This window comes from Lissotriton vulgaris, chromosome 1_1 (genome assembly GCF_964263255.1).
Source record: "Lissotriton vulgaris chromosome 1_1, aLisVul1.2, whole genome shotgun sequence".
Lineage (NCBI taxonomy): Eukaryota > Metazoa > Chordata > Amphibia > Caudata > Salamandridae > Lissotriton > Lissotriton vulgaris.
This window is the reverse complement of record NC_141685.1, coordinates 1,789,088,446-1,789,232,624: the sequence shown is the minus strand read 5'-3', so window position 1 is coordinate 1,789,232,624 and position 144,179 is coordinate 1,789,088,446. Positions and strand designations below refer to the sequence as shown.

Sequence of the window (144,179 nt, the reverse complement as noted above, 5' to 3'; positions counted from 1 at the left end):
TGAGGCTTCCCATATGCGAGGGACATAGAGACACTTAATGTCAAAATGATAAGGGTTGAAACGCAAAAGTTTTGTTTTAAAATGGGACTATGGTCTTGTGAGTAACATTAGAGGCTCTTTGAGGCAAATTTCTACTTAGCCGTGTGCATCAGTAATAATGATTACAACACAAACCCCACTTTGAGAAGTGCGGTTACAGTGGTTTTCGTGATACTAATACAGGGATGTACATTTTCTTTAAATGTTTATATCATTGTTGAACACGACAAAATTGGGTCTTATATTGAGTGACCATAATAGGGGAATACCCAAATGCTTGGATTTAGATTTTGAGTTTAGTGTATGACAACAAAGGGGATACCTTGTAATTTTCTGGTTTGAGAATTGAGATATGATGTATAAACTTGGACATGCCATTATACGTTAACTTACAAATAAGGAAACATTTATGGTGAAAGACCGGGACGTGAAAGTGAAAGGAATTGTGCTTCTGGATCTATCGTGAAACTGACTAGAACCCCTGTGTGGGTCGGAATTAACACCCCATTTAAAGTAGTTTGACTTCAGATATATTGATTAGCTCTCAAGATAAATGAGCGCTTGCAGGCTACTGAATAGGCATCTGATATACGTATGCCTTTCTTCTATCTTCCAGAATCACGTACTTGGACAGAATAGGTGTTTACCTAGTTCCCCGTTTACCAGTATTAATTATTGAACATTAATGACTAATAGGTGCACCAGTTTGTGACGCATACACCTACGCTTTGAGATCACGGAAAAGTATTGTGAATATAACTAACTCACGAGCACGGGTGGATATGCACTGTGATGAGGTTGACGCTTTCGTTTTTTTGCACTTGTGTAATAAGGTGGCACAGCTACTGGCATTTTAATTAGATAATGTTTTCTCCGCCCTCTCCATCGTATACTCTATCTTAGAATGCCACTCTGATTTTAAGTTCAGAAAGAATTTTATTTCAGGGAAGAAGAAGGGACAAGGTGCCAAAACAAAGTACAATAAAAAATAGAAAATACAAGCAAATCAATAAGCAATGGGCATAATACAGTTATAAACATAATGAACGCTAATCACAAGTATCAGGTCTGAAGAAAATAAAAACCACAGTTGTAGAGATAAAATTGTGTAAAAGGAAGTACATACAATTGTTGGTGGAAAAGAAACGGAATGCGGGGGGCAATCAAGGGGGCTTGAGAACTTCTTGCTGTGAGGGCTGTGGATGAACCGAGCGTTTAGCACATACATCAAGATAAAGCATAACAGGAAGCCATAAATTTGTACGTTCTGCTGCCATGTGGGCAGGAAAAACAAAAGCAGTATCCAATCTGTGATTATGGCATACGTTATACCACCATGCTTTAAAAGAAATGTTAGAAAAATTCTTCCAATTGACTGTAATTTGCTGAAATGCAACAGCCAATAACAAATCAATATTCCGGGTGTTAAGATCAACATCATCCCAGCAAGGCGAGAGGCTTCCTAAAAAAAACATTAGTATAAGAGAAAGGAATGCGGGTCTGAAATATTACATTAATTTGGGCCCAAACCTGCAACCAGAAGTCATGAACAGATTTACATGAGAACAACATATGAAAGAAAGTCGCTTGCAATGAAGAACAAGACCAGCAAATGTGTGGAGTGGTGGAAAAGCGCTTATGGAGATCAAATGGCGTGAGAAGAAGCCTATTGTAAGTGAAGAACAAAGTCTGTGTCAATGTTGCTGCTCTAGAGGACTTGCAGATCTTATTCCAGATCTTATCCCAAAAAGGGATGGGCCAGGATGTACCAAAATCTTGTTCCCAGCTTTCCTCCACCTTAGATTTGAGTCTAATAGAATCTGTAGTGTGTAGGTATTTGTAAATGAAGGAAGCTTTGGGAGTGGTGCGTAAGAAAGAATGAAGTAATGAGGCGCGGGTAGGAGAAGAAATAGGGGAGGTGCATGCATGAGGCGGGTGTAAGTTATCATTGCAGCTTCTTTAAGAAGAAGATATTTGTGGATAAAAGAAACAGGCAAACCATAGGTGGTGCAAAGACTAGGGAAGGATATAAAAGATGAATGTGAGAACAGTTGGGAAACCCAGATTAGCCCTCTGTGCTGCCAGGACCTCCAGTAAAAGGGTTTACCGCGTATCAAGAGGGAAGTGTTGTGCCAAATAGTGGAAGTAAGAAACTCAGCAACAGTCACGGGAGGATCGGGGGAGGAAGAGTGAAGCAATTTAACAGTGAATTTGTGAATGGGAGTGGGGATAGAGGAGGGCTTGTGTAAGAAAGAAAGATACTCAGCGAGAGAGAAAGGGGAAAGGAAAAGACGCTCAAGTTTAGCCCATAAAGGGCAAGGGGAAGTCGGGTCCTGCAACTAGAGGAAAGCCTGTCGTAGCAGAAATGCCTTATGATAAACTGGGAAATTGGAAAGTTGACTCCGCCTTCTGATTTGGGACGAATAAGCCGGGCAAGGGACATTCTAGTTTTTTTTTTGCTCCAGAGAAAGGATGTCAGAAGTGAATTGATTTAGAGGGAATGGAGACGGGAATATTAGAAATAGTGTAGAGAACTATGGGAGAGAGCATAATTGTAATTGTATCAAGGCGGCCCCACCATGATAAGTAAAGGGGATGCCACCTGGATGTTAAGTCTGATAATTTTTGAATGCAGTTGTTCAAACATGAGGGAGACCGTGTCTGAAATAGAAGGGGTAATATAAAGGCCAAGATATTTAATGTGTGAGGAGCTCCATGTAAAGTTGGAGGCACTAAAATCAGGCTTAAATGTGAACTTCGTCAAGGGCAGAATCTCACACTTGTCTTTATTAAGCTTGTAACCAGATATCTGGGAGTAATCTTGTACTTCAGCAAGAAAGGCAGGAATGGATTCAGTTGGGTTAGAAATAAAAAGTAAAATGTCATCTGCATATGCAGCAAGCTTAATTTGAGAGTCTGAAGCATGGAAACCAGAAATGTTAGGGTTTTGGTGAAGTTTGGATAAAAAAGGTTCCAAGGCCAGGTTGAAAAGAAAAGGGGATAGGGGACAACCTTGACGTACACCTCTCCCTAGATCAAAAAAGGAAGAGACTAGGCCATTGGCGCAAACCGCCACACGGGGATTAGAGTATAATAAAGAAATCAAAGAGATAAATTTAGGATCAAACCATTTAAGGGTATGAAACAAATAGATCCGTTCAACCCTATCAAAGGCTTTCTCAGCATCTAGGGCAATTGCTGCAAGGGCATCAGGTTATTTATGAGATTTCGATAAAACATTAAACAAAAGCCTAGTATTATCCGTGATAAATCGGCCCTTGATGAAGCCTGATTGTTCCTCGCCTAAGAGATCTGGAAGTAAGAGGTCAAGACGGGCTGCAAGTGATTTAGCAAATATCTTGTAGTCAATATTGACCAAGGAAATGGGCCTATAGTTCTTACAGTGTTGTGCATCTTTCCCTTCCTTTGGTATAAGGCAGATATGGGCGTCAGAGAAAGAGCCTGAAGAGGCATCTATGGTAAGAAAGAAATCCAATAAAGAGTGCAGTTTTGGGATGAGGAGTTTTGAAAAATGTATGAAAAACTCAACAGTGAGACCATCTGGTCCAGGGGCCTTGTCTTTCCGTAAGGTCTGAAGTGCTAGAAGTAATTCATGCTGGGAAATATCTAATTCTAAAGAGGAAAGGTCGAGAGTGAAATTGTCCGGCTTATGTAAGGTAGAAAAGAAGTGATCTAGTGACTGGGTAGAGGGTTGAGTTTCAGAAGAATACAAAGTTTTGGTTAAAGAGGAAAATTCGGTGAGTATGTCTGCATCTTTAGTGTGAAGATTAGATTGAGCATCATAGATGGATTCAAAATGTAATTTGTTGTGTTTAATTTTCAAATAGTTAGCTAAAATGTTCCCGGCCTTATTTCTGCCACCATAGAATTTTGCACTGGATTTTAATAAAAAAAGGGAATCGTCTTCTGTGGATTTTTTGTTGAACTTCATTTTAGCATTAACGAGGGCTGTTAAACTGTCTTGTGAGTGGGAAGTAAAATAGGCGTGCTCCAATTTCTTGATATCACGGAGAATATCCCCTGTAAATTTACGGGCGATTCTTCGTTTCTTTGCAACATATCCGATTATAAAATCTCTGGCCAAAGCCTTAAAGGCATCCCAAATGGTAGATTTGGGGATGGAGGGAGTGTCATTAAACAAAAAAAATTAATCGAAGAATTCAATAAAGGAAGCAGTAAATTTGGGATCCAACAAAGGAGCGTTATTGAAGCGCCATCTCTTTGGACCTACGGGTTTAGGGAGTATATCAATGTAAACTATGGTAGGAGCATGGTCTGAAAGAAAAATTGGACCAATTTTAGCATTGGTAGGAGTTTGGACAATATTATGAGTGACAAAATACAATCAATTTGGGACTGGGAATGATGGCATGGGGAATAGAAAGTAAATTCTCTTAATGTTGGATTACACAAGCGCCAAGCGTTGATAAGTTTATTTTGAGAGATAGCTAGGGTGAAAAGCTTGTGAGGTTTATTTGGAACATAGGGAGACTTAGAGTTTCGATCAATAAAGGGATCAAGGGGTTGATTGCAATCACCTGCTAAAATAAAGTTATCGTCAGCAAATCTGGTGATATGCTGGGAAAAGTTGTGCCAAAAAGCAGGATCACCAACGGTGGGAGCATAGACATTGAGGAGGGAAATTGGAACACCTTTTAGAGACAGTTTAACATGTATCCATCTACCTTCAGTATCTGATTCCTGAGCAATTAGGGAGTGAGATAGAGTTTTACGACATAACATGGCTAATCCATTCCGTTTACCATCACCTTGGGAGTAGTAAACCTCACCCACCCAACCTCTTTTGAGCTTAGCTGATTCTACATCAGATAAATGAGTTTCTTGCAGAAACGCAATATCTACATTTAACCGGGCTAAGTGTGAAAAAATTTGTTGTCTCTTAATTGGAGAATTGATGCCCTTGACATTCCACATAATTATTTTCAGTGACATAATACATAAAATAGAAGAAAAAGAAATTCAATAGCAATATAAGAAAGGGAGCGTATGAGAAAAGGTAAGTAAAAGAAAGGAATGTGATCATAAGTGCCAGAAAGAAGGAAGAGAAGAAATAAGGAAAAGGAGAGGAATATTGAAGAAGGGAGAAAAGGAAAATAGAAACAGAGGGGAAGATAAAAAGCCATAATAGAAAAGCTGATGTTAGGAAATAAAACAGTAAAGTCCCAAGACGCATGAACCAAAAATCTGTAAAAAACGGAGAGGATAGAACAAAACCCTGAAAGATTCATCCAATTAGATAAAAAAAGAAGGAGATGCAATAAGTGACAAAAAAGAAGGCACGAAGAAAGAAAGAACAGAAAGATTGATGAAAGGAAGGGAGAGAGGACACCTTGGAACACAGTTGAAAATAAGAAAGAAGGAAGATTAAGAGGAAAGAGGAGAAGGCATACATTGAAGGAAGGAGAACGTACTTACGAGGGATGAAACCAGGGAAGGGTAATCAAGAAGGAGAACAAACGAGAAACTGGGGGGGGTAGAGCCAACTGGAGAGGGCAAGACATCCAGTGTGAGCGAACCATCAAACCGGGGGAACATCGCACAGCGAAGTGTGGATTCTGTAAAAAACATGAGGAAAGAAAAAAATCAAAAGACAAAACAACGAAGATGTAGTACCAAACAACGACAAAGAACTTATGAATGACTTATATAAATATAAGGGAACAATAAACAAAGGAACTCTATAGAAAACATGCATGACCAAATTAACATGAACTGAATGAGCCAAGTAATGAGCAGTAGCAACTCAATAAAGTCATGGAGGAAAAGCAGATGAGGAGCTGGATGAGTCCATGTCAGCCGTTTGACAAGAATTTAGAAAGCTTCGGAGGTGAGTAGGATCCTCATAAGTCGTCGTCTTATTGTTATGAGTGACTCTGAAGAGGCAAGGATGAAAAAGGCCATATCTGGCACCGATGGAACAAAGTTCTGGCCTCATATCTTGCGTCGGTTAGCTGTGGCTCTTGCATAGTCCTGCGCAAAGAACAACGTGGATCCTGACCTTGTCAGATGAGGAGAAGCTCTAGCTGCTGAGAGAACTTTAAGGAGATCAGTATACTCCAGGAAATACATGATAACGCCCCTTGGTCTCGAAGAGGCAGAAGCATGTGAAGAGGCGCGACCAAGCCTATGTGCACGCTGGATGTTGAGCATGGTGCCTTCTGGTAAGTGGAGGAGCTTAGGAAGGAAGGATTTGAAGAAAGCAATAGGATCACTTCCCTCACAATTCTCCTCCAGGCCGTAAATGCGTATGTTATTGCACGGATTGTGATTTTCAAGCTCCTCAACCTGCTTCTGGAGGGAGGAAATCTGTGACTGCATATGCATAACCTTGGAGGATGACTCCTGGAGAGAAGAAACACTGTGCTCAACTGTTGTAACTCTTGTATCTAACTGCGACCAGTTATCAGTTAAAACCTGTAGCTTGGTATTGGTTTCTTCCATAAAGGGACAAAGGGCCCGTATCTCCTCCAACAACAGCTCCATGGATACAACTGAAGAGGAACCCGACGGCGATAGAGGGTCCTTTTTAAGCCATTTCGTTGTGGCTTTCCCTGAGGGTTGCACAGGATGATCCGGACTGGATTGCGACATGTGGTCAGCAGACGCCTGAGAGGCTTCCAGATGAGCCAGCGCAGAAAATACTTTGGAGTTCTTAATGAGGATGCGTTGTGGATTCCTAGGAGCGCGACCCGTTGCGCCGCAATCCATAAGATTGTAAGCAACCACGAAGAAATGAGTTAGCAGTTGGGACGTTCTGTCCGTGGAAACACTAACAGATGGGTAGAAGGACAGTGAAGTCTTGAAGAGCACACAGGAGCAATGGTAAAATAACCAGGGAAAAAGCACCTCAAAATGACATAGGAGTACCAGTAGCCATGCAAGAGCACAAGGAAATGTCTATCTGGTCAAGCTATGAAGCCTTCCTGTAGGGATAGATAACACAAAATGGCCGCTGATATGGGGAATATGACAGCAGCATACCTCATAAGAAGAGACATCCAATGGAAAAAGTCACGATAATATAGGCAATGCAAGCATCATATGAGGAACATTCAGCCAACCTTAGAGAAGCAGGAGGGAAGCTTGCCTGTTGTTCGTTGTGTGGTGAAGAGGAGCGCCGCTCAGTAAACGCGCTGGAAATTGAACAAAATGGCGGCCACGGCCGTCATGACGCCGCGGGTGAGGAAGAGCGGCAAAAACTCCCGAAACAGTAGACCAGGGCAAGAAAATAGGTCCTCAGAGCATTCCTGGACCCTTCCAAGATAAAATGATGGTGTTGCTGCAGAGAAACGGGTCCATTTACCGCTGGTTCACTCCGGCGTTCGTGGAGCGCTCATATAGGCGCTTCCGACTCCGCCGGGCGCTAAGCCACGCCCCCATGCCACTCTGATTTGAAGTTTTTTTGTAGCTTAAACACTTTTGTTAATTTTAACAGTAGCACGCCTTTTGTTATTGACTATGGATGGCCATACTGTGTACATAAGTAGCAATGTTGACACAGAAGGATGTGACATTATTAAAGACAGTAGAATTTTGTATATTTATGTTTACACAGCATTGAGAAAGTCGTGGGATCAGACCATGTTGCGCCAAAACACGTGTTGGTTGTGGCTGAAAACACCAGAATAAAGCGTGAACAAGAGAACTGAAAGAAATTGTGTATATCCTGTCTCTATATTATTGTATTTGCTTGTTACTAAGAGGGAAACCCAGCTATAATTTGAAACGTGTGCTTGGGAGTGGAACTTGTGTTGAGAGCTTTGCGCTTGCCCTGTGGAGTTAAGTGGTTCTCCACACCTTTGAGCAGCGTTACCTTAATTAAGTAACAGAAAATAATTAGTGAAAATCACCACTGTGGCGCCAAATTCCCTATACGCATAACCACTTCTCTTGTATTCCTCCCGCGTCTCTTCATAGCAGCAAACGGCAAGTCGGCAAGTCTCCCCCAGCGATGCGGCATCCAGCGGCAGTGGCCTTCTTGGCTGCAGGCACGATGGCGGGGAGCGGAACGGACATGGTATTGCCACACATGCACCGGACGGGACGAGGAGTACACGGGTCAGGTACTGGGCGTAGGTCTTGCTCCCGGCAGAGCCAGACCCGAGCAGTGACAGCGGCTCCTGCAGCTGCTGCACCCACTTCAGGGTCACACTGGCTGTCAGCACATCATGCCCAGAGCACGCACTCTTGTGGCACGGCCAGTCCTTCGTCTATGTCCGTACTGCAGCCCTAAAAGAAATCGGTAACTCACATAGCGACCCCAGCCCAGCACTTGCAAGTAGATGAATTAAGCATCAAGTCCATAATGGAACCTCACCTTTGTCCAGAAGAGTCTACAATTTTGCCTAAAATATGTGCACCCATCTGCGGTAATTTCCACTGGAAATTGGGAAATGCTTTTCCATTTTGTAAATGTCTAGTGTATATTCTACATTTCAGTTGCCTAATAGACCCCCTATTTATGCATTTCTCTATGTCTCTCCTTTCCTTTTGTTTCAGTGCATTAATACATTTTTTTTCTACATATTTTATTGATTGGGAATTCATCTCAAAGTTGTCACTGCACCTAAGTTCCGGTTTCGGAGAAAAGTTGCAAAGATAGTGGCCCACATGCATCAAGCATTTTTGGAGTCGCAAATGGTGCGATTCCTTAAAATCGTCCGTTTGCGATTCCAAAAATGCTTTTTTGGATGCATCAAGCAATTTTAGAAATCGCAACATTTTTGCGATTTCTAAAATTGCGATTGCTTTTAAGAAATCGCAAATTTGCGATTTCTTAAAAGCAATGCATGATTACTTTTTAAATTGCGAATTCGCAATTAGAGGGATAAATTTACCGAGTGGTTGAACCACTCGGTAAATTTGCAAAAAGTGTAAAAAACGCAGAAAATGCATTTTTAAAACATTCATGTTATGGACACACATGTCCTTAGGACATGTGTGTGTGCAACATGATGCGAAAAATACATTTCAGGGATGCATGGGGGGGTCATTTAGACCCCCCTCTCCACCCTTGAAATGGATTGATGAATTGCGATTTCAAATTGCGAATTCGCAATTCCCATTCATTCCTATGGGCAAGTTCAGGAGGAGGGCAATGATTGGTCTAGGTGGGGTGCCTGGGTTGGGTCGGGGACCTAGCAAACGATGCGCCCTCTCAATTAGAAAGGTGTATTTGAAGGGTTCCTTTCCAAACAAGTCAGTGAGTAATGTTTCAACAAGCAGATCCATTCTACCTGATCTGGTGGATTCAGCTACACCCAAAATGTGTAAATTGTTTCACCTACTCCTCGTTTCTAAATCTACATTTTTCATTGCTACAGATATCAGGATTTTCTCCATCCGGTCCAATCTCTTGACAGATTGTGCAGCCCCAGCCTCCAGGTCTGACACTCTGCACTCAGCAGTGTTCAAGCAATGCTCAGGACGCCTAGTGGGGATCCCATAGCATCTAATCTCTTCCCCAGTCAGTCAAAACGCCATCTAGGGAACAAAATCCATCACATAGCTCAGCCATATGGCGTCTGAGTTTGGGGGTGGAGCACACTGCGTAGGCAGCCTCGACTCCTACATCTGCCATGCTGGGACCAGTTTCCCCTGCGGAACCGCTGATTTTAGAGAACTGTAGTACCCTTTCATAGGGTCTTTCCGCTCCATGGCGTGCAATGCGCCCTCCAATATTTACTGGTAAGTAGCCCTACTTATGGGATATAATTTTCGGGGCTGTGCAACTATAAGATCAAAGGAGAATTTGAGACCAGTTGTGGGCAACAAGTTTGTACAGCCCTCCGGGGTCTGCAGGCAGCGAACAGCACCTGAATAATAGTAAAGGGGGGCAAAGCTACGCATGCGACTGGAGCGGTGTAAATTACATTTTTAGTGTGGCCCAGAGATGCAGATTAACTGCAGTTCCGCAGAAGCCTCGGCTCCACTCCGAGAAGGGGATCAATGTGCCCAAACAGTGAGCCACTCACCTGGCAGGAACCACCACAGGCACTGCGCAGGCCATCAGCCACACTCCGGTCTCCCCCAACACCCGCATTCCTCCATACCGCTTCGGGCAGACGGCCACCTCCCAGGCTTATCCGAGGCTCCTATTGCCTTCTCGCCTCCGGGGGTAAAGCAGGTCAGTTTACCTGTGCGGTGATGGGTCAACAAAGAGGTGCAGTGGACAGAATCACTCTCTCCAATGTTTTCCTTCTCTCCTGGCTTCAAGGTAGGCTCATCTCTCCAGATGTTCCCAGGCACCCGAGCAGGCCACTGTGCCCACACCTACATCCAATCGATGATGCACATTCAGTTCTTGGGGCCTCGGGCACCGCAGGCTGTTCACCGCATCGAGGCGTGGAGCCACAATAACACCATGAATCTCTGGCCCCCCCTTCAGTGAGGAGCCCACTGCATCTGTTTAGCAGCAAAGCTAGCAACACCCAAATAGGCCGCAGTTCGGGAGCCACGAATGTCACACTCTGTATCTTGACATCCGTTGGTTCTTTTGCTGTCGAAGTGCCCACATTCAAAGCTGAGGTGTCTCTGGACCAATATCAATGCGCTGCTGGCAGGATGAAGCGGTATTTAAGCGCATATGGCCAGGATGTTGGCTGATTCGACGGAGCTTCAATGCTACACAGCCATCTTGGTCAGTAGCCTGGCCATGCCTCACCAATGTAAATATAAGGTAGAGTTACATTTTACAGAGTTACACAATAAACCTTTAATTTCTACTATGAAAACATTGATTTTATATACAAAACAGTAAACAATTCTAATGCTGCAATAGTAACTCACATTACTTTTAAGCATTTTAATTTCCTTTTTTACTGTTCTCAGCTTTCATACTTCTTCACCATAAATGGTGGTCTGTATGAAGCATCAGCCTCAAACATTGGGGAAAAAATGATAGCATGAAAAAAAAAACATCAAACCTGCACAGTATTGCACTTTACACTAAATAAGTGTCACTACAATTCACAAATCAGTTGTTTTATGTGCAGTTATTATACTAATTTAAACAAGCACATGCAATAAATAGTATCTAAATTATTACATCTGGTACAACACTGCAGTTAAGTTTAAACCACTCTTTAATTTAATTTTGGAGATCCACTTAAAAGCTTCATCCCTAGTAGACAAAATGATATGTAAACTGCTGATGATCCATGTTGGAAAGTACTTCTTTTTTGCATGGTTAACCCCCTCTGTTTGCCTGATGCCGGATGTGATTATGAACTATAAGTGCACTGGGTACCTGCTAACCAGGTTTCTAGTGCTGGTTTCCCAAGACTATGATTGGCAAAGAAGACCTGATGCACGAGAACTGAAACCCTGTTGCAGAAGAAAAAGGCACCGATCCCTGCCAGCTGCTGCATGGATTTGACAATCGCTGCCTGCTGTGTTGTCATGAACTTGCAAGGATGCAAAGATACCCAGAGCACCTACAACCTTTGAGAAATAACCAAGAAGCTCCAATGGAGTGAAGGTATCACTACCATGCACACCACAGTTACCAATCCTATGAAATCTGGTTTGTCAACTACTCCTCCCTAATGACCTTGATGCAGCACTGAAGGTAGAAGAGGTACACCAGCTCCAGAAGGTCAGATGTGTCTCTCCATCACAATTGGAGGCACCAGAATATACCGGAGCAGTGATGTACCAATACTTGGGGTACCGAACCTGCAATGGCAAAAACTAAGAAGAAGAGTCCACTGGGGACTCTCTAAGCACCAGAAGCAAGCACCTATCAAGGGACATCAAGATACTTAAGTCCCACTTCCTGAGTGGCCCAGCTGTCCTGAAATCATCTGTTCCTGACCATGATGACCTCAAGATGCATGACACCCGGCTGACCTGTTCCCTCTACACCTAGCCCCACTGGCCTCTGCACCAACTAACCAGTCCTGCTCTAGTCGTACCCAGGCCCTAACAACCTCCTCCCTTCAAGGAGGCCCACAGGACTTAGCTGTAAGTCCACCTGAGCAGTGCATTTTCAAGTGGCCCCATTTGTCTTTGCACACCATGTTCCAAGACCCTCAGCACTTTCTCCTGCCCAATTTGGATGCTCCTGAACTGCTTCTGCTGAAAATATGGACCTGGTCCCGACATCGATCAGAAACAATAAAGAGAACCTTCTGAAAGCATTACCTGTTTTTATTGCATTTTTCCTCTTTTTCTCCATTAAGTCCTATTGTGCGCAATTACACGCAAAAGTTATATATTTTCTGAAATTTAAACAATTGTTACTCTAAAAGAACTTACCTTAGAACTGCAGTCTTGGTCTTACAAAATACAGAAAAATAGACATTCATTTCATAAATAGGTCACAGATTTATAATTGAGTGCGTGTCTTATTTATTGGCTCTGTGAGTATAACAACTACCCTCTGATAAGCCTAACTGCTGGCTCACAGTACCACAAATAAGAGCATTAGAATTATATGCTTTTACCTCTGTGTACCATTTTGCAACACTCTCCCCAGTGTACTTCTTTTTAGTACACTATATAGAGAGCCGACTTGCTATAATCCATGTAGATAAAATTCAACACAGTAGTATTTTTCCACAAATAGTTCATAGAACTTTGATTGAAGAAACAAAAGGGCCACATTTTCTAGTTTTGAAGGCATTTTTTGCTTTCAACTTAATGGTACTGTAATTGGATTATGTCAAATTTCTGTTTCAGTCTTTAAATATAGAGTGCAGTATTTACATGTAATTTTAACTCCTTTCATGAAGATAAAAGGATTCTTAAATTTTGAAGAACTTTTTAAAGACCTTACCCTCAATAGGCTGAATAATGTCTAAAACACAGACAAACGGTGTACAAAAAATAGCGCCCATCACTTTTTCACCCACAATTCCTCTTTAGAACTTCAGTTAAGAAAGAAAAAAAGATATGAGTTTTGTAGTTTGGGAGGAAGTTTTGAATTCAATGCAAGGTTGCTGTCATTACATTCGCTCCATCCAGTTTTGCTCTTTAAATAGACAGTGCAGTGTCCAGAGGTTGTATTAACTCCTTTGTGGAAGATGATAGTCAAAGTAGTAAAAGATCTTCCCGAAACTGATATTTGTCCAGCTTTGACGTTTAAAATTTGAAGTTTTAAATCTGAACAATCTGCTCTGCATCGTAGGGGCATCACTATCAGTTATTTTCCAGTTATTCCTATGTGGAAAAAACATCTTATCTGCAGTTTTGGCATTTCATATTTAGGTCAGTGTTTTTCATCAATGTCACAGAAGGCACAGTTTTAGAATTTAGTAATGGTAAGTAGAGAAATCATTCAGAATTATTTTCAGTGCTAGATGTGAAAGAACAATCTTCACAATCATGGTTCCATTTGTAATTCAGTCCAAAGAAATCATCAATATTAACTTCTTCTTGTTTCAAAACTGTAAGAATCACCATAACAACTTATTGTGCGTCTTGTTGAGTGTTGAGAGGAAATATTAGTTAAAATTTCTCTAATACCTGAAGCAGAATGTGTTATAGTTCTTTCAGTCAGTAAATGCTGAAGTAAATGATCTCGTGCAGAAGACATTCTCTTATACGATTTTTGTTGAATTTTGTTTACTTGATGTGGTAAATGGAACAGTGCATTCAGAACAACTTTTGCATAGCAGTTGACAAATATTAACCTACAATCTCACTGTCATTTTCCAGTTTTCTATTCTTAACACCCTCTGGAATGTCCTTGTGTCCTTTGTTTTCTTAACAATTCATAGACTGTTTGGTAAGCTACCACTTTGGACAGATTATCTGTTTCTCATAGAAGGGGTACTCGCATAAACGAGGAGCATATAGACTTCTTAACTGATTGTACTTGTTTACACAGCTTGCATCAGCACTAACTTTTTATCATCAAAGCCAATCATAAACAAACAGGTCAATGTTCCAGTTTGCGACAATGCTGCATATGGCATTCCTTCTTAGTTCTATTATTAACAAAAGCTGATTCTGCACTCAAACCTTATGATTCATGGATAGTTACAGGACACTCTAGAGAGAGTGGGAACTTCTGGAAGAGCACATATAGGTCTTCACTAGCAGAAAACTTACAACCAAAACTAAGGTTGGTTCCTTTTTGGTTTCCATTAGTAGACTTTATAGACCCGCGAGGCACTCACTTGGAGAACTAATGTTCCCGTTTCCCCTTTATCCTTTTTATCCCTAGGTTCCTAACCAATGGATTTTAGGTATTTTCCTTTGTTGTATGTTCCTACATATTAGACATGTAACTTTATGAATTCTCAACACTTTTTTCTTTCTTTTTGTTAAGATATTACACTTCATGGAACTCTACCGTTCTATAAAGGCACAAACCACTACAGTGGCCTTTATACAATAGTATAGCTCTCCACAGGTTCCAGTAGGCAACATGAAACAAACTCTTTCTGATGCAATGTCACAGTGTGAATGTATCTTTATGTTGTAACTTTTTGGATAATTATTTATTCTGTAATATATGTTCATATGTTTCTTAGACCTGAAGAAGTCGCTACTTACAGCAGTAGAACTCGAAGAAACACATGTTGGCTAAGGCTTTGTTTACGTTTGCCCACGAGAAGAACAATACATTGAGTTATCTGATCAAGCAACGGACAAAGAATTTTCTTACATTGTCTTTAACTTGTTTAAAATACTTTAAGCGTGTGCAGGGAAATTTTGTGTTGTTAGGGAAACATTTTTGCTATTGTGCATCTCTGCCGGTGCCTGCAGTTAACATGTATTTCCAAACATCCAAACCATGGTACACATTTAAATAGTTAATTTTAAATAAGTTCTTTTTCTCTGCTTTTATTGTCTTTGGGACATATTTACATGCAAAGTGGTGGAGTGAGGCATTAGCCTTCCTGGCTTAACACCTCACTCCACCACTTCAGATGCACTGGTCTGCACCATATTAACAAGAATATGGTGCAGCCCTGCTTTCCCCCCTGCACTGGTGCTACACTTAGCAACCTAGTACCAACGCGGGAACACTTGCACCATAGTGAAAGGGTATCTCCGTGCAGGATAAGATTGTTTATGTACAGGAAGGTCCATCTTCCCGCACATAAACAATCTTGAAATGTCGTTTTGTAACTTCTCTGAGTGCAGTTTAATGCAGCACACATAGAAGTTGCAAAACTGCATTTTTGAAAAATTATTGTTTATATGCAGGAAGGGGGACCTTCCTGTATATAAACAATCATTGGCCTTTTGCTGTTTTCATGTGTGCTGCACAACGCAGTATTAGTATAACTTGATGAATGGGGAGTGAAGGAACAGGCTCAGTGGAGTGTCTTCTGTACTTACCCTAGTGAAGGAAAAATGCCCCAATCTGGCAATAGGGAGAATGCAGCATCGTACATTGGTGTCCCACACTGGGAACAGGATAGTTCACTGTATGCAGACACGCCAATCTGAGTAGAATAAAGAATGCACAGGCTGCCAAAGTTAGCCTCACGGAGACAATGCTTAGGCTGAATGTGGCACAGTGGGATGTGCACGATGCACCGTCTCAGGGAATGATGAGGCAGGACAGCACTGGAGAGAGACACACACAGAACGTTATGCGTCACATGGTTGCTAAGTGATAGTAGGTGGGGTGATATATAGGGCCTGTAAAAGGTGTAGGCCAAATAGACCAGAGTAGACCACAAAAGCTCTTACAGAATGGAGAGCAGTAATCAGACTGGATATTTAGAGAAAACAAACGTGTGGCAAAACGTTCCATTGGCACATAGCAAGGCAGTGGGGTCACTAGGAGCAACAAAATAAAATTCAATAAAATCAGACATATAATTTTTGGCCACATTATCGATATTACCAATTCCAGGGGTCCCCAAACCGGTCCTGGAGGGCCGGATCCATGCCAGATTTTTGGGATATCCCCATTGAGATACATGTAGTTTTTTGAAAAATCTGGCATGGATCCGGCCCTCCAGGACCGGTTTGGAGACCCCTGAATTATACATTAGAAGTGACAGTGACAGTGTCAAATAAAATAAATGAAAACAAGTGGCAAGCTGAATGGCCTAGTTAAACAAAGGTTAAAAAGGGAATTTGTAGCACAGGTATAACAAATATAGAAGTATATACATGTTGGACGTGAGATATATTGTGCACTTCTTCATGAAATAGTTACCACATAAACGGGGCCACTCCTCCAAGGTGTTCAGTCCCTGGTTAATAAATGTGCAACGTTCCATCCACTTGCCCTTCATTCTTTATAGAATACTAGCTGCCCGCCCCGACCTTGTCCAGTAGTATTTAGGCTTCCCCTACCCCCGCCTGCCCTGACATTGCCCAGCAGCCCGTGCCCCCGCCCACCCCGCCAGCAGCCCGTACCCCCGCCCGCCCCGTCCCCCGCCTGCCCCAACCCCGATCATTGTTTTAGTAATTTCCCGTCCCCTGCCTGGCCCGACACCCGCCTGCCCCGACATTGTCCCCGGAGCATTACCTGAGCCGCAGGTCCTCATTTCACCGCTCCAATTTCCCGTCTCCTACCTGGCCCGACACCCGCCTGCCCCGACATTGTCCCCGGAGCCTTACCTGAGCCGCAGGTCCTCATTTCACCGCTCCTGGCGCCTCAGCCGCCGGTCCTCATTTCTCCGCTCCGCTCCTCACCGCCTCTCCGCCGCCGCTCCTCCCCCGCGCCATGACCGCCTCTCCGTTGCTCCCACTGCCACTGACCTCACGTCACCGATCCTCTCCCGTGCCATGTCCGCCACTCCTCAGACGCCTCTCCTCCCCGTGCTGACGTGAGCACGCACGTCGCGGCCGGCGCTACTTTGGGGGGGACTACTTTTAAAAAAAATATAAATATTGTAAATAACGTTTTATTTTCTCATCTATATAGCCTATAACTATCTACACACCCTGACGATTTCAATGGTGTATCGGGTGTGTAGATTGGCGCTGTAGTTCCCGAGTTTACCCGCCTCAAAGCATGAAAGTTCTTACTTTATGATAGTAGTATAGATGAGTGATGTTGCCTCCTCTTTCAGAGACAACTGCCACATTGATTACTTGCCACTTGAGATCATCAGCTCTGTGAGTCTTTTCATGAAATGTGCAACCAAGTGTGCACCTTTTTCTGCTTCGATGTTGGCAATTCCTGGTTTTTATAGGTTTTGAGGTTTGACCTACATAGGGCAATACATTTGGGCACAAAATGCAGTTTGCGGCATTGTGTGATTTGCAATTCAAAACCAAATTAATTAAATATTTGATGACAACATGCTCGAAGAATTTGGTGTCAAAGGTAAAAGTAAAGGCATGCAATTATCACAGCAAAGTGACGACCTTTTAGGAGAGGAGATCCAATCCAATTCTAGAGTTCTTGAGTTTCCAGTATTACTGCATTGTGTGGTGGAATTAACCAAATGGTCTTTGATGTTTTCACTGTCCTTAAAAACAAACATGGGAGTTTGCAATGAAAAGTCCGCGTTTTCAAAGAGGTACCAATATTTTTGTTATCATGTCTGGTGCAAAGGTTTCCTTCTTCATGGTTGATAACGAGGTCTAAAAAGGCAATTACTGTCTTGTGTACAGAGCATGTAAAGCAAAGATGTTTTTGGACTCCATTAATGTATGCCAAGAAGGCTTGGAAAGTATGTTCAAGGCCAGACCAGAAAAGGAAAATGTCATCAATAGAACGCTTCCAATATTTAATGTGGGGGTGGTATCTGCTGTGACCAGAAACACATGGCTTTGCTCAATGTGACCCGGATAGATGTTTGCCAGGTTTGGAGCAAAAACTGCTCCCATCGATGTGCTACAGCATTAATGGAAATAAAGTCCTTCAGATTTAAAGTAATTGTGATGTAGGGCAATCTTTATAAGTGAGATAAAAACGATGAGAACTTGTCTAGGCTGCACTCGTTTGTTGAGTAGGTCCTCTTCTATCTTGATACTGTCTTCTTGTGGTATGGTTGTATAAAGGGATGCTGTGTCCAATGTGGCCAACAAATCAACAAATCAGTCTCACTATTGAAAGGCATGCATTCGATGAGATTAACAATAATGAGATTGTCTCTTACACTGTTCAAACAATGATACCCTCTTTTTAAAGATGTTCACCTTCCACTGTTTTCTTCATCCTTGCACAATTAGACAACGACTATATTTTGCAACAAGTATCTCCATTTGGCTTCCCTTCTGACTATTCTTATCTATGCTGAACCTTTTGCAGTCTCTCTTTGTTGCGGTTAGACTACTTTTGCACCTGCTTTGTTTGCTTTCTGACGCAAATGGTGCATGTTCTATTTTGCAGGGATTTGAGCTAATTTTCTAATTCTCTAAATTATGTTTGCACTGATTTCATTGTCATTTTGCATGTTACCATGTCCACTTTGCATATATTTACAGGATTTGCATGCAAAGCAGCACCAGAGTTGATTTGCGCCATTCAAGAACGGAAATATCGATATTCTGGGTTTGCGCCTCATTGAAAATTGATGACTAACTTTGCAACTCTTTGCATCGCGCAAAATGGCATGCTAAAATCTAGTATCTCTGCACCAAGGTTTGCTTCGTATAAATCTATGATTAACTGCAATTATTGCTGTACATGTTATTTTGAAATAATTTATATAGCACAGTAGCTATCATTCCAAATTGCACGCTAATTAATTTAGGTGATATCCAAAGCATTGTTAATCTGAGCTTCAGTGTGGGTATTAGTTGCCAAAGTACACTAAGAGAATAGTGTGTTGTGGTAAAACCTAGAACTGAGCAGGTATGGGCATAATTCAACACTGAATGTGTCTGAGACAAGAACAAGCTTGGAGATAACCAGAAGTGGGGAGAATCGCTGTGTCTGGCCTCTCTCTAGTGCACTGTGGGTCATCATGGCACTGTCCTGAGAAGAAATAGTCTGGATACTCACCAGAGTTTAGGTAGCACTAGTGCTGTCCATAACAGAGAACGCTTGGGTGTTCTCATCAGCAGCGGGGGCCTGGGGATTTAAAGACCAAAATAGGGATTGGAAATTTCAAGAGCAGATTAAGAATCACCCCTACTTAGAACAGTGTGAACTCGGAGAATGGATCAGAAGGAGTTTGGTCAATACCAAGAGCAGAATAGCTTTGGTGTTGTTGAAGGGAGCATGACTCTGTGCACCTACCAGAAAAGATTCAGTCCAGATGCTTTTCATAATAAAATAAATCTACCCAATAATTAGAGCAGATTGAGTATGGATTCTAACAAGTGCTGGGCAAGTATGTACAATGGAAATTTGTCATACAGTAGTTATTGGAAGGGAAAGAGCTCTAAGAGAATCTAGCCTTTGTGAAAAACAGAAGGACTGCCCATTGTTTAGATATGAGAGTGGCTTTATCAAAGCTGGGTGAGATCGAGTGTTAACAATAACCGTAGTGAGGTATACAGCACTGGCTGCACCAACCAGGGTGAAACGCTAAAGGCTGCCACCGAAGTGAATTTTATCATGCAATACATTTACCATAATGCATTGGGACAAACTAAACGCTACGATGTGAGGCAGTGTGCGCACACCTTCCTTTAGTTTGAAAAGATAAAAACGTATCAAAATCAATGAAAATAACTAGATCAAAACTGGGCCAAAATTAGAGCGGGGCGTGTACAGACCACATAACGAATCGTCAGCCAAGAATATGAGTGATTCAATCTATTGGCTATGACAACTAGTGAACGCATTTTTAGACACATACGAAAGAGATGCATTCATATACCTGTGCCTCACATTGAAAGACTGAGGCTGGATGAGTAGGTGACTGGAGAGAGCAAGTCTGCAAAGAAAGTATACAGCCTTCACAGGATTATTCTGGGCAGTTTGGTTCAAAGCTGGCAGGCATGCTTAACCCATTAAATTGAGCCCATTATTGCACTGGCGCTTTGTATTCAGTTTACACGACTGCAGACACACAGGAATTTTTTTAAATAAAAGACCTCAAGCACTTTGTGCTTTATCGAAATGCTTTGTTCTGCAAAAAGTTACACGAAATATAAAACTTTCATAATTTAAGGGGAAATGTCCATGTTTGATCCAATAGCTTCATTTTATTAAAGATCTGAAAAACAAGTTAAGCATGAAATTAATTACAATTTAATGAGATTCTTAAAACTAATCACCAAAAAGAATGTCACTTGGATGATATAGTACACACGAGGCCCAAGATAAGGGTTACACTAGCAGAAGATGATGAAAATAGAAATCTGGGCTATGTTAATTGGTTGTTTAATTTGATATGTAGAGAGCAGAGATATACAAAAACGCTGTACATTTTTTTTGAAGTTGAATAACAACTTCTTCTCTGGGTTAGCTTAAAAGTTCAGTGCTGCACATTGTATTCTGATATGTGTATTTCGAGAACATCTTAGGAAATTTTATAAAAAAATACAACGCAAGCCTGTGTGGCTGTGCTCTGCGTACAATGCAACAGATAAGCCAAGATGTGTGCTCTACTTGCCATCTTTCCATTTTTGTTGTATAAAAATAACAATTTAGGTATGTATAAACCTAGTGACAAGCATCTTTGATACTGCACACATACAGACATATACCACTCTTGTTTTATAAAGTAGGGTCAGACGTTCTAAACTGTTAGCAGTCACAAACCTTGTGATTCCCTACATTAGTGTATTTGCTCCCACTAAAGATGTTTTAGCTATAATAAAAATCCATTTGATAGATCCTAAAAGTATTTATGTTTCCATGAATGAAACATAGTTTACGAATCAGAAATGGAGGGGACATGTTGTAGGTGCCCCTTCTGAATAACTATTTCATACCATATGTATCAATGATTTGCAGGCAAAACGTTGGTGCAAACCTTTGAAAGTTTGCCATCTCCTCAAAGAAGGGGACCTCGCCTCCTGTGTGAATTTTACGAAAAGTTTGTGAATGATTAGGTAGTGGTCACTGCCACTCTCAATCATACATTTAAAAAAGGGGATTTTTTGTTTCTGTTTTTTAAAGAAGCCCTGTTTTGTTTCAGGAATATTGCTTGTTTAAAAAAAATGCACTTTATCTAAAGCCAATCACAGAAAAGGTGCTCTGCTGACCACAGCAGGCTACCATTTGTGTGTTTATTTTCAGTCGGAGTGAGTTGCAGTTTGCGACATAGCTCATAAATATCATTGAGATTGGCTGGATTTAAAGACACTTTTGCAAACTGACCTATTTATGCAAAGGTTGGTTCATAAAAAAACTTTCTGGCCACAAAAATACTGATCACAAATTGGGACAGTATTTGCACCCTGTTAGCACATGCATCTGGCCCTCAATTCTAAAATTGTGATCTTTATGAGGAAGATCTTGTGAACTGGTCTAGCAGTTGCAACCTTTCTCAGTAGGCGGTAACATTGCATATCGACACACCAAATCACCAAATCCAGGTTGGAGCTGCTTTCAGATCTATCCTTATTTGGATTAAGCCCTACTAACATGGATATGGAAGTGTAGCTATATGTGACATTCGATGACCTATTCTTAAAAGACCTATGCTATGAAAGTAAGGAAAATGCATCAAAATGTTGATAAGATTAACATTTCTCCATTATAAAAACTGAATGTTTTTCCAGAGAGAATGTATTAGTGTGTAACACATCTGTTCTGTGAGACTTGGAATTACTTCTGATGTCAGCACGATGAGGCCCAAAGAATCCATTGATTACCCATAGTCAACAGTGAAATAAGAATTATTCTGTGGCAGAATGAGCTAAGAGATGGAGTACTTTGTAGCAGGGGTAGATGTGTAAAACCATAACATGAGAGCCCTCTTTAAACTGTACTCTGTGACTGACGTAACAGAAAAAGAAGTGACCCTTGACCCTGCTCACAGGCAGGTCACACTCCACGCTGCTGCACTGCTCTGCCTGCATTCTTTTTGTATTTTTCCCCTGTGCCTGTACTTGCTTTCTTGCCCAGACTTGTTTTTTTCCCCTGTGCCTAACTTGCTTTCTTGACCAGACTTGTTTTTGTTCCCCTGTGCCTATTCTTGCTTTCTTGCCCAGACTTGTTTTTATTCCCCTGTGCATGTACTTGCTTTCTTGCTCAGACTTGTTTTTATTCCCTTGTGCCTGTACTTGCTTTCTTGCCCAGAATTGTTTTTATTCCCCTGTGCCTGTACTTGCTCTGTGCTTGTACTTGCTTTCTTGCCTAAACTTGTTTTTCCTTCCTGTGCCTAGTTCACCCGCGGCCCCTGCCCATTTTTCCCACCGCTGCGTCCCTGCCCCCCTGCAATCCCATTTGCCGCCCCGCTCCTGCCTCCCATCTGCTCCTCCCTCCCACATCCCCTCATATGGAGGCCGCGCAGAGGGTGTGCCGTTGGCATGCTGAAGGCACACCTAAGGCAAGCCCGTCTGCGACCATCCGCGCCTGTACCGCACCCAGCGCCAGGTCCCCTGGACCCCACGAACACCATGACACCCAACACACCTACGATGCTAGAACCCTCCACGCACTCAACACCGGACGATCACACACTTGCTTCCTGGCCACCCCGAAGCGCACCCACGGAGCTTTCACCTGCCGAAACTGCAGCTTCACAAGCATCCACCCCACCATACTGCCGACCAGGAAAGAACACAACCACCTCAGATGCATCCTTCTCAACACCTGCTCTGCCTGCAAACACGCCGTTGACCGATGGGACCTACTCGACTCAACCTCCCCAGACGTCGCCTTCCTGACGGAGACCTGGCTGAAACACGCCTTGGCACCCGACATAGCCATAGCTGTCCCAGAAGGCTACAAGATCACCCGCAGGGACCGCACCAACAGAACAGGAGGAGGAATCGCCATCATCCACAGGAACACTCTCAGAGTCCCGACCAACACCGACGACACCCTCAGCACTACCAAACACCTGCACTTTCAGATCCACACCGACCCCAATACCACTCTCAGAGGAACCCTCATCTACAGACCCCCGACCTCGACCACAGTTCAGTGACTCCATCGCCAGAACACGCGCCCTTGCCTCCAAAGACTACATCCTCCTTGGGGACCTGAACTTCCGACTCGAGAACAACAACAACACCAACTCCACCACCCTGATTAACAACCTAGCCAACCTCGGACTCAGACAACTCGTCACAACACCCACCCACTCTGCTGGTCACACGCTTGACCACACCACCAAACTCCACTGGACTGACCATCGCTGCATCCGCTTTACCTTCAAGAAACCCATCACGCACCACCGCACCCAACAGATGCCTCGCCGCTGCTGGACCAAAGTCACCGAAGACAAGCTAACCACCACCCTCGCCCAGAGCCTACCCGCCAACCCCACCGACCCCGGCACCACCGCCTGCAACCTCAGACAGTGGATCAATGACTGCACCAACATCCTCGCCCCAATCAAGAAACCTTTCAACAGTCACACCAACAAGAAAGCCAGCTGGTTTACTGAAGACCTACGGGCCTCCAAGCAAACCTACCGAAAGCTGGAGAAGATCTGGCTCCGGGAACGACCACCGGACAGCCGCGCAGCCCACAAGAACCCCACCTGCAGACACCATCACCTCATCATATCCGCCAAAAGGGCCTCCTTCAAAAACCACCTGGACAATAACACGCACAACAGCAAAGAGCTCTTCAACATCGTGAAGGAACTCTCCAACCCCAGCTCCAACACCACGACGTCCCACCCTCGAAAGACCTGTGCGACTCGCTGGCCACCATCTTCCACCGTAAGATCGCAGACATCCACGACAGCTTCAACGCCATGACCGCCCCGACAACCACTGAGACCTCCGCCCCCAAGACCACCATCCGCACCAACCGCTTGCTCTCCTGGACCAACATCAATGACGACGACACCATCAAGACCATGAACATCATCCACTCCATATCTCCATCCGTCCCATGCCCACACCACATCTTCAACAAAGCAAGCACATCCATCGCACCCCATCTCCGGAAAGTCATCAACACCTCCTTCGAGACAGCAACCTTCCCGGAGAGCTGGATGCACACTGATATCAACGCCTTACTCAACAAACCCAAGGCGGACCCCAAGGACCTCAAGAACCTCTGGCCCATCTTCTTGCTCCCATACCCAGCAAAGGTCATTGAGAAGACCGTCAATGAACATCTGACCCGCTACCTCGAGGAGAACAACATCCTGGACCCTTCCCAGTCCGGGTTCGGCAGCAACCACAACACCGAGACTGACCTCATCGCCGCCATATCAATTGTATCATAAGAAATGGGGCTTCACTCTGCTCAAGTACAAAGATGGGGAGGGAGGAATCCATTCAGAGGCCCACTGAATACCTCTGTAAGAAGACAGAAGACTGAAGGAATGATGAAGCTAAGGGGGTGACCCAGTACAGCCTCTTCTTGATGATATCGGGCAAAGATGGGCCCACTGTTGGCTCGGTCTTCTTCCGGGCCATGCCTGAGCGCATCCCGCATGGCAGGAATGCTGTTGGTGAAATAAGTGCTGGGGAGACCTTGGTCATCCCCTCACAGCAGCAGTGTTGATGGCGCCTCTGTGGTGAAGTATACAGGGTCTAGAAGCGACCCAACAAGCTAGGAAATGTTCCATAATGCAGGGACGGTGTTGGCGCTATCAGTGCTCGGGAGAACTCACTTCTTCCGTCATAGCAGCCACATTGATGGCACCTTCAGGCACACTGAACACTGGGGCAAGAATTCCTCTACTGGGACAGTAAATGTCCCAAACTGTGGGAATGGTGTTTTGGCACAGTAAGCTCTGGGGAGACCTTTCTTCTCATCTTACAGCAGCAGCATTGATGACGCCTTCAGGTGCGATGTATACTGGGGTTTGAAGCCACTACCACACCAATAAATGTAAGTGTTTAAACTGCCACTGTCAGGCTACAATGGTAAGCCTGCACCATGAGTTATACTGTTGGCTTAGTAGATGGCACAATAGGTGCTGCAGTCCCCTGCTGACATTTAACTTACAGTCCCTGTGTACATTTCCTACTTACATGTAAGTTAAATATACCAATCAGGAGAATATCAATTTCATCATGTTGAAAGAAGGAACAGAATGGGGAGAGCAAGATGGCGGCCGTGACCCACGGCTGAGCTGCAGCGTGTAAGCAGTGATGGCTCTGCCGGGACGATCCTAGGAAACACCCCGACAAATTAGGCGCGCCACTCCGTTCAGGGTTGAGAGAGGGATTCTCTTCCTTAAATGTCGGCTACTTCGAAAAATGAATACCACCGAGCGCTAATTAAAAAACATGCATACCAAGGATAAAATATGGGGAAAGTATAAAAAAAAAAGAAGTGATCAGGATTTTCTAAAAACAACATTGGAAACCCGATGCCGTTCTTTTCTTCCTACCGCAAAGCGCTGTCTTTTGGGGTGCTGAGGGCTGCCGCGGCACTTCTCTTGAGGATCGGGCTTGCCGGCAGGGACGCCGGTAGAGCCCGCAGAGCTCACGGACTCAGGGGGCGGGTCCACACTGACCAGGTGAGCGGCTCCAGCCACAGCAGCAGCGGTGGAGGCGGGAAGTGTAACGCGGAGCCCGTGAGGTGCAGAGGCAGGTATCGGAGACATCAGCAGGTACGAACGAAACAAGCGGAGTGGCAGCCTTCAACGTGTATGGCTACAAAGCTGAATTCAGGAGGTAAGCCGGCGTCTAGGAGGCGAAACGCCGAAATCAGACCAACTCCAAGGGAAACAAGGGATACAGAGACTATTAGTTGCCCAATAGCTGTTGTCGCAGAGGGAACTACAGACTTTGAAAAAAGCGAAGCAGGGATATTTTCTAGGGCTACAGAGAAACAACTGGCATCGGTGCTGTGTACTCCTAAGGGAATGAGGCCCCCAGCAGCCAGGACAAGACAAGCTGCTGCCACAGCTGCCGCTACAGCAACAGTGAGCGTAGTTGAGCTCATGAATCGTAAGGAGAAAGAGAAAGAGAAGAAAAAATTGAAAAGTAAAAATACGGAGATGGTGTCTGTGGCAGGGTTAACACCACTACCACTACCTACTGACGAGAATATCGGGGTGGAGCAAGAATCAGGTCAGGATGCAGCTGTCGTGGCCACAGTGGATTTTGATGCTGATAGCAGGGCTCCTGGGGGCGAAAGATCTGGGACCTGTGAGTTGGCAGGCAAAGAGCCCGTCAACAAATCTATCGTAGCTACTGAGATGGCAACAGCTTCCTCAGCTGGGGAAGTGGAGTGTCTAATCGAGCCTGTACTTAATCATGAAATCCCTTCTCAAACTGCCGACATTATTGTGAGTGTTTGTCGGGCGGACTCAGACCCAGACCCGGATGAGCATCACTCTCTGGGTACAGGTTGTACAGGTGGTGTACTAGCAGAGAATGCAGCGGCTAGCCCCATGGAGGGTCATACCTTAGGTCAAACCTCAGGTCAAGATCAAGATCAGAGAGGTGAATCTGTCACCCGGAATGGCCTAACGGATGGGGGGAAAGAGAAGGAGAAAGAAAAAGAGAAAGAGAAAACCCCCAGCGAGTGTTTCTTCTCAGTGACTGAGGAGGCCGACTGGTCAGCTGATGACGAGGAAGATGAGCTCCATAGCTCGGACATCGACGGCAGTAATTTAGAAACAGAAAGTGACCCAGAAGGGGAGCCACCACAGACAGTTAAAATATCGCACTCTCAAAAAGGTCAAGATGATCTAACATGGGACCACTCCCCTACGATTCTGCTACAGGGTAACCTAAACCAGGCGGCAGACCTCCTGCAGGATCAGGCGCCCTTATCAATACCACAGGATACCACACAACCCTCAATGAACTCAATGATGTTAATGATGGAATCGATCCATCAGGGTATCACAGCACATCGTGAGGAGACCAGATCTGATAGCCTCAAGGCCCAGGCTACTATGAGGAAAATGAAAGGGGTGGTCAGGAAGCTTTCAAAAGCTTGTGAGAACATGGGAGATAGGGTTTTAAATCTGGAAGAGAGAATCGTCTCTACTGAAGCTGAGGTGGCAACCGCAACAAGAAAAGTGGAATCCCTAGACATACAAGCACAGGACGTCCGGTGGAAGTTGGAGGATTTAGAAAATAGACTAAGAAGAAACAACCTTAGAGTCTTAGGGATTCCGGAAGGATGTGAAGGACAGGACGCTAAGGCCTTTATTGTTAAAATATTCGAGAAAGCATTCCCAGATGTCGCAGGGTGGAACTGGACTACTGAAATCCAGAGAGCACATCGCATACCATTCAGGATGAGGCAGAATGCTAGAGCAGATGATAAGCCCAGAGCAATCCTGATATACATAGGAAACTTCTTGCTGCGCCAATCTATTGCAGAAAAAGCCAGACCAGATTCTAGGAGGGCTTTTGAGGGTGGCTCTTTCTTTGTAAGGCCGGATTTTTGCCTCACTACTGTGGAACGGCGATGGAGATTAAGACAGCTAATCAAGCCATTTCAGGACAAAAAAATACAGGTGTATCTCATTAATCCAGCTCAACTTAAAGTTATTCATCAGGGAAAGACTCTTTATTTTCCCTCAGAAATCAAAGCTCGGGACTTTTTAAACTCAGTATAGATTGGGCTTATGTTTAAGTAGCGCTCCTAAATTAGACTAGCCCTAGGGTGGTATAACAGTGCTAATATGGGCGGCTAAGGGCAAAGTATAAATTTCAAAGGTTTGAGATTGTGCTGTGTTATTGTATGTCTTCAGGAGTTAAAACAGTTTATAGGGAAAAAAAAAATATATATAAGGCAAATAAGGCAAAAAAAAAAAAAAAAAGGGGAATCAATTGGTTTCTACTTTAGTGGGTTTTGAAAAATTTTAGGGTAAGGGTGTTTCCTAATTATATGTATTTTTATTTTTGAATTCAGAGCCCACTGCACGCTGCATCCATCACACGCACAGACTCAGTCTGCGCGCTCCTTCAGGGTGGGGGTCAGGGTCTGGGGTGGGTTCAGGGGGGGTTGCGACACGGGGTGGGAGGGTGGGACACGGGGGGGAGAAAGCAAAAAAAAAGAAAGTTCTCGCAGTTAAGATGTATATCGTGGAAAATGTTAGATCATCAATGCTAATGGTATTCTATTCATTTGAAGTTTTCAGGGGAATAATTGATTGGATAGACCAATGGATACGATTTTTGCAGGGCTATGTCTAAGTTAAACGTAGTAAGCCTTAACATAGGTGGCTTGAATAACTGGAAAAAAAGAGGGAGGTTGGAGGAGTATATTAAGATAATAGGGGCCGATATTCTCTGCCTTCAAGAAACTCATTTGCCGTGGAAAAATAAACACTGGTTGAATTTTAGGGGATATGAAATTTTATCATGTTCTTCACAAACATCTACGATAAAAGGGGTAGCAATCATTGGAAAGACAGGATTGGGGGGGGTTAAAAGATGTAAGTCAGATATGTCTGGACGTTGGGCTATATGTGAAATGAACATAGGTTTCACAATTTGTACAATATACGGGTCTAACCTTGATGATCCGGCAGTAATGGATTATTTAGAGCAAGAGTTAACAAATTGGTCAGCCCCGGTAATAATCTGTGGAGATTTGATTATCTCAGCAGATTTTACATACAGGAGTGTATATACAGGTCGGAAGCCACGGGTATATAAGGCGTTATCCTCTGTTATTAAATCCCATGGTTTGATAGATGTGTGGGGAAGTTTAAAGAGAGATAATCCAGGGTTCACATATTTTTCACACCCTTTTAATAAATATACCAAACTGGATTATTTTATGATAACAGCTAATTATCTTCCAAATGTGGAAATAGCAAGGTTGCCCAAGATAATTTCGGATCATAATCCCCTTGTGTTAACATTTGCTGTCAGTCAACAAGGGAAAAAAGCTAGACCCTGGACTTTCGATAGGAAGCTTCTAATGGATAAAAATTATATCTCGCATTTGAAAACTTGGTGTCAGTCATTTTTTGATGCAAATAGATATAGTGCTCCCCGCAACGTTGTCTGGGATAGTTTTAAAGCTGGTCTGAGAGGTGAGCCAATCAGTTATGTTGGGCGAATGTGGAAGAAAGGCAAGATAGAGAGGGAACGGTTATTGGGTAAATTGGCAGATGCAGAGGAACAGCATAGGAAAGATGTATGTCAGGGGTGTCAGGGTAATCTAAGCTTAGAGCGACTGAATAGTATCAAGGCTGAACTCCAGATACAATTGGCAAAAAAAGCTGCAGCTGGATATCATTCATATAGATCTGGAATGTACGAAACAGGGGAAAGTGCGGGTAAGGCTCTGGCTCTGCGGATAAGGCAGGCTGCTTCAAGGAATATCATAACTGAAATAAAGGAAGGAGATCAAACTTATAAAAAGTCAGATGAAATCCTTGATGTCTTCAAGAGATTTTACCAAGAGCTTTAAAAGGAAGAGTCAGAAAATGATGATCCGGGTATAAACTGGCCGGAAATGGGTACCAAACTCACCGCTAACCAGAGAGAAAAATTGGAATGTAGTATAACTATGGATGAATTATCCGAGGCATTACAGGATTTAGCATCAGACAAGGCGGCAGGACCTGACGCCATTCCTTTGGAAGTATATAAAGGTCTAAGGGAAGTAATAACACCCTTATTATTGGATCTATTTAACGGGGTTATCAATACCGGGGCTATCCCGGAATCCTGGACCGAAACAAATATTGTGGTCTTCCATAAGAAGGGGAAACCGAAAGAGAGTCCTGGGTCATACAGACCTATATTATTAATAAACAGTGATAATAAACTATATGCTAAAATCATGGCGACACGGCTGGCCGAGATCATTGGGACCCTGGTTTCTCCCTGGCAGCACGGTTTTATTCCAGGCAGAGGTACGACCGATCATATAAGGAGGGTCATCACATTATTTGATATACAAGCTGCCGAAGGCGGGAGGGCCGCTATGACCCTTTTAGACGCAGAAAAAGCTTTCGACCGCGTCAGGTGGAGGTTCTTGTGGCGGGTAATGAGAGACAGAGGTTTTGGCCCTAAATTCCTACAGGCAATTTGTGCTATGTATGTCAACCCAACGGCTAGGATCCATCTTATGGGTGAGCAGTCAGGGAAGTTCTACATTTCAAGGGGCACGCGACAAGGGTGCCCGTGCTCACCCATTCTTTTTGCTCTGTATATAGATCCTTTAATAAATCTATTAATGGATAGTAAAATTAAGCCAGTTGTTACCAAAGGATTTCGGACTAAAGTACTCGCCTATGCGGACGATGTTGCTATCTTAACCACGGATCCTGATGGTGCCCTGAATGAAATTGTTAGAATCACTTCTGAATTTGGGAGGCTATCTGGATACCGCCTTAATGTAGCTAAGACGCAGGTATTATGCACCGGTAATATAAATAAAACGGATAATAGATATCTGGACTCAGTTGTTTATTTAGGAATTACAATTAATGCCCAGCCAAAGGACATTATTAAAGATAATTTTGAGCCATTACTTATCAAAATTAAACAGGATTTAAGGAGAATAGACAAACTCCATCTATCAGTTATAGGAAGGGCAAATGTCATTAAAATGTCTATTTTTCCTAAAATTTTGTATAAATTTAGGTCTATCCCTTTCAAAATTGAAGATGCGTTGATAAAGGAAATGGAGTCTATATTCATGAATTTTGTATGGCAGTATGGCAAGGTTAGGAGATCTAGTAGGCTCATGTCCCTTCCTCAAGAAAAGGGGGGGTTGGGAATGCCCAATCTCAGGTATTACAATTGGGCCTGCTTCCTTACAGGGATGTCCGTGCTTTTCTTCCCAGATGATGCTAGATACAGCCAGGGAGCCATCCCTACTATTTACCACCTGTCACTGGGGGGGGAAGTACATGGGATATTGTCAAGGAAACATGACAAACGTTTCTTTAAAGCCTCTGGTTATAAGACTATTGGAGATATTTGGGGGATATGGTCATCTATTTGTAAAGATCAGGACATCCCAAAGTATAATCAGCACACCCTATTATGGAAGTCAGATTTATTTCCGCATTTAAGTGATGATGGCCCATGGAAACATTGGGAAAGACAAGGGATTAATTCATTAGGCCAAGTAATGATTAAAGATGTCTGCAGGCCTCTAGAATTGCTGAGGACACGGTTTTCACTCCAAGGGGTTCAAGTATTTAAGTATATGCAGCTGGTTAATATCATCAAGTCGAAAAGACCGGGTCTGAATATATCTAATGACTGTGCTTTACTAGATTATCTGAAAGGTGGAGGTCATAGAATCAAAGATTTGTACAGGTTACTTATGGAGAGCCTCCCTGACGATTTGATCAAGGTGGAGGAGAGCTGGGCTTCCAAACTGCAGGATCCTGACATTGATCTCGACAGAGCACTGGCAATGGACAAAAGGTTTCTGAGATCATCAAATCTAAGAGCACAGCATTTTAAGACTCTTTTTAACTTATACTATACACCAGCTAAACTATTCAAATGGGGTAAGAGATTAGACCATAATTGTCCTAGGTGTGGCAATGGGCCAGCAGATGTATTACATATGTTTTGTAATTGTATAAACTTGGGACCAATTAAAAATGAAATTGAAAAGTTTTTAGAGGGGCTGCTAGCTGTTAAAATTTACCTATCCCCTACACTTTTAATATTTGGTTGTGATGTAAAACTAGGTTTGAGCATAGAGATAGAGGCGCTGGTTTTTATCTCGACAGCTGTTCTCAGGATATTAATCGCTGCTGCTTGGAAGGATGTAGAGCCTCCAACCTTCCAAATGTGGATGTGTAGGCTGTTAGGGATTCACAATATTGAATCGGAACTTTATGCCCTTAAAGGAATCAAATCCAGAGAAATGGGTTTACGTGTATGGGCACCAGTGGCTAGCTGGAGGAAGGCAAGATGCGCGGCCCTCTAGACTAGATTATATCGAGAGATGCCATGGCTAATTCTTTTTATGATTGGTTTTACCCGGTTATTTACTCCTGTCTTTTTTTATCAAATATTGTTAATGGTTAATGCTGCTCAAATCGTATTTAATATATTATCAAATGTACTTATATATGTCTATATTTTACGTTGATATATTTATGTATAATGATGATTTTAATGTACATCTGGCTGTTGTTAACTTTCAATAAAAAAATTTAAAAAAAAAGAAAAGAAAGAAGGAACAGAATGACTGTACCTCTAGATAGTAGGGACAAAGTTTTACCACCAGCAAAAGTATAGGGGCCAGAAAAAGGTGAAAAACACGAGGTGATGATGCAGAAAAGGAGGATTTCCTAAAGCCTGGCTCTGTGTATCTGTTTGAAGCTCCAAAGTTGAAAGTCTCTACTTTGTCTCTCCCTGAGCTTAGTTCTACCAACAGAAAGACACTCTAAGGACAATCCTTAAATCCCAAAAGCTTAATAACTAAGGGCCAGATGTAGGTGGCTAAATACCAGGCGGTAACGCAGAAATTCGCAGAATTCCTTCTTTACCAACCGGTATTTAGCCATGTACAATGTAGGTAACACCAAACACCATCGCAAATAAGGAGTCGCTAAAAATAAGGAAAAATAGTTCGCATTTCCTTAATTTGCGATTAGCAGCCACCGAAACCCCAAATACCGAATCGCTAAATAAGAAATCCTTAAAAACTCACAAATCGATGTACCAAAATTCGCTAATACCGATTTTTCAAGTTTTTCGGTATTTAGGAGTGCCTAATTACAATTGACTCAAAGCAGGTCGTAATCAGGTGCACTGAATTTAAACAGCCCTAAAATGCAACAGTGTGTACACAATGGCGGCCCTCTATGTTATAGCAAGGCGGCTTTGTATGCAAGCAGTAGGACTGAGGTTCTGGAGACGGGACGAACGTGTGTACAGACTGGGTGTTACATTGTTCCAACTGACTGAGGTCAAATCCATGAGAGGTACAGGCTAGACCCCAAAACCATCCTAGACCTGATACTGGACCTGCACCCACTCCGGGAGCATCAGACACCAAGGGCGCACGCTATACCAACACATGTTCAGGTAATCTGTAGTCTGCACCTACTTGCATCAAGTAGTTACCAGGAGGTTATAGCTGTGCCAGGTGGTGTGTCATAGAGTTGCCTGTCCTGTTTTTTCGAAACTTTCCTGGATGCCATGATGAAAAAAATGCATCATTACATAGGCTTCCCCAGCACACAGGCGGAACTGCAGAAAACCAAGATGGATTTTTATCAAAAGGCACAGTTCCCACATGTAATAGGGTGCGTTGATGGGACACACATACCAATCTGTCCACCTGCAGCTACAAAATACAAATATCAGAACCGTAAATCTACACATTCTATCAATGTGCAGGTAATTTGCGATGCGGACCACATCATTACTGACATTGTAGCCAAATTTCCAGGGAGCACCCATGACTCCTACGTATTAAGGAACATTGGGTTTTACGCATATCTGGCTGGTGGTGAATTTGGAGAAGGATACTTGCTAGGTAAATCAATGTGACACACCCTGATGTATACCTTGGATGAATGTGTTGGGGACTGTTATTAATGGCACTTCCTTTCTCACTCAGATCACAGCACATATGCCCTGCGGGCATTTATCCTAAGCATGGGCGAATTTTGCGGATCTCGCGTTCGCGAATTTTGCGGATTTGCGAACTCGCAATGCGCAAAATCCGCGAATTCCCGCGAATTTGCGGATTTTTTTTTTTTGTGTTCGCAAGGGTTTCTGCCAGTTCGCGGGGATTTAGTACTAGTTCGCAATTGCGAACTGACTTGTCGGCTCGCAACGGTCGCGACTATGTTGTTTCTATGTCTGGTTCATCATCACAGCCTCCCAGCACCCTCTGTTTCACCACTGGCACCCTCTCTTTGACCCATGCCACCCTCTGTTACATCAATGCCACCCTCTGGTTCATCATCACTGTAGAAGATGGGGGGGAAAAGCAAGCCCACCTGCCCTGCTTGAACTGACATGAGTTAATTTGGGGTTAGTTTATTAACAACACCTGCCCTGCCACAACTGACAATAATGAATTAGGGGCTAATTAATGTGTCACTGAAAGAATTTGAAGTTCCAGCCTGGCACCTGCTTGTCTGCTCCTTTAGCTGTAAATCAGGACCTTTGTGGCATACAGTTAAGGTCAGAGCAGGGTCACACAATAGTTGCAAGCAGGCAACCGAATTCTGGAGGGCCCCCTCAGGAAGCACTACAGAGAATCGTTACAAATCATGAGGTTGACCTTTTGCACCTGCTCATTGCTTTTGCTTTTGCTAAAATCGTTTTTCGGTTTTTTCGCGCTATTCGCGGGGCGCGGCGTCGTGCGAAACCGACCGCGGAAGCCGCCAATTCGTGCGAATGAGCATTTTATTTTTTTGCGGCTTGTTGTTTCGCGAGTTTTTTTGCAGTATTCGCGAGCCGCTTGCAGCGCAACACGCGAATTTACCCCAAGGTCGAGTACGGGCACGGCCATTTTGTTTGCGTGACGTATTTCCGTTTCCGCCCGCTATGTATAATCTCGCGCAGTAAGCGCATTGCGAGTAGAGGTTAGCAGGAGATCGCGTGGGAAATCTAGAGGTTCGCACGAGATCGCGAGGAAAATCTCGCGCAAACTTACTTTCGCGCTTGTGAACGGGCGCCGGCCATCTTGTTTTTCATTCATTTCCTGTGTCTGGGCATGGTGTTTAATCCTCTTGGTATCTTTGCCATCCTTTGCTTGTTTTCAGTTTTTTTTTTACGATTTTGCTTCTTATCTATCCCTCTCTTTTCCTAGCTGTATATTTTTGTCTTTTCTGCTTTTTTTCTTTACTTTTAAACTACTTTTTTAAACTCTTTTCTTTTCTTCTTCCCTAACCTATTCTTTCTTAATTTTCTACTTCTTCCTACCTTACCTGCCCAGACCATGGTCAAGCCAGGCGCCGTGAAGCTGCCCAGGCACTTGAGGGCCGCAGCGGCGGCGGGGAGTAGTGCTGGACCCAGTGCCAGGACAGCATGCGGGAGATTGAGGGGGGAGCAGGTGACGCAACGGGAGATATTCAGCCCGGAGGAAGTGGGCGCGCTGGTCTACTTCGTCCAGCGCCGCCTGCCCAGGACCATCGCGGGAGGCGGCAGGATCGCGGCCGGCGGCTACAACATGCGGGAGCGCCGGAAGCGGTGGGAGAAGGTGTGCTGGGCCATATCCCACCTCTACGGGGTCCAGCGCACCTACAGCCAGGTCACCCATCGCTGGACGGACCTCCTGGACCGCGAGCGCGACCTGCTGGACCAGCTCGGCTTGGAGATCCCCGGGCTTGGTGAGTAGTAGTAGCCATTTAATCACTCACTACTATGATGTTTTCTCCTGCTCTGTGTTGTTGTATTGCAAATATTTGTTTTTTACATGGAGCAAGCCAATAATGCCGCTGATGACGATTACATTGTAGTTAAATTATATTTCAAAATCTTCTGTGCATTTCAGGTGCATTGCTCTCCTTCTCAGTGGCGTTGCTACTATGCTTATTTGTTTTCTATTTCGTGGTCTCATTGGCCTGAGTAACTATTATGTATGAGTGTACTTTACAGAACTGCGTAATGCTAGACACTAGGGGGCAGATTACATTTACAAGCCCCTTGCGCCACGTTTACGTTGCCTTGCGTGACGCAACAGCGGCGTAAACGTGCCGCATCCCTGCGAGTCATTTACAGCATGACGCATCTAGGGAGATGCGTCACGTTATAAAGCCATGGGCCTGCACCACAATGGGTGCGTTCCTAGTACGCAGGGTGGGCGGTCCGGCGGCTGTGTGCCTCGCAAAATTGCCTGCGTGAAATCTACAAGATTTAATGCAGGCACTTCTGCGACGCTGCTACGTCAATTCAATTCCTTATGTCTGCTCGAAGCAGGCGAAAGGACTGACACAGCATGTTAAGTATTGGGTGGCCCTGAGCATTACTGGAGTTGCATTGCGTTGGCGAAGTGACTCCAGCGATGCGCCGCTCTTACGTGACGAGATGCGTCACGCAAGTGCCTACCCTTGCGCCAGGGCGCGCCGCATTGTAAATGAGGCGCATCTGCCGTGTCGCAAGGGTAGTTTTGCGTGATGCATTTGATCTGGCGCATCTCTGGAGATGCGCCAGAACGCGTAAGTAAGTATGCCCCTAAGGGGCAGAATTGCAATTACCGTCGCATCCCTGCAAAGTAGCAGGGATGCGCCATTAATTGTGCGGCCCGCTACCACCACCAAACATGGTGCGCCGTATTTGCAATGCGGCGCACCATGGGCCCAAAACGTCACCGAAGCTTTACTGCTGGAGTTGCGTCGCAACGATGGCGCAGCTCCAGCAATGCTCTGGGGTACCCTATCTCCCCAATGCTGGGTCAAGCCGTACGTCTGCTTCAAGCAGGTGCAGGGTTTGTGTGACGCATCATTGTCCTAAAGGTGACTGATTGAAATTTTGTAGATTTCCCTCAGCCACTTTTAGGATGTGTTCCAGCGCAGTAATGTCCTCCCTTGCGCCGGAACGCCCCCTGATGGCGCAGGGCTTTATAACGGGATGCATCTCCCAAATGCGTCACGTTGTTATAATATTATACGCCTCACCATGGCGCCCTTTTTTGTTTAGCTGCTGCGTCACAAAAGTCACGCAAGAACGGCGCAAAAGAGCCGCAAGGGGCTTAAATCTGCCCCTTCCTTTGTACCCCTGACAATAAGAAAAATAGTGGCGGTGGATTGATAGTTTGACTATTTAAATGACTGGTAATGTAGCAGGCAACTGTTAGTGTTGTCACTGATCTGACTGAAATCACAATGGAGTTTGTCTGTCACTTTGCGTCTTGCCTGCGGACTGCTGCCTGCCAGGCCTAGGTGAACCTTTCAGTACTTTGTTTAGTGAGTTACGTGACTTTCGAAGTCACAGGTCCGCAAATAAATGAAAACTAACCCTAATCAATATAATTTCCCGGAAATATTTTGTTATTGTTCTTTTGAAATGTTTGATTTGGTTGACATTGACAAGCAACAATCATCCATGTTTTCTGTTCTTTCTTTCATGTTGTACGTCAGCTCCCGCCAGGGGCGAGAGGAGGACACAGGAGCAGCAGGCGGCGGATGCTGTTCAACAGGGCCAGGATCGGGCAGGCGAGGGCTCCTCTGCTGGCCCCAGTAAGTTTTCATTTTAGACTAGTACCTATTTTTCCTAGCGTTCCTCATTTGACTTTTTTCAAAATTGTCTTTGATCTTCTTGTAGACTGTATCTAAATTCTTGTCCTGCCTCTACTATGACTCCCTGTGGTATTACTAGATTATTCTTATTAGTCTGTCTGTGTAGCTAACTAAGATTGCACGGTTGGCGAAACTCCCATGATTCTAGTCAGCAATAGATCTATCAACTTAGTGCAGTCCTCTGGGATTGTCCATAATGTCTTTTGAAGTGTTCTATCTGGACTCATGCTTGCAAAAATTGCAAAACCTTTCGCTCAGTCACTCTAGTCTGGACCAAAAAACACAGATTGTATTTAAGTTTAAAAGCTTTATTAAAAGTAAACACATTTATTAAAATGAAGTCATAATAAAACTAAACGTTTAACTGATAATGGAAAAGTGGTTAGTGCTGACGATTAATTGAAGACATTTCTTGTGGTCGAGCCAAGCTCTCACCTGGTTTCAACTTGATCTTGTTGTTAGAAGTCCATCTTCTGTCTGTGTGGAGAAAAATGGTGCGTGTTAAAAAAACAGCCTTCATCAGTTGTGCCAAAAAGTGCAGCAAGACAACCTTCCCTGGAAAAAGGGAAATTTTTTTTAACTTTAAAGTAGACAGTCACAAATTTCATTGTTTTCACATGTCTTCATTCCTAGACCAAAGACTAGTGAGTGCTTTATTCTAACATTCTTAAATGTACTTTGTAGGTGGAACATCTGGTGGCGGGGCCAGCGTGGAGGTGGTGGTGCTCGACACGGAGGCGGAGGGCGATTCTTCAGGGGAGGAGGCGGCGGCTGTGAGAGTTGAGACGGTGGTGGTGGCGGCCAGAGGTAAGCTCTTATATATTCCTTACTTATTGAGATTGAAGACTAGCTGGGAAGGCAAGAATATGAGATGCATGGCTGGGTGAATGATGAAGCAATGATGGGTGGAAGGACAACAGCCTGGGTGGGTGACACAGAAACTGTATGTGTCCATATACCTGGATCATGCTACTATCTGACTCTTAGATAGCATATGTGTATCTAGAGCAGGGGTACTCATAGTACGGCCCGCGGGCCGGTGGTGGCCCGGCAAGCCTTCCTTGGCGGTGCGCAGACCTTGCAGACAATCACTGCTCCCCCGGCCCCCACAGAGCAGAGGCTTTTTTGTATTTCACCTGTTAGCGCCCCTGCATCTCCACTCTGACAATCACTGCTCCCCCGGCCCCCACAGAGCAGAGTGGAGATGCAAGGCCACAAAGAGGTGAAATAGAACAAAGCCTCTGCTCTGTGGGGCCGGGCAAGCAGTGATTGTCAGGGTGGAGATGCAGGGGCGCTACAACAAACAAAGCCTCAATAATATGTTAATGGTCTTTTAAAGACCTGTTAAGTACTTTGGTGTTGTTGTCTGTGTGTGCGCGTTGAGGAAGCGGTCTCAACCCGGGCTGAAGGCTGACACAGATAGACACACACACAGTGAGATGACAGAGGGGGAGGGAGAGGGAGGGCAGGAGGGAGAGAGAGATGGAGAGGGAGGGCAGGAGGGAGAGCAGGAGGGAGAGAGATGTATGTAAATGCTGGGTCTGGTGGCTCAGTGGATGAGGGCATCTGCTGCAGGGACCTGTGTGCAACCTCATGGTCACAAGTTATCGTTTTGCTTTAGCCCCGCCCCCTCTGACTCCGCCCCCACCAGTGCGGCCCTCGGCCACAAACTACACTGTAAATTTAGCCCCTGAGAGAAAGTTTGTGAGTACCCATGATCTAGAGAGAGTAGACGGTCAGTGGATGAACTAAGTGTAACTTTGAAGAGCATGTAACACTGCACCCGCACGTCCGTTCCAGTGTAGGAAAGGCAAGGAAAAGAAGTTTTAATTTTGTCCAAATACTACCATCAATAGTAGCAGTAGTTTGTATTGCAAGCACAGCATAGATCCGGTTATTACGGTGGCCACTCCCTACCTCTCTTAATAAGTTTAGTAGTACTCAGTCATTCATGTGTGGATGTATCACTGGTCACTCAATAAAAAGCAAAGCACCTAAAGTCATCCCATATATAAGCAAAAACATCCCATGTGAAGTGATAGATAATCAGATTATTTATCTTCTTCAATTTTCCATTTCTAGTACTCATTTCCACTGTAGGGTGAAAGTTAAATTAATTAAGCAGTAGCCCTTGAGTTGTAACAGAGTATTCTCAGTGCCACCCGTAATAGAAAAGTAAGAGCTTCACCACCTGCATGTACTGGACGGGTACAGTAACGCAACGCAAGTCTAGGTCACTCCTCATGGCGTGCGTCTCTTTTTCTCGGGTGCAAGTTTACTGCGCTGGCATTATGCCGGCTTGCAGAAGATAACGTACCAATTTTCCTAAACAAGAGACAAGAAGAAGAATAAGACTGGTGTACTTTCATAGTCGACTCCAATGGAAGTCCATAGTGCTCGTAGAATTTGTTCCTTAAACTCCCACTAATGTTAGAGCAAGGATGAAGAAGTGTGAGGTTAGATAGATACTGGCCTCAATAGTTATGTAATGCGCTTGCAAGTTGCTAGTTGTAGTGCAACACAAATTTCTGCTGAATGATTGAGTTAATCTTAAAGAGCATTGGTTACAGACTATGTCTTTCTTTCTTCATATAGGTTCTCCTTCCAAACGAACAAGGAGGAAGGAGCTGGCTAGAGCGGCCCGGCAACGGAGGATCGATGCCACTGTGGCCGAATATCGGCGGCTGGTGGCCCTGGAGGACGAAGAAAGTGTGCAGTCGACCACAACAACTACGTCGTCTGCATCGGCCTCCGTTCCCCCACGGGCTGCCAGTGCCACCCAGCACAGTGGTCCACCCAGACTGAGCCGGGCTGCCAAAGCCAAACACCACCGCCGAGTAGCAAGGACAACAGCTTCCTCTCACAGCCGTTGCACCTGCAAGGCATTGAAGGCAATCCTGCGCCGCAGTACCCTGATGGTGTCCCGCCTCCAGCAGGAGCTCCACCACTTTTCAAAGGAGTTGGAGGGGCTCCGCGTAGAGCACGCCTTGCTCCGCCAGGAGCATGATGCCCTGGCCCAAAAAGTTGACAGCATCCACCCATAGTGTCCCTTGCCCCTTTTTTAGAGACTTTTGGGGGGTGGGAATTGGGAGTTGGGTTTTTGGGGACTTTTGAAGGACAATCGTTGGGGTTAGGGAGGGTCTTGCGGGAGATTATTTTGTTAGGGATATAAATATACTTTTTCAAACTTTATCTGAGCATACCCGTTTCTTACTGCTTGCCTGGTGGGTGGGGGTTTAACAGTGACTTTGTTTTCCTGAAAGTTTAGTTCCATTTTCTTCCTTTAAGTGTAAATGCCCAAATGTTTTCAACACTAAGTGCCTCTCACAGAGTAAGTGAAGTGAATCCAAGAGTCCTAGGACTTTAGTAGTACTACCTTCAGTCTCTCGTCTCTCCTACTAATACTCCATTATACCCCCAAACCACCAAACGCTTATCTTACCTGTAATTTGTGTTTGAAAGTAGGGCTAGACCCAGGGCTGGCTCCACGGGAAACAGCGAATAAGGTTGGCAATCTTGGTCGGATAAAATTTCCTCATAGCGGTGGTACTAGTGGTGTGACACAGTGGCAGTTGCATGCCTATGAAAAAAAAGAAAATGAAACCTGGTTTGTCCTCCTGAGCAATTCAACGGTACAACTGAGAATATAGCAGGTGACAGAAGTACACTAGAACAGTGCCACATTGTAGCCTAACAAATGGTAAAGTATAACTACTAATTCGGTTGAAGTTCTTTGACATTAGCCATGGTTCTTTGTCAAGCAGAGTAAGAATATATCCTCGGATTTCTTCACCAGCCTATTGATATCACCTTATCCTCCCCAGCAAGTGTGTGGATTTATTGCTGTAATTTAGTCACACATCAATCAAAACCACACAGCCCGGGGGAAGAGGGTTAGGGTTTGAAAAATGGATGGGTACGGGGTTTTTGGGAAAGGTTTTGGGAGACAAGAAAAAATAGCACAGCATAGACAAACAATTGTGAACATAAACAAATCTTTGGGTACAAACCTATCCATCAATCTTTGAAAGTGCATGCACTACTGCATGCATGTCAGTGAAAAGTAAGTAGTACTTTCGACAACTGTGGAAGAAAGAATGCGACAGTACAGGGCCTGTGTGGAATTATTGATAACGATATTCAACATAAGGTCTCTGTAGCCAGATACCCGAGAGCCTTGCTGGTCACTATAAATCCATTCACAAGAACACTCAGTGGGGTTGGTCTGGAAGGTATAGTAGATAGAAAAGGAGTATTTGCTTTTTTTCTAGGTGTCCCCTCACTCACCAGGGTTGCCCCTTGGTGACATGCTTCATCATTGGGGCCATCCCAGTCCTCTACGGCCTGGGGCGTGCTGCGACTTGCGAATTACGTAGGAGCACTTACAAATGACTATGTGTGGTGCAGATGTGATAGTGGAGTGGACTAAGTGATGTGTACTGTTAAGGGATCAATTTAGAAGCAGAGAGAGATCCAAGAAATGCAGTCACAGTCAGAGAAAAAGGCAAAGGATACTGTATCTATGTGGTTGTAGTGGTCTGTTGGAAGTGGTAAGTAAGTTGCCTGCAGAAAAAAAATCCTCTTATTAGCGGCACTCCTCCATTGCAGCCGACGCTTCGTCCATCGATGTTGGTCACCAGAAGACACCCTGTAAAAAAAGCACAGCATAGACAAACAATTGAACATAAACAATTCTTTGGGTACAACAAACCTATCCATCAATCTTTGAAAGTGCATGCACTACTGCATGCATGTCAGTGAAAAGTAAGTAGTACTTTCGACAACTGTGGAAGAAAGAATGCGACAGTACAGGGCCTGTGTGGAATTATTGATAACGATATTCAACATAAGGTCTCTGTAGCCAGATACCCGAGAGCCTTGCTGGTCACTATAAATCCATTCACAACAACACTCAGTGGGGTTGGTCTGGAAGGTATTGTAGATAGAAAAGGAGAAATTGCTTTTTTTCTAGGTGTCCCCTCACTCACCAGGGTTGCCCCTTGGTGACATGCTTCATCATTGGGGCCATCCCAGTCCTCTACGGCCTGGGGCGTGCTGCGACTTGCGAATTACGTAGGAGCACTTACAAATGACTATGTGTGGTGCAGATGTGATAGTGGAGTGGACTAAGTGATGTGTACTGTTAAGGGATCAATTTAGAAGCAGAGAGAGATCCAAGAAATGCAGTCACAGTCAGAGAAAAAGGCAAGGGATACTGTATCTATGTGGTTGTAGTGGTCCTGTTGGAAGTGGTAGGTAAGTTGCCTGCAGAAAAAAAATCCTCTTATTAGCGGCACTCCTCCATTGCAGCCGACGCTTCGTCCATCGATGTTGGTCACCAGAAGACACCGTGTAAAAAAAGCACAGCATAGACAAACAATTGAACATAAACAATTCTTTGGGTACAACAAACCTATCCATCAATCTTTGAAAGTGCATGCACTACTGCATGCATGTCAGTGAAAAGTAAGTAGTACTTTCGACAACTGTGGAAGAAAGAATGCGACAGTACAGGGCCTGTGTGGAATTATTGATAACGATATTCAACATAAGTTCTCTGTAGCCAGATACCCGAGAGCCTTGCTGGTCACTATAAATCCATTCACAACAACACTCAGTGGGGTTGGTCTGGAAGGTATAGTAGATAGAAAAGGAGAAATTGCTTTTTTTCTAGGTGTCCCCTCACTCACCAGGGTTGCCCCTTGGTGACATGCTTCATCATTGGGGCCATCCCAGTCCTCTACGGCCTGGGGCGTGCTGCAACTTGCGAATTACGTAGGAGCACTTACAAATGACTATGTGTGGTGCAGATGTGATAGTGGAGTGGACTAAGTGATGTGTACTGTTAAGGGATCAATTTAGAAGCAGAGAGAGATCCAAGAAATGCAGTCACAGTCAGAGAAAAAGGCAAGGGATACTGTATCTATGTGGTTGTAGTGGTCCTGTTGGAAGTGGTAAGTAAGTTGCCTGCAGAAAAAAAATCCTCTTATTAGCGGCACTCCTCCATTGCAGCCGACGCTTCGTCCATCGATGTTGGTCACCAGAAGACACCCTGTCCACTGCCTGCCTGATGCTGAATTGTGGCTCGCTACTGTGAAGCCTGACTCCATCCTTTTTTCCCCATTGCAGAGACTGAAACCCGGCCTGTAATTATTCAACGAAAAACAGGAAGTGATATAATATTACAACACCACTGATAAATAAATATAAGGTATGTAGGCTGTGGAGTGCAAAAAGTCACAATTTGATTTTCCTAGTAGACAGTACAATATTTTGGAAAGTGCGTACTCTGAGTCACCTTTTGAAGGATAAATAAGTATGGGCAAATTAATGTAGCGGATCTTTCCCCTCAAGCTAGGTGTACTGTAAACTGTGTTTTAGAACAAAATTAGATCTTCCTAGCAGTGCTCCCACCCAGACCCTTACTAAAGCCAGTCGCAAAAATGTAGAAGACCCCCAATCAAATCTCAAAAAACGAGGCCTAGCAGAAAACTGGTGACAAAACTTACTTTGAAAGTAAAAGTAGGCCGAAGTACCCCCTTCCTAATTACCCCTTACCCACCGTGGATTGCATTCAAACCACTTGCAAGCAACCAAGCAAAAGTAGCCATAGCCAGCATCGCTCCAAGACTCGAAATCCCCCCCACTCAAACACATGCAATAGAAATACTGCTAACCCTAACGAACCCTAAGTTAAGAATAGTGGCAAAGGCTTTCTTTAACTATGCCAAATCCCCCCTTTCCCACCATGGATTTTCTTCAAATGACTTCCAACCAAAATTACACATTCTCACGAGTGCTCTAAGACCCCAGAACTCAGTTGCAAAAATCTAGAACACCCCGAAACACATGCAATCCTGCTGCTAGGGCTAACCCTAACAAACCCTAAGTTACAAAAAGTGCCAAAAGGTTTTTCCGCGAGGATTTTGTCCCAACCACTTCTACCCGGCGGTATTAGACCTTCCCAGGAATGCCCCAAGACCCGCCAACCCACCCGCCAAGAAGCATAACACCCCCAAACAGGCCAAAAGCAAAATCTCATACTTGCAATATTTCTCGGCCTTCGGTCCAAACGCGCTGCGTAGCTAGGCCATAAGTCGGGGTTGCCACGACGGATTTCCTGGAAAGCAAATGCAATCAAGATTAGAGTGTCCCAGCAGTGCTCCCAGACCACGAAACTCACCCACAAACACCAGGAAGCCCCCCAAACAGGCCCCCGAAAACGCTACATTGAGCAAAATGTCAGAAATAGCCCAAAAAAAATCGGCCTGGATTTTGTCCCAACCACTTCTACCCGGTATTAGACCTTCCCAGGAATGCCCCAAGACCCGCCAACCCACCCGCCAAGAAGCATAACACCCCCAAACAGGCCAAAAGCAAAATCTCATACTTGCAATATTTCTCGGCCTTCGATCCAAACGCGCTGCGTAGCTAGGCCATAAGTCGGGGTTGCCACGACGGATTTCCTGAAAAGCAAATGCAATCAAGATTAGAGTGTCCCAGCAGTGCTCCCAGACCACGAAACTCACCCACAAACACCAGGAAGACCCCTAAGAGCACCTCAAAGGCAAGCAAGTCATCAAAAACACAAAAAAAATTCCGCCTGGGATTTGGTCCAAAACACTTTTATCCGGTATTAGAGCTTCCCAGCAATGGCCCCAGAGCCGTCAACCCAGGAGAAAACGAGTAGAAGACCCCCAAACAGCCAAAGAGCAAAAGTACAAAAACGGGGACTTAGTCAATTTTTCACAAATTTCCCCAATCACTCCGCGCGCGCTCTGCAGCTAGGCCCTAACTCCCCTCTGCCACCATGGATTTGCTTCAAACCTCCTGCAAAGTAAAGTATATATAGGAAGCAGTGCGCCCAGACCCCGAAACCCACCCACAAACACCAGGAAGCCCCCCAAACAGGCCCCCGAAAACACTACATTGAGCAAAATGTCAGAAATAGCCCCAAAAAAATTGGCCTGGATTTTGTCCCAACCACTTCTACCCGGTATTAGACCTTCCCAGGAATGCCCCAAGACCCGCCAACCCACCCGCCAAGAAGCATACCACCCCCAAACAGGCCAAAAGCAAAATCTCATACTTGCAATATTTCTCGGCCTTCGGTCCAAACGCGCTGCATAGCTAGGCCATAAGTCGGGGTTGCCACGACGGATTTCCTGAAAAGCAAATGCAATCAAGATTAGAGTGTCCCAGCAGTGCTCCCAGACCACGAAACTCACCCACAAACACCAGGAAGCCCCCCTAAGAGCACCTCAAAGGCAAGCAAGTCATCAAAAACACAAAAAAATTTCCGCCTGGGATTTGGTCCCAAACACTTTTATCCGGTATTAGAGCTTCCCAGCAATGGCCCCAGAGCCGTCAACCCAGGAGAAAACGAGTAGAAGACCCCCAAACAGCCAAAGAGCAAAAGTACAAAAACGGGGACTTAGTCAATTTTTCACAAATTTCCCCAATCACTCCGCGCGCGCTCTGCAGCTAGGCCCTAACTCCCCTCTGCCACCATGGATTTGCTTCAAACCTCCTGCAAAGTAAAGTATATATAGCCAGCAGTGCGCCCAGACCCCGAAACCCACCCACAAACACCAGGAAGCCCCCCAAACAGGCCCCCGAAAACGCTACATTGAGCAAAATGTCAGAAATAGCCCCCAAAAAAATCGGCCTGGATTTTGTCCCAACCACTTCTACCCGGTATTAGACCTTCCCAGGAATGCCCCAAGACCCGCCAACCCACCCGCCAAGAAGCATAACACCCCCAAACAGGCCAAAAGCAAAATCTCATACTTGCAATATTTCTCGGCCTTCGGTCCAAATGCGCTGCGTAGCTAGGCCATAAGTCGGGGTTGCCACGACCGATTTCCTGAAAAGCAAATGCAATCAAGATTAGAGTGTCCCAGCAGTGCTCCCAGACCACAAAACTCACCCACAAACACCAGGAAGCCCCCCAAACAGGCCCCCGAAAACGCTACATTGACAAAATGTCAGAAATAGCCCAAAAAAAAATCGGCCTGGATTTTGTCCCAACCACTTCTACCCGGTATTAGACATTCCCAGGAATGCCCCAAGACCCGCCAACCCACCCGCCAAGAAGCATAACACCCCCAAACAGGCCAAAAGCAAAATCTCATACTTGCAATATTTCTCGGCCTTCGGTCCAAACGCGCTGCGTAGCTAGGCCATAAGTCGGGGTTGCCACGACGGATTTCCTGAAAAGCAAATGCAATCAAGATTAGAGTGTCCCAGCAGTGCTCCCAGACCAAGAAACTCACCCACAAACAGACGGAACCTTCCCTAAGAGCACCTAAAAGGCAAGCAAGTCATCAAAAACACCAAAAAAATTCTTCCCGGGATTTGGTCCAAACCACTTTTATCCGGTATTAGAGCTTCCCAACAATGGTCCCAGAGCCGTCAACTCACCTGCAAAGAGGTACAACAACACCCCCACAAGTGCTGAGTCTTTCTTCATTGGGCGTAAACCAGCCCTCTGGTTTGATGGAAATAGGAGTCTGGAGGAGGAGGATAGAGGAGCATGTTCTTCTGAACTTGTGAACCTGAGGAATGCAGACTGCGGCAACTTCAAATCAATTAGCAAACCAGTGAAGACAGTTCTGCTGATGGGCTTGATTTTGTGATTATCTGATTAAAGTTTGAAATATATTAACTGTGCACAACAAAGAAAGACAGACAGACAGGAATAAAAGTGAATAGGGACGAAAAAGAAAGTTATTGATTCGTTGTTTCATTTTCAGGGCTCGGTATCACGGTCCAGGAATAAGAATAAGGCTTCGTCATCATACTCTGCGAATTCAGGCAGGGTGAGCTCAGTGTCACCTGACAGAGTAGAAATTCCCTCATCTATGTTGCTGGCCACCTCCTCTTCATCAGGCACGCTTTCTCGTACTCTGAAATCTGGTGGTATGTGGTGCTGATTCATCTTGATCATTGTTAACCTCTCCACATTTTTGGGCGAGAGGCGGCTCCGTTTGGGAGTTGCAATGCCACCAGCAGCACTGAAAACCCGTTCAGAAGACACGCTTGCGAGTGGGCAAGACAAGTAGTTTAAAGCCAGGTTGGTGAGCTGTGGCCACAATTCTTTTTTCCCATGCCAATACGCCAATGGGTCAGAATTAACATAGACCTCTGTTGAGTCATTCAGATAGTCCTTCACCATCGACTCAAGGTCCTCTTCCAAGGTTCCTCCACTTTGCTTAGCTCTTGCTGTGCCTCTGACCTTTTGAGAACCAAACCCACGCAGAGCTAGCCAATCCTCTTCAGCCTCCAATGTTTCTGTTGTGTCTCGTGCAGATGATCCGGTTGCCGGTGTCTTTAACGGCTGAGAGGTCACTTGTGCCACAGCCACAGGTGCAGAAGTGGATTGTTTTGACTGGGGATGGCCTGCTGATGTACTGCCATTTCCTTCAATTTCCAGCCGTTCTCTTTCAAACCTCTTGGCTGACAAGGCTAGCCAACGTTTGTACTTTGGAACATGTTGATCATCAAAAGGAAAGAATGCTTGGCCTGCCAGCGCCTTTTTGTAGCGTGGATCCAGAATAGTAGCACAAATGTAATGCTCTTCTGAGTGGATCTTTTTAAGACGTTCATCACCTTGTAGGAGCTCTAATAATTGCTCAGCCAGAAGCAAAGAGTCTTGGTTTTTGTCATCTTTTTCAAACACAGAACACACCTCCTTCAGTTGGTCCTCCAGCATGTACAACAATGGGATAGCTTTTCCCAAATTAGAGTCCTCCTTGCTGACTGCACGCGTGAAGAACTCAAAAGGACGAAGCATGCGTGTCAGGCTTTGAACTATGTTCCATTGCGGCCCACCCATCCTCAGCTCCTCTGTACCCTCTGTAAGGAAATATTGATCGAGTTCCGTATACTGCTCATACAGACGCTCAAGCATGTAGAAGGTTGAGTTCCAACGTGTTACCACCTCCTGGATGAGTGCTTTCACTGGCATTTGACGTTGATATAGCAGGCTCCTCAGCTGCTTCCGGGCCTTAAAAGAATGGCTGAAATGCTTGCACATTTTTCGGCAGGTGTCCAATACACTGTACGCTGCACTGCCTTTATTACCCAAGAATTTTTGGACAACCAGGTTTATACAGTGCGCCAAACACGGCACTCTGAAATAGTAACCGTCCCTCATGGCCTTAACTATATTGGCGCCATTGTCCGTGGAAACATAACCAACCCGGCGTTTTAGTGGGGACAGCCAGTTAAGGACCTTTGTGTTAAAGACATCCAAAATGTTTTCTGCTGTGTGACGTTTCTCCAAACCAAACATGGCTAGTGTTGCATGTTTCCGAGCAGCTTTAAAAACAATGTTCGTGTCAACACCTGCGTTTAGCTTTGCTTTAGCCCCTGAAAAAGAGACCCAGTGTGCAGTGATGCACATGTAATCAGCGCCTGCGCCACTGGTCCACATGTCTGTTGTCAGATGTATAGTGTGAACAGCACTCTTCTGCAAAGCTGCCCCAATCACCTTCAGAACATCTTCATGTAGTGCTGGAACCGCAACTCGGGCAAAATAGAACCGGCTAGGAACCTTCCATTTAGGGCAGAGCGCTGCCACTAATTCTAGAAAACCAACCCCTTCTACAAAAGAAAAAGGGAGAAGGTCCAGAGCTAGCATTTTAGCCAGCTTAGTGTTATACAGACACATCATTGGGTGGTTGCGTTCATATTGCGCTTCTGTAAACAACATCTTTTTAATGTTGCCCTGGACCAAGGATTTACGGGATGATGATGATATCTTCGACCCAGTTACGCTCGCTGATGAACTTTTCTGCATTGATGTCTCACTCTCTCCCACACTCTTAGTGTGCCTCACATGGGGTGTGCTGCTGACAGGGGTCCTGGGTGTAAGTGAAGTGTTTGAATCGTCTTCTTCCTCCTCGTCATCATCAGATGAAACAGCATTACGTGCAATTCGGGCTTCCTTGATCGCCTGTAGGTGCGCAAACCATTTGACAGCGTGCTTTCTTTCAAGATGACCTCTCTGGCCTCCGGTACCATAGTTGGAACCCAACTTACCACGACTAACTCGAAGCTTACACATGCTACAAATGGCTACGGTTTCATTTTTTGGGCAAACACTAAAGAAGTCCCAAACTGCAGACTTGAAATGTCTTTGGGGGCCGGAGGAGGCGGCGATACTGGTGGTGGTGGTCCTGCTGCTAATGCCAGATGAAGTGGAGGATGTGGATTGCCGAACTTCAGTACGTTTTGCACTTTCACCACCACGAATTGAGGTCGAGGTGGATGTAGGTCCCTTGTTGCGAGTTAGAAATATGGAAGCGGTAGGTGTTGGAGTACTACTTAACTCCAAATCTAATGATTGTTGTGTTTCCATTTCCATTGCCTCCTCGTCGACATCATCATCACGCTCAGCAGCTTCTCGGGATAGGGTCAAAATGTCTCTTTGCTGCATGCCCGGTGGGGCTGCAGTGACCTTTGTGATGACTGGCTCGTCGTCATCGTGAGAGGCTTCATCACCAGCAGTATCTGTCACTTCTTGTTGAGCCTCATCACACTCCATAGGTATGAGTTTTTCGACGACCTTCCTTTTACACTTAGGTACCTTTGTCAGATCATGGTGTGCCTCACTCTCAGACCGCAGTGGTGGTTTCCAAGCTGGATCCGTATCATCAGAAGGAGATGGGCTTGAAGAAGATGTAGACACCCCCCTTGATCTTTTCCTTGCTAGGGATGTGGAAGACAATGAATGATCATCAGGAGGAGTGGCTTCCAATGATACCTCGGCTTCATTGTCGATTTCCTGATGTGCCCCTACTTCAGGAGGAACAACTATTGTGGGCACTTGTGACCCTCCACGCACCTCTGCTTGCGCATCTCCTTTTGCTGCCTCTCCTTCCACATGTACTTGGGCGTGTACTTGCACATGGTGTTGTTGTTGCGCCTCTGGTTGTTCAACACTTGTCAGATGAGTTACAACAACCTGTGTTGATTCAGGGACATTGCTGCTACTTTCTTGCGATGATCCAACATCACTGGTTGATGGTGATTGGAGAAGTACACTGACTGCCTCTGAAGCACTCAAGGGCTTTGACTTAAGTTGGCGTGGTGGTGGAGGCACTGAACCCAATGGAGCAGGGGTGCTGCTCCCAGCTTGGTCCCCAGCAGATCCTGCTGCTGCAGGCGTACTTTTTTTTTTGCTCCCAGAAAACGTGGCGGGTGGCACACCAGCCTCCTTGGTAACTTGCTTCTTCTGCTCCTTACTAGCAACTTTCTTGCTAGAGGAGCTACGGAGACCTTTTTTTGGGGCCATCTTCTTCAGAGCAGGTCAGACAGCAGGCCGCAGTTGCACGAATTGTAGAGTTGTCTGAGGCCAGACGTGACGTTGCGTGACGTTATGCTGCACACACACACCGCTGCAGGACTTCTTCCTGGCACTGGTGGTTCTCTTGAGTCTTGTGCACCTAAAAACAATGGAAGACAGAGGAACATCAGTTCAGTTATACAGCACAAAAAAAATCGAAAAACACTGCAAAATCAGCACAATCCCAATCCATCCATGCCCTCCATGATGTTTAAGTTCAAGACAGCCCACAGAAAGACAAGGCCCATGCTAGACTCAAATACCCCTGGTGAAAAGGCCACAAGTACAGGCCCAAAAAACGAAAATCACTGAAAAATCAGCACAATCTCAATCCACCCATGCCCTCCATGATGTTTAAATTCAAGACAACCCGCAGAAAGACTAGGCCCATGCAAGACTCACTACCCCTGGGCATAAATAAAGGTTGAAAAGTAGGCAAAATGGTTGCAGGCCTAACAACAAAGCCTGCATTCAAAATGGCCACTTGCCTGCCAGCACATGGCCAGTGCCTGTAGCTGCACTCAAAATGGCCACCAGCCACATGGCCTGTCCCTCCCCATGAACACCCCAAAAAATCGAAAAACACTGCAAAATCAGCACAATCCCAATCCATCCATGCCCTCCATGATGTTTAAATTCAAGACAACCCACAGAAAGACTGGGCCCATGCAAGACTCACTACCCCTGGGCATAAATAAAGGTTGAAAAGTAGGCAAAATGGTTGCAGGCCTAACAACAAAGCCTGCATTCAAAATGGCCACTTGCCTGCCAGCACATGGCCAGTGCCTGTAGCTGCACTCAAAATGGCCAACAGCCACATGGCCTGTCCCTCCCCATGAACACCCCCAAAAATCGAAAAACACTGCAAAATCAGCACAATCCCATTCCATCCATGGCCTCCATGATGTTTAAGTTCAAGACAGCCCACAGAAAGACTAGGCCCATGCTAGACTCAAATACCCCTGGTGAAAAGGCCACAAGTACAGCCCCAAAAAACGAAAATCACTGAAAAATCAGCACAATCCCAATCCATCCATGCCCTCCATGAAGTTTAAATTCAAGACAACCTAAAGAAAGACTAGGCCCATGCTAGACTCAAATACCCCTGGTGAAAAGGCCACAAGTACAGGCCCAAAAAACGAAAATCACTGAAAAATCAGCACAATCCCAATCCATCCATGCCCTCCATGATGTTTAAATTCAAGACAACCCACAGAAAGACTAGGCCCATGCTAGACTCAAATACCCCTGGTGAAAAGGCCACAAGTACAGGCCCAAAAAACGAAAATCACTGAAAAATCAGCACAATCCCAATCCATCCATGCCCTCCATGATGTTTAAATTAAAGATAACTCACAGAAAGACTAGGCCCATGCAAGGCTCACTACCCCTGGGCATTAATAAAGGTTGAAAAGTAGGCAAAATGGTTGCAGGCCTAACAACAAAGCCTGCATTCAAAATGGCCACTTGCCTGCCAGCACATGGCCAGTGCCTGTAGCTGCACTCAAAATGGCCACCAGCCACATGGCCTGTCCCTCCCCATGAACACCCCCAAAAATCGAAAAACACTGCAAAATCAGCACAATCCCATTCCATGCATGGCCTCCATGATGTTTAAGTTCAAGACAGCCCACAGAAAGACTAGGCCCATGCTAGACTCAAATACCCCTGGTGAAAAGGCCACAAGTACAGCCCCAAAAAACGAAAATCACTGAAAAATCAGCACAATCCCAATCCATCCATGCCCTCCATGATGTTTAAATTCAAGACAACCCGCAGAAAGACTAGGCCCATGCAAGCCTCACTACCCCTGGGCATAAATAAAGGTTGAAAAGTAGGCAAAATGGTTGCAGGCCTGACAACAAAGCCTGCATTCAAAATGGCCACTTGCCTGCCAGCACATGGCCAGTGCCTGTAGCTGCACTCCAAATGGCCACCAGCCACATGGCCTGTCCCTCCCCATGAACACCCCCAAAAATCGAAAAACACTGCAAAATCAGCACAATCCCATTCCATCCATGCCCTCCATGATGTTTAAGTTCAAGACAGCCCACAGAAAGACTAGGCCCATGCTAGACTCAAATACCCCTGGTGAAAAGGCCACAAGTACAGCCCCAAAAAACGAAAATCACTGAAAAATCAGCACAATCCCAATCCATCCATGCCCTCCATGATGTTTAAATTCAAGACAACCTACAGAAAGACTAGGCCCATGCTAGACTCAAATACCCCTGGTGAAAAGGCCACAAGTACAGCCCCCAAAAACGAAAATCACTGAAAAATCAGCACAATCCCAATCCATCCATGGCCTCCATGATGTTTAAGTTCAAGACAACCCACAGAAAGACTCAGTCCACCCACCACTGAGTACCCCTGGGCAAAAGGCCCCAAAACAGCCCAAAAATTGAAAATTCCAAAATTTTAGTTGCAGCAACTGTAATGCCCCAAACAAACTTACTTGTAAAATTTCTAATCCAACAGTGATCCAAAGAAAGTCAAAAAGGCCTCAAATCCAAATATCCAGCAGCATCCACAAAAAGTAATCCTTCCAGCTCCAGATCCAAATGAAAAGTGACCAGGAGATGGACAAAGCACTGGGAGGAGCCTGCTGAACAGGAACAGGAAGTTGAAGACTGTGGGGCACTTCCTTCCTCCCACCCCCCTCCCCCCTCCCCAAAATGGACTTCTCGCTAAAAAAGTGCAGGCAAATGTCAACCTAAGGAGTTATTCAGATAAAAATCATCATTTCAAGAAGGTTTATGCTGCTTGCTGGTGGATTTCTTGTGCAGAATTGCAAATTTTATATTTTCGCTCGCCGCATCTCAAATCTCGCAATTGCGAAGTACCGCGAGACGTGATCTCGCCGTACTCGCGTTGACAAACTCTCGCTGGCAAGCCGCGATGACATAATCGCGCTCGCCAATTCCCGCGGGATCACACAGCAAGATCCAAAATGGCGCAGCACTCGCAAACTATCGAGAAAAACAACCCGGCAAACACGCCGCGCGCCGCAAAAATTGTATCACCAACGCCGCGCGCCGCAAAAAAAATCCGCTGCGTGCGACTTTGCGGATTTTGCGGGAAATTCGCAAATCTCCCGGATTGCGAATTTCCCAAAAATCCGCAAAATCCGCGAGCGAAACGGATTTTCCGCCCATGCTTAAGTTATCCTGACTCCATATCTCAACTCATCTGCCCCAAGTGTGAGAAGATACAATGGTGCACATAGATCTACACGCAATGTTGTGGAGCGGACATTCAGACACTCAAAAAGCAAGTTCTGAGGCCTCCACAAAAGTGGAGGTGCACATCAGTACCACCCCATCATCTGCTGTAAAAAAAATAGCAACATGTGCCATGCTGAATAACCTTGCCACAAAGAAAGGAACAGCAGTGGAACTAACTGACTCTGTGGGCGAGGTTGAGGATTATCCACAGCCAGAGCACAGTGTAGCGGGTGTGGCAGCAGCACCAGATGGGAGACACAAATGGGCTGAGATCACACCCAACTATTTCTGAGTAAGTAAGGAGACACAGCCACTAACTGTAATGAGTGATGGTGTTTTATTAACTTTACCTCAGGTAAAAGCATAGCACAACACCACAACATGAAGGCCTCAACATGCCAGGCAAATATGCTATGGGCATTCCAAAGGCAAAATGGGTTACATCACCCATTTCACAATACTAGGGGATGGCTGTCATTATTTCCTGCGCCCACGCGCAGCACTGCTGCATTCCCTGGGCACACTGTCCTCACTGGCGGTCTGTCCTGTGGCAGCGCTGTGCCGTTCGTTGCGCCTCCTGAACTCGTATTATCGGGGCGTGATGCTACTGCGGGTACTTGCCTCTTCACTAACCCCCCCATCCCCTGCACCTGTAGTGGATATTTGGTTTGTTTGTAGCACTTCCAGTGCACTGGTCAATTTGACAAACCCCCTTGCCATGTCACTGCTGCAGTGGGCCATCTCCTCCTGCATGTCCACCGAGAGCCTGCAGAGCATGGAGGTGGCAGTGGAGAGGCAGTTAACAGCCTTAGTGTAGCTATCCAAATTTCTGCTGGTCCCTGCTCCTTGCCAAATGATCCTCATCCATTTTGCTTCACAGCAGCCTCACTGCTTCTGACATGTCCCTCATGCCCTCAGCCACAGTATTGTTCATGCTGTTAATGCCCTTCTTAGTTTCCAGCATGTGTCTGTTCATGTGGACCATCTGCCATTGCAGTGATCTGATTGCCTTGCCTTGCAGGCGCTGCACCTTGAGCATATTCCCCTATAGACTGGCAAATACGCTTGGATTCTCACCCTGTGCAACAGGACTGGCTGCCCTTGCTCTGCGGCGTCTGACACCTGTGTGGGTGCGCTCAGTGGGGGACTGTGTGTCTGCACTGTTGTCATCCTCTGCCAGCGTGGAATGTTGGCCTCCCATGCTGTCCTCCTCGGACACATCCATCTGCTGGAGGCTAACCACTGTATGCCTCCTGGCTCTCGTGGTAGTGGCGGTGATGGTAGCGGTGTTGATGCTCGTGAAGGAGGTGATGGTGGTGATGGTGATGGTGATGTGGTGTGCTCTGCAGGCGATAAGACCTCCTCCTCCTGTGTTTTCTCTCTCCTGGGTGCCTTACCTGCGTCCACTTCTGCAGCCCTACGTGATAGCTCGCATGTGGAGACAGAATGTAAATTTGCTCACTTGCCTGGCAGCATTGGCTGAATAATGAATTTCATGACTGCCAATCAAACTGACTGTCCTCTGTTCGCTAATTGTGAAGTATAAAAAAACATTCAGCCAACTCTGGCTTGTATTTCTTTTGTTGCAGGGTGTGCCAAATTGCTTCCACCCCCCCTCCTGAGACCCACGTTGCTTGAATGATCAGCACTTTTTGTAAGGACGGTTTTAGACTTACCTTTACTTTTTTGCCCATAAACACTGAGGCAATACAGCTGCTCTACCTTTAGTTTAGACACAGTTTACTGTGTAGTGATATACTGGGCATAATAATCACCATTTAATGCCCCCTTTTCTATGACTACCAAACTTTGTCTATCAAGGACAGTAGTCCCGACAGTTTCACGGGGCTAATATTATCCTGTACGTGCACATGGTCATTCAGTTCACCTTTGGATCTGTTATGGCTATTAGCACATTCTTAGAGCACTGCAGCATGTTCATGTTTTTATCTTTATGACAACAGATATTGATATATCTAATCTTATTTGTTTTTCTATGTCTTGTCTGTTTGTCTTTGTCTATGTTTGACAGAATAAACTTGGTTCCACTCCAACCAATCGGAATCTAGAGACAGTGTTCTGATATTTTTTCTTTTAACACTTATACCCCAGGCTAGGGTGGGCCTTAGAGTGCCTATACCACCGGGGTTTACTATCACAATTTCTTCACTTCACTGGTCCTGGCGAATGCCCGATGTACCACTATCATTGAGACAGAAACATGTTGACCAACAACACAGGATACATCCGGACTTTCAATTCTAGTCCTTTATCCCACACCACTGTTTTTACTTATGTCCAATTGGCACAAAAAAAATCAGCTCCGCAGTACCCTGGCGTCGCAGCACACTAGGGTGGCATTCAGCCACTCCTGGTGGGGCCAGATGATGAAGCATATCACCAACCAGATTGGTGAGTGAGGGCCGTCCGAATAACCTTAAGGGGACTCCCTCATAGTCAATTGAGACTGTGAGTGGTGTTACATGCTTGCTCTTTTCTCAAAGTCTTTTGACGCTCCTCTGTTGTTGTCTTTGAATTACCTTGAGGGGGATAGGAGCGCCAACTCCGTTCCCTTCCTCTCCTCTTTGGGTTCAGTGGACTGACTATAATGATATGTGTTACTTCTGACTACATCTCCCATAATGCATTGCTGGTTTTTAGTAAAGCATGTACTGGAGTGGGAATCATACTGCCTCATTGGGGATTGAGGATTGGGGTTAGAGAGTGGGGGCACAACACGCTGTGCATGCATCTTACCTTGCCTGTTGTCAGCTCTGGCTGAGCTGTCTGCATCCCCAATCCCACTCACGCTCTCTGGCTGGAGGGTGGACTCCACCAGGAGATCCAGGACAGTTGGTGCAGGTGCTGTGGATCTCCCACCACCTGTCCGCTTGGCTTGCTTCAGTCTCCCTGCCAACCTCTCCTTTGCACGCTTCTTGAGGTCATACCAGCCTTTTTTAAGGTTCTTCAATAGAGCGCTGGGTTACACAAAAGGCATTAATCCTTACCTGGATAACCAGCCATATCTGCCTCTTCTGTGATTCAGGGATTGGCAGGGAATTTTTACCAAACAGTTTATCATGGTCCTTTGTCACCTCCTCAATCAGGACATCAATCAGCACTGAATGTGTGTTTCCTTTTGCTCTCTCCTGACTCCTTTTCCTTCGTCTGGTTGTCCATTTCTGGCCTGTGATGTCTACAAATACTTGGAAAAGCTGCTCCTGGGTTGTTTACTGTGCTCCCTGCCTCTCCAACCGCTTCAGGATCAATGCAGCTGCATATGTGTGGCCACGTCCGGGTTGTGAGGTCATGAGGAAGCCGAGGATTGGCTGATTCAACAATTTGTGATTTTTCAAAATACCGGATTCGCTGATAACCGAATCGGTATTAAGGAATCAGTGATACCGATTAGCTAATGGGGATTCGGTAATTTTTTAAACGATTTTTACCGAATCTCAAATTTTTACTGATTTTTTATCTACATCTGAAATACTGAGTTCCTAATTAAGAATCAGTAATTAAGGACTCTGTATTTCGGTTTTACCTAAATCTGGACCCAAAGTCTGAAGAAGAAACACCTGAGACATTGGTAAAACATTTTCCTATCTTAAAGTAGCAAATACATCCCTCAAACCCAGATCCTGATTCCTAAATTTATTTTTTGTGGGCTCAGGCGCTACATGTTTGTGAAAGACAATTTTGCACACTCATTAAAGTGTAGGGCCAGTGGTAGAGGTGGGGGGCTGACAGTCATATCATGATTAAACAGTTATACGTAAAGAGTTCCTGGACCCAGATCCCAAATCATTTGAACAGATGACTGTCGGCATGTACTCTTGTTTCATCTCCTCATTATTTTAATCTGCATAAACCAATATACTCCTGACTGTCCAATGTTGGACTAGCTGAGCTGAAATTATTAACCCAAGGTTTTCCAGAAAACATACTTCTCATGAGAGACTTGCGGTGCCAGTAATCTTGGAGTACCTGGTATAGCATGAAGCCTGATTTAGAGTGTGTTGAAGCAGGAGCATTGTCTCATTTAGAGACAGGGATAAAACAGGATTTCTGATGGGTGCTGTCCTTGTGCGGTATCTGGTCTACCACAGGGTTGGCAGGTCACTGTTTCAGTAATCCAATCATAACATAACATAACATAATATAACATAACATAACCATAACAGTGCATATGCTGCAATATAGCACATAGATACCCAATATGACATCCTATTTGCTATTTATTATGTAGATACCCTTGAGACACTATTTAATTTTTTATTTTCAGCTATTCCGTGTTTTTTACCTAGTAACTTTTTTTCAAAAGTAGAATCATTATTTTCAAGCTTTATATGGGCTAAAAAACACCCTAGGATAGCAATGAAGACACTTTACGTGGATACCGAACTGGGAGGCTTATCTGTTCGCAACCTTAGAGATTATTGTAGTGGATATTTCGCCCAATATTTAGAACGATTTAAATCCGGAATGCAGAGTCCAAAATTATTTATCAATTTCTTTTTTGACCAAATTAGTCAAGAGGTTCAAACCCCAGTTCCTCTGCACATCCCTAAATCGCCAAAACGTACCCGGTATAAAATGATGTATTGGTTTTTTAAACGTCGCAATGTTTTTCTAAAAAGGTATTCTCTCCCGCAGTTTAATTCTAGAACTCCCCTAAGGAATGCTCTAATTTTTATGGGATTGAAAATCGGAGCAGATATTGTCTTTCAATGGGAAAGGGCTGGGTTCTGTACTCTATCAGATTTTTTAAGAGATGGGGCTTGGTTGTTACCTGGAGAGATGCAGCAATTAATTTAATGGAATTTTATGTTATTAAATTCCTATGTTTCGATTTTTAAAACACTGGGACAAGTTGAGCGAAGAATGATTGACTCTCCTTGTCAGTTGTGGGACAATTTGTTTTTGATTCCTCAGATTAGGAAGCCAGGAGCATGGAAACGTTATTTAGCTCAACATATTGAATTAAATCTCAGTATAAGAGTCATTAAAAAAATGGCAGGAACAAGAAAATCATGTTCTTACTATGAATACCTGGAAAAGTATAAATAAGTTGAATTTTAGTGTTCTTCGAGGATCTAATTGGAGGAGAATGTTTTTTTTTAGTAAATGGCTCCTATATCGAACTCCTGCCGTCATTTCTAAAATGTATGTGAATGTTAGTGCCATCTGTTTTAGATGTCAGCAATACACTCCTGCTAATTGGTCTCACACTATAGCTCACTGTGTTAAAATTGTGCCTTTTTGGAATGAGATTTTCGAATATTTGCAAAAGTATTGTGGGATTCAGATTGCTTATAACGTCAAATTAATACTTTATGGATATGATTCTGATCTTGGATTGTTAGAACAGATGGTTAAACTATTATTTATTGTGATGGCAGTAGCGAGGTCTCTGGTGCTCCAGAATTGGAAATTAACACAAGCTCCTTCGTTTAATACCTGGCTTCAGAAAATGAGAAATGTTAGAATAAGTGAATTTCGTTATGCACAGCGAATAGCGGGGGTAAGGAAATTTGACAAAATTTGGAAATTGTATTTTGAGTAATATTGGAAATTGTACTCTGTAAACTATGATTCTGTACTCTTTGGTTGCCAATATATGTATTTTCTTTTTCTTTTTATGAATTGAAATTATGATACAAGAACTTCAATAATAAAAAAAATTTAAAAAAAAGAGACAGACAAGGATTTTGGCAGGTCAGTGGGCCATCCACCACACTTCAAATGAGTCCCATAGCCTCTCTCTAGACACATCCTTCTCCACACAATACTGCACAATACACACTGGGCTTGGATATTTTCCCCAGAATTAACTGTCAAACCACATTCTTAAGCAGAACACGAATATCTTTTAAAATTTGAAAGCAACCACATTAAAGGGAATGCCATACGAATACCACCAGGTTACATAAAATATTTTTTTTCCTATAATAATACATCACCCTAAACCAATAAAACCCAAGAGATTCTTTATAATTCCCTCCACAAACAATATAAGGTTCACTAGACATAGCAGGTTCATACCAGCTTAAAATGTTAATATCAGTGGAAAGACAGTCATCAAATGGTCAACTCTGTATTGACTGGTATGCAAGGGCCGGGCACAAAATTGAAAAGACACTGGAAGAAAACACAGGTGACTTCTAATTGTGAACAATATGAAGTTTACAAAATAATGCCATCCATTATCCAGATAGCATGGAAAGACCCCCCCGACCCCCTTTTCCACTGGATTAAATCAGACACTGAATCAAAAGTCAAAAACTAATAAACATATTCTAAGAAGAAGAAAAAAAGAACCAGAGATGATGAAGAACACCCTTTTTATCTTTGACCCACAACACGAAAATCTGGCGTCCTTCTTCGAGAACAAGATGCTGATAGCCGGGATAAATGTCAAAGAAATTAGGGTCATCAGCCAACAACTTGCTTAGTGCACCCAAAATTGAACTATCATTCTCATTCTAAAATCCTGAAAAAGTCAGCAAAACAGTTTGGAAACTGAAAGCCTCAAACATGTCATTCAAGCACTGCTTGTCATACACAATTAAAACAACATTAACTCTTTCCTGGAGCTCAAACATATCAGAAATGCTGCTTTCCAAGAAGGGGTGCTCTTTACCACTCCAAAACAGTGTACAGACAGTTACTGAACATAAGCACACTTGATAACCTATATTTCCCTTTTCTTCCAACCACTTTTTCATCAAGTTCTTGGTAGACTAGTTTGCTAGAAAATTTTAAGAAATGAAAGAAGGTTACTCGATTCTGCAACTGACTGTCCTGATTTTAGACCAGAGAGAAACAGGACCAGTGGGGTACACAACCCAGAATAGAATACATTTGAAAATACCATCTTTTGTCGCTTTCCCAACTCATAAAATCTGAAATCTGGAGAGCTGATAACAACCCTATTTTTGAATGTCCTGAAGAGCTAAGAGACATATGGGTTCGCACTAACACAGTAAAAAATGTCAGACTGCTTTAATTCGGGCCAGTCTTTTGGTTACCATATCACATCTCTAGCCCAAAACAATTATTTCTAACTATTGTTTTTGAAAAGGGAAATAAGGTTGATTCAGCTGCCCTGCTGTTAATGAACCTTGAGGCGCGTGAGGTTAGACTATTGCAATGTAGTCTCTAGTAGAGTCCAATGCAAAATATACAGAAACTTCAAAGACTTCAAAACCAAGCAGCAGATTATGTTTGAGTTTGGCAGAATATTCTCATATTATACTACTCATCAAAAATCTGCAGTGGCTCCTGGTGACAGGGAAAAAATACATCCTATGCTTTATTTTCAAAGCTCAAGCAGGAACCACAACAAAATGTATTTAGGCACTGTTTATTAACTTCTGTCCTCAGCAAAAAAATAAATGAAGGACAGTCGATATGATGCCCAATGGCCAGAGTAGAGTTAATACAATGGGGTCTATATTAATGGCCGGCGGATCGCCACCGCCCAAGTGGCCACCTGCCCACCATTATTCACTGCATGCCTCCTATTTCCCCCCCACCATATTAGAATGGTGGGGGGGACTCCAGAGGATGGAAAGACCATCCGCTGTTTTTCTGCCAGTCAAACAGGTGACTGGAAGGAAAATGGGCTTGATATGGTGGCGGTGTCTGCAAGACACTGCCCTCCATATCAAGATGAAGGTGGTGATGTGCCTTTCCATGGCGGCATTGCCACCATGGAAAGGCATGCGAAGTCTGCATGTGGGGGTCTGTTGCAGGCCCTCAGGGTGTTGGAGTGGGGGGTGCACATGGGTCATACCTATGCTTCTCCCCTGCATTTGCATGCGCAACGTGCCAGGCACTGTGCAGTGCCTGCCACATTGTGCATGCAAATGCTCAAATGCCTTTTTTACATTGCCGCATGTGCTGCTGAAAGCACCACCTGCCGCAATGTGAAAAATGCGGGATGCGCCCGACAGTGTGGCGGGTGCATCTAAATTGGATTTGCGGTACCGCTGCACACATAGTGGGTGGTCCCATTTGCCGATAGGATGGCGGGCGAACTTTGTCCACCTGCCATCGTAATAGACCCCAATTTTTTAGTTTTTCTTGTATGCATCTTTTTAACTTTGTTGAATTGTATGTTTGATCATGGTTATGATTTTCATTGTCTAATAAACTATATTAAGAAAAAACTGCTGTCCTCAATAGGGTTCTGTAAAGAAGACTAAAGGTACAGTTGTGTGAGAGACCAGTGACCATACAAAGACTCAAAGCTACCTGGTTGTATATCCCTATAACTAGAGGTGTGCAAGACTCATGTAAATTGCTTTCAGAAATTATGCAAAACTTTGGCAAAATTGAGAGAGATGATGTGTAATAATGCAAAATGCAAATCTGTTATTTAGCACTATATTTTAGCATGCAATGAGTCCTCACATTTTGGCATGAAAAATAGTGCAAAAACAAGAGCACAGTGGACAATAACTGCTTCTGTTCTAGTGCTCCCATGTAGTTGCTGTAAAATTATACCTCGAATAACGCATTCATTGAAAATGTTTATCACAAATGGCATGCAATTATATGAAGTGGTGTAATGGCCTCATTTTGAATAACAAGTGTAGCAAAAAATTCCTGAATTTACACAAATTGCACCACCGAAATTTACATTTTGCCTAGGCCTGCCCATACCATCCAAAAATGTCACATTACATGGAAAGTTGCATCCACAAGGATGCTACAATATACCTGTTCTACAAATAATCACACAATGATTGGACATTTTATATACAAATGTAAAAATAATTTTAATGTTCTAAATTCATTAATTATATAAGATGATTCTTTTTAATTGATGGATTTAGAAAAATGAAAATATTTTTACATTTGTTCACTTGGTATATTGCATAATCCTTCTTGTGATGCAACTTTGTATGCATTGCATATGATGTGGAAAAAGTCAAAAATTATACACCAAAGCCAACTTTGAGATCAAACAATGCAAAATTTTGTATGAAGACCAGTTTAGACGAAAAAACCTAAGGTGAGAGATCACACTGTGTGGGGATCACTGACAGAATATCGACAACCCTAATATTGACCTTCAGAAATATCGGGAAATAAATATCGTTGTCGAAATGATCGACCAATTATGTTGATTATGGTAAGTACCAAAATCGCTAGAAAAAAATTATTGTTGGTAAAAATATCAAAGTACAAAATATCGCATTTTTTATATGTAATATAAATATTGTAACATACATTCAATAATACATTTTACCTAAAACAAATATTTAGATTTATTTGAAATTTTAACAATTATAAATATTAAATGTAATTTAAAAATAAATTACACATACTTATATACAATGTAATATATATATATATATATATATATATATATATATATTACCAATGGTAATGGAAAACCATGGATATTGTATGTGCACTCTATGCTACAGCGAGTTATTTTACTGCATTCAGGCGGTAATTACACATAATACTTATGCTAATTGTTGGATGAGGTCTTGTAAACTACAAGTCCCAGCATACATACCTGACAATTATTTCCTTTCTTTTTATTTTGTCACATGGAGAGGGTGAAAGCATCACAATTTGAAAAAAATTGTATAAAAACTAAAAGTGGACTATATGTTTGTATATTGAGAAAGAAAACGAAGGTTTTCGAAACGCGTCTGACAAAGCATTGAAAAATAAAAGACCTGCATTCCACGTTTTCCTGGTGTCTGTGGTTCATCCTTTGGCAGGGCGCTGGCTGGGTCGTGCAGAGAGGATTGAAGGCATCCATATATATATATATCCTCCTCTGCCAATCGCTCAGAGACAGAGGCACGATAATGAAGCAAGTTCCACATTGCGCACTATGCCTTTACGGGGAATCCTGCCCGATTTCCACTTGGAATATAAAGCTGTTACCCCATCGTCAATGCACAAGGGTGCTGAACAGTTTACTTTACTGACAGCTGCAAGAGACAATTTCCAGTACTCACTCTTATGACAAGGTGCATTTTGGGAACTGTATGCCAAAATCGGTCAGGTGACCAGGAACGTTATATATTTGTAGTCACAGACACTTTCGTCGACACTCCCACCCGTGAGCAAGGCCGGATGTGCCGAAACTAGTTGGGGACAATGGATTGATGGTGCTACAAGCTTGATTAAAATGCTTTCTGGACACTGTAAAGGGCCTCTTTTGTGTTGCTTCGTTGTACAGAATTGCCGGGTCTCTCCGTGCCCGGTGCAAGAGGCCGCCCTGTAGGGTCGGGGGCCCCCCATTCGGAGGTCCATATATATATATATATATATATATATATATATATATATATATATATATATATATATATATATATATATATATATATATATATATATATATATATATATATATATATATATATTTATATATATATATATATTCACTGAAAAAACCATAGGTTTCAGACAAGTTATAGTTAGGAATAAGCATTTAGAAAATCTTAGAAATTCACTGAAAGAACCACAGATTGTGTGGAGTGATGCGAATGAGTCCCTGACGCAACATGTGGTCTTCTGGACCCGCTTCATATATGATGTTTTTATGATCTGGGGGGGGGAGTGAATCTGATCTAGACCAGTTCCTCACAGGTTTGAACTCCAACAAAGTGAACCTAGGCTTCACCCACAAGATGGACAAAGGAGAAATGGATTTCCTAGATGTCCATGTGAAGGTAGAAAACGGGAACCTTTTCACCTCCTTGCATAGGAAAGCAACAGCAGGGAATAGCCTCCTCCATGCCAACAGCCACCACCCACCCAAACTAAAATGGAGTATGCCCTATGGAGAGCTGATTAGGGCCAAACGCAATTGTAACTCTGAAACCAGCTATGAGAAAGAGAGAAAGGTTATGACACAGAGATTCAGACAGCGAGGCTATCCAGTCAGAGTGTTGAGTGCAGCAACCAAAAAGGTTGAATCAAGAGATAGGGCTTCCCTGCTGGTTAACACCATCACTGCTGCAGCAATTCCCCTCCGGTGCTGCTTATTCTGCATTCCCATTGTTCATGACGAGCTCAGCTCATCATCAGCACAGCTCAACGGTACCTCATGACGAGCTCAGCTCGTCATGAGCATCGAAGGGGTTAAAAGACCAGGAACCAAAGAGAGGGGGAGTGAGTTCTGCCTGATAACTGAATACAACGTGGAATCAGATAGGGTTCGTGAAACTCTGAAGAAACATTGGCATATTGTGAAGAACAACCCAGTGATAGGATATACAGTGAGTGAAGTCCAATTGGTGACCTATAGGAAATCTAGATCCCTGAAAGACATGTTAGTTAACAGCTACATGGGTGGGAGCAAGCAACAGAGTTGGATACAGCAACAGAAGGGTTTTTTTAAGTGCAGGAGGTGCAAGGCCTGTAGCACTAGCAAAAACAGGAAAACGTATCCTTTACCTACGGGCAAGACAGGCGATATTTCCAGATTTATAAATTGCAATTCTGAGTACTGTGTGTATGCCATTGTGTGTCCGTGTGGTAAAATGTAAGTGGGTAGCATGATCTTCCCTGTGAAGAAGAGAAATCTAGAGCACATCAGGGCAATCAAAAACTGGGATCTTAGCTACTCCACAGCTAAACATTGGTTGAAACATCATGACAAAAATGCTAATAACCTATCTTTCTTTGGTGTTGACAGAGTGGCAGCAAGTCCCCGAGGGGGAAACAGGGAGAAACAACTGCTAGTGCTGGAGTCCAAGTACATCTTGCTCCTCGACACCAAGAACCCCTTCGGCCTTAATAAGGACGAGGAACTCTCTGTTCATATTGGATGAGTACAACTTAGGATTTTGGACTCTGTTTTTTGCATCTTACGACTGATAATTGATTTCTCTGTACATACTGTGTGGCGGGGAGGGCCCTCCACCGCAACACATTGTCAACAGGTTGGACATTTTCACGTAAGGCCCTATACCTGACTAAGTCATCCTAACCTCTGCAACATGGGTAGAATCCCCCCTTTTTGACCCCTTTTGAGCCTCTTTTCCTCCTGCTAGCCCCATCCATAACTTTATAATTAGGTCATCTTACCTTCTGCAGTTATGACACTGCCCGTGTCTCAGTAACCTAACCTAGCCTGCATTTACTTGTAACTAAATTTCCCTTTTTAATTTTTTCTTCTTTTTTCTTTTTTGTGAATAACCCCATTACCTCCACCCACCCCACACGTCGGACACTTGCCGTCACCCACCCTTCCGCCACTCCCCTCCCTAAGCATCAGCACTGGCTTGTTTCATGGTGGACAGAACACGTTATGAACCCTGTGTCTCTGTTCTATTTTATTTGACCTTTTACTTTTCCTTTCTGTAAATAGCACATGATTTCATACCATTCCTGCTTTAAAGTCACTATGAAATGGCCAGTGGGCCAATATTGTGCACAATGGAAAATGGGCATTATGTTTTTACCCTAAGGGGCTATGGTATGAATTTATTTAAAATTATCTGAAATTACCCACAAATGTATAGATTGAATTTGTGTTTTAATGCAACGTGTACATAAACCTTTTCACACTGCCCATGCAAATAATGCCAGCAAGTCTGTTTCCCTAACGAGAATCTTATAAGTCTTTTTTCATGTTAATTACAAGGAATGGTCCTACTTCTATGTTTTGAATATAAAATTTGTTTATATTGGTGATCACTTGTGGTGAATCCTTGGCTTGTGATAAAGAGCTTTCGCTCGAAACGCAACAGCCGAAATAAATTAACCTTATTACACAGTAGCGTGGAGTGTGAGTCTCGTCTTTCCTGTGGGGCTACAACTCTGACAGGGAATCCTTCGCTCATATATATATATATATATATATATATATATATATATATATATATATATATATATATATATATATATATATATATATATATATATATATATATATATATATATATATCAACAAAGTGTTTCCTCCGGTTTCCCCGCTGTGGCCTCTGCTTCTCCACAGGCGGGAGGAGTTGCTTGGATATTTTGCGCGTTTCCAGATAACGCGCATCAGAGGCCTCGTTCCACCAAGAGGCTCCGGGCTCATCTGGATCCTGTTTCGGCAGTCTTTTTTAGGAGCAAGGTATTTCTACAGCCCGGAGCTCGCCTCTGAACACCGATGAATCCCTGGGTGGCTGCAGCAGCGGACCGTGACTTCACGGAGGACGTGAAATAGCACTGGCTTTTCTGTCCCTGTCTGTTTGACATCAGTACTAGGGGGCTGAAACGTCTGGGTCCGGAGGAAGCACTCTGAATAACTATTGACTGGACATTGACTGTTTGTTCCTCGCAACACTCTGCCACACAAACGCATTTCCACTTAGAAACACCGCTAGCAGCACTTACCTGGCTGATGCATTGTGGGGCCTGCAGTTCCAACGAACAGCAGGCAGTGTGACTTCACTCCACTTGAGGATGTGGTGCCCCAAATGAATGGGACAGTGGCAGGGACTATTTAAACGAGCAGCAAAGTCGCCAGCACATTTCTGATGCATCTGAGGAAGGCCTATGTCAGGCCGAAATGCTTTATGCCCTAATTCAGCTTCAATAAAGTGTTTTCTCTGGTTTCCCCGCTGTGGCCTCTGCTTCTTCGCAGGCGGGAGGAGTTGCTTGGATATATTTATATATATATATATATATATATATTTACTGAAAAAACCTTTCCAGTGCTAGCTCTCAGGAATAAACGGATTAAATTACCTACCTGTGTGGTGCTGGTCCAAGGGGGTAACTCTTTTAGTGAATATATATATATATATATATATATTACCTACTGGCGTTCGCCAGTAGGTATATATAGTTAGGATTATTTGTCTATGGAACTTTTGAAAATTCTATGTCTAATAACTTTGGCGTTTGTGGACGGAATCGGCTGAAATTGTCAGGAAAATGGCACATTTTGTTTCTGAGCAGCCCCTGAAAATTTGGGGGGGTTTCGTCAAGGGGGGGCCGAGAAAAAGGGGGGTCCCAAAACGCGTTTTCCCCATGTTAATTTCCATAGGGCGGTTGGCCTCACTTTTAGCTCGAACGGCTGGATGGATTTGCACGAAACTTGGCAAAATTGTAGGGACTGTTAGCCCGATGTGCCTTTGCTAGGTCTCAATATATGTGCTCCAGTGGATTTTGAGAAATTAACGTTCAAAACAAGATATATATCTGTAACAGCGCTCCGGGCTGCGCTCCGGTCCGCTTACTTTTCGCGAAACGGAACTTTGCGATGCGAAGCTGATTGGCTCCCCGGTGTCTGTGTCATGGATTGGCAGCAGCGCAGGCTCACACACGCCACTAACCTTAGCTCAGGGTGTCCGGCAGAAACGACTTCGGATGCTAAGCTCTCCTTCCCCCACCAGACACGGAACCCACAGTGGAAGCCAAACACACTGTGCGCACCCGTACCTAGCCGGGAAAGGGGAAGTGGATAAAATAATAAATGGGTAGCGATGATTCCTTGGGATCCCCCGGGAGTCTGGTCACCAAGATGCGTAGGACAGCAGGAGAGGACCCACCTGATTAGGGAAAAGTAAGGAACACAGTCAACACTACACTTCAGGTTTCTCGGACAGTATCTTAAGCAATTCGTAGGCACATCACTCACCGGAATCATACACAACCCTGGCAGTGAATAAAGGACACCACAGCAAGCCTGCAAGGACTATGACTCGTTCTGTAATGAGTTCAGAACTGTGGCATGAGGTAGTCAAAAAAGGATATGGAAAAATAGCGGTTGTTTAAAATGGCACAAACCGCTCTCAGAGTCAGCCACAAGTTTGCTTCAGGGAACCCACAAGAAACGTCCGTGGAATAATGTCTCTGTCTCTGTGTGGCAAGAATTGTCCGTGAACAAAACAAACAAAACAAAAACAGTTCTGAGACTACGTCTCCCAGAAACCCTCTCTGGAGAGAAAGTACAAGGAATATTAGCGCAGCGCGTCTTCAGGCAGAACGCTGCCTAATACGAGTTGCAAGAACAAGCAATACGTCCCAAGAGTGCCCTAATCTAACTAGCTAAACAACAACTAGCTAAACAACAAAGCAGAAAACGAAAACGAGCCCGTTTCCGTTTTTTGAGTACTTATCAGAAAAGCGCTGAAAGTTCCAAACGCTGGGTTAATCACGGCTTCTCAAATCCAGGAATCTTCTAGCTTCTCGCTGGAATCCGGCGGGGAACACCTTCCGCCACTCCGATCCTCTCAACAAACAAAAATTGACAAGCACCGTCCGTGAGGAGGGGAGGGGCTAATATGCCTTAGGTCTCATGGCTCTTCCTGCTTGCCCCTTGGAATGCTGGTCACTGTAGTTCACTCTGCCTCTTCTACAAACGTCCCCACACGCATACCATCTTCGGGATCTTGATAGTAGTACCATCCCTCGACCCCCGGGCACCACAATCGCTACAGAACCCCCTCTCGAGGACTGCCGACTCGGCGGTCGACCAGGCTTGCCCGGATGCAGGGCATGGAACCGGTCAACTAGTTCCCAAGACCGATCTTCCGGGCCGTAACCCTTCCACTCCACCAAGTACTGGATCCTGCCCCTCACCATACGGGAATCTAGGATGGACTGCACCTCAAATTCCTCCTGGCCATCCACATCAATAGGAAGTGGAGCTACCGGGAGCCTCATACTGGGAGGGCAGGGAACCAGGAGGGAGACATGGAACACAGGATGAATCTTCCAACCCACCGGGAGCAGGAGTTTCACAGCAACAGGGTTGATCACTTCAACTATACTATAGGGGCCCACGTATTTGGGTGTCAGTTTGGTATGCCCTTTAATGTGGAGATTCTTGGTGGAGAGCCACACCTTGTCTCCTACCCCATATGTCGGTTCGACCCTCCTTTTCCTGTCAGCGAAGCGTTTCTGCGCGGACTGGGCATCGGCCAGGCTGTTTCGTGCATCCAACAACACCGCTCTCAGATGGGCGTAATGTTCGTGGATGCTAGGAACAGGGGAATGGACAGGCCATTCAAAGGGAAGGATGTTTGGATGGTACCCATGGAGGCAAAAAAAAGGCGAACAACCCAGTGTTGAGTGCACGGCATTGTTGTATGCGAATTCGGGCATCCAAAGTAACACAGTCCAGTCCATATCATTCCTCAGAGAGAAACAATGAAGATATTGCTCCAGGGTCTGGTTCAGGCGCTCCGTCTTTCCATCCGTCTGAGGGTGGTAGCTGGAGGATAGACGGGCATCAATGTTCAAGGTGGTACATAACGCCTTCCAGAATCGAGAAGTGAACTGAGAACCCCTGTCGGTGATCAATACACAAGGAAGACCATGGGCCCGGACTATATGTTGAAGAAACACTTTTGCTAATTCAGTAGATGTGGGGACATCCTCCAGAGGTATGAAATGGCCCATCTTCGTCAAGTGATCGACGACAACTAATATCACTGTCATTCCATCACAAGGGGGCATCTCAACAATAAAATCCATGGAGAGAGTGTGCCAAGGCTGGGGAGGTATGGGCAAGGGTCTCAGTAGTCCCACCGGTCGAGCATGCACAGCTTTTCCTTGCGTACAGATGGCACAATTCCTCACATAAGACCGGACTTCCTCTCTTAGCTGGGGCCACCAGAAGGAACGCTCCACGATAGCAATAGTTTTGTACATTCCCATGTGACCCCCCAGAACCGAATCATGAGACCAGGCCAAAACTCGTTGTCTTAGGGCATCGGTGGGGATAAACAGCGCAGCATCCTGGTAGGCGAGATCATCCTTTTCCGTGCGATGCTCTGGATCCTCTTGTATCCATTCAAGTACGTTCATATCTGCAAGGGCTATTTTCACGTCCTCAAGAAAGTTGTTTGACGACAGGAGAGCTACAGATCCCACGCTTGCAGTTGTTTCTTGAAGGATCAAAGGTGTTTCTATGTCTTCGGTCTTTCTCAGTTCTCCTTCCTCCAGACGTGACAGCGCATCTGCCTTCCCATTTTGGGGTCCGGGTTTGTATTTGATAATGAAGTTATAGTCAGAGAAAAACAGAGACCACCGTAACTGTCGGGGAGTGAGGGCCTTAGCTGTTTTCAAAAATAACAAATTCCGGTGATCAGTATAGATCTCAACTGTATGTACTGCGCCTAGTAGATAATGACGCCATTCCTCACATGCCCTTTTTATAGCTAAAAGTTCTTTGTCTGTTATGGCATAGTTCACCTCACATGGCGTGAGCTTTTTAGAGAAGAAGGCAACAGGGTGTACTTGGCCCGTACTAGGGTGTCTTTGGGAAAGCACTCCCCCCACAGCATATTGAGATGCGTCGGTTTCCAGTATAAATGGTAGTTGTGAGTCAGGGTGACGAAGAATAGGAGCTTGAGTAAACTGCTTCTTCAGGTATTGAAAAGACGCGTCCGCATCTTTACTCCACACAAAAGGCATATTCTTCCTTAACAAACAAGAAATCGGATGTATGATCTTGGAGAAGTCCTTGATGAATCTACGATAGTAGTTTGCGAAACCGAGAAAGCTTTGTACAGCTTTCACGGTTTTGGGTGTAGTCCAATTGAGTATCGCCTCCACTTTACTCAAGTCCATTTGAAAGCCTTTCTCGTTGATGATGTACCCAAGGAAGGACACTTCCTGGACGTGGAACAAGCATTTCTCCAACTTGGCGTAGAGAGAGTTACGTTGTAACCGGTCTAGCACAGACTTCACATGCATGACATGTTCTGAAAGAGTGGAGGAATACACCAGGATGTCATCGATGTAGACTATGCAATAGGTTTCTAGACAACCCCACAGAACCTCGTCCATTAAAAACTGAAATGCGGCGGGGGCATTGCACAGCCCAAAGGGCATTACCCTATATTCAAACAGGCCCAGCTTCGTTCGAAATGCTGTCTTCCACTCATCCCCTTTTTTGACACGCACCAGATGATAGGCTCCACGCAGATCGAGTTTGGTAAAGTATCTGGCTCCTTTGAGTTGGTCCATGAGCACAGGTATCAAGGGGAGAGGGTACCGGTTTTTGATGGTCACGCGGTTAATGGCTCGGTAGTCTATACAGGGCCTTAATTCTGCGCAATCCTTCTTGGGAATAAAAAACATACGGGATGAGGCAGGAGATGATGAGTGCCTGATGAATCCCGATGCTAAATTCTCTTCAATGTATGTTTTCAGATATTCTGTCTCCTTCTCGGTCATGGCATAGACCCTGCTACATGGAATATCTGCTCCTGGTACGAGATCGATTCTGCAGTCGTATACCCTGTGTGGCGGCAAATGGGTAGCCTGTTGTTTGTCAAACACAGGGGAGAACGACTGATACTCCAAGGGAAGTATCGTGGCACAACAGTATCGCTCAAGAGGACATGCAGCCGCCAGACAAAGAGAAGACGAGAGTTCGGTAGTGCAGGGAACCGAAGAAACCTGAGTACAATGTTCCTGACAGTAATCGGATGACAAGGTGATAGTGCGTGCTGCCCAACAGACCTTTGGATCATGTAGAGTTAACCAGGGCATTCCCAGGATGAGCCGAAACTGGGGGGCATCAATGAGATCAAACTGGATGTATTCCTGATGATTGTTTCCAATGTGCATCAGCATGGGACAGGTGTGGTAGGCCACTGGACCCGATGATAAAACAGTTCCATCCACGGCTTTCACCAACTCCGGTTTTTCTTTTTTCTCACATGCAATTCCGATCTTCATGGCAAATTCCTGATCAATATAGTTCCCGGTGGCTCCTGAATCTACTAAGGCATCAATATTCAATGATTTCTGTGGGGTGACCCAGAGGATGATTTGAAGGTTCATATGCGCCACTGCAGGATGCAATGTGTTTGCAAGACATGGGGAGATCATTTGCGGCAAACAACCCAAGACAGAGACCTCTTCCTGGTTTGGGTTCTTCAGTTTTCCGTCGGTTGATCGGACTGTACTAGAGCTTGTATCCTTGGGACGGGGTTTCTGGCTAGAACGGTGTTCCGGGCTCTACAGTCCTTAATGAAGTGACCCCCTTTTCCGCAATAGAGACATTGCTTCAAACGACGTCTTTTCTCTTTTTCTTCCTGTGTCAGCGGTCCACGGATACCACCGATTTGCATGGGTTCAGGACCTTCGGAGGGTTTGGAACGTTCTTCTATCGCACCTCTAAAGCGAGGGTAGAAAGGGCGATTGTCTCCTCGTGATCTATCCCCTCTTCTCTCTAGGAGCCTGTGGTCCAACTGGACAGTCAAATCAATGAATTCTTCACAGGTGTCGGGTAACTGTACCACTTGTGCAAGGACGTCTTTTAATTCACCACGAAGGCCTTGATAAAATAACGAGATGCGTTTTGCAGGGGGCCAATCGGTCTCTACCACCAACCTGTTGAATGAGGTGATATAAGTCAACAAGTCCTGCGAACCTTGACGTATGGTGAGTAGTTCCCTATCCAGGGTCAACATGTGAGATTTGCGATCAAAAAGTTTGCGCAACTCAACACAAAAAGCAGAAAAATCGTGCAGCACTGGGTCGTTCTTCTCCAGCAAAGGGATGTTCCAGCTAGCAGCATTACCCCCCATATAAGACATCATAAAAGCTGTCTTAGCAGAATCGTCCTGAAATACCCCGGGCTTACATAAAAAATGTAACCTACATTGATTCAGGAATGTTTCAAACTTACGGGGGTCTCCGTAAAAGCGTTCAGGGGAAGCTAAAGGAACGCCTACGGTCTGCACCACATGAACGGTATGAGCGGCTTCAGCCGAGGAGGCACTAGAGGTGGCTAATTGAGGGGGAACAGAGAACCCACCCCCTTCCACTTCTATAGGTTTTTTTGCGCCAGGGGGAGGTAAGGTAGCAGGTTTAATATAAGGACTCCCTCCTGTTCCTTTCTGGACTAGTCCTGCGACTTCCCTTCTTAAGGTGCCCACTTCTTTATACAGGGTTTGATTTTCAGCTCTGGAAGTGGCTACTTCCTGTTGTAAGGCGGCCATGCCTTCCACCAGGGAGGCCAAGACTGCCTCAACATTCATCGTTCGGGCCGGTGTGTCAACTTGGGCTTGTCAATCTGTCATGGATTGGCAGCAGCGCAGGCTCACACACGCCACTAACCTTAGCTCAGGGTGTCCGGCAAAAACGACTTCGGATGCTAAGCTCTCCTTCCCCCACCAGACACGGAACCCACAGTGGAAGCGAAACACACTGTGCGCACACGTACCTAGCCGGGAAAGGGGAAGTGGATAAAATAATAAATGGGTAGCGATGATTCCTTGGGATCCCCCGGGAGTCTGGTCACCAAGATGCGTAGGACAGCAGGAGAGGACCCACCTGATTAGGGAAAAGTAAGGAACACAGTCAACACTACACTTCAGGTTTCTCGGACAGTATCTTAAGCAATTCGTAGGCACATCACTCACCGGAATCATACACAACCCTGGCAGTGAATAAAGGACACCACAGCAAGCCTGCAAGGACTATGACTCGTTCTGTAATGAGTTCAGAACTGTGGCATGAGGTAGTCAAAAAAGGATATGGAAAAATAGCGGTTGTTTAAAATGGCACAAACCGCTCTCAGAGTCAGCCACAAGTTTGCTTCAGGGAACCCACAAGAAACGTCCGTGGAATAATGTCTCTGTCTCTGTGTGGCAAGAACTGTCCGTGAACAAAACAAACAAAACAAAAACAGTTCTGAGACTACGTCTCCCAGAAACCCTCTCTGGAGAGAAAGTACAAGGAATATTAGCGCAGCGCGTCTTCAGGCAGAACGCTGCCTAATACGAGTTGCAAGAACAAGCAATACGTCCCAAGAGTGCCCTAATCTAACTAGCTAGGGACTTTTAAACAACAAAGCAGAAAACGAAAACGAGCCCGTTTCCGTTTTTTGAGTACTTATCAGAAAAGCGCTGAAAGTTCCAAACGCTGGGTTAATCACGGCTTCTCAAATCCAGGAATCTTCTAGCTTCTCGCTGGAATCCGGCGGGGAACACCTTCCGCCACTCCGATCCTCTCAACAAACAAAAATTGACAAGCACCGTCCGTGAGGAGGGGAGGGGCTAATATGCCTTAGGTCTCATGGCTCTTCCTGCTTGCCCCTTGGAATGCTGGTCACTGTAGTTCACTCTGCCTCTTCTACAAACGTCCCCACACGCATACCATCTTCGGGATCTTGATAGTAGTACCATCCCTCGACCCCCGGGCACCACAATCGCTACAGTCTGTCAACATTCTAAACAGTCCGGAGCGGCCGCCATCTTATCTCTCGGTAGGATCGAGAGAGAAGAAGAGGTGAAAAACGAAGGGGGAATTTAATGAAAGGGGGCAAGGTATATCCCTCTTGACCCCCTAGGAATGTTGTTGGGGTTATTAAAGGGTCCCGTGGGGAAAATAAAAAAAAAAATATTTTTCACGGTAGAAGCGCTTCACAGGCCGCGAACCGGATCGCAAACTGGTAGCGAAACGGGAATTCGCCATTTTGTGTTTCGTTTTAATTAAATTACTAGGTATAAGGGGGTGCGGGAGACGTATCCTAATCCCTTATGTTTTCTGAGGGTGGCTGAGGAGGCTCATATATGTTGATACATGTCTTCCAGCGGCTGTGCGTGAGCTTTTTTTTTTTTGCTGCGTGACGTCTGTTAACGTTCGATTCGATGGAAATCAGGAAGTGTTGACCGCCAATTTGTCAGTGCGATAAAATATTTTGTTATAAATGAATCCTTATTGATAAACATTGTCTGCGCCATATTGCCTTTTTTCCAATGCCACAATTTTGTCGTGCACGGCAGCCATTTTAGATGCCAGGCCGGTCCCAGGCTATCACCTAGCCCTGCGGATGTAGTTTATGGCCCCAGCTGTAGAGAATCCAGACATGCCAACCCTCCCGATTCAGGCGTGAGACTACTGATTTCAGTGCTAGTCTCCCGCCTCCCGATTTCTGCAAGCAAAAACCCGGGGGCATATTACCAACAACTAGCGATAATTTTTGTCTCTAACTTGTTTAGAGACAAAAATTATCGCCGCACATCGGCGATTTTTATCGCAGATAAACCTTGCTATTAGCAAGGTTTATCGCAAATGCGATAAAAAACGGCCGCAATGCATGAATATCGCTGAAAAGTCAGCGATATTCATGCATTATCGAGCAAATGCTCTTAGCCATGTTATCCACCTCCCTTTGGATAACATGGCTAAGAACTGCTCAGGGCAGGTGTTAGCTTTTTGAGATATTCGCGCTTAGCGCGAATATCTCCAAAAGTTGGTAATAGGAGATAGCGATGTTAGGGACTGTTTCCAGTCGCTAACATCTTGGCACGCCCACTTTGCATGTCATTAGTGATAAATATCACTGACATGCAAAGCGGGGCCCAAGATGGTCGCTATCTCCTTTTAGCTGTCACTAACTGGTGTTAGCGACAGCTTGGTAATAGGGAGATAATTTTATCTCCGCTTTCTTGGCTTTTAAAGTCAAAAAAGCGGAGATAAACCCCCTTGATAATATGCCCCATGATTCCTCGGGGGTTTCAGCTGACAAGGCTTGGTATTGTGTTACGTGGTAATTCTTCCAGGAAACGTCAGAGGGTCGATGCAGGGGTTCTAGAAGGGGTGATAAACCATTTAAGCCTCATGAACAAGCGCATGGTCTTTTAAAGATCTGTGAAGTACTCGGGGCGGCGGTGTGTCCTCTTTCAGGAGCGGGCGGGCGGGGGGGGGGGGGCACTGCCAGCAACTTACCAGGCCAGGCAGTGTTCAACACTTGCATCACCCTTTCTCTGCCTGCTATTGCGCTCCATGCTTCGGAAAGGTAAGAAAAAGAACGTGCATTTGAGTTTGAAATGTCCGATCCTGTAGCAGTACACTTGCAAAGCCCACACATGACAATAACCCGATTCAAGGCCCCATTCACCCGATTTTTTAAAAATATATAGCACTCCAACAAAGTGGGATTATAAAACTTTATTAACTTTTAAATATAACGAACGGAACAAAAACTGTAACAAACATTTAAACATTTTTGACAAAAAAAAGCAACAATGGTCAGAAGCTGTCTTTTGTGCGAATAGTCCCAAGGCAGCACAACGTGCTGAGTTCTGGACGGCACCCAGGTGATGTCACCTGGGTGCCGCACTGGTTTTTGGGATCCTACAATGCAGCTCAGAAAAACAGCGTGGGGCATCCCGGGTGGTGCGGGGGGAGGCCTCGTCAGTAGCGGTCTGTTGTGCGAATAGTCCCAAGGCAGCAGAACGCGCTGAGATGTGGATGGCACCCAGGTGATGTCCAGTAAACTGCCGCACTGGTTTTGGTATCCTACAATGCTGCTCCGAAAATTGGCGTGGGGCGGCCCTGGGGGGGGCGTGGGGGAGGCGGCGTGAACGGGCCTCCCCAGGTGGCGGCCATCCAGCTGAGTTGCGCTCGCTCTTGCGGCTACAGCGTCTCGCTCACCATGTAGTTGAGTTGCTCCCACTCTTGCAGTGCAGCGATAGGCGGCTGCCACAGGACTCTTAAAATGGCGGCCGGTTCTTCGGTTTTGGGCCTGGTCCACTAAAATGGCCCTGGGACACCTTGGAACTCGGACGCTTGCCTGCTAGGGCTTGGGCTCCATTCTCGAAAGCGTCCCCTCAGCCGTGAAGATTCTACAAAAGTCTTGGGGGCCCTCGACTCCTGCAGGCTTCCGTTGGGGAGCGGCTGCCATGATTGCTCACGGAATGACCACGACAGAGCCACGAGATGGTGGTGCTCTCATGGTGACGCCAGCTTCAGTCTGAATCATCCAGAAACAAGGTGGGGCTTTCATCGTTTGGGAAAAAAAAATGTTCTAAACCAATGAAAAGTGTTATTTTTAGGTCATATGACCAAGCCTTCCATCTTTAGGAAACCAAAAGTAAAATGAACCAATGAAAAGTTTTATAAACAAGTCACATGACCTGTTATGCGGCATAGGGCTACAAAAAGCGTAGAAAATCCGTTGGCACGTGAGGCGGTGTCAGTAGCGGAATGGTGTGTGAATAGGCCGAAGGCAGCACAACGCGCCGAGATCCGGATGGCATCGAGGTGGTGTCCAGCAAATTGCCGTACTGGTGTGGCCATCCTACAATGCTGCGCCGAAAGAAGGCGTCTCCAGCTGAGTTTCGGTCACTCTTGCGGTACAGTGACTCGAACGCGCCGAGATCCGGATGGCACGAGGTTGTGTCCAGCAAGTTGCCGCACTGGTGTGGACATCCTACAATGCTGCGCCGAAAGTCGGCGTGGGGTGCCCCGTTGGCTTATGAGGTGATGTCAGTAGTGGACCGATGTGTGAATAGGTCGGAACCAGCACAAGGCGCCAAGATCTGAATGGCAAGTCCTGGATGTTGAGTGCCATAGTTGAGAGTTCTGAGCAGTGCTTGTAAGACTATCTGAAGCTTATTTGCACCTGCTGCAGCTTCACTATTGCCCGAGGTGGTGTCCAGCAAATTGCCGCACTGGTGTGGCCATCCTACAATGCTGCGCCAAAAGACGGCGTGTTCAGCTGAGTTCTGGTCACTTTTGCGGTACAGTGACTCAAACGCGCCGAGATCCGGATGGCACCGAGGTTGTGTCCAGCAAATTGCCGCACTGGTGTGGCCATTCTACAATGCTGCGCCGAAAGTCGGTGTGGGGTGCCCCGTTGGCTTATGAGGTGATGTCAGTAGTGGACCGATGTGTGAATAGGTCGGAACCAGCACAAGGCACCAAGATCCGGATGGCAAGTCCTGGATGTTGAGTGCCATCGTTGAGAGTTCTGAGCAGTGCTTGTAAGACTGTCTGAAGCTTATTTGCACCTGCTGCAGCTTCACTATTGCCCTGGTGTGGCCAAAGATCGCCCATGACATAGGCGGCTGGCTCCCGAGGTCCGGCGGAACTTTTTTCCTTTTCCTTTCTGCTTCTTGTCCCACAATCTGTTTCACCTGAAGACACGACCAGGTCCCTGAATGTGTGCAGGGGGACGCTATTGATTGAATGAAAATGGCGGCTTGACACAAAGCTGACTCAAGCGTTGCTGTTAATGCTATACAGACAAAAATTGGTTTTCAGTTTGTACATTCTTCAGGATTTTTTTTTCCATCCAAGGCTGATTGAGAGTTTGTAGAAAAATGGCTTCAGATTTTCCACATATTACTCTTCAACATTCTTCCTAAATGTAACAATGTGAGACTCACTAGGAGAACGGCTGTTTATCTTTCCTTTCAAAATGCTGCCAACAATATTTTCTGAATGGAAGACACCATCTTGTAGCATAAAGGGCCGAAAGGGGTTCTGGTCTGGCCGATGGTTGGTGGAGACATTTTGACTATATCTTGGACCTGCCCGGCCTCGCCCAAAATGGCGCCGGTATAAATGGGACTCGTAACTCCTTGTTGTGTACTGGTTGAACAACGTTGATATCACGAGATATGAATGCAGTTTTGATGCTCATGGCGGGCGGGGACAAGAATTGATTGAATATTTCGACATCCCTATTGATATTAAGTTCTGATGTATTATTGATTACTGTACTTTTGAAAGTTCGAATTAACGTCACCCATGGTACTTGCACGCAAATGTATATCTAGATAAGTTTTTTGTAAGTGGCCCTGTCGTATTTTAATTACAAAATGTACGTCCACCGATTCCGCAACTGTTAGACACCTTAGTTCTTGCAACCTAATGGCTCGTTCGTTACGTTCCTCTATAATGTAAATGTCTCCTCATCATATACGATTTCAGTTTGCTCCGTGGCCGGCCCACGTGGTTATAGGCCCGTATTTGTATACTGACATTTTCACAATAAAGGTTTTTAAAACAAAACATGGTAGTAGTATTTACATTGGTAAAGTTTTTACTTTTAGTCACTGTTTTCGAATCAGTAAAAGGCAAGTGAAATAAAGCAGTCCAATTACATGACGGATAAAAGGTATGATATGTAGGAACGCAGTAAAGATAAATGGTCAAGGGCAGTTGTGTTTTCCTCTCCTGCAACATAAAGTGATCGATAAGAATCTGATAATCAGGCGTATCGGCGGCTAAGACAGCAGGTCGAGTCTCTTTTACTCAACGGCTCCATCATGGAACGAAGAAACGCCCTTTTTCTCGAAAAAGGAATATATTTTACTTGCAGGACAGTTGTAAATTTTCCGGGAAAGTACATTAGCCTGGAATATTATAACATATATGTTATAAAAAAAAAAGTTCGAAACCAATAAAAAGCGTAATTTTTAGGTCATATGACCAAGCTTTTCATCATTAAAATAACAAAAGTAAAATGAACCAATGAAAAGTTTTATTAACAAGTCACATGACCAGTTATGCTTACGTTACGCGCTGCGCGCCGCGCCCCGGATCACTTCCGGGTGCGCTAACGCGGCGTGTCATATAACGCATTACGCGACAACGTAGGTCAAGAATATAGTCAAAATGTCTCCACCAACCAGCGTTCGGAACACAACCCCTTTCAGCAGTCCAAAAAGTTCTGTTAAATGACAACAGAGGGGACAGGCAACAAGAACCATCAGTCAAAGAGGGGAGGGCAAGTTCTTCTCTACCGGGTCATGTTGGGGCGCTACCGGAACTGATCGAATTGGTAGTCTACAGTGTTTCTGGATGTTTCAGACTAAAGCTGGCGTCAGCATGAGAGCACTACCATCTCGTAGCTCCGTCGTGGCCTTTCCACGAGCAGACATGGCAGCCGCTCCCCACCAGAAGCCTGCGGGAGTCGGGGGCCCCCAAGACTTTTGTAGAATCTTCACGGCTTTCGAGAATGGGACCCAAGCCCTATCAGGGAAGCGTCCGAGTTCCAAGGTGTCCCAGGGCCATTTTAGTGGACCAGGCCCAAAACCGAAGAGCCGGCCGCCATTTTGAGAGTCCTGTGGCACCCGCCTATCGCTGCACCGCAAGAGCGGGACCAACTCAACTACATGGTGAGCGAGACGCTGTAGTCGCAAGAGCGGGCGGTAAACAGCTGAATGGCGGAAGAGGCACAGTGTAGCAAAAGCGGGCGGAATGGCAACTAAAACGGTAAAGGGGCGCCCCACTACAGCGTGTCTTCAGGTCAAACGGATTGTGGGACAAAGTCCAGAATAGAAGAGTCATCAAAAGGCAAAAAGTTCCGCCGGACCCCGGGAGCCGGCCGCCTATGTCGGGGGCGATCTCAGGCTACACCAGTGCTATAAGACTTGGGGAGGGGGTCGGAGCCAAGCGTCTTCTCCGAGATCGTGCCATCACACCGCCCCTCGGAGGCCTCCGTCAAGCTGTTTAGGGAGGTACCATATAACATTGTTTTCAAATGCAGTCAGGTCCACAAACGACCCTCACTTACTTTGAGAATAGTGAAGCTGCAGTAGGTGGAAATAAGCTTCAGACAGTCTTACAAGCACTGCTTTTCTAAACATTTTTTGATTTTTTTGTATTTTTGCACAGTTTTATATTTTTTTTTTGTTTTTGATGGAGGGGAAACAACAAAGCACAGGCATTGAAAAAGGCTCAAACTCAGAACTCTGAACTATGGCACCCAACATCCAGGACTTGCCATCCGGATCTTGGCGCCTTGTGCTGCTTCCGACCTATTCACACATCGGTCCACTACTGACATCATCTCATAAACCAACGTAATGTAAATAGTTATTTAATAAAATGTTTTACCCTGTTACTTTGCTGGTGTGTTGTCTATATTTTTAATATTTGCATAGGGTTTGTCGTTATTTTGGGCGGGGTGGGTGACGGAGCCGAGCTGTCTTGCAGCTCTCATGGTGTGGAGCTCAGTTCATCTCACTATTTTCGTATTTCTCATGAAGGGTTGTTCCTAATATTTCTATTTTAGCGAAGTCAAAAAGAGATCCAATTAGTGGCCTACTGATTTTGCTCGATTAATTTTATTTTTTTACACAATTTTTCACGATTTTTCACTATCTGCAAAGACTAAACAGAGTATTGCGACTTTGTGCTTGTTTGTAAATAGAGAATGAACCAAAGAGAATCAATTGTAAAACAGTAAATGCTTGGATAACAATCAATCAAATGGAGAGACAAGCAGGCACGACGGATTACAACGGGGGTAAAGGCCTGCGTTAACTACTCTTCTTTATCTGCAAAGAGAGAGTACTACTAAGAGAAAAGAGGGGGGGGGGCAGCGTTCAAAGCACATCAGCGTGCATAAACACGAAAAAGTTTTTACCTATCACGTACTTGACATTTGACAGCTTTTGATATTTGCTATTAAAAAACCATTGAAATTCACAGAAAAAAAACTTAGATTATAGTCCATATATAGTTAGGAATTTGCATTTACAAAACCTTGAAAATTCACTGAAAAAACCATTGGTTATAGAACATATATAGTTAGGAATTTGCATTTACAAAACCTTATTTTACTCGCATAAAACCATTGAAATTCCATATATAGTTAGATGCGCTAACTATATATCGCGCACCCGCAATCCACTGCTGATGATGTCACATATTACATCATTCATGACATGGTTAGTGTAACTATATATGTTCTATAACCAATGGTTTTTTCAGTGAATTTTCAAGGTTTTGTAAATGCAAATTCCTAACTATATAGGGACTATAACCTATGTTTTTTTCTGTGAATATATATATATATATATATATATATATATATATATATATATATATATATATATATATATTCACTGAAAAAACCATAGGTTATAGACCATATATAGTTAGGGATTAGCATTTAAAAAACCTTATTTTATTTGCACAAAACCATTGAAATTCCATATATAGTTAGTTGCACTAACTATATATCGCGGACCCGCAATCCACTGCTAATGATGTCACATATTACATCATTCATGACATGGTCAGTGACATCACTGATGACATCACTGATGACATCTCAAATGACATCACTGATGACATCACTGATGACATCTCAAATGACATCACTGATGACATCACTGACATCTCATTTGACATTACTGATTACATCACTGATGATATCATTTATGTGATAATACATCTTCAGACTCTAATATAACCTTAGATACACTCAGTGTAAACAGGCATTCACAGACTGTCACACATCCATGGAGTTACTCACACACCTAGTCAGTCATGCAAAGAATCAATCACATCTCCATTTCCTTAACTATACAGTTATACACACCTTACTTATTCAAACATATACTAACACATATTTACTCTCGTATACAATCCTTGATACAAGTTCACAATGATTCATACAGCCACTCTCACATTCACTGGCTCTTATGTTCAGTTATTTATATATGTCAACTCTCACATGGAGTGTGTTTTACATATGTACTTACTTTGACATGTAGAACTGAGATATCCATTCACTCACCAATATACTCATGCACACAGTCAACTGTCCATACAGCTGTTTCTACATGCACTTTTGAACCCATACACCTAGGGAATCAACTGCTCACACATCTATGCACAGAGTTATACACCTCCCAGCCACCCACACACATACTCAGTCTCCCATACAAATACTTGGGCAACCATTCAATAACCCATATAGTTACTGATATAGCTACTGATTTAAACATGCAGCAGTTTACAGAAGAACATAAATAATGATTGCCAAATTAAGACACTTTAATCACTAACCCATGCACTCAGTGAGACACATTTAATCATTCTCTCATACAGTCAGTCATGCACCTACTAAATCCTTCATCCAGACACTTATACATCCACTCATTCTTCAATATGTAAGACATATTTTAAGTTTACAGAAACATACAGTCACTGGGTGTTGTCATCAGTGATGTCATTTGAGATGTCATCAGTGATGTCATCAGTGATGTCACTGACCATGTCATGAATGATGTAATATGTGACATCATTAGCAGTGGATTGCGGGTCCGCGATATATAGTCAGTGCAACTAACTATATATGGAATTTCAATGGTTTTGTGAAAATAAAATAAGGTTTTTTAAATGCTGATCCCTAACTATATATGGTCTATAACCTATGGTTTTTTCAGTGAATTTTCAAGGTTTTGTAAATGCAAATTCCTAACTATATATGGTCTATAACCTATGGTTTTTTCTGTGAATTTCATTGGTTTTTTAAAAGCTAATATCTATAGCTGTAAAATATATTCTTTATTAAGTGACGTATCACGTAGCCCGTGAGACGCCTCATGATGCATCGCATAACCGTGATGTATCGTCTCTGCAGCGCAAACCAAACCCAAAACGTAAGCGCGCCAGAACACGCTTAAAGATATATATATATTTTTTTAACCTTAATTAGACAAAATCCACACGTGCACATATCACAAACGTTCAAAAAACACAATATGTCGGACTCCCGTTACGCTGCCGGTTAGCTGCCTGGTTAACGTACCAGGAAGCACCTTTACCGCGAAAAATCGCAAATTTTTTTTTTTCACCCCCCAGGGAACTTTAATAGCCCCCTCATCAATCCTAGGGGTTCAGGAGGGGTCTGCCTTACCCCTTTCATTCATTTACACCTTTTTTTTCCACCTCTTGTCTCTCGATCCCACAGAGAGACAAGATGGCGGCCGCTCCAGACTGTTTACAATGATAACAGCCAATCAGCTTCTCCTCAGACTCCCGTTACACTGCCGGTTAGCTTCCCGGTTAGCTGCCCGGTTAGCTGCCCAGTTCGCGTACCAAGACGCGTCTCTACGGCGAAAAAATCGGATTTTTTTTTTGGTTTTTTTTGGGCCCCGCGTGGCTTTATAATATCCCCCTCATCAATCCTAGGGGGTCAGAAGGAGTCTACCTTGCCCTCTTTCCTTCATTTCCCCCTTTGTTTTGGCCTCCTCTTGTCTCTCGATCCTACCGAGAGACAAGATGGCGGCCGCTCCGGACTGTTTACAATATTGACAGCCAATCAGCTACTCCTCAGACTCCCGTTACACTGCCGGTTAGCTTCCCGGTTAGCTGCCCGGTTAGCTGCCCGGTTCGCGTACAAAGACGCGTCTCTACGGCGAAAAAATCGGAATTTTTTTTTTTTTTTTGGGTTACACTGCCGGTTAGCTTCCCGGTTAGCTGCCCGGTTAGCTGCCTGGTTCGCGTACCAAGACGCGTCTCTACGGCGAAAAAATCGGAATTTTTTATTTTTTTTTTTGGGCCCGGCGTGGCTCTATATTATCCCCCTCATCAATCCTAGGGGGTCAGAAGGGGTCTACCTTGCCCTCTTTCCTTCATTTCCCCCTTTGTTTTGGCCTCCTCTTGTCTCTCGATCCTACCGAGAGACAAGATGGCGGCCGCTCCGGACTGTTTACAATATTGACAGCCAATCAGCTACTCCTCAGACTCCCGTTACACTGCCGGTTAGCTTCCCGGTTAGCTGCCCGGTTAGCTGCCCGGTTCGCGTACCAAGACGCGTCTCTACGGCGAAAAAATCGGATTTTTTTTTTTTTTTTTTGGGTTACACTGCCGGTTAGCTTCCCGGTTAGCTGCCCCGTTAGCTGCCCGGTTCGCGTACCAAGACGCGTCTCTACGGCGAAAAAAATCGGATTTTTTTTTTTTTTTTTTTGGGTTACACTGCCGGTTAGCTTCCTGGTTACCTGCCCGGTTAGCTGCCCGGTTCGCGAACCAAGACGCGTCTCTACGGCGAAAAAAATCGGAATTTTTTTTTTTTTTTTTGGGGCCCGGCGTAGCTCTATAATATCCCCCTCATCAATCCTAGGGGGTCAGAAGGGGTCTACCTTGCCCCCTTTCCTTCATTTCCCCCTTTGTTTTGGCCTCCTCTTGTCTCTCGATCCTACCGAGAGACAAGATGGCGGCCGCTCCGGACTGTTTAGAATGTTGACAGACACCAGAGAGCCAATCAGCTTCGCTTCGCAAAGTTCCGATACGCGAAAAGTTCGCGAACCGGAGCGCTGCCCGGAGCGCTGTTACAGATATATATCTTGTTTTAAACGTTAATTTCTCAAAATCCACTGAAGCACATATATTGAGACCTAGCAAAGGCACATCGGGCTAACAGTCCCTACAATTTTGCCAAGTTTCGTGGAAATCCATTCAGCCGTTCGGGCTAAAAGTGAGGCCAACCGCCCTATGGAAATTAACATGGGAAAAACGTGTTTTGGGACCCCCCTTTTTTCTCAGCCCCCCCTTGACGAACCCCCCCCAAATTTCCAGGAGCTGCTCAGAAACAAAATGTGCCATTTTCCTGAAAATTTCAGCCAATTCCGTCCACAAACGCCAAAGTTATTAGGCATAGAATTTTCAAAAGTTCCATAGAGAAAAAATCCTAACTATATATACCTACTGGCTATCGCCAGTAGGTAATATATATATATATATATATATATATATATATATATATATATATATATATATCGCAGGCAAAACTCCAACCACTTCCACCAAAGCCTCGGCGGCGAAGAAGGAGAAGCGAACCACTTCTTTGTAGGCAAGATGTTATTTTATTCCAACCTCAGCAGGAAACAACAGATGACGCGTTTCGGGCTCAGGCGCCCTTGATCACATATATATATATATATATATATATATATATATATATATATATATATATATATATATATATATATATATATTACCTACTGGCGGTCGCCAGTAGGTATATATAGTTAGGATTTTTTCTCTATGGGACTTTTGAAAATTCTATGTCTAATAACTTTGGCGTTCGTGGACGGAATTGGCTGAAATCTTCAGGAAAATGGCACATTTTGTGTCTGAGCAGCCCCTGAAAATTTGGGGGGGTTTCGTCAAGGGGGGGCCGAGAAAAAAGGGGGGTCCCAAAACGCGTTTTTCCCATTCATTTTTCCATAGGGCGGTTGGCCTCACTTTTAGCTCGAACGGCTGAATGGATTTGCACGAAACTTGGCAAAATTGTAGGGACTGTTAGCCCGATGTGCCTTTGCTAGGTCTCAATATATGTGCTCCAGTGGATTTTGAGAAATTAACATTTTAATAAACAGATATATCTGTGACAACGTCCCGGGTAGCACTCCGGGTTCGCGTAACGGAACTTTGCGAAGCGAAGCTGATTGGCTCTCCGGTGTCTGTCAACATTCTAAACAGTCCAGAACGGCCGCCATCTTGTCTCTCGGTAGGATCGAGAGACAAGAGGAGGAGAAAAACAAAGGGGGAATTTATTGAAAGGGGGCAAGGTAGACCCCTCTTGACCCCCTAGGAATGATGTTGGGGTTATTAAAGGGTCCCGTGGGGCAATTTAAAAAAATTTGATTTTTTGCGATAGAAGCGGTTCCCGGTTCGCGAACCGGTAGCGAAACGGGGATTCGCCATTTTGTGTTTAGTTTTAATTAAATTACAAGATGGAGGAAAAACAATGTGGGAAATGGGTATAAGGGGGTACGGGAGACGTATCCTGACCCCCTATGTTTTCTGAGGGTGGCTGAGGATGCTCATATATGTTGATACATGTCTTCCAGCGGCTGCGCGTGAGCGGATTTTTTTTGCTGCGTGACGTCTGTTAACGTTCGATTCGAAGGAAATCAGGAAGTGTTGACCGCCATTTTGTCACTGCGAGTAAATATATTGTAAAAAATAATTGTTATAAATTAATCCGTATTGATAAACATTGTCTGCGCCATCTTGCCTTTTTTCCAATGCCACACTTTTGTCGTGCACGGCAGCCATTTTAGATGCCTTGACCGATCCCCAGCACGGCTCCCCACCCTCGCAAGCATCTCCCCCATGCACTGGTCACGCACACTCTCTCTCTCATGCATGGGCCATAAACCTCCCCCCATCTGCGCTGCTCTTCCCTGAGAATCACACCCCGTGCCCGCCCTTTCACCCTATTCACTACCGCACCCTCTGACACTCCTCTTCCTCTGTGTCCGATTGTCCAGGCGGTCCCAGGCTATCACCTAGCCCTGCGGATGTAGTTTATGGTCCCAACTGTAAAGAATCACCCCTCTTCAAAGGAGTTACAGTAGATCAAGGCCCCCACTCCATGAGATCCGTCACACCACACGCGTTCCTACTATCTGATAATGATCCTGTATTGTGATTGGGGAGGGGATTCTCACTGTAAGGGTGTGTGGGACCGAGCCTGAAGGGATGCCTTTCTGTACATCTGAGATGCATTCCCTTGTGTTTCGGCAATGGTAGTCTGTTCATTACATAGATCGCCCGAGGGCGGTAGTACAGACCGCGCGTAGGAAAGGGACAAAAGCCAGGGGTATAGGAGTATGTAACAAGCAAGTCATTTAATCGAAAAAACTAAATGTGACAAACGGTTGCAGGATCAGTGAAGGTTGATTTTTTAATTGAAAGTATAACAGGATCAGTTACAATAAAATCGTCCATACGCACACCATGGGTGAGTATCATGGGTAACATTACTTCGAAGCTTTATTCATACAATAATTAATAATGAAAAATCGACATCAATAGGGTTGTCCGTATTCCCAGTCAGTACCCTTCCCCGCCCGCCATGTGCACAAAGACCGTATACATCCCCCATAACGTCAAGGCTAAGTAAATAAAACGTCATAAGGAGTTGCAAGTCGCTCCCATACTGCCGCCATGTTGGTTGAGGCCAGGCAGGTCCAGAGTATAGTTCAATGTCTCCAATAAGTAGCGGCAGGACCAGAATCCCTTTCGGCAGTTCTGGTTTCGTCATTACGAGCACTAGAAAACAAGACATTCTGGGCAATACCACCCTTGATGCAGCCCTTTATTCTACAAGATAGTGTCTTTCAAAAGCCAGGGGTATAGGAGTATGTAACAAGCGAGCCATTTAATTGAAAAAACTAAACGTGACAAACAGTTGCAGGATCAGTGAAGGTTGATTTTTTAATTGAAAGTATAACAGGATCAGTTACAATACAATCGTCCATACGCACACCATGGGCGAGTATCATGGGTAACATTATTTCGAAGCTTTATTAATACAATAATCAATAATGAAAAATCGACATCAATAGGGTTGTCCGTATTCCCAGTCAGTACCCTTCCCCGCCCGCCATGTGCACAAAGACCGCATACATCTCCCATAAAGTCAAGGCTAAGTAACTAGAACGTCATAAGGAGTTGCAAGTAGCTCCCATACTGGTGCCATTTTGGTCGAGGCCAGGCAGGTCCAGAGTATAGTTCAATGTCTCAAATAAGTAGCGGCAGGACCAGAATCCCTTTTGGCAGTTCTGGCTTCGTCATTACGAGCACTAGAAAACAAGACATTCTGGGCAATACCACCCTTGACGCAGCTCTATATGCTACAAGATGGTGTCTTCCATTCAGAAAATATTGTTGGTAGCATTTTGAAAGTAAAGATAAACGGACGTTCTCCTAGTGAGTCTCACATTGTTACATTTATGAAGAATGTTGAAGAGTAGTATGTTGAAAATCTGAAGCCATTGTTCTACACACTCTCAACCTTGGATCGAAAAATCCTGAAGAATGTACAAACTGAAAACCAGTTTTTGTCTGCATAGCATCAGCAGCAACACTTGAGTCAGCTTTGTGTGAAGCCGCCATCTTGATTCAATCATTAGCGTCCCCCTGCACACATTCAGGGACCTGGTTGTGTCTTCAGGTCAAACGGATTGTGGGACAAGATGCAGAAAGGAAGAGGAAAAAAGTTCCACCGGACCCCGGGATCCGGCCGCCTATGTCGGGGGCGATCTTAGGCCACACCAGGGCAACAAGACTTGGGGAGGGGGCAGGAGCCAAGCGCCCCCTCGCAGTCCGCGTCACCACACCGTATGTTGAAATTCTGAAGCCATTGTTCTACAAACTCTCAACCAGCCTTGGATGGAAAAATTCTGAAGAATGTACAAACTGAAAACCAGTTTTTGTCTGCATAGCATCAGCAGCAACACTTGAGTCAGCTTTGTGTGAAGCCGCCATCTTGATTCAATCAATACCGTCCCCTTGCACACATTCAGGGACCAGGCCGCAGGACGTGTCTTCAGGTCAAACGGATTGTGGGACAAGGTCCAGAATGGAAGAGTCACCAAAAGGCAAAAAGTTCCGCCGGACCCCGGGAACCGGCCGCCTATGTCGGGGGCGATCTTGTTCTACAAACTCTCAACCAGCCTTGGATGGAAAAATCCTGAAGAATGTACAAACTGAAAACCAGTTTTTGTCTGCATAGCATCAGCAGCAACACTTGAGTCAGCTTTGTGTGAAGCCGCCATCTTGATTCAATCAATACCGTCCCCTTGCACACATTCAGGGACCAGGCCGCAGGGCGTGTCTTCAGGTCAAACGGATTGTGGGACAAGGTCCAGAATGGAAGAGTCACCAAAAGGCAAAAAGTTCCGCCGGACCCCGGGAGCCGGCTGCCTATGTCGGGGGCGATCTCAGGCCACACTAGGGCAACAAGCCTTGGGGAGGGGGCAGGAGCCAAGCGCCCCCTCCCAGTCCGCGCCACCACACCGCCTCTCGGAGGCCTCCGTCAAGCTCTTCAGGGAGGCACAGCAGGCAGCGGTTCTTCAGATCAGTGTCTCTCACCGGCAAGGCTCCCCTCTGTCAGCAGCAACCGTTGGCGCTGTGGTTGCGGCCGGAGGCTCCGCCTAGTCAATGCCCCGGCCTCTCCATGTTGTAGGCCGCAAGAGTGGGCGCAACTCAGCTGGCCGAGCGAGACTTGGGGAGGGGGCAGGAGCCAAGCGCCCCCTCCCAGTCACTTTCTTTACCATGGGACCTCCTTGGCTCTTCAGGTAAAAACCTCCCTGTCCCTTCCCCCTCTTCCTCTTCTTCCTCCTCTTGTTGTAGGATGATCTGAGGAGGTGGTCCTCTCTTCCTAGGAGGAGGTGGTGGTGGTGGGGATGCTCCAGTTGAAGCTACAACACTTGCTATTGCTAAGTGATGAAAAAAGGTCTTCCTATCACAAAGATGAAAGTCAGAGTGAGGAAACAAGGAGGGGTTTTCATCATTTGGGACAAAAAATAGTTCTAAACCAATGCAAAGTGTTATTTTTAGGTCACATGACCTAGCCTTACATAATTAGGAACCCAAAAGTGAAATGAACCAATGAAAAGTTTTATTAACAAGTCACATGACCTTTTAAGCTTACGTTACGCGCTCCGCGCCGCGCCCCGGATCGCTTCCGGGAAGCTGCGCTTCGCGCCTCGCGCACCGGAGCACTTCCGGGTGCGCTAACGCGGCGCGTCATATGACGCATTACGCGACAACGTAGGTCCAGAATATAGTCAAAATGTCTCCACCACCCAGCGGTCGGAACACAACCCCTTTCAGCAGTCCAAAAAGTTCTGTTAAATGACAACAGAAGGGACAGGCAACAAGAACCATCAGTCAAAGAGGGGAGGGCAAGTTCTTCTCTACCGGGTCACGTTGGGGCTCCACCGGAACTGATCGAATTGGTAGTCTACAGTGTTTCTGGATGTTTCAGACTGAAGCTGGCATCAGCATGAGAGCACCCCGTGGCTACGTCGTGGCCATTCCGCGAGCAATCATGGCAGTCGCTCCCCACCGGAAGTCTGCGGGAGTCGGGGGCCCGGTGACTTTTGTAGAATCTTCAAGGCTGAGGGGACGCTTTTGGAAAGGGGGCCCATGCCCTAGCAGTCAAGCGTCCAAGTTCCAGCGCTGCCCAGAGCCATCCTTGCAGGCCAGGCCCAAGTCTGTGGAGCCGACTGCCATTTTGTGAGCTCCGTGGCAGCCGCCTGTCGCTGTACCGCAAGATTGGGTGCAATTCCACTGGATGGCGGGTGAGACGCTGTAATAGCAAGAGCAGGCGCAATTCAGCTGGCCGAGCGAGGCACTGTGTCGCAAGAGCGGGCGCAAGTCATCTGGTCGAGTGAAGCGCTGGGGTGTAGCTGAGAAACCTCCACCTGGGGAGGTGGGGGAGGCTCGTTCGCACCGCCTCTCCCTTCTAGTGCACCCCACGCCGTCTCCTGGCGCAGGTATATGTGATGGTCGGATCACGGTACCGCAGGACATGTCTTCAGGTCAAACAGATTGTGGGACAAGGTGTGGAGCAGGAGCAATTCAGCTGGCTGAGGGAGGCACTGTTCCGCAAGAGCGGGCGCAAGTCAGCTGGTTGCGTGAAGCGCTGGGGTGTAGCAGAGAAACCTCCACCTGGGGAGGTGGGGGAGGCTCGTTCACGCCGCCTCTCCCTTCTAGTGCATGCCACGCCATCTCCTGGCGCAGGACTATGTGATGGTCGGACTAGGGCACCACAGGACATGTCTTCAGGTCGAACGGATTGTGGGACAAGGTCCAGAATGGAAGAGTCACCAAAAGGCAAAAAGTTCCGCTTGACCCCGGGAGCCGGCCGCCTATGTCGGGGGCGATCCTAGGCCACACCAGGGCAACAAGACTTGGGGAGGGGGCAGGAGCCAAACGCCCCCTCCCAGTCCGCGTCACCACACCGTATGTTGAAAATCTGAAGCCATCGCAATAGTTATTTAATAAAACGTTTTACCCTGTTACTTGTTGATTTTGAACCCCTAATACAAAGGCTTGTTTGGATCGATGTTGCAGCAGGCTGCCATGTAAATAGTTATTTAATAAAATGTTTTACCCTGTTACTTTGCTGGTGTGTTGTATATATTTATAATTTTTGCATAGGGTTTGTCGTTATTTTGGGTGGGGTGGGCGGCGGAGCCGAGCTGTCTTGCAGCCATCATGGTGTCGAGCTCAGTTCCTCTCACTAGTTTCGTATTTCTCATGAGGGGTTGTTCATAATGTTTCTATTTTAGCGAGGTCAAAAAGAGATCCCATTAGTGGCCTACTGATTTTGCTTGATTCCTTTAGTTTTTCTAACGATTTTTCACTATCTGCAAAGACTAAACAGAGTATTGCGACTCTGTGTTTGTTTGTAAATAGAGAATGAACCAAAGAGAACCAATTCCAAAACAATAAATGCTAGGATAACAATCAATCAAATGGAGAGGGAAGCAGGCACGACGGATTACACCGGGGGCAAAGGCCTGCGTTACCTACCCTTCACTATCTGCAAAGAGAGAATACTCCTAAAAGAAAAGAGTTGGGGGGGCAGCGTTCAAAGCACATCAGCGTGCATAAACACGAAAATGTTTATAAATCTACGTAGTACTTGACATTTCCAAGCTTTTGATATTTGCTATTAAAAAACCATTGAAATTCACTGAAAAAACCATAGGTTATAGACCATATATAGTTAGGAATTAGCATTTACAAAACCTTGAAAATTCACTGAAAAAACCATGGGTTATAGACCATATATAGTTAGGAATTAGCATTTACAAAACCTTATTTTACTCACACAAAACCATTGAAATTTCATATATAGTTAGTTGCACTAACTATATATCGCGCACCCGCAATCCACTGCTGATCATGTCACATATTACATCATTCATGACATGATCAGTGACATCACTGATGACATCTCAAATGACATCACTGATGACATCACTGATGACATCTCAAATGACATCACTGATGACATCTGAAATGACATCACTGATGACATCTCATTTGACATTACTGATCACATCACTGATGACATCATTCATGTGATAATACGGTGAACCTCTTCAGACTCTAATATAATCATAGATACACTCAGAGTAAACAGACACTCACAGACTGTCACTCATCCATGGAGTTACTCTCACACCTAGTCAGTCATGCAAAGAATCAATCACACGTCCATTTCCTCAACTATACAGTTATACACACCTTACTTATTCAAACATATACTAACACATATTTACTCTCTTATACAATCCCTGATACAAGTTCACAATGTTCCATACAGCCACTCACACATTCACTGGCTCTTATGCACAGTTATTTATATATGTCAACTCTCACATGTACTGTGTTTTACATTTGTACTTACTTTGACATGTAGCACTGAGATATCCATTCACTCACTAATACACTCATGCACACAGTCAACCGCCCATATAGCTGTTTCCACATGCACTTTTGAACCCATACATCTAGTGAATCAACGGCTCACACATCTATGCACATAGTCACACACCTCGCAGCCACCCACACACACACTCACTCTCCCATACAAATACTTGGGCAACCAATCAATAACCCATATACTTAATCATAAAGCTACTGATCAACACATGCAGCAGTTTACAGAACAACAGATATAATGATGCACAAATTAAGACAGTTTAGTCACTAACCCATGCACTCAGTGAGACACATTTAATCACTCACTCATACAGTCAGTCATGCACCTACTAAATCCTTCATCCAGACGCTTATACATCCACTCATTCTCCAATATGTAAGACATATTTTGACTTTTCAGAAACATACAGTCACTGGATGTTGTCATCAGTGATGTCATCAGTGATGTCATTTGAGATGTCATCAGTGATGTCATCAGTGATGTCATTTGAGATGTCATCAGTGATGTCATCAGTGATGTCACTGATCATGTCATGAATGATGTAATATGTGACATGATCAGCAGTGGATTGCGGGTGCGCGATATATAGTTAGTGCAGCTAACTATATATGAAATTTCAATGGTTTTGTGTGAGTAAAATAAGGTTTTGTAAATGCTAATTCCTAACTATATGTGGTCTATAACCTATGGTTTTTTCAGTGAATATATATATATATATATATATATATATATATATATATATATATATATATATATATATCTCTTATGAACAGTTATTTATATATGTCAACTCTCACATGTACTGTGTTTTACATTTGTACTTACTTTGACATGTAGCACTGAGATATCCATTCACTCACTAATACACTCATGCACACAGTCAACCGCCCATATAGCTGTTTCCACATGCACTTTTGAACCCATACATCTAGTGAATCAACTGCTCACACATCTATGCACATAGTCACACACCTCGCAGCCACCCACACACACACTCACTCTCCCATACAAATACTTGGGCAACCAATCAATAACCCATATACCTAATCATAAAGCTACTGATCAACACATGCAGCAGTTTACAGAACAACAGATATAATGATGCACAAATTAAGACAGTTTAGTCACTAACCCATGCACTCAGTGAGACACATTTAATCACTCACTCATACAGTCAGTCATGCACCTACTAAATCCTTCATCCAGACACTTATACATCCACTCATTCTTCAATATGTAAGACATATTTTGACTTTTCAGAAACATACAGTCACTGGATGTTGTCATCAGTGATGTCATCAGTGATGTCATTTGAGATGTCATCAGTGATGTCATTTGAGTTGTCATCAGCGATGTCATCAGTGATGTCACTGATCATGTCATGAATGATGTAATATGTGACATGATCAGCAGTGGATTGCGGGTGCGCGATATATAGTTAGTGCAACTAACTATATATGAAATTTCAATGGTTTTGTGTGAGTAAAATAAGGTTTTGTAAATGTTAATTCCTAACTATATATGGTCTATAACCTATGGTTTTTTCAGTGAATATATTTATATATATATATATATATATCTATATATATATATATATATATATATATATATATATATATATATATATATATATATATATATATATATGTATATATATGTATATATATAGATATATATATATATATATCTATATATATAGATAGATAGATATATATATATATATCTATATATATATAGATAGATATATATATATATATATATTACCTACTGGCGGTCGCCAGTAGGTATATATAGTTAGGATTTTTTCTCTATGGAACTTTTGAAAATTCTATGTCTAATAACTTTGGCGTTTGTGGACAGAATCGGCTGAAATTTTCAGGAAAATGGCACATTTTGTTTCTGATCAGGGGGAGTTTCGTCAAGGGGGGGCCGAGAAAAAAGGGGGGTCCCAAAACGCGTTTTTCCCATGTTAATTTCCATAGGGCGTTTGGCCTCACTTTTAGCTTGAACGGCTGAATGGATTTACACGAAACTTGGCAAAATTGTAGGGACTGTTATCCCGATGTGCCTTTGCTGGGTCTCAATTTATGTGCTCCATTGGATTTTGTGAAATTAACGTTTTAAAAAACAGATATATCTGTGACAGCGTCCTGGATAGCGCACTAGTTCGCATACTTTTCGCGTAACGGAGCTTTGCAAAGCGAAGCTGATTGGCTCTCCGGTGTCTGTCAACATTCTAAGCAGTCCGTAGCGGCCGCCATCTTGTGTCTCGGTAGGATCGAGAGACAAGAGGAGGCCAAAACGAAGGGGGAAATGAAGGAAAGGGGGCAAGGTAGACCCCTTCTGACCCTCTAGGATTGATGAGGGGGATATTAAAGTGCCCCGCGGTGAAGTAATTCAGGGTTCCCAAGGCCTACACACTCCAAAGATAACCCACTTACACTCAAGAACTGTTGGCACGGAAGCTGTAAAAGGCAAAGAACAAGTTTATTAAGACCCCATGGGGTGGTGGTACACTCAAACAGCACCCTTCGGTAATGCAAGAGGTATCACACCGAACACCGGTGCGACCCCGTTTATATACAGTTTTGGGGCAATAAAAGATAGGCGGCACAAGTTAAGACACATTTAAGGACATATATGGTCATGTTTTGGAATACTGCCAGCTCATTGGAGGGGGCACAACTCCGCTGGTCAGTTTGGTGCACATTCCAGGAGGATTACGGGTCAGTGGGAACTGCGCATGTGCGACTTGACCAGTACTAAAAATAGTCTGTTGCTGGGCAGATAGGAGTGGTCAGCGGAACGGACAACGGACTAAAAGGCACGTCGGCCACGAGGCCGCTCATGATCTAAGATGGCCGCTGGAACATTCAAAATGGCGTTTTCATATACAGCCAAGTTAAGGAGGACAACGTGTAGGTTCAGCTAATCGCTAATGCGGCCGGGCCAATTACAACAGCGGGGCCAAAAAAAAAATTGTTTTTTTCATGGGGTGCGCCCTGTTCGCGTACCGGAAAGCGGTCTGGGGAGCGTACTATAAGGAAACAAGAATGATTGACTTTTAACTTATTGTATGTTTATTGATTGTTTGTTTTTTTTTTTGTTTTTTTTATTTATTTTATATCAATGTTGAGCAAAGGAAAATATATCACGAAGTTACCAACCAAATTGATCATGGATTAAGTCATGAGAGGGAAGAGTGCTCATGTACGTTGTTGAAGCCTTTCCGACTGTACGTGAGTGGAGAAGCAGGAACTGGAAAAAGTTTCCTTATTAAAGCAATTTCATGTTATATGCAGAAAAGGACTGATTCATCGCTGTCTTGTGTTGTGACCGCTCCAACTGGACTGGCAGCTCATAACATTAAAGGTATTAATTTGCATCGGCTACTGATGCTGCCAGTGGAGCATGATAACAAATTACAATACTACAAGTTATCTGGGGATGCTTGTTGTGAAGTATCTAGAGTGTTGAAGAAGATGAAACTTCTTATCATTGACGAAGTAAGCATGGTTTCCAATGTCATGCTTGCCTTTGTGCATTTGAGAATGCAGGAAGTCCTTAAAACAGAGTATGATGTGTTATTCGGTGGCAAACACATCATTGTTTTTGGTGATCTTCTGCAGCTGACACCAGTGAAAGGACAACCAGTTTTTAAACTGCTTACACATGAAGATACCAAGAAGTGCCTAGGGATCATTGGCAACGTTAACATATGGTTAAACTTCAGTTATGCTGAGCTGCGTGAAAATATGCGTCAGGCGAAGGACGAAGATTACAAGAATATTCTACAAGATATTAGAATCGGGAGAGTGACTGAGCGTGGTAAAGAAGCTTTACATGCACGCTTACTGTCAAATTTATATCCAGAAGAAGACGTTTTGCCAGAGGATATTTTTCAGATAATTACTGTGAAGAAATCTGGAATATGTTTGATGCCAACTCTTGCAGAATGTTCCATCTTCAACAACAAAATGTTGAATTTAGAAAAACAAGAGATTGTGAAACTTGAAGCTATTGACAAAATAGAGCATATGGGAGCAACAATTATTTTGTCAGAGAATTTGAAATCTAAATTGGATTCATTAGAGAAGACTATATATAAAACTGCGGGTTTTGAAAAGACTTTGAATGTGTGCTTAAATTGCCGGATCATTTTGAGAAGGAATTTACATGTTGAAAGAGGTCTGGTAAATGGATCAATGGGTAATGTTGTTGATTTTGAGAAATAAAGAAATAGAGATGGAATTGAATTTTTAAAAATTAAATTTGATGGCATTGAGGAAGTACAGCTAATTGGTCGTTGCTCTGCTAGGTTTTTGCTTGTTAAAGACTTGTATGTTCGCCGTAAGCAGTTTCCTGTTTGCTTGGCATATGCGTGACAATTCATAAATCGCAAGGTTTAAGTGTAGACACTGCTTTAGTGAATATTGGCAGTTCTGTATTCAAAGAGGGTATGGCTTATGTAGCATTGTCACGAGTCAAAACTTTATCGGGTTTGTACTTGATTGACTGTGATGTCACAAACATTTGTGCAGATCTAGATTGTGTTAAGGAATACAATAGGAGAGAAGAAGAGAGTATGCGCCACATTTGCCTCAATATCCTTTGATTGAGAAACGTGTGGTAGGCCGGAAACGAAGAAATATCAGTAATAGTAGGGAGGTTGTAGCAAAAAGACCAAAAGTCGATGAACCCAAAAGTGGAAGCAGGAATAAAATGAATTCTGATGAAAATGTTGTTGGTTTTAAATTTGAAAATAGTTCTGGTGTCAACTGCTATGCTAATGTAGATGTTAATGTTCTCTTTTCACTAGAGACTTTCAAAGAACACATTGTGATCAATTCGGAACAAAGTTTGTGCTGTTTGTTGAATTCTGTGTTAGAGAAATGTAGTGCTGATAAAACAAGAGTAGAAAGTGTGTCTGAAATTCGTTTTCTGTTAGACGAATGTTCAGGTCAAACAGAATTCTCTGAAAATATTCAGCAGGATTGTCAGGAGTTTTTAATGTATATGCTTGATGTATTGCAAGATGAGGGTGTAGATGTAGATTATCTATTTGGCCTTTCTTATCAATGGCAGCATGACTGCGAGAACTGTAGGCTATCAAGTACTACTAGTGTAGACTCAGAAAGATTTATATATTTAACTTTGCCTGACAGTAAATTAGTATCCTTCAATAAGCTAGTAAAGGCAGCCGATCAAAACATGGAGTGCAGCCAATGTAAGTCTGGAATGCTGTCCACGTTAATTTTACGAAGTTATGGCCAGTATGTCATTTTAATGTTCCAACGATGTAGGCCTGATGGAACAAAATTGACAACTTTAATTAATAATTTTGTGGCTTCGCAGTTGTCAATATCAGGAAGGACTTTTAAAACTACTGCAATTATATATCATAACGGTCCTTCAACTAATTCAGGACATTACACAGCTTATTTGAAATCTGGAAACGGTTGGTCATTCTGCAATGATTCTGTTTTAACTTTTAAAAAAAGATTGCCTTTCCACCTTCAAAATTCTTACCTGGTGTTCTTACAACCAACCTTTTAGGAAAGGAAGCTTGGGATTTGTTTAGAGGAATTTACAGAGGTTCTAATGGCTCCTACTATATATGGCTTTGTGGATAATTGTAGTACAGAGCGAAAACTGTTTGTTTTTATAAGCAAAGTCAAGCAGCAGATCAAAATAAGGAGTAGAGGAAATGTAAATCTGCAATGCTGTCCAAATTATTTTTGAAAACTTATGGATGAAATGTCATTTTACAATTTCAACTACATAAACTGGAAGAAAATAGGTTGTCCAGTCTAATTAAAAATGTTTTTGCTACACAGTCATCGATTTCAGGAAGAACATTTGCAACTGCAGTTATTACATAATATGCTGATCCTTTGACAACATCTGGATATTACACAGCTTATTTAAAATTTAAAAAATGGCTATTCTTTCAGCAAACATTACTAATTGAGTATGAAGCAATGTTGCCTTTTAACTTGATTTTTTAAGTCAGAATTTAGGGTAGGTAATTGGACTACAATGATTCTAGGTGTTGCTGTAACTTAGTGTGGTGTTTCAAATTGCTTTGTATGTCTCAGTTTTCTTAAAACAATTGAGTTTATCTTTCAGAAAGTGGCGGGCAGAAAATAGTAACAGCACAACTGAGTATAAGCTGTTCATAGGATATCCTTGGACGTCATAGAAAGTAAGTTACTTTGGAGAAGTTCCTATTTCTGCTTATTTATACTATTTGGTTTTTTTTAACACAATCATTTTGATTGTGTTTTTTTTTCCCCGCTGTTATATGATGAATACCTTCAACTCACTGTTTTCAGTGAAATTTGATTTTTTCTGATAACAGCAGAAATAAACCATTAAATATGTTTAATTAATTTTCTACTTTGAATTATGATTTCTAATATGTATATGGATTGGTGTGGCTCACTGATTAGAGGCGGCAGACCCAGAAGCAGAGGTCGGCCTGGGACCAGAGTTCAATTCCTGACGTAGCAGGATCTTGGGCCTTGGTCAGCGGACTCGATAATTCTCGCTTCGGTGCCTACTCCAACCATGGGTCCGACTCAGCAACTTTGGGTAATAGCTTGCTTAATCTCAACTAACAGCCCCATCAGCGCCGGGGATGAATACGGCGCTGATGGCATCACCTTGGGGATGCTCAGGAGGGACCATCTCACAGGGAAAGCCAGGATGGGTTCCCCAGTTGTATACAGCGCCGGGACGCCTCTTTGCTGGGTCAGCTGTACGCTTTACTAGTATACCACATTTAACATTTAACATTCATTTTGTCTTATGCTCACTCTTTTTTTACCATCTTGTATTAATTTAAATTTTTTTGTTCTTTCTTACACAGATTAAAAGTATAAAAATGATAATACAGTACGGTAATGACAATTATAAGGTAAGCGTTTAGTACTTTTTACGTTACATGTCTATCAGATTTAACTTTTATTAGCTCCTCTGCTTCTTTTTTTAACCCTTAGTTTCCTGTCTTTGCTACTTCCTTCATTTCTTTTTCTATTACTTATTTATACTACTCTTTTCACTTCTTTTATCAGTCCCTCTTTCAACAGTAACTGTGTGTTACTCCCTCTATTTTTCTTTCTTTTCACATTACTCTCTGTTTATTAATTCGTCTTTTTTTTAAAAATATATTTTTTACTTCGCTCCCGGTTCGCGTACCAGAACGCTAACCGGGAAGCGTAACAAAAGAAATAGAGGATGCTAGAGTGCTAAACATTCTAGCAATTTTTTTAAAAAGGGAAGGTAGTTCTGAAAAGAACTTTTTTTTATTATTTTTGATGTTTTATATTTTTTTTGGTGTTTTTTTTGAGGAAGGGAAACAAAAATGATTCACTTCAAAGGGCTCAACAGGAGCAACAACAAAAAAAATTACTTTCTTGAACGTTTTGGACATTGATGATTTTCAAAAGATCTATTCATTAAAGTAATACTCACTTCTCCGCATGAAATTAATTTTCCACACTCTACACAAGTCAATCTCATCTGACGAAAGTTCTTTTGCAGATTTGGAACCGTTTCGCTTGCCTCTGACTCACTTATTGCTAAGTCATTGGTGGATGTTTTTGCTGGTCGGGGGTTATCCACCAAATCTCGAAATTGCGCTTTGGAATAATTAAGAGGATGCCAAGTCTCCATGTGCCGATGCATGGTATGATTACCAAAGCTATATTTTTTTTCGGTCCCTCTCGAGAGTGTTTTTTTGCAGATGAGGCAGGTAACGTACCTGGCATTAACTTTCTTTTCATGAGAAGGAAAAGAAAAAAATTGCCAGATAAAATTCACTTTCACACGGGACGTTCTTGGCATTTCTTTCAGAAAGCTACTTGTCCCTTGCTCCTGTTCCTCGTCTTCCTCTTCTTCTTTTTCCTGGTCGAAGATGACCTGGCTAGTCGGTCCTCTCTTCTTTGGTGGTGGTGGAGGTGGTGGAGATCCACCAGCTGCAGCTAATAGAAATGCCTTGTCTTAGCAAACAAAAACAGGTCTTTCTCTCATAAAAATGAAAGTCGGAGTGAGGAAAAAAGGTGGGACTTTCATCATTTGAGAAAAGAAAATGTTCTAAACCAATGAAAAGTGTTTGGTTTACGTCATATGATCAAGTGTTCCATCATTAGGAAACTAAAAGTAAAATCAACCAATGAAAAGTTTTATTAACTAGTCACATGACCTGTTATGCTTACGTTCCGCGTTCCGCGCCGCGCCTCGGATCGATTCTGGGGCTTTACTTTTCGCGCCTTGGTTCGCGTTCCAGAACGCTTCCGGGTGCACTAACGCAGCACGTCATAAGGGGCATTACGTAGTAACGCGATATGTTGCGTTTACGGGACGCGTCACGATGTGCCTTTCTAACGTGGTATTTGCACTAACGGAACGTTTACCGTTTCGCGGACCGGCAACGAAACAAGAAAAAATAATTTAAACTATAATATAAATTGAATTAAAAAAGTATAATACAAATATATATAAAATATATTTGTGAATTAGAATAAAAATATATGTTACAGCTATAGATTTTAGCTTTTAAAAAACCAATGAAATTCACTGAAAAAACCATAGGTTATAGACCATATATAGTTAGGGATTAGCATTTACAAAACCTTAATTTACTCGCACAAAACCATTGAAATTCGCATATATAGTTAGATGCAATAACTATATATCGCGCACCCGCAATCCACTGCTGATGATGTCACATATTGTATATATATATATATACATATATATATATATATATATATATATATATATAAATATATATATATATTCACTGAAAAAACCAGAGGTTTCACACCAGTTATAGTTAGGAATTAGCATTTAAAAAACCTATTAAATTCACTGAAAACACCAGAGGTTTCACACCAGTTATAGTTAGCTGGAAATTTTACTGACATAAAACCATTGAAATTCCCACGTTATAATTAGTCGGACTCACTATAACTTGCGCGTGCAATGCACTGCTGATGACATCACATATTACATCACTCATGACATGGTCAGTGACATCACTCATTTCAGTGAATTTAATAGGTTTTTTAAATGCTAATTCCTAACTATAACTGGGGTGAAACCTCTGGTTTTTTCAGTGAATTTCAAAGGTTTTTTAAATGCTAATTCCTAACTATAACCGGTGTGAAACCTCTGGTTTTTTCAGTGAATTTCATAGGTTTTTTTAATGATAATTCCTAACTATAACTGGTGTGAAACCTCTGTTTTTTTCAGAGAATTTCATAGGTTTTTTTAATGCTAATTTCTAACTATAACTGGTGTGAAACCTCTGGTTTTTTCAGTGAATTTCATAGGTGTTTTTAACGCTAATTTCTAACTATAACTGGTGTGAAACCTTTGGTTTTTTCTGTGAATTTCATAGGTTTTTTAACTGCTAATTTTTAACTTTTTATAGGGCTTCATACCTATGTACTTTTTAGTGCATTTCTAAGCTTATTTTTTCGCAAATGTCTATAGCTGAGAAAGGTATGTTTTTCTATAAATGAACCCTAGATTGTATATTAAGATAATATTTTTGTTTTAAAATAGTATTTTACTTTTTTTTATATTTGACTCTGGTGCTCTCCCGGTGCGCGTACCCGTCAGCGCACCAACAAAAAAAAAAGAAAAAATAAATAATGAACGAGTGAGCATGAGGAATGGGGACAGAGAGAGTGGTGTTAAGAGAAAGAGAGCTAGAGGGAGGAACACAGAGGGATTGTGTAATAGATAGTAAGACAGAGAAAAGGTGTAAGAGGAAGTAACTGAGAAAAAGAAAATGAATAAGGGAGCAAAAGAAGAGAAGAAAGAGGAAGAAGACTAAAGCAGAGGTTCTGGGAAAATGTGAACGGGTGATGAAAGTAAAAGGAAGGAGACTTAAGTATGGGGAATGACAGAGAGTGACAGAACCAGAGAAAAAAAACAGTAGTGACGGAGAGAAAGAAAATAGCCGTGAGTGTAAGTTAAGAGGAGTGAAAGAGGGTGGATATAAGTGAATAAGGGTAAGACATGGGGAGTGACAGAGAGAAAGAAGAGAGAGAGTAAAGGAAGGAGTGTCACAAAGGGACTAAGTGAACCAGTAAAAAAGGTAAGTGAAGGAGTGTGGATAAGCAGAAGTAATGAAAGAAGTTGAATCTGGTAGGAAGTAAACATGGAGGATAAGAATAAGTGTGGGAAGCAAAGTAAGGAAACAGGGGTGAGGTAGAGTGAGAGAAAAGTAGTGAGGTTAAAGCAAAGGGTGATAAGAAAGTACATTTTGTAAACACACTTACCATATAATTAATGAAAACTTGTATCTGTGAAAGACAAAAGAAAAAACACGTTATAATTAGTTAAAAATATGTATTAAAATAGAAGAAACAGTTCAAGAGGTTTAAAAATCTAAAAAAGTTTACTAAGAAATAAAGCAATAGTGAAGGATACAAAAACAGAAATAAAGTAATGTAGAAAGAGAAAAAAGAAGGAAAAAGGAATAGAAAGAGAACAAATTACTGAAGGTAAGTAAGATACTAAAAGAATGTGAGATACCAAAATGAAATCAGGAAAGATAAGAAAGTAAAAGGAAAATGAGTGAAAAGGAGAGGAGTCTGAATGAGGAACTATTAATAAAAAAGAGGAATAGAAGATGACTGAGAGTGAGTGAAGGGGAGTCACAGAGAGTAAGTACACAGAAAAACAAAGTGAAGGACTAAGTGAACTACAGTACAATGAGTGCGAAAGAAAAAAAATGGAGAAAATGAAAGAAAGAGAGGGGAAGAAAACTAAAGCAGTGGTACTGGGAGAATGTTAAAAAGATAAAAAGTGGTGGAAGGAAGAGAGGAAATGCAGACAGTTCAAATTGGATAAAGAAGTTGTGAATGAAGTGCAGTAAATGAACAGTGATGAAACAAAGTTAAAAAAGCAGTGTAAATGAGTAAAGAGAGGTAAATAAGGGTGAAAAAGGAAAATGAGTGTGAGACAATGTGAATACAATATAAGTTACACAATGCAAACTATACAATAACTTCTACAATATGTTACATTATTTATTTTTGCTGTTCTTAGAATATATTGAATTTCACTTAAATTAGTGAGTTCAAAGTCTTCATCATATAACAGCGGGAAAAAAAACACAATCTAAAAGATTGTGTTTAAAAAAAACCATTCAAACATACATCTCATATATGTACACTAATCTTTGATTCACTTACTTTTCCGTGAGGCCAAATAGAAGATAGTGAAGGTCCTTTTGGTGGAAAAAAAGTCTGCTGTGCTCTATAACTTCCATTTCATCGACTTCCTATGAAAAAAGATCTAAGAACATCATACCTTACACTTTCCTCACGGCCAATTTGTGTCAGATATATCAGTATTTTTTACTTTGAGATCCACTTAAAATATCTATATGAGATAAATAATTTAAAACATTAGATTAACTAACTAACTAACTAACTAACTTTTATTATCTATTCCCGTCTTCAAAGGCCAATTCCCTTTACTAAAACTTTGGTTTTAAAAACACTAGATAAGAATTTATAGAGTCATAAGGCAAACGTTGTTTATAAGTTAAATGAGAATCATTGCAGTAACTCCATCCTTTTTCACATTTTAAGTAGCATGTATAATGTCCTGAGGTTGTCGAAGAACCGTCATGATAAATAATAGCTTAAGTTGTAAAGGTTCTTCCTGAAATTGATAACTGAGAAGCCACAACATTTTTGACAGAAGTTGCCAATTTAGTTCCATCAGGTCTACATCGTTGGAAAACTAAAATGATATACTGCCCATAACTTTGTATAAATAATGTGGATAGCATTGGATAGTTACATTGACTACACACCATATTATGATCTGCTGCTTTAACTAGATTTTTAAATGACACTGATTTACAGTCAGGTAAAGTCAAATATATAAATCTTTCAGTGTCTATTCTAGTAGTACTTGATGAACTACAATTGTGGCAGTCATGCTGCCATTGATAGGAAAGGCTGAAAAGATTATTTATATCTACATCTTCATCTTCCAAAACACCAAACATATACATTAAGAATTCCTGACAATCCTGCTGAATGTTCTGTGAAAATTTATCTTGACCAGAATACATATCTAAAATATTTCGAATTTCTGTTACACTTTCTATTTTTGCTCTATCACTGCTACATTTCTCAAACACAGAATTCAATAAACCACACAATCTTTGATCCCGATTTTCAACAATCTGTTCTTGTAAAATTTTAAAAAAAACAACAACATTAACCACTACATTAGCATAGCAGTTGACACCAGAACCATTTTCAAACTGAAATCCAACAATATTTTCTTCACAATTCTTTTTCTTCCTGTTTTCAATTACAGTTTTTTCTACTTTTTGTCTTTTTGCTACTACCTCACTGCAATTATCCTCATTTCTTCTTTTTCGGCCTACCACACGTTTTTCAAACAGAGGATATTGAGGCAAATGTGGAGCATACTCTCTTCTTAACCTATTGTATTCTTTAACACAATCTAGATCTGCACAAATTTTTCTCTCATCACACTCAATCAAGTACAATCCTGATAAAGTTTTGACTCGGGATAATGCCACATATGCCATACCCTCTTTAAACACAGATCTTCCAATGTTCACTAAAGCATTATCTACACTAAAACCTTGAGATTTATAAATTGTTACTGCATATGCCAAACAAACAGGAAACTGTTTTCGGCGAACATATAAGTCTTTTACAAGTAAAAATCTAGCAGAACAACGACTGATTTGTTGTACTTGCTCAATGCCATCAAATTTTATTTTTAAAAATTCAATTCCATCTCTATTTCTATAATTCACAAAATCAACAACATAACCCATTGCTCCATTTACCAGACCTCTTTCAACATTTAAATTCCTTCTCAAAATGATACGACAATTTAAACACACATTCAGAGTCTTTTCAAAACCAGCTGTTTTAGAAATACTTTTCTCTAATGAATCCAATTTAGTTTTCAAATTTTCAGACAAAACAATTGTTGCACCCATATGCTCTATTTTATCTATTGCTTCCTGTTTCACAATCTCTTCATTTTCTAACTCTAACATTTTGTTGTTAAAGATGGAACATTCTTGCAGAGTTGGCATCAAACATATCCCAGATTTCTTCTCAGTCATTTTTTTAAAAATATTGAGACACACACAAAACCTAGACCCAACGGAACCACACCAATTGCAACTCACGCAACGTGATATACATGCTCACGTGCACGTGTGGCCTGCGGTATGTGGGAATGACAACGCGAAAGGTCAGAACCAGAATAACTGAACACCGAAGCACGATACGGTGCAAGAAAAACATCAGCAGACTGACCAACCATTTCATTACTCACTGCCATACCCCCAATGACTTCAACTGGACAGTCATTGAACAAATCCCTGAAAGCCCCATCAACAACGACAAAAAACTTCTCAACAAGGAACAGCAATGGATATATCGCCTTTCCACTGCCAATTGCTTGAATGATGCCATCCCATGGAATGCCCTGTCTACTGTATAACCACAAGGCAACCTCATCAGCCTGCCATTTCAAACCCTTGAGGAATAATCCGTTAGTTCTGAGTGATGGGTAATGGCCCCCCATGAAATATCCACGGTCCCGTAACCTTGAAGCCTTACTCTTATTGATAGAACTCCTAGTGTGTACTTATTACACAATAAGTGACCATTTAGTGTACCTATTCAGTATCCTAGCCTGACAGACTCACGAATGCCTGTCATTACGCGCATGCATAACTCCACTACTACCTGCGCATGCGTTGCTACTGCCGAGCCCAGCGAGCATACTCTAAGCATGCGCATAGCTCTCTTTACTCACCTGAGTAGCATCATGACTCGGCAGTCCGAGTCTATCTACCATCTCTATCACTATACAGGTACACGCCTTCAATCAACCAACCACAGTATAAAACCCAGTAGCACCGGCCACTACTCACCGGTTCTGCGAAGAAGGCACTACAGGTCCACAGCAAGCTCTGGTCAGTAATCCTGTGAGTATGATTGAACAACCACCCCTACCATAGGTAAGCGTTGTCATTTTTCTCCCTACAGGTCTCCTAAATCTCAGTGGACATACCCCTTTTTCTCCCATATAGGATCAACTACTTTGCCTCTTCAATAACCTTGAAGAACTTATCCTTAAAACTAGCGTAAGAAAATCAATCACGCTTTCTCACCTTCTCACCACTACTGTGAATACCGCTGTATTAACCACCCCACCTACGATGTTCTAGTGAGATTCTCACAATAATGGTACCACCAATACCATTACACCTTAGCCGCTTATAGGCCGCACTCCCTCGCTATTAAGTCGGCTGTCATGAGTTCTCATGCATATCCTCTAAGTGACTCTTTCTTTCCCTGTATGTTTTGTCTTTGTCCTACTTGTTATCTGTACAGGTGGTCTTGAGAAGGGAATCCCCCCCTCTCACACATAGATACACTTTAGGGCGTGTAGACACATAGTCTGTATCACACGTCCACTAGTTTTAATTACACACACCTTTTAACCGTCCTGAAGAAAGCCAGCATATCCATAAGGCACTGGCTGAAACATGTTGACGTACCAAGGACGTGGGAGGTCGTAACTCGCCTCTAACGTCCACCTGCCTTATTTTTAACCGCTGACGGAGGCCCAGGTATTAAAGTCTGTCCTACCTTCGGGTACTGGGACCCCCGCCAAGCCGTTTTAAACTCACATTCAAAACATTCTTCACCGCACACACAGTGATATACCTGCTCCGCTGTCACCTGGCGTCGTAGCACACCAGGGACACGTTAGGTGTCACTGGGTGGGCCCGATGATGAAGCATGCCACCAACTAGGTTGGCGAGTGAGGGCTTCATGAGCACACCTACCAGGTGCCACAACCGTCTGACAAAACAAAACTGAGTCACGAATACATTTAAACTAGAATACTGTTTAAACAACCCCCTTCCCCCTCACCTCAGCTAGCCTGTTTTTGATTAAATTATATATAATACGGGGATACGGGCTAGCTATCTGGTCCTCTCTCTCCCTCTTGATACATGACTATACAGGCAGCGCACAGCTGCGAGGGAATACCCCATCCATGGAGGAAAACCATGGCTTAACCTTCACTGAGAGTGACGCAGCAGATATTCTCTCTTACCCGTCGTTCCAAGTGGATTTTAACATTTCCAGCACTATCGCACAGACCACTGATTGGGAGACCCTCACAGAGACAAAATGAAACAGAATACGTACCATCCTTCATGGGACCATCCTGGCCCAATATCTCAGAACTAATACGGCCCCAAGGGGCCTCCTTGTGAGCAACGCACCCAGGATCTTCCTCGATGACCCCACGTTCAGGAAGTACTGGGCCCAGATTGCCTGGCACTGTACCAGGGACTGGATGCTGCTCATACTCAAAACAGCTAAACACCTTTCGGATGCCATAATGGTCGAAATTCAAGCCACTGAGAGCCATTTCAAAGCCACTATCACCTCATACAAAAAGAAGCTAGATGACCAAAACAGAGAGATTAATGAATACAAGGACTACCTGACCCAGGCCAAAATCAAAAAATTTGAAAAAGACTTTAAAAAGTTCAGTTATGCAAATGTGTACCCGTACTCGGAAGAAAACTATACACCACCAACCAAAGACAGTAACATGTCTAACTCTTCAGGAGACGACAGCTCTATCTCAAGTGACTCCAGCAATGGATCACAGAAGCGAGGATGAGGTGGAAGAGGACGAAGAGGACAACGTTGGCCTAACACTTGGCAAAGAGGACAACAAAACCAATTTTACGGATTCCCACCCAACTTCGGCCATATGCAGCACCCGTACTACGGCTTCCCCACCATGTTCCCTCCAGGACCAATGCCTCTGTTTGCGGGTAACCAGGGCCCCAACATGCCTTTTTTAGGACGGGGCAGGAGAGCGCGGGCCGCAGAAGACCAACCCAACACAACACACAGGTTCACTGGGCCGAAGAAGAGAACCCAGTCAGCGCGAACACGCGCCAAAAGACAAAAGAAGCAACACCGGGACCGAGCAAGTAACGAACACCACTCAGCCTTCACTGGTCTTCAACCTATCCAGTACACCATTATCTCAAGAAGAACAATCAGTCCTGGAAAAAGGACTGTCATTTGTGCCCACCACAAGATTGGACAAATTCAAACTCCACACCGAACTGGCACAATTTTTCAGAAAATTAAAACTGAAGTCGTTCTTTGAGAGACCCACCCCCGAGAATGACCAACCTCAGGACAACCCAAATATCACGGGCTTAAGGACCAAGTCTACCTTTGTCCCACCCCCCTCCACTGTCCCTGCCGAAATCACCGCGTTTGAACAGGCAGTATATCACGACATCGAGAGTCTCCAACCGACCAACCACTTCAACAACTTGTCTTGGAATGATAGACAAACGATCCAACTCCTACAAAATAACCCCACCGTGATCATCAAACCAGCAGACAAGGGGGGAGGCATCGTACTTCTTGACAAAATGGATTACGATACCGAATGCCGAAGACTCCTCAGTGACATCAGGAACTACAGCAGGCTGGATCATGACCCTACAGACCAATTACGCATCACCATCCACGCACTCGTTAAGAGGGCAGCAGATGCGGAGTACATTTCGAAGCAAGAAGCTGAATACCTTTGCCCTGAACATACCAAGACACCGTACTTTTACACTGTACCAAAAGTACACAAAGGCACCTTTCCACCACCTGGCAGACCCATTGTATCCGGCATAAATTCCCTACTAGAGCCATTGTCTCGGTATTGCGATTTCTTTCTGAATCCATTGGTGCAAAAAACGCCCACATATATAAAGGATACCAAACACCTATTACAGGTCATAAACAACATGGATTTTGACCCAAACAACCAGTTACTGGTAGGGTTAGACGTGGAAAGCCTATACACCAGTCTCCCACAAGATGCCACCCTGAAGGTTCTCCATGACATCCTGGAAGAATCGCCCTGGCCCTACCACACCCCGAGAAGTTTCATTCTAGCGTGTGCCACGCTGGCCCTCAAAGAAAACTATTTTGAGTACGAGGGCACCTTCTACCTCCAAACAAACGGGACTTCGATGGGCAGTGTTTTCGCCCCTAGAGTGGCAAGACTATACGTACACCATTTTGAAAGCACCCACATCTCCACAGAAGCCAACCCGTTCAGCCATCATATCCTGAAGTGGCACAGGTATATAGATGTTAAAAAGTAAAAGGAGGACCCCAAGCAGACTTATAGGGGACTGGGGGGAAGATAGTTTTCAATGAAAAGCAAAGGTGTCCCCACAGGATGGACACATTGAAGGTGTGTCCGATATTAATGAGTATTCCCTGGGGTGAACCTATTTTCTAAAAGAGAGCATGCCTACAATTGGGCGGGAAAGGTAAAGGTACAGGTGTTGCATTCAACTTCTAAGAATATGCTCAAACTGGACAACAACAAGTTATTCTGAATTCTGCCATAAATAAAAAAAGAAAAAAAAAGAGATAATCCCCACACTATATGTTTGGTAAAACTCTGTTAGAATTTATTCCGATGCAAAACATTTTTCATTTCTTCATTATCAAAACATTTAAAAACACATGTTATACATTTTATTAAAAATTTCATTTAAAAACACAATGAATCAAACAAGTCGACGCGGCGTTTCGGTATTCTGCTAGTACACCTTCTTCAGGACTGATTCTGAATAAATTTAAAAAAACACAGAGTTACCATTCTTTTTTTGGTGCAGATTCAGAGAACATCTCATAGATACCCACATCACATCATTATCTCATGATAGGAAATTAGACCCCTTATCTTACATCTATTCTTCCTGGTATACCTTTTTCAAACAAAATGATATGGTTGATACTGTCTTCCAAAGCGGTCCGTTCTCAATTCGGTCCGTTAATTTATGAATATTTAATATTGATGTTGTGTTTACATCGCAAAACACAACATTAATATTAATTAATCATAAATTGATGAGGATACCCCCATTTTTTGTCTTTTGTCACTAAATGTAGAACGGACCGCTTTGGAAGAAAGTGTCTAAGAAGTTATATCCGTCACCTAGATTTAATAGGTGAGTGATTACCCAGTATTAAAATAGGTTTTCTGGACAACTAAAGCCCTAAAAAAGATATTAATTCACATTATAATTTTCTAGGTAAACTGGCGGCAATCATGACTAATTAAACAGTGGCTCCTCCTGGCAGTCAAATACTCAGCAAATCTATGCCATAAAGACAGGTACAGAATTAAATAATAAGTCCTAAATAAATAAGGCAATAAGTGAGATATATTCAAATACTAAGGATTTCATTTATTTCTGTTTCGTATACCATAGAAACACTTGATGAGAACGAGAAAGATAGAATTATGACGACATAAAAGAACGTTGATAATATTTCTCCACCTGGAAAGGTATGCAAAACAGGGAGTTCTTACTGAAAAACCTTTTTTTAGATAAAGAAAGGATTTCTTTAAGGGGTCTAAGAATAAATACTTAATTAAAAAATGTTTATTTCACCCAGTGACATCACAATCTTGCAAATTGAGCACAGAACCCTGGGACAGGTCCATCATTCCGAAGCCCTTAGGAGTTCTATGAGAAACAACAGTGTCCAGTAGAGATAATAACTCCATCTGGAACAAGGTACGCGGCTTGATGAGAATACTATTAATACGTTCTCAATATTTCTAAGCGTGGGGTCAACAGCATTGGATAATAATATCCAAGGATAAGGTAAACTTTGTTAGTTTTGTTAAAAAGTTAGAAATGAATAGGAACAATGAGCAATATGTTTGTTGAAAGGATGAAATGTACATAACATATCAGAAAAACTGGATTTGCACAATGTTTACTGCTTAAATTTTTTTTTTTAAAAGAGGACTTTTGTTTGAAAAAGGTATACCAGGAAGAATAGATTTAAGATAAGGGGTCTAATTTCCTATCATGAGATAATGATGTGATGTGGGTATCTATGAGATGTTCTCTGAATCTGCACCAAAATAAGAATGGTAACTCTGTGTTTTTTTTAAATTTATTCAGAATCAGTCCTGAAGAAGGTGTACTAGCAGAATACCGAAACGCCGCGTCGACTTGTTTGATTCTTTGTATTTTTAAATGAAATTTTTAATAAAATGTATAACATGTGTTTTTAAATGTTTTGATAATGAAGAAATGAAAAATGTTTTGTATCGGAATAAATTCTAACAGAGTTTTACCAAACATATAGTGTGGGGATTATCACTTTTTTTCTTTTTTTATTTATGGCAGAATTCAGAATAACTTGTTGTTGTCCAGTTTGAGCATATTCTTAGAAGTTGAATGCAACACCTGTACCTTTACCTTTCCCGCCCAATTGTAGGCATGCTGTCTTTTAGAAAATAGGTTCACCCCAGGGAATACTCATTAATATCGGACACACCTTCAATTTGTCCATCCTGTGGGGACACCTTTGCTTTTCTTTGAAAACAGGTATATAGATGACATTCTGGTCATTTGGCAAGGCTCTCACAGTGACTTGAACAATTTCATGACCTGGCTCAACACCAGAGACCAATACTTGAAGTTCACTTGCACAGCCAACAACCAACAACTACCCTTCCTAGACCTGGCGATCACTGCCAAAGATGGGACCCTCATTACCACTACCTACTACAAACCGACTGCAAGGAACTCATTGCTCCTCTACACAAGTTTTCACCCCCGACCACTCAGAGAAAACTTGCCATTCGGACAGTTTCTCCGCATTCGGAGAAACTGCACCAACATCAGTGATTACAAATCACAATCGGCGGATCTAGCAACCAAATTGGAAAACCGTGGTTACCCCAAGGCCATCATTCGGAAGACAAACAAGAGAGCCAGAAACCAAAACCGTGACGCACTCCTTGAAACCATCTAAAAGGAGGACGAGGAACAACCTATAACTTGCATCACCACCTACAATACAGCATCCAACGAGGTAGCTAAGATCATCAAAAAACACTGGAGAATAATAAATTCCGGGCAGAGAAACTGGGATGCTCCAAGGTTTGCATATAAAAGGAACAATAATCTGAAAGACCAACTGGTAAGCACCCGACCAAGACCACCACCCAGACCTCAAGACAATACGATCCTCAATGCTTGGGGCCTGCCGAAAGTCACAGGACACTACCCGTGTAACGACTGCAGTGTGTGTCATCTCACTACCCATACCAAAACTCTCAATCTGGAACCACACAAAACCTGGACCCAACGGAACCACACCAATTGCAAATTATGCAACGTGATATACATGCTCACGTGCACGTGTGGCCTGCGGTATGTGGGAATGACAACACGAAAGGTCAGAACCAGAATAACTGAACACCGAAGCACGATACGGTGCAAGAAAAACATCAGCAGACTGACCAACCATTTCATTACTCACTGCCATACCCCCAATGACTTCAACTGTACAGTCATTGAACAAATCCCTGAAAGCCCCATCAACAACGACAAAAAACTTCTCAACACGGAACAGCGATGGATATATCGCCTTTCCACTGCCAATGACGGCTTGAATGATGCCATCCCATGTAATGCCCTGTCTACTGTATAACCACAAGGCAACCTCATCAGCCTGCCATTTCAAACCCTTGAGGAATAATCCGTTAGTTCTGAGTGATGGGTAATGGCCCCCCATGAAATATCCACGGTCCCATAACCTTGAAGGAAGCCTTACTCCTATTGATAGAACTCCTAGTGTGTACTTATTACACAATAAGTGACCATTTAGTGTACCTATTCAGTATCCTAGCCTGACAGACTCACGAATGCCTGTCATTACGCGCATGCATAACTCCACCACTACCTGCGCATGCGTTGCTACTGCCGAGCCCGGCGAGCATACTCTGAGCACGCGCATAGCTCTCTTTACTCACCTGAGTAGCATCATGACTCGGCAGTCCGAGTCTATCTACCATCTCTATCACTATACAGGTACACGCCTTCAATCAACCAACCACAGTATAAAACCCAGTAGCACCGGCCACTACTCACCGGTTCTGCGAAGAAGGCACTACAGGTCCACAGCAAGCTCTGGTCAGTAATCCTGTGAGTATGATTGAACAACCACCCCTACCATAGGTAAGCGTTGTCATTTTTCTCCCTACAGGTCTCCTAAATCTCAGTGGACATACCCCTTTTTCTCCCATATAGGATCAACTACTTTGCCTCTTCAATAACCTTGAAGAACTTATCCTTAAAACTAGCGTAAGAAAATCAATTACGCTTTCTCACCTTCTCACCATTTTCACTACTACTGTGAATACCGCTGTATTAACCACCCCACCTACGATGTTCTAGTGCGATTCTCACAATAATGGTACCACCAATACCATTACACCTTAGCCGCTTATAGCCCGCACTCCCTCGCTATTAAGTCGGCTGTCATGAGTTCTCATGCATATCCTCTAAGTGACTCTTTCTTTCCCTGTATGTTTTGTCTTTGTCCTACTTATTATCTGTACAGGTGGTCTTGAGAAGGGAATCCCTCCCTCTCACACATAGATACACTTTAGGTCGTGTAGACACATAGTCTGTATCACACGTCCACTAGTTTTAATTACACACACCTTATAACCGTCCTGAAGAAAGCCAGCATATCTATAAGGCACTGGCTGAAACATGTTGACGTACCAAGGACGTGGGAGGTCGTAACTCGCCTCTAACGTCCACCTGCCTTATTTGTAACTGCTGACGGAGGCCCAGGTATTAAAGTCTGTCCTACCTTTGGGTACTGGGATCCCCGCCAAGCCGTTTTAAACTCACATTCAAAACATTCTTCACCGCACACACAGTGATATACCTACTCCGCTGTCACCAGGCGTCGTAGCACACCCGGGACACGTTAGGTGTCACTGGGTGGGCCCGATGATGAAGCATGCCACCAACTAGGTTGGTGGGTGAGGGCTTCATGAGCACACCTACCAGGTGCCACAACCGTCTGACAAAACAAAACTGAGTCACGAATACCTTTAAACTAGAATACTGTTTAAACAACCTCTTCCCCCTCACCTCAGCTAGCCTCTTTTTGATTAAATTATATATAATACGGGGATACAGGCTAGCTATCTGGTCTTCTCTCTCCCTCTTTATACACGACCCAAATATAAATACCATTGATTGGCACCAAAAAGTCGTTTTTTGATTAACATTTAAAAAACAAAGGGCAGAACCTATGTACAAGCACTGAAGTTCACTTTTGAAACATCACTGTTTCCCAAAATACAAATCCTCTACCTTGCAAATGTTGATATCAAGCATTATCAAAAAGCAGAACACAAACCAAGAGCAAAGAAACTCAAAGCCTTATTTATGAAGACCTTGCGGCAGAAGAGCGTCACTTATTTCCCATGTATAAAGTGATGCACCGGTTGCACAAGGCAATCATAAATAAGGGGCAAATGAAAATACCAATGATTGGCACCAAAAATCGTTTTTTTGATTAACATTTAAAAAACACAGGGCAGAACATATGTACAAGCACTAAATTTCACTTTTGAAATATCACTGTTTCGCAAAATACAAATCCTCTACTTTGCAAATGTTGATATCAAGCATTATCAAAAAGCAGAACACAAACCAAGAGAAAAGAAACTCAGGGCCTTATTTATGAAAGTCTTGCGCCACCGGTGCGTCACTTTCTTCCCATGTTAAAAGTGACATACCTACGCCACAAGACAATCATAAATAAGACCCAAATATAAATTCCAATGATTGGCACCAAAAATCGTTTTTTTGATTAACATTTAAAAAACACAGGGCAGAACATATGTACAAGCACTAAATTTCACTTTTGAAATATCACTGTTTCCCAAAATACAAATCCTCTACCTTGCAAATGTTGATAGCAAGCATTATCAAAAAGAAGAACACAAACCAAGAGCAAAGAAACTCAGGGCCTTATTTATGAAAGCCTTGCGCCACCAGTGCGTCACTTTCTTCCCATTTTAAAAGTGACATAGTGGCGCCACAAGACAATCATAAATAACAGCCAAATATAAATTCCATTGATTTGCCCCCAAAATCGTTTTTTGATTAACATTTAAAAAACACTGCACAGAACCTATGTACAGGCATTCAATTTCACTACTAAAACTTAACTATCTGCTTCCAAATATTCTCCATACAGCAAACAAGTCTCTATCTAAAATAAATAAATCATTACTTACCTTTGCAAATGCTTTGGAAGATTGAAAACAGTGTCAGACACACACACCAATTTTTCTTTAGCAGAGCAAAAGGTGTGCACTCAATACACTGAAACCAAGACTGGCATAGAAAATCTCTAACCTTGCACACATATGCCTTATTTCAACCAATCAAAAGTCTTCCCTCACTATTTTCAAACCAACACCCTTCCCCCTCTCAGATCTTTCTATCTGTTACCATAGCAACTCCCTCCTAACTGAACTCTCAGGTTCAAAAGTGTATTCTACAATGTTGCAAATTAAGTCAGCAAGGATGTTTGACCTCTCAATACACCAGCATATCCAGGGCATTATTGCTTTTAGTGACTTTTTCTTAACCATTCAAATTGCTTCTTTCACACAACACAACCATGCACCCTAAATTTTAGTTTTCAACTATCTGAATCCACCAATCATTGCTTGTGATTCAAGAGCAGAGAAATTCCACAATTATTTTTTGGGAAACTCCTACTGTTCCAACTTCCATTTCATTCCCACACTTCATCTGACTGCAGCAGAACCTTCTCACATCATGTATTCTGTGTGGATTATTGGACATAGCTACATCCACTGGGCTCAAAGGTATGCAGCTAGCAGAAATTATCACAACCTTTATTTATCAAATCTGGAAATCAAGTGGATTGGCCAGAGAGGATTGAGATGTCATCAATTGATACCATTGGTGAAAACCTTTTTGCATCTGCCAAACCCTGACCTCTTAATAGTGCACTGTGGTGGAAATGATTTGGGCACTATGACTGGGGTTGGTCTGGAAATGCTTTTAAAGGACACCTTTGATCAATTGATGACACTTTTTCCACAAACTGCCTTGGTATATTCCAATATATGCCAAAGACACAAATGGAACTGGTCCAACCAATTTTGTCCACAATTTGAAAAAGCACCGAAAGATGTGAATAAATCTATTTCTGCTTACATGAGAGACTGTTGAATGGGTTCAATATACAATAATACCTTGCGTTACAACATGCAAGACATCTACAGAGGAGATGGTGTGCACTTCTCAGATGAGGGAAACAGAATTTTCCTCCCGATTTTAAGACTGTGCATTGGAACCTACTTGTAGGTACCTAAATCAATCACAGAACCCAAAAGCTCTTTTCAGAGCTACCCTACCTCTGATCATTCAAAAGGTTTATCTTTTTCTAACTTTTTTCACCAAAGTACGCTTCCCGGTACGCGCACCGGTGCGCGTACCGGGCGCTTCCCCCGTGGAAAATTCAAGATTTCTTTTTTTTTTGCCTTTATGAGCCTCCTAAGCCCCCCTCAGAAAACCTAGAGGGTCAGGAAGTGTCTACCGTGCCCCCTTCTACCCATTCCGAGCATTGTTTATCCTCCATCTTGTGTCTCGATTGTACCGAAACACAAAATGGAGGACTCCCATAACGCTGCCGGTGCGCGTACCGGAGCGCGCACCGGTAAGCGCTCCATAAAAAAAGGTGGGAAAGTAATTTACAGAATAACCACTGGAGACTCTTTCATCAAATATGGAATAGGCCCTACTACATAGCAGTCCCTACCATTTGCCCAAATTTGGTGGAATTCCATTGAGAAATTTAGGCTACAGGCCTGACTAAATATCCTGAGGTAAATTACATGACCAAAACACATATGAAGTGTGAGAATTTACAACCAATCAAAAAGTTTCTTTCATGTTCTACGATTATTTCCTGACATTTGATTGGTTATGTACATGAATAAATAAAAAAAAAAAGACAAGGAAACACAGCCATTTTGACTACTGCTTCCTGAAGTACATTTGAAAAGAAATAACACTGACAACTTCAACTGCTTTCTCAAAGGTAAGTTGTTATTTTGGAAAGTGAAGTATGCTGTGCACTTTAAGTTAATTTGAGAAAAAATACTCTGTTAGTTATATACTATCCCTCTGTAATAGTTATAGATTGAGATAGGCTTCTCTGTTATAGTTATGGATTGAGTTAGGCTTCCCTTGTATTATTATAAATTTACTTAGGCTTCATCACATACTCCTTGTTATATTTCAAATTCCAGCCTGATACCATACACTGCCCAAAGATAACTTCACTGTTAAAAAATCCAAACTACATGTCTGAACTTAAACCCAACAGTGCCCTATCTCTACTGATATAATTATTTTTTATGCAATTTACAGCAACAAAATGGAAGGAGAAAAGAATATTTCTTTTCAAATTGTTTTGGACAACAACCATGATGGAAAAAATGCTGAAAATGATAACATTGACTTTATGGATGAGTCTCTGGACCTTCAATTACTTGAGTGTGTGGAATCAATGGAAACACAGAATGTAAATGAAGAGATTCCAGACAACATTTTATTAGAAGTTTTATTAAATTATGAAAAAGAATCAGAAGAATAAATTTATGTTTAATAATCAAAAATTGTTCGAGCCATTATTCATTTTTATATGTAATTCATCAAGTAGATCAAAAATGTTTAAAATATAAAGTGAGACTTATAGTATACTGTGCAACTTTATTGTGTTACATAGAAAGTTTGCTCATAGTTACTTCCTTTCTCCAACTATATTATCTCCAATGTGTATTTAACATCTCTTTATCATCTCCTGCCTCCATGTTGTTTCTGCTTTCCTGACAGACTATGTTATGAATTCCATATACCACAATAACTTCTGTAACAACATGCAAGATATCTACAAAGGAAACTGTGTATATTAAATTATAGACTCTGCATTGATACCTACGTGTTGGTACTTAAATAAAAAAAAACAACAAAAAGAACAATTAATAAACATACAATTTTTAAAAGTGATTCTTTTTTCCCAATAGTACGCTCTCAGGAGCGCTCCCAGGAGCGCTCCCCGGTGCTCGTAACGGGCGCTCCCCCCGCGAAAATCGCTTATGGTCAATTCCCCCCTTTTTTTTGCCATCTCTTGTGTCTCGATTTTACCGAGACACAAGATGGCGGCCGCTCCGGACTGTTTAGAATGTTTACAGACACCCGAGAGCCAATCAGCTTTCTGCGCGCAAGTCGCGTGGTGCGCCCGGTGCGCTCCCCGGTGCGCGTACCGGAGCGCGCCTATAGATATATATTTTTTTTTTAACCGAAATTACTCAAAATCCACTGGAGCACATATCTTGAGACATAGCAAAGGCACATCGGGCTACCAGTCCCTACAATTTTGCCAAGTTTGGTGTAAATCCATTCAGCCGTTCGGGCTAAAAGTGAAATCGACCGCCCTATGGAAATTAACATGGGGAAAACGCGTTTTGGGACCCCCCTTTTATCTCGGCCCCCGCTTGACGAATCCCCCCCAAACTTTCAGGGAAGGACCAATGCTCCACGAGACCATTTTGAGGAAATTTTCACTCAGATTCGTCAACCGGCGCCAAAGTTATTCCAAATAGAATTTTGAGATTTAACATTGAAAAAAATCCTAACTATAACTACCTACTGGCGACCGCCAGTAGGTTATATATATATATATATATATATATATATATATATATATATATATATATATATATATATATATATATATATATCAAGCATCAAGGTTGCCCAGGTAAGGATGCCGCATACTTCAGGTTTAACACACACGGCGCCGCAGGTTGCAGCAAGATGCGTAGGCTGACTCTACCTTTCCATAGCCAAACGCGTTTCGGGCTCCCATGCGCCCTTGATCACTGGCGGGAAGTACATAGGAAATGGATTGAAGGAACAATTAATTTATTTGCATGAAAAGTCACGCCCATGTGGGCCCAAGGTATGCTGGACTTGGTAGTTCTAAAGTGCTGCCTCGAGACTTGCGTTCCTCTAACCCAGTGGAAACCGCTCCTGCGTCTTGATTAAATGATTATTCCTTGTTAGGAGAAAGGTGCAGCAGCGCCGCTTCCAACTGCCCCAATGTTCCTGCGGCTCAGGCCCCTGAAGTCCCAATGGCATCTGTGGTTCCAAGTGCCGGGGTCCGCTGGCAGCGTCAGGGCATCCTCGCGGCCGGGCATGGCCGCATTTGTATCAAGCATCAAGGTTGCCCAGGTAAGGATGCTGCATACTTCAGGGTTAACACACACGGCGCCGCAGGTTGCAGCAAGATGCGTAGGCTGACTCTACCTTTCCATAGCCAAACGCGTTTCGGGCTCCCATGAGCCCTTGATCACTGGCGGGAAGTACACAGGAAACGGATTGAAGGAACAATTAATTTATTTGCATGAAAAGTCACGCCCATGTGGACCCAAGGTATGCTGGACTTGGTATTTCTAAAGTGCTGCCTCAAGACTTGCGTTCCTCTAACCCAGTGAAAACCGCTCCTGCGTCTTGATTAAATGATTATTCTTTGTTAGGAGAAAGGTGCAGCAGCGCCGCTTCCAACTGCCCCAATGTTCCTGCGGCGCCGTGTGTGTTAACCCTGAAGTATGCGGCATCCTTACCTGGGCAACCTTGATGCTTGATACAAATGCGGCCACGCCCGGCCGCGAGGATGCCCTGACGCTGCCAGCAGACCCCGGCACTTGGAACCTCAGATGCCATTGGGACTTCAGGGGCCTGACCAGCAGGAACATTGGGGCAGTTGGAAGCGGCGCTGCTGCACCTTTCTCCTAACACCTCTCTGCCACACAGCTGCCTGGCACATACTGGAGGTACCTCGTGGGCTAGTTGGCTCACAGGGGACCTCAGGATTGAAGAGGAATTAATTCCCCAATCTAGCTCACTACTATTCCTGAAAAGTAAATTTAACTGTACTTACCAGTAACTTGAATTTCCTTCCATAGGATATCATTGCCTGCTATATAAAATATATATGAATTAAAAAAAATGTAAATAAAAAAATATATCTATTACAATTTCGATATTTTTAAAAACATTTTTTGCAAATTATATTAAAAATATGTCATGTAATTTAAAAAATAAAATATTTACAAATACGTAGTATAAAAAAATTTAGTAAATCAGTATAAAAAAAAAACAATTAATACATTTAAAAAATATCATTTACAAAACCTTTAAAATTCACTGAAAAGACCATAGGTTTCAGCCACATTACAGTTAAAAATTAGTATTTAAAAAACCTTAGAAATTCACTGAAAAAACCATAGGTTTCAGCCATGTTATAGTTAGGAATTAGCATTTAAAAAACCTTAGAAATTCACTGAAAAAAACATAGGTTTCACAGATGTTACAGTTAGCTGGACATTTCACTCATACAAAACCATTGAAATTCCTCCATTATAGTTAGTTCAGCTAACTATAACTCACGCGCCCGCAATGCACTGCTGATGACGTCACATATTGCATCACTCATGACATGGTCAGTGACATCACTCATGACATCACTGATGACATCTCAAATGACATCACTGATGACATCATCCTATAATTGTGTGTCTTTCTGAAAAATAAATATGTTTTATATATGTATATTTAAAGGTCGATGGAAGAATAAATGTGTAAATAAGTGTCTTAATGGATGTTTTGTTTTGTAAAAAGGATTGTATAACTGACTTATTAAGTGTATCTTAGTGAATACATGCATCTGCGAGTAATGTTTAAATATGTAAATATCTGTATCAGTGTCTCAATTTGTGTATAAGTGGCTCCATGGGTTGGTGACTAGCTACATGAGTGTCGATATGGGTTATTAGTTGGTTTGTAGAGTATCAGTATGAGTGCCTGTATGGTTTGCTGGGGGGTATTACTTACCACATAGATGCATGAATGGAGGACTCACTGTTTGTATGTGTTTTGAAGACAGCATGTGTGCAGTAGTGTATGGGTGGATGAGTGTGTGTATGGGTGTGTTTGTGAATGAATCACTGTCTCAATAGTATCTTTATGAGTAACTACATATGTTTTAAACTAGTATATGTGAGTATTGATGTATAAAAGTGATGTATATAAGTGAGTATATGTGAGAGCGAGGGATTGTAAGAGTTCCTTTATAAATAAGTATGCGTTTCTATAACTGATTGTGTAAGAGAGTAAGTATGTGTTCGATTCTGTAGAACTAAGTGTAGTGGTGGATGTATAGCTGTATATGCAAGTAAATGGATGTTTGATAGTTTATTTGCATGTGTCAGTTTGTATGTGAGTAACTCTATAGATGAGTGTCGATGTGTAATAAGATGTATAGGTGTATGAGTACATATGATGAGTGAGTACATGTATGAGTGCCTATATAGAACTGTTAGTGAATGACTGGATGTGTATGCATATTTTGGAATTACTGAATAGGCTGTTCTAACTGGTATTGGTATCTCAATTTTATTGAAAAATGTAGTTTCTATTTTTCAATGTGTGTATCAAGGGTTATATTATGCTGAGAGGAGGTCTGCCACTCTTTCACTGGGATGATGTCATCAGTGATGTCATTTGAGATGTCATCAGTGATTTCATGAGTGATGTCACTGACCATGTCATGAGTGATGTAATATGTGACGTCATCAGCAGTGCATTGCGGGCGCGCGAGTTATAGTTAGCTGAACTAACTATAACGCGGAATTTCAATGGTTTTGTATAAGTGAAACATCCAGCTAACTATCACACATACTTTGTACAAGTAATTATATACTGCCCGTACCAATGCATATGTTTCGAATACATTTTGACGTTACGCGTCGCATCGACGCTTCCGTGTGATGTCATGTACGACGCCCCGTGCGCATAAGGCGCGAAAGTTTCAAATTGTTTGCAAACATATATTTATGTATTTAATGTACATACTAAGGAAAGACATTATCTAAGATAATCATGAAAAAACTTTTTTAAACTTTTAATAACCGTATATTACTTTTGAAAGCATTTACGAAAAATGCAACTGTACGTCGTATGTACTCGCAACGCAAACGTACAGTAAATGCACTGTAAGTGTATGCAAAGCCATAGGAGCATAAAAGGAAAGTTTTGATTCGTTCATAATAATTCATATTTAAACTTCCAAGTCTGTTTTATTTTAAGATGTAACACCCATAGCGGGACCGGCCGCGAAAGAAAACGGCATTCAGGTCGTAGGTTTTGGCACAGAGTTAGAATCACACAGCGCCTTGCCTACAACCCCAACGGGGCCGGCCACGTGGCATGTCATGAGCTATGGTATTGATGTGGCACCTGAGTAACTCAATTCACAGAACCATTGGGAAGGACTAACGGGCAACTGGCCCAACACTGAAGGGCGGCCCAACGGGGCTCAGCGAACATGTAAAGAGTTCGAAGACAGAGAGGAGGAGAGAAGAAAGTGAGAGAGAAATAGGAGAGAAGAGAGATAGAGAAAGGGAAGCAAGGACGGGGCGTGGATGCGTCGTGGAGGGGGCCAGCAGGGAGAAGTCCCATGTAGCTCCAGCGCCATGTAAAATGCCTAGGGGAGGAGCCTGTTGGGGTCTGAAGGGACAACAGCATCATCAAAGAGGTGCAAGGTTCTAAGCTTGGTAGGCATGTGGCGTGCATGTTCAATTGAGCAGAGGTAGCGCACTAAGGGCCGCCAGACCACCCCAAGACGCGTGTCACGTGCATGCAGTCGCGCTGTGAGAAGGTCCATCGCTAGAACTTGCCAAAGCCGCACAAACCAGGATGCTATAGTTCAAGTTCAAGTTCAGGAATTTGTATAGCGCACTACTCACCCACAGGGTCTCAAGGCGCTTGAGGGATGGTGGGTGCATTATTTATCGAATAGCCAGGTTTTAAGCTGCTTTCTGAAGGAGAGGTGGTTCTGTGTAAGGCGGAGTTGAGTGGGGAGAGAATTCCAGGTCTTGGCCGCTAAGTAGGAGAAGGACCTTTCCCCCATGGTGGATCTGTGGATGCGTGGAATTGCGGCGAGGGCTTGATTGGATGATCATAGTTGGCGGGTGGGTGTGTAGAAGGACGGTCGTGTGTTGAGGCATTCGGGTCCTAGGTCGTAGAGGGCCTTGTGTGCGTGGGTGAGGAGACGGAACGTTATTCTCTTGTTGATGGGGAGCCAGTGAAGTTCCTTCAGATGACCGGAAATGTGAGCTTGACGGGGGATGTCCAGTATGAGTCTGGCTGAGGCGTTTTGGATGCGTTGGATTTTTTTCCGTAGTTTGGCTGTGGTTCCGGCGTAAAGGGTATTTCCATAGTCCAGTCGGCTGGTGACCAGTGCGTGGGTAACTGTCTTTCTAGTTTCGGTGGGGACCCAGTGGAAGATTTTTTTGAGCATGCGTAGGATGTTGAAGCATGAGGATGAGACGGCATTGACTTGTCTGGTCATCGAGAGGGAGGATTCTAGGATGAAGCCCAGGTTACGTGAGTGATCAGTAGGTATGGGTGCTGTGCCCAGGGCCGGTGGCCACCATGAGTCGTCCCAGGCAGAGGGGGATGATCCTAAGATGAGGACTTCTGTTTTGTCAGAGTTCAGTTTTAAACGGCTGTTCTTCATCCATTCGGCTACGTCTTTCATTCCTTCGTGTAGATTGGTTTTGGCGGTGTTAGGGTCTTTGGTGAGGAAGAGGATCAGCTGGGTGTTGTCTGCGTAGGAGATGATGTTGAGGTTGTGTTGTCGCACGATGGATGCAAGGGGACTCATGTAAACGTTGAAGAGGGTGGGGCTGAGAGATGATCCTTGTGGTACGCCACAGGTGACTTCGAAGGCCTCTGATTTGAATGGGGGGAGGTGGACTCTCTGCGTTCTTCCGGCGAGGAACGAGATGATCCTGTCCAAAGCTTTTCCTTGTATTCCGACATTGCTGAGGTGTTGTATGAGGGTGCTATGACAGACTGTGTCGAAGGCGGTGGAGAGGTCAAGTAGGATGAGTGCAACTGTTTCTCCATTGTCCAGTAGCGTTCGGATGTCGTCTGTGGCTGCGATGAGGGCGGTTTCGGTGCTATGTTTGGCTCGAAAGCCGGACTGTGAGGGGTCGAGGGAATTGTTGGATTCGAGGAAGGCGGCGAGCTGATTATTGACGGCTTTCTCAATGACTTTGGCAGGGAATGGGAGGAGTGAGATGAGGCGGTAGTTCTTAAGTTCAGAGGGGTCTGCTGTGGGTTTCTTCAGAAGGGCGCTGAGTTTGGCCTGTTTCCAGCTTTCCGGGAAGGTAGCGGAGTTGAAGGAACAGTTGATGACATCGCAGAGATGGGGTGCGATGATGGAGTCTGCTTTGTTGAAGATGTGGTGGGGACATGGGTCGGTTGGAGAACCTGAGTGTATGGAGTTCATCAGGCGGATGGTGTCTTCAGTAGTGGTTGGGTTCCAGGCGCAGAGGTTGTGAGAGTGCTGTTTTGGTTCAGAAGTGAGTGGAGTGGACTGTTCTTCGGATTGGTTTTCAAAGCTGTTATGTATGTCGGTGATTTTGTTGTGGAAGAAAGAGGATAAAGAGTCGCAGAGGTCTTGGGAGGGAGTGATGCCGTTGGAGCCGGCGGTGGGGTTGGTGAATTCTTTGACGATGTTGAATAGTTCTTTGCTGTTGTTGGTGTTGTTGTCGAGTCAATCCTTGAATGCTGATTTCTTGGTGGATCGGATCAATTGGTGGTGTTTGCGGGTGGCATTCTTGAGGGTGGTCTGGTTGTCAGTGGTTGGGTTTTTTCTCCAGGTTTTCTCGAGGGTGCGACATAACTTCTTGGATTTCTTGAGGTCATCGTTGAACCAGGAGGCCTTTTTGCTGCCTTGATTGATCTGGTGGTTTTTGAAGGGTGCTAATTCGTCAGCGCTGTGGGTGATCCATTGTGTGAGTTTGGTGGCGGCTTGGTTTGGGTCCGATGAAATGGCAGGAGGGTTTTGGTTAAGCGATGTGGTGAGTTGGTCGGTGGTGATTTTGTTCCAGTATCTTCGAAGGATGGGTTGTGAGGGGTTGTGAGTCGTGGTCTTATTGTAGCTGAAGTGGACACAGCTGTGGTCCATCCAGTGGAGATTTGAGGTGTGATCAAAGGAGATGTGTTTGCTGGAGGTGAAGATCGGGTTGAGCGTGTGTCCGGCTAAGTGGGTGGGGGTGTCAACAAGTTGTTTGAGTCCGAGGTTGGCCAGGTTGTCCAGGAGGGTGGTGGTGTTGCTGTCATTCTTCTTTTCCAGGTGGAAGTTGAGGTCTCCTAGAAGGATGTAGTTCTCGGATGTGAGGGCATGTGGGCTGACGAAGTCAGTGATGTCTTCGTTGAATTGTGTGCGGGTTCCTGGTGGTCTGTAGATGAGGGTGCCTCTCAGTGTGGTCCTGGGGTCGGTGTGGATCTGGAAGTGAAGGTGTTCGGCGGTCGCGAGGTTGTCGTCGGAGCTGGTCGTGATTCGGACGGTGTTCTTATGGACGATGGCGATGCCTCCTACTGTTTGGATGATGCGGTCTTTTCGGATGATCTTGTAATTCTCCGGGATGGCTATGGCGTCGGGTCCAGTTTAGGGCTATAAGCTGCTTAGCTGCTCCCAGCATCTGGAGCGTCAGAATCCAATCGTTATGGCTGAGTGTCTTGAGGGTGGCAGGCCTAAGACCAAGTAGAATTGTGCTCACGGCTTCAGGTAGGGGGAACCCCAACACCCCCCTAATGTGGCTGAGGACCTCCTTCCAAAAGATGATCAGGGTCGGGCACGCCCACCATATATGGATGAAATCCCCGGATGCAGACTGACATCTTAGGACACTTAGGACAGACCATGGGCAACATCTTGTGGAGCCGTAGGGGTGTGTAGTACCATTAGGTCTGGTGTTTGTAGGCATTTTCCCTTTTCGGGATGCTCCGGTATATCTTGGGGTTATCTCTCCAGAGCCTGTCCCACTGCGAAGGTTCAATGTCCGCGTCCACTGCCATCTGCCACTGGCGCTAGTACGGGTGAGAGTGCACAGTCCGTGGGTGTTGCAGGATGTGGTAGATCTGAGAGATCAGCCTCTTTAATCTCCAAGGGAGCGTGCCAACTTTTCGAAAGGGGTGAAAGCTCGTGTGGCTGCGTGGTGCATTTTGAGACGCGGAACTCTTCCTGACAGTGGTCAAAGGTTTTGAGTGTGCCCCCTATGGGGTATGCGGAGACGGAAATGTGGTAAGCCCCTTGGATACGGCTACGCTGTCCCAGATGTTTAGGACCGTCCTCGTAGGTATTGCTATGTAGGCGCTTTTGGAGCTGGCCGTCCGGTGTACCCATGCCAGGTCCCAGAGAGTGCGCCGCGTCACTGCTCGGTCCATGTGGAACCACCCTTTCTCGCTCTCTCGCGCTGCCCACTCCACCACAAAGCGGAGGTGGGAGGCCCGGTAATAGTGCACTAGATCGGGGCAGGCCAGCCCCCCATCCCATGGTGCCACGAGGATCTTCTGTGAGAAATGGGGCCATTTTCTGCCCCATGTAAAGGACGTGAGCTCACGTTGTAAACTCTGTATGCAGTGAAGCGGAATCGGGGTAGGAAGACATTGAAACACATACAGGATTTTGGGGAGGATCAACATCTTAACAGCATGAAGTCTACCCAACCACGACAACATCAAGGGCCTCCACCTCCTCAGGTCCTCTAGGACCGCTTTTCGGTATTCCCGCCAATTCACCGATGACCATGTGTCCAAAGAGAGGGTCAGAAGAAGACCCAGATGTCGGATATGGTGGTCGGCCCACTGGTAGGGAGCAGCATCTCTCAAAGAGGGTTTCTCCTCCTTCGGGATGGTAAGATTAAGGGCCCAGGATTTGTCATGGTTGAGCTTGAGGCCAGAGGCCCTCTCATAAGGACAGAGCACCCTATGTAGGGCTGGATGAGACGCCCGCGGACGCGTAAGAGTAAGTATCAGGTCGTCCGCAAACAGTGCCACCTTATTCTTTCCTGCGCTTTGATTGACTCCATGGATGTCCAGCTCACAGCGAATCATCTCCATGAGGGGCTCTACTGCGAGAGCAAACAGTAGGGGTCAGAAGGGACACCCTGTCTGGTGCCCCTGTGGATAGGCAGCGATGGTGTTAGGCGGCAATTGACCCGGATCCTGGCTTGTGGCCCTACATACGGGGCCATGATCCTTGTAAGCATCCTCGGGCCCAGACCAAATTTGTGATGTACCCCCCTAAGGAAGGTCCAGTCCACCCGGTCAAATGCCTTCTCCGCGTCCAGCGATAGGAGGCAGGCCAGGATTTTCCAGTCATGCACCTTCCCCACGAGGTGTGCAATTTTGCGCACATTATCCGCTCCCTGTCGGTCACGGATAAACCAGGCCGGGTCCGGATCTACTAGCCCCGGCATGTAAGGGTCCAGTTGCGTGGCGAGGAGTTTGGTGTATATTTTAAGGACAGAGTTCAATAGAGCTATAGGGCGATCAGAGGCACATAGCGCGGGGTCCTTCCCAGGTTTCGGTATCAGCGCAATCTCCGCCATACCCATGTCAGGGGACGGTCCCTCATTATCTGTAAAAGAGTTGAACAGTCTCAGAAGGTAAGGCCTAAGCTGGGACTGGAATGTGCGATAGAAAGACAAGGGTAAGCCTTCTGGTCCCGGCGTTTTCCTCAAGGGGAGATCTCCAATTGCCGCCGCAACTTTCTCTACGGTTATGGAGTCCTCCAGTTCTGCCGCACACACAGAAGACAGCCTTCATAGTTTTCAAGGACAGCCGTGATTGCGTCTGCCGAGACAGTCTCCTTTCGGTACAGGGCGGTGTAGTATTCCATGAAGGCTTCTTGTTTACCCTTCTCGGAGACAGCCCTGGACCAGTCCGGGAGCTGGACATTTGCTATGTGGGCCTAAGCCGCACGTGCTCTCAATCTCCCTGCCAGGAGGTGCCCCACCTTGTCTCCTCCATCGAAATATCTCTGCTTCAGCGCAGCAGAGAGTGTTCAGCCTTGTTGGTGCATAGTAGCCTAAGCTGTCCCCTGAGGTTAGCCAACCTCCTTCTAGACACCAGTGTCAGACGTTCCCGATCGTGCACTTTTAATGTCCTTCGCCAGGTCAGCTTCCAACTTGCAGGCGTCGTGCCTCCTCGCTATCGTTAGGGAAGTAATATGGCCCCGGATCGTGGCATTGAAGGCATCCCATACCACAGGGAAGGGCGTTTCCGGGATGTCATTGCAAAGAAAGTAAGCATCTATGGCCTCCCTGATGTTTTCAACATCCACGGCATCTCGAAGGATGCTCGGCGGCATATACCTACGTGTCTCTCGGGTGGTGCATACAGTCAGGTCCTGTAAGAGCAGCTCGACATGAGCGTGATCTTACAGCAATATATCCAATCTGGAAGCCCCCAAGGTATCCCGCACCAGATCAATTGAGGTAAGCAAGAAATCTATGCGGGAGTATGATTGATGAGCGTGGGAGTAAAATGAATAGTCCTGTAGCCCCGGGCAGTGGTAGCGCCACGCATCGGTTAACCCTAATTCCTCAATCTGCTTGCGTAACACAGAGGACATAGCACCAGCGCCGTTGAATGAGGCATCACTACGGTCCATGTCCGGGTCCCAGACTAGATTAGAGTCCCCTCCCAGTATCAAGGAGGGATCACCACATGAAATCTGTTCCCACAGAAGTGTCTGGAGGTACCTGTCCTGCATCTGATTGGGCGCATATATATTACAGAGGGTGAACTGACACCTCCCCATGTGCACCTTGACTTTAAGAAAATGCCCATCTCAACCTCGAAAGGGCCTTGTGTCCCCCCACCTGAAGCCAGCCCTACAAAATATGGCCACCCCACTGTCTTAGTATCAGCAGCAGCCCAAAACTGAAGAGGATACTTAGGGTGTGCCATGCGCTTCGTGTCTGCCTGCAGCAAATGGGTTTCCTGAAGGAATATGATATTGGGGCGTTGCTGGAGAAGGTAGTGCCATACCTGTCTACGCTTGTTGTGGGAGTTTAAGACTTTAACATTAAGTGTTAGGACTTTTAAAGGACTGGGGACGTTCACAGCCATATCACGCAGCAATCAGGGCTCACCCACGCTTCCTGCTCCCACCATTCGGCGGGAAAGGATACAGGAGCGGCACCCCCCCTTTCCATCAGCCCAGGAGACTGCAGCCACTCAGTCCCCACCCAGTCGCACACAAGAAGAAGAAGAGAAAGAAGAAAGAGAGCCAGAAAGGAGAGAAAAAGGGAGGGAGAGAGTAGACGTGCCATAGGCGGCCAAGCAGGCCTTCCAACAAGAGAGGTCAACAGAGGCCAACGGGGCCACAGCATACTGTCCCAGTCACAGGGTATCCTCTACCCAAGTGTTCAGATGCACTCAGAGATGTCACTCCCTAGAAGAAAGTTAGGGGTATCTACAAGAATCAAAGGAGCCCAGAGCCCCAGCACCCCCACCACCCAGACAGGAGCTAGAGAGTATTACGCTTACGGTCAGCTGTGATTTGCATAACCACGTGCACAGGAGGGCTGCAAGGATGCCACCATGGAGTGTTCCCAGCCCAGAGTCCCCACGATTCACAGAAAACCTTTGGTGGCCGTATGGGGTAGTACAGTGCAGCAGTCTCTGTAACGTGGTAGAGTCCCTGGCGTGGAATTCTCATGAACAGCAGAGGACGTGTAGTGATTGCATGGGAAAGATTAGATTAGATTAGATTAGATGTGCATTTATAGAGCGCGAATTGCTGCCCGGGGGCGTCCAAGCACTAGGAAATACCGTGGACCCTCACTATGGCCCATGAGGGGAGAAAAATAAGCGTTACTTATACTGGGTGAAATAAAAAGGTTTTCAGCTGTTTACGGAAGGCTAAAAGATTAGGGTTGGCTCTGAGATGCAACGGAAGGGCGTTCCAGGCCCTGGCAGCATTGTATGAAAACGTCCTGCCACCGGATCTAGATCTTTTTATTCTGGAAGCCATTGCAAGGAAGGTCTGACTAGAGCGTAAGCTTCTGTTGGGCGTGTAGTGGGTAATGAGGTCCTGAGTAATCAAGGGGCCAGTGTTCCAGAAGGCCTGGTGTGCTATGCACAAGGCTTTAAACATGACTCTCTGGCGCACTGGCAGCCAGTGGAGGGCTACCAGTCCGGCCCTCACTGACTGTCTGCAGGGGATGTCAAGCAGAATACGTGCTGCGCAGTTCTGGACTATCTGAAGCCTTCTCAGAGTGGAGTCCGGGGCACCAAGGTAAAGTACATTATTAAAATCAAGGCGTGACTGAATTAGACCTTGTATGGCTGCTTGTTTGGCTTCCAAGGGAAGGAGAGGGAACATTCTCCTCAGCATCCTCATGATGCCAAAGCATGTGGCTGAGAGTTTAGTGGCTTGTACACTAAAGGACAGAGATCTGTCCAGCCAGACTCCGAGGCTCTTGATACTGTTTTTTGGTGTTGGCAGGGAACCCATACTAGGCGGCCACAGGGAGGCAGGAATGCTGAGGTCTGGGGGGCCTAGGAGCATCAGCTCAGTTTTGTCCCCATTCAGTTTTAAGGATGATAGGGACATCCAAGTCTTCACTTCCTCTAGGCACTCTCTAAACCCGCTGGATGCCGGTGGATTGGCTTCCTGCGTCAAGGAGACCACCAGCTGCGTGTCGTCCGCATAGGAGATGATCTTAATCCCAAATGGGCGGATGACATCCGCAAGTGGCCTCATGTACAGGTTAAAAAGAGCAGGACTTAGAGAGGAGCCCTGGGGGACTCCGCATTTCAAAGGTCTGCTGGTGGACACAGACTCACCTTCGAACACACGGAAGGATCTATCCTCTAAGAAGGACTGGAACCAAGACAAGGCTTTATCCTTAATCCCGACCCGGGACATACGGTGCAGCAGGGTGTTATGGCTGACCGTATCGAAGGCCGCACTGAGATCAAGGAGGATTACTGCCACTGATCCTCCTTGATCCAGGATTTTTCTGGCTTCCTCGGTAACCATGAGGAGGGCGGTTTCGGTCCCATGTTTTGGTCTAAAGCCCGTCTGGGTGGGGTCCAGTAGGTGGTGATCTTCCAGGAAGTTTATTAGATGTTGTTTTATATATTTCTCCAGGATCTTGTTTACCCATGGGAGCAGGGAAATGGGGCGGTAGTTACTCAGGTCAGTCGAGTCCAAAGTAGGCTTTTTTAATAAGGCTCTGACCATGGCCTGATTCCATGCTGTCAGGACCATGCCAGAGGAGATGGAGGCATTTAAAACGTCCCTTATGATGGGCAGGGTGGTCTGTGAGGCTGCCATTATTATGTCTGGCGGGGCTGGGTCATTAGGGGATCCGGATTTTACTTTCTGTGCTAAGGGTTCGAGGGAGGCGAGATCCAGCGGAGGGAAGTGAGTCAGCAAGGGTAGATGTTGGTTGGAGGGGGGGGCTGTAGGAAGAAGAGGAGGGGCTGAGGGAGTTGGATTTCTCGGAGGAAAAGCAGAGTATATGGAGCTTATTTTCTGATGAAATAATTTGGCGACATTATTGCAGTGGGTGGTGGACTTATCCGCCTGCAAGCTAGGAGACTGTTTTGTTAGTTGTTTGATGATTCGGAAAATTTCCTTGGGTTTAGATTTGGCAAGCAAAATTTTCTCAGAGAAGTATGTGGCCTGGGCCGCTTTTATCAGTGTTTTGTATTCACTGATGGCTTCTCGATAGAGGGTTTTGTTGTCTGTGGAATAATCAGATCGCCAGCGTCTTTCTGACTTCCTGCAGAGTCGTTTCTTATCCCTAGGAGTGTCTGTGTACCACGGGGCAGTTTTGTGGGAGCGTTTGAGCGTGATTTTCTTTTGGGGAAGAACGACGTCTAGAGAATGAGTGATCCAGTTGACATATGCCTGGTTTGCTAGGCCGGGTGTGTCTTTGATCAGAGGAGGATTCTCCGCAAGCTTGCTAGTCCAGTTATCAACTGCTAGGTGAGACCAGGCTCTCATGAGTCTCATAGTGGGTGCTGGTTCAGAGGGTTTAGGCGCAGTCCAGCTGATGGGGATCAGGAAATGGTCCGTCCAGGGCAGGGGGATAGGTGGACTAGTTAAAAGATCAGGACAGTTACTAAAAACCAGATCCGGCAGATGACCCTTCACGTGGGTGGGAGAGGTAACTCGTTGGGTGAGTTGTAGAGCTGCTAGATCATCAGCTAAGGTTACGGCTATGTGATCTGAGGATGAGTCAAAGTGAAAATTAAAATCTCCTAGCAAGGTAAAGTTGGATGTGATATTGAGACGTTCAGCCACGCTTGAGGGTAGACTGACGTGGAACTGCTTCGGGGGGCCGGGAGGGCGGTAGATAAGAGTGCCAGAAAGGCATCTGTTAGGTGAAATTTCAATGTTAAAGGTAAGGCTTTCACAGTCCGGGATGGTTTCGGGGACTATTCGACAGGGAAGCTGTTCTTTATGAATTATCGCAAAAACAACAAGTGATGGACCGAATGTGGATCAATGTCACACATTCCCCCAGTCAAAAGATCTGGGCCCAAATCCATCGTTTTTTTGCACTCCACACCACCCTGGGTTAGACAATGGCGATATGCAAATCAGCTCTGACCCTGTTGCCCCATGGGAACAGTCCAGTCCGAACTACAAAAGCCATGTCCTTCCCAGAACGGAATCAAGCATCCGAGGACCGGACCGGTTTCGAGGTAACACCTCTCATCAGCCCGGCTAGCTTGACTCCAAGTGGTGTGGAGTGCCTGGGACCCACGTCTGGGCATCCCCAGCGCACTTTATGAATTATCGCCAGGCCTCCTCCTCTCCCTTTTGGTCGATCTTGCCGAGAGATTTGGAAACCTGGTGGGAGTGCATCTATGACCGCAGGATCAGCGTCAGGGGATAGCCAGGTTTCTGTTAGGAACAATATGTCTGGTGTGTGTTCCTCTATTAAAAGCGCAATTTCGACCTTATGTTTAGGGAGAGAGTGGCAGTTCAATAGGAACATGCGGAAGTCATGTAGCGGCTCAGTGGATTTTTTGGGTTTGAAAGAGTTTGAAAGAGTTATGGCTTTTGAGACAGACATGTGGCAGCGTGTCAGCTTGATAGCTGTGTTGACAGCAGTTGCTGGTGGGTGCAATCGTCGCGCCCGCTGCGCTTCCGGTGCATGCACATTATTATGGGACAGAGAAAGGGCGTGGCCTCGAGGGGGGCGTGGCCCTCGACTCGGCGTGGCCGATGGCGCCTGACAAGCCTCCCGTGAGCTCTCCCTCTCAGCGCTGGAACCGCTGCTGGGGATGCTTTGAGGCAGGGGCTGATCAGGTAAAGAGCACGTTTTAAAACACAATTACAAGCAATTTAAAAGACAAAATGTGCAAAGTACGCAGTAGCTATCTCCCGGCTGTGCCTCAGGAGAATGACGGTGTTTCTGGTGCGCTCGTAGAACAGCGCTCTGTTTATACCAGAAGAAGGGGGCGTGGCCTCGAGGGGGCGTGTCCCTCGATTCGGCGTGGCCGATGGCGCCTGAAAAGCCTCCCGTGAGCTCTCCCTCTCAGCGCAGGAACCGCTGCTGGGGATGCTTTGAGGCAGAAGCTGATCAGGTAAAGAGCAAGTTTTAAAACACAATTACAAGCAATTTAAAAGACAAAATGTGCAAAGTACGCAGTAGCTATCTCCCGGCTGTGCCTCAGGAGAGTGACGGTGTTTCTGGCGCGCTCGTAGATCAGCGCTCTGTTTATACCAGAAGAAGGGGGCGTGGCCTCGAGGGGGGCGTGTCCCTCGATTAGGCGTGGCCGATGGCGCCTGACAAGCCTCCCGTGAGCTCTCCCTCTCAGCGCTGGAACCGCTGCGGGGGATGCTTTGAGGCAGGGGCTGATCAAGTAAAGAGCAAGTTTTAAAACACAATTACAAGCAATTTAAAAGACAAAATGTGCAAAGTACGCAGTAGCTATCTCCCGGCTTTGCCTCAGGAGAGTGAAGGTGTTTCTGGCGCGCTTGTAGATCAGCGCTCTGTTTATACCAGAAGAAGGGAGCGTAGCCTCGAGGGGGGAGGGTCCCTTGATTCGACATGGGCGATGGCGCCTGACAAGCCTCCCGTGAGCTCTCCCTCTCAGCGCAGGAACCGCTGCTGGGGATGCTTTGAGGCAGGGGCTGATCAGGTAAAGAGCAAGTTTTAAAACACAATTACAAGCAATTTAAAAGACAAAATGTGCAAAGTACGCAGTAGCTATCTCCCGGCTGTGCCTCAGGAGAGTGACGGACCCAGGGCACCGGGGCCATCGTTCGCAGCGGCGCAGGCAACGAGGTGCATTTCATCGTTAGGCACCAGGTCACGGGGTGAGCGGGTGCGACGGTGATCCCTCGCGCTCACCTTCAAGGGATCGGATGTGTGCTATGATGTCTTGTTTAGCCTGTGAGGCAAACCTCTCATCCAGCAGGGGAGGAGCGACGGCGGTGTTGCACCGTGGTCCAAGCCGGTCGAGCTGGGACTCTCTCCTGACGTTGTGGATGAGAGGGGCTAAGCGATGGCGACTCCGGTAACTTAAGCAGTTGTGCCACTTCTCGAAAGGACCTTACTACTCTGCGTTTATCCTCCCAATGGACGATGAGGGCGAATGGATGACCCCACTGGTAAGGGATGTTGAGGGCCCACAGCTTCTCCGTCACCGGCCTGAAAGCCCTCCGTCTGCGCAGGGTGTTGGGCGCCAAGTATCGTGCCGCCTTCAGGATAGCCTCCTTCTCAGTAAAGAAATGCACTCATGTCAAAATGTCCGGGAGGAGGCCCGGCCTCCCCGCCGACCCGGACACCCGATGGGCTCAGTCCAAAGCCGGCGGAGAGGCGTCCTCATCTCCCCAGACCTCGTGGAGGAGCAGTACCACATAGGTCATAATGTCCTGTCCCTCCACTTCGAGAGGAACCCCCCGGATGCGGAGGTTGTTCCGGCGGCTTATGTTTTCAAGGTCCTCCTGCTTGACTTGGAGCTCTATGTTTTGTTCTTCCAGCGTTGTCAGGCATTGCTACAATTGCTCCTGATCTGCTGTACGTGCATCCACTATTTTCTCAAGCCCGTCCACCCGGTCCCCCAGATCAGTGACCTCCTTCCGCAATTCATTGACGCAAGAATGCACCTCCGACCGTAGGGAACCTATCTCCGTCTTTAGCTCAGACATGAAGGAGGCCATGAAGGCCTGGGTCACCGGCGGTGAGTCCTCAGTAACCTGCGAACACCGCTCAGTAGGCGCCGTTGCTCCAGCTTTGCCCCACATAGCCACAACTGAGTTGTCTCTAGAGTCAGCCCTTCTCCCCTTAGACCGCGTCATTGCCAGGTCTGCAGCTATGGTCAGTCAGCGTACCCTGCGCCAAACAAGCTGAGAGTAACCCAGAAAGAGGAAGGGAGAGAGGAAAAAGGGGGAAGAGTAGCAAGGAAAGGAAGACACCAGTCTATATCTCACCCACAACTCAACCCAGGGTACAGCCTCTCCCCTCCCGGTCACCATGCCCCACCCCAGGGCGGTCACACAAACTCAAAAAGAGGACCTCCCCTCTCCGCTGTGTTATACTACCGGTGGCAAGTTACAATCACAAAATGGCGACACCGGCACCCCTGGTCGGGCGCCCCTGTGCCCCCAACCCCTCAGAGGCACCGATGCAACATCCGCTTCCCACTGCACTAGTGCTGACCACAGGGCCCCCCCTCTCTAAGGCAATGTCCTCAGGCCTTAGTCCCAGTGTGGCGATCAATGGCGACGATTAGGCCCCTCAGACCCGCGGACCCTGCAGGACTCGCCAGGCACTGCCAGTCCCAACAGCAGAGGCCGCGATCCCCGGGCCCTCCTTAGGCCAGCTTCGGACAGCATGCAGGGACTGCACAGTGGGGGATCTGACCTTCAATGTGGGCCTCGGGGCCCAGGATGATGGTGCGAGCCCGCAGGCCCCTCCAGCGGCCAGCACGTGCTGTGGGTCAGCACCCCAACCAGCCACGTTCAACCTTCACTTCCAGTCGCCAGCCGCTCTGCTTCCCGGGGGGCCGTCCGCTGCTCAACACAACAGGGAGGTGCACCAGATGCCCAAGCGGCCGCGCAGGGGGACCCAGAGGCAGGGCGTCCCGGGACAGCAACTCGCAAAGTCTAGGATGTCCCAGTGCTGGTGGAAGCAGTGCGCCCGTCCTTGGCCTCTGACCCCCACCACTCCGTGTACTGAGTCCGTGCAATGTCCCACCTCTGCCACTATAAGCGGGGGCCCGCACTCCACCTCGACCCATCTCACCTCCCCGGCCACTGCAGCTACAGCCACTTCGTCTGCAACCCCCAGGGGAGCTGCCAATTGCCGTCCGCAGGTCCCACGCTGTCTCCGCCGATGCACAACCGCGCGGGGCACAACCAGGCACCGCTGCTCTCTGTTGGCCCGTCACTCCAACTGCACCAGGGCGAGCACACAGGGGAGTTCAGGCGTGGCCCCAGACAGCCCCAAGGGTGCGAGTCCGTGTCGCCACCGGCGACACAAAATGGCGGCGTGGCTGCTCTCAAGAGCACAAGCAGCCAAACCAGCCCGCAGTGTTCGAATGGAGCAGCTCACCTTCATCAGTGGGTGCCCCATATCCCAGGCAGGCCGCGATTGGTACAGCTGAGCACCGCTGCTCTCCCAGCCGGCCGCGGTGCAGGGCTGTCCACACACCAGCTCCTCACCTCAGCAATCCCCCCAGGCCGCAGCACGCTCCCCGGTGCACAATCACTCCTCTGGATCCCGCCTCCGCCTCAAGAGGCGAATGTCCCGCTCCGGAGCTCTCCACCACTAATTCAGGCCCAGTCCAAAGCCTGTAAGCAGGCCCCGGGCGAGACTAGGGTACGGGTCAGCTTCTCTGGCAGGTGCCACAAAATGGCGGGCACGGCTGGCCTCGGGGACGCTAGCAGTCGCAGTCGCAGTCGCCGCCGGTCCGCCGTGCAGTTCCCCCGGCGATTCTCCCCTCTCAGCCCCCACCACTCACGGAGTCACAGCAGGCACCCCAACTCCGCTAAAGGAGGCTTATGCAGGCTTCAGGGCACCGGAGCTCGTGGGATGCACGTCTCACTGCATCGAGAAGCATCTATTCTGTGCAGCTGTAGTCCTTTAGAACCAAACTATACAATGGCTTCTCTTTTTGAAACTTCATCAGAACATTCCTGTGAGGAAGAATTTGTTGCTGAGCAACTTCAGAAAAAGAGAAAAGAAGCTTTCATTTGCAATTTTTTTACATATCCTGAGGGACTGAAAAAACTCAATGCACCGAAAGTAACTTGCAAGATCTGTGAGGTTACTCTTTCCAGGGTTGATCCCACTAAAAAGTACTCTTTCAATACAACCAGCATGGTTCACCATGTGAAAAATTTGCATCCAAGTAACTATGCAAGGATGGTAACACAAACATTGGAGGAGAATCCTCAACCTGCAGTTCCACCTACCTCAACTCCACCACCATTGTGAAGACTAAAGAAGAGCACCGTTGTCCAAAACATACATTTTATTTTTAACTTTTTTGTTCCTGCTCCACACTTTTTTTGTTTCCAGTTCCTTTTTTTTTTAAACTTGTTGATAAAATAAAAAAAATAGAAAACTAAAAAGACAAATAAATCAGTTCTTTTCAGAACTACCTTCACTGGTCAAAGAAATAACTATATTTTTACATTAGTCTGTGAAAGTTTGTCAAAATGAAAGTGTAGTTCATAAATGAATAAATGAATACTTTAGTAGTGTATGGTGAATGTGAAACTGCCAAGTGAGAGTGAAAGTGACAGTGTCTGGCTGAATGTATAGCAGCTTCACTTTTAGAACAGTATATACATAAGCGCATACTGCTGAATGACTCACTAGAACATTGAACGAGTAGTGTGAGAGTGTTTGGTGAACGTCTATTGATACACACTAGGGAATAGAATCTATAAAAGACAAGTTTGCTGGTGCATAAAAAAATATACGTATAATGTCTATAAGGGTTTAAAACAGTCCATACCCTAAGGCCCACTTTGAACCATGACTACCCGGGTAGTAGCTAAATGCTGGAAGCAGAGTATCGCAAACCATTGTTATTATATAATAATACATTTATTCTTGTAACATTTCACAAGTTAACGCAGCTTCCATTAGAATTTCATCAGGAATTTCATTTTCCTGGATATCATCTTCAAAAGTCATCTGATGAATCTCAATCTCATCTAATGCTTCCACAAATGCATAATCCAAGGTTTCATCAAGAAAATCGCACCTGATATCTCCAACATTCATTTCTTCCACTTCAATAAAGTTGCTCATAAAAGCTATGATCATCTATTCTACAACAGTGTTAGTATTTTCAAAATCGTCTTCCATATTATTTTCTTGATTTTCCATTGTAAATGTGTAAATGTGTTATGCTGACCACATTCTAAAAAAACATAAACACTTTATTTTATCTTTTTTCCTAGTACCGAACACAAAACTAGCTTCATCAACTAATTTGCCTTTTAATACATTTTATATAAATACCATTCTCAACTATTTTATAACATTATATAATTATAATTATTTATATGAACGTTCAGTTTTAAAATGTCTTAAATTACCAAACCATACTTTCCAGCTACAAGGATATTACTAAAGTAATAGGAGATGAGCTAATTATCACTAGAAAAACTAATAGGTCCAACTGAAAGGGGTGGTTTAACACTGAATGCACTAAAGCGCTAACTAAACTGAAGAAGGCATTAACTAAAATCACAAGGGATAGGCAAGAGATTGCCGACTTGAGGAAGGCCTATCAATTAGCCCAAAAGAAACGTAAAGCCCAAATCAAAGAATCATTATGGAAACAGCTTCACCATAGTTGTGTTGTGAAGGATTCCATCACCTTCTGGAGAACAATGAAAGCACTGTTTCTCTGTGTAGAGAAGGAACTCCCAAAATTAGAAGTAGCTGTAGATCCCGATGCATGGGTGGACCACTTTTCAAACATCTTTAAACAAGATGAAGAACTGACACTGGATCTGGCTGATAACTCCATACAACCAACGTATCCCATTCAGATAAGCTTTGAACATAATGAAATCATCAAAGCTCTCAAAAAGTCAAAATCTGGAAAAGCCCCAGGTCCGGATGGGGGTCCAATGGACCTATTCAAGTTTGAACTGGATTTATGGTCCCCTGTTTTGACAAGAGTACTCGAAGTGATCACACAGGCAGGACTAGTTGAATTGTGGTAAACATCGATTTTGGTACCTATTTTTAAAAAAGGTGAACGTAGTAGCCCTGGTTGTTACGCCTCCAATGTTGGGCAGAAGAAAATAGCATAGTCTCAGACCTGCAGGATGGTTTCAGGGAAGGGCTTTGGACAGTCGACCAAGTATTAAACCTTACTCTGTTAATGGAAAAATATATGTCAGCAAAAGGTGGGCCACTGTACATGGTCTACGTAGACCTTAGTGCAGCATTCAACTGCGTAAGCCACTCTAAACTTTGGGCAAAAATAATGGATATGGGAGTGGAACCTGCAATGGTCAATTTTTTAAGAGAACTTCATTCCAATGCAACAGCAAGGTCAGATTTGGGCTAGATGGAGACCTCACCAAGTCATTCAAGGTACAGAGTGAGGTCAGGCAAGGGTGCGTCCTGGCCCCCTTTCAATTTACTTTGTATACCAACAGCCTTGAACAAGAAATGGTGATAGTCAGTAAAGATCTGCCTGCCATTCAGCGTCGTCCAGTACCAGCATTATTGTATGCCGACGACGCTGTTATCTTAGCGAGAATCCCTGTCCAACTTCAGCGATCGGTGGACAGATACTTAAAAGTAAATATAAATATAAAGAAAACTTTTACTATGACTGCGGGGCTAAGGAAAAAGAGCAAAAAAAAGAATATATATATTAATAATTCTGTCCTAGATACGACAACTTCCTATCCTTATCTAGGAATCCTGGTAGATAACAAATTAACATGGGCCACAGCCTTCGACACAAGGAAACTATCTTTCCTTAGGGCCACAGCAGCGCTAACCGCTTTTGCCCAAAAACTTGGAAAGAGAGCCCCCGAGGAAATGTTAAAAATATTTCAGGTCAAATGTATTAGTGTTGCCAGTTACAGCGCGGGTGTATGGGGATATTCAAATACAGATGATTTACAAAGAGTCGAGAATTCTTTTCTTCGTTATTTCCTCTAGGTCCCCAGAAGTACAACGACATACGGGTGTCACCTAGAACTAGGCATGGATTACATCTCGGACATCCTAAATATCCAACCTATAATGATGTGGAGGCGTATCTGGACTAATGACCAATGCCTACTAACTAGAGCCCTCATTGAGGATTGTATGTTACTAGATAAATCGCACAAAATAAGATGGCTGGAATATGTAAAATCGTTTTTCAAGATAAGAGCATCCTGAGCTTCTTTTCTGATCCTATTACGATTTCCAAAATTCCCAAAAAATAATTAAAAAGGTCATGTCTGTCAAACATGAGAAACCTCAGATTGGTCCAAGAAGCTGGCAAAAATTCAGTACAACACCTACTGTCTATTGAACTCACCTTGTCGTTACAGCCATATTTAAAATACAATCTGAACCATTTTTAAAAATTTCTAATGACTAGATTTAGACTGGATAATTTTTACAGGCTTATCTCATTTCCATAACAAATGACTGGTCGACTCACCTTTCACCCTGTCCCTGTGATTCTGTTTCCATTCAAAGTAATATTCACACAGTATCTTTTTTGTAAATTCTTTGCAGCTCCCCGTACTCATTGGATGATTCCAATAGTAAAGATTATGGGACTTCGAACATGCCATTCAGCCTTCCTAGCTTTGCAAATGCTGGAAAATGAAATGTATGCCAAATCGATTGTTTCCTTTTTAAAATTCTGTATTAATCATCGCCCTAATCTCAATACTGAGTGATTATTATGTCTCAATGAACGCAATTAATGTGTAAATTAATCATTTAACATTTTGTATTGTATTTTAATCGGAAAAAATGTTTTTATTGTTCTTTTATGGTCTTTTCCAAAAACTGAATAAAGATGATTTTGATTGATTTGATACCAAACCCGTCACTCCTTATCACTATCTGAAAAAAACCAGGCAGTTATTATGAAATACAGTAGCAAAAAAAGTACAATATCTCTCCAATAGTAATGTGGTAAATAAATATTTACCGTCGGAATTTCTATGCGGTAAAGTTCAATAAAATAACTCACTCGGAAATGAGAGGCAGAGTCCGTGGTATCTGAGTTATAAGGGTTTTATTCCATAAAATGGAATGCTTCGAACCATGGTATCATGTTCCTTTCACCGCTAAGGTTCAGGAAGGGATAGACAATACTTTATTAACAGAGTACAATATATGTAGTCAATGCATATAGTGGTGATGGATACAGAAGGCGTTACAGCTGAGAGAAACGAAATAAGAACGCATGTGCGTAACAGAAGGCGTGCACGAGGGTGTACACAGAGGTGTGTGCTAGAAACGTCACATGAAAGTGTCACAAGTGGGTGGATACATAGAGGAATCTTGCAATGTCAGCAGAAATCTGTAGCAAGGATGCGCGCGCAGCGGCATGACGTGTGACTGACGTGAGGCTGGAGGGTGCAGGGGACTTGACATTTAGCACTAGAGGAAGAGACAGAAGTCTGGCATGTCAGATCGACTCGTTCCTAAATCATATCTGATATCTTGTGTTTGGGGAACTATATTATCTAGAAGGAAAGGTCTCTTGGGCAGAGGCTACTCTATACTGACTATTAATGCGTGCATACCTGACTACGTGTCTGCGTGTAATGCGAGGGGACATGGGCCTACCATGGTAACGGGAGCAATGAATTACTTGCATGGAGACAGAAAGGCCGGGCCCTTTGCTCTGCAGCCGGGGATTGTTTATCTACTCTACTAGACTGGAATGTGTTTTCGAGGAGCTGAGCTCGGCTATACTGATAACTTGAAGGCAAAATACTGTCTTTGGCAGGCAAGCAGGCCGAGCCGGGCACCGCTCGCCACGTAGGGAGTAGGACAGAGGTCAGGGATGTATCCCACGTTGCAGCTTTCAAGAGGCAGAGAGCAGAAAGGGCTCGATGGCAGAAATCAGGGCCTAGCTCTGCAGGGCTAGGAAAACGTGAAAGTGCACCATGAAAAGACGGTGGCAAGGCATACGTAGGAACTGAATTATCAATCCATTCATGGTGGATCTGAAAGAGGACATGTTAACGTTGGACGCAAATGTATTTGCGTCTTCATAGCTGGTCGAGGAGGGAAGTTACATGCACTTTAAGCACGTACATGGAGACGGTGGGGTACACGTTAGGGGACATTTCTTGACCATAAAAATTCAAATTACCTCAGTAATCCTGAGCATCTGCCTCCCAGCCTTCTGATCCAAAACCACCTTCATCATTTGCTCTGTCCGCCAGTCTTCAACCCTCAACCCAACGCTATTCAACATCTACATGGCCACCCTCATGCAAGTAGCCCACCATCACAATTTAACAACATCTCCTACGCCAACAACACCCAGCTCATCCTCTTCCTCACCAAAAAGCGACATTCCACCAAAAGCAACCTCGATGACACAATGAAGGACGTCACCAACCACATAAAGAGCAGCTCTCTAAACATGAACTCGAACAAAATGAAGGTACTCTTCCTCAGACCCACCCCCTCAGCCTTGGACAACTCCTGCTAGCTGACTACACTGTGGACAGTACCAACACCTACCAACCATGTCCACAACCTAGGATTCATACTCAACTCCTCCCTCTCCATGTGTAAGCAAGTCTACACCATCTCCTCATACTGTATAACACACTCCACATACTCCGCAACATTTGCAAGTG

General features: G+C 44.3%; 1 pseudogene; it reads right to left on the bottom strand.

The window, feature by feature from the left end:
• Positions 1–54,191: 54,191 nt before the first annotated feature.
• On the bottom strand, positions 54,192–108,921 carry LOC147751215 (uncharacterized; annotated as a pseudogene).
• Between the last annotated feature and the right edge of the window lie 35,258 nt (positions 108,922–144,179).